The 144,179-nt window shown below is 40.5% G+C and overlaps 4 protein-coding genes across 5 annotated transcripts; 3 read left to right on the plus strand and 1 right to left on the minus strand.

The window, feature by feature from the left end:
* Nucleotides 1-24,016: 24,016 nt before the first annotated feature.
* si:ch73-138n13.1 (calponin homology domain-containing protein DDB_G0272472) lies at nt 24,017-72,988 on the plus strand. Of its 2 annotated transcripts, none has more exons than XM_056246543.1 (13): nt 24,017-24,334; nt 38,939-39,032; nt 40,764-42,078; nt 43,243-43,321; nt 44,686-47,874; nt 48,139-48,261; nt 66,678-66,793; nt 67,612-67,765; nt 68,392-68,563; nt 68,743-68,882; nt 70,083-70,219; nt 70,315-70,404; nt 71,430-72,988. In XM_056246543.1, the coding sequence occupies exons 3-12, from the start codon at nt 40,772-40,774 to the stop codon at nt 70,394-70,396; spliced, it is 5,499 nt and encodes a 1,832-aa protein (XP_056102518.1). In that variant the 5' UTR covers nt 24,017-24,334; nt 38,939-39,032; nt 40,764-40,771; the 3' UTR covers nt 70,397-70,404; nt 71,430-72,988. The 2 variants fall into 2 exon arrangements, with proteins under 2 accessions (XP_056102518.1, XP_056102517.1); XM_056246542.1 differs by having other exon boundaries at nt 24,017-24,296.
* A 3,143-nt stretch (nt 72,989-76,131) lies between these two features.
* crybb2 (crystallin, beta B2) lies at nt 76,132-78,835 on the minus strand. The gene is made up of 6 exons (XM_056246506.1): nt 78,751-78,835; nt 78,457-78,544; nt 78,243-78,361; nt 77,145-77,277; nt 76,555-76,697; nt 76,132-76,425 (listed from the first exon to the last, which is right to left on the minus strand). Exons 2-6 carry the CDS (start codon nt 78,517-78,519, stop codon nt 76,257-76,259), a joined length of 627 nt encoding a protein of 208 aa, XP_056102481.1. The 5' UTR covers nt 78,520-78,544; nt 78,751-78,835; the 3' UTR covers nt 76,132-76,256.
* A 5,777-nt stretch (nt 78,836-84,612) lies between these two features.
* On the plus strand, nt 84,613-87,533 carry kazald3 (Kazal-type serine peptidase inhibitor domain 3). Its single transcript, XM_056246544.1, has 4 exons — nt 84,613-85,324; nt 86,447-86,607; nt 87,108-87,255; nt 87,339-87,533. The coding sequence occupies exons 1-4, from the start codon at nt 84,820-84,822 to the stop codon at nt 87,422-87,424; spliced, it is 900 nt and encodes a 299-aa protein (XP_056102519.1). The 5' UTR covers nt 84,613-84,819; the 3' UTR covers nt 87,425-87,533.
* A 25,327-nt stretch (nt 87,534-112,860) lies between these two features.
* Nucleotides 112,861-135,924, plus strand: dok2 (docking protein 2). The gene is given in 8 exon segments (XM_056246545.1): nt 112,861-112,893; nt 112,895-112,954; nt 112,956-113,015; nt 115,010-115,141; nt 115,687-115,854; nt 124,172-124,274; nt 133,790-133,965; nt 134,696-135,924. Coding segments are annotated over 8 exon segments (1,722 nt in total). The 3' UTR covers nt 135,686-135,924.
* Nucleotides 135,925-144,179: the final 8,255 nt, after the last annotated feature.

Consider the following 144,179-nt stretch of genomic DNA (forward strand, 5'->3'; position numbering starts at 1 on the left):
ATTCCGCACACACACTTGGATATGCGTCAAAATCTTGTTTAGCCTATTTGTGATAATCTTAGCCCTGTATTATGAATGATATGTGACGAATTGCTTTGTTCCTTTTTTTTGATAAGCGTCTTCTACATATGTAGCCTAATAAATGTTATAATAATGATGATAATTATTATTATTATCCCCGCGTCTTCTCTAAGTCAGCTGACTGTAAATGCGCAAAACAGTTTCCATTGCATTTTTTTTTTTACTAAAGCAGTATATAAAATCAGATGTGTATTACCTACCACCATTTAGTTGTTTTGTGTTATTTAAAATATTTATAATATATATATTTTTTAACAATGCAAAAAAAAATGTAAACGGGTTTCAGCCACCAGGGGGGGCAATGCTCCCCCTGCCCCCCCCGCAAACTCCGCGCCTGACCCAGGTTCCTAACCGACGACGAAGACTTAACAGAGCAGCCATCAAGTGTTAGACAGTATTCTAGGTTATTACGTGTGGAAGTTTTTTGTCCAATAATTAGAATCTCTGTTTTTTTCAGAATTTAGTAGTAGGCAATTACTAGTCATCCAATTTTTTATATCGGCTATGCATTCCGTTAATTTTGTGAATTGGTAAGTTTCGTCGGGGCGTGAAGAAATATATAGCTGAGTATCATCGGCATAACAGTGAAAACTAATTCCATGTTCCCTAATGATATCTCCTAATGGTAGCATGTACAGAGTGAACAGCAGCGGTCCTAGTACTGAGCCTTGTGGTACGCCATACTGAACTTGTGATCGATAAGACATCTCTTCATTTATTGCTACAAACTGATAACGGTCAGTTAAGTATGATTTAAACCATGCTAGTGCAACTCCACTAATGCCAACATAATTTTCGAGTCTATTTATAAGAATGTTGTGGTCAATAGTATCAAATGCAGCACTAAGATCAAGTAACACTAATAGAGAGATACAACCACGATCGGATGATAAGAGCAAATCATTTGTGACTCTGATGAGAGCTGTCTCGGTACTACGGTACGGTCTAAATCCTGACTGAAAATCCTCGCAGATATCATTTCTTTCTAGAAAGGAACACAGTTGTGAGGATACTGCTTTTTCTAATATCTAGATAGAAAAGGCAGATTCGAGATCGGCCTGTAATTGACTAATTTTGTATGATCAAGTTGTGGTTTTTTAACAAGCGGTTTTATCATAGCCAGCTTAAAGGTTTTTGGTACGTATCCAAGAGACAAAGACGAATTAATGATAGTAAGAAGAGGATCTATGACCTCTGGATGCATCTCTTTCAGTAGTTTAGTCGGTATAGGGTCTAACATACATGTTGTCGATTTAGATGATTTAACGAGTTTAGAAAATTCATCCTCTCCTATGGCAATAAATGAATCAAATTTTTCCTCATGGAGACTACAATGCACTGTCTGATGCGATACTGTGGTAGACGGTTGCATAGTTATAATTTTGTCCCTAATATTATCGATCTTATAAGTGAAGAAGTTCATAAAGTCATTACTGCTGTGTTGCTTGGACACTTCTGAGCTTGAAGCTTTCTTTTTCGTTAGTTTAGCTACTGTTTCAAATAAATACCTAGGATTATGTTTATTTTTTTCTAATAGGGTTGAAAAATAAGCAGATCTAGCAGCTTTTAAAGCCTCTCTGTAAGCAATCGAGCTCTCTTTCCATGAAATCAGAAATACCTCTAGTTTAGTTTTCTTCCAGTTGCGCTCCATTTTTCTGGCTGCTCTCTTAATAGTAGGGAGGTTAAGCCCAAAAAATAGGCCTTTGACTTCAAGTCATGATGCAAAGGTCTCCTTTGGTATGGAAGTACCTTAGGGTCATACAAATAAATTTATCTTAAGACACAAGTGAGATCACACTTTGTATCAGAAATAAACATGTTTTTTCAAAAATGGCCGCCAATGCGCCGAAAATACTCTAGAGCCCATATCTTTGCTTCTGTTATCGCTATAATGACAAATTTGGTGTCAAAGTGTACATTCTTGAGGTCAAGGAATCCAATAAAATTGGTTTCAAGTTTAAAAAAATTATAATTTTCCCCATACCATGACAATTGGGGGTAAATATGCACATTTCACATAAAAATTGTCATCAGAGTGACTTTACTTATCTTTTCGTTCAAAAACTTTAATTTTGTATTTAAGCAGTGCAGCTACTTCTGTACATTACATTTGTCCTAAGTAGCATGAGATTTCGACCAGTCAGGAGTAGCCTATAGCATATCAGTTCCTGCAACAACACATCCCATCTGCACCAGGAGCTGTGACAGCTGTTGAAGGTCAGAGGTGACAGGTTAACACTTTGAGGTTCGTATGACTTTCTCATTAAATAATTTTTTTTTTTTTAATGTTAGATAACTAATAAATAGCTAGCTAGTTGACTATGGAAAAAAAAACCTTAGAGGGAAAACCTCTTTTCTCGAGAATACTGAAGCCAAAAATTATCCTTATAATTTGTATTAATTTAAAACACACTTGCTGCAGCTAGCAGACCTAGGCGAGGCAGCTCGCGCGCCTATTGGATGCTATGCGGCAACTGCTGCAACCTATCGAGGCACTGCTCGTGACGTAAGCACCAATGAGTGGGCGAATGGGCGTGGCTTATGCCTATATAAGCCAGAGCTCGATAAGATGCTCCTTGGTTTTCATCGACTGAAGCGAAACCAGATGGTAGCACAAGCACGGCAGGGTTACGCAACACTCATTCCCTCTTCTAGAGAGAACCGAGGTTACGTTAGTAACCGTGACGTTCTCTTACGAGAGTACTCTCGTGTTGCGTAAGCTAGCTTACGCTACGGGAATCCAATTTAAAACGCCGTGCGTGCTAAATCTACCACAACACTGACCCAAGGGCGAGCGCCCTGAGTTCATATGATATGGGGATATAAAAAGCCGACATTGGGAATGGGCTTAATAAGAATGATATAAGGTAAACGTGGTTACCTTAAATGCATAGAGGGTGCTTAACACGGTATAACAGTCAGGGGAGGCAATAGCCTGCCTGAACTGAAAACTTTGCAGTCCGCGGAACCGAGTCCGGCAGAACTGAGCGGATAAACTAAACTGACAACAGTCTAGCTTGGAGCGCGGGAACTTCCAGGTTATAGAACCCTATAAATGTAGACAGAGAGGCCCAGCCTGCCGCCATACAGATATCGTGAAGGGAAATCCCACTGGACCAGGCCCATGAAGAGGCATGCCTCTAGTGGAATGAGCTCTGACGCCCAGAGGGCAACGAAGGCTCTTAGATGTATAAGCCAGTGAGATAGCGTCCACTTTCCACCTGGAAAGGCTATGTTTCGAGGCAGCTAGACCTTTAGATCGGCCACCAAACGAAACAAATAGCTGTCCTGACCGTCTGAAAGCAGCCGAACGTTCCAAGGGCCCTAACCAGGCAAAGGAGATTCACGTCAGACTCGCTGTCAGATCCGAAGAGAGAATGTCAGATTGAAGAGGCGGTGGTACCAGTACCAGTCGGTCGCCTTCCAAGGTTTCAGAGCTGCGACGCATTTCTGATTGACCCTGAGGCGAAACAGATCGGAGGCCCAAGCTTGAGACGGCACTCGTGCTTTCAGCCACCACTGCAGTGGGCGCATGCGAAGCAGACCCAGCTGGAGTACTGATGATGATGAGGCCATGAGGCCCAGCATCTTCTGAAATCTCTTGAGCGGGACTATAGTGCCGCAATGTTCAGTATGCGCTCTGGCGATAGTCGCGCTGTCATTGACAGCGAGTTCAGCTCTGTGCCCAGAAAGGATATTTCCTGGCTCTTCGCCCAATTGACTGTGAGACCAAGATTCTCGAGGTGTTCGAGTAATATGGTCCTGTGTTCTATGACCTCTGAATGAGATCGAGCTAGAATCAGCCAATCGTCCAAATAGTTCAAAGCTGGCATTCCCTGAAGTTTCAGGGGCGCGAGAGCCGCGTCCATGTACATCATAATATACAGGATGCCAGGGACAGGCCGAACGGTAGGACTGTGTATTGATATGCCTGGCCCTCGAAGGTGAATCTCAAAAATCGCCTGTGACGAGAGAATGTCAGACTCGCTGTCAGATCCACAGAGACTTGTGCTCTGAAAGGAGTGGCAAGTACTTTGGGGACATAATCATGTCTTGGTTTGAGGATGACCTTGGAGTCATTAGGCCCAAACTCAAGGCACGACGCACTAACAGAAAGTGCGTGTAAGTCACCCACCAGCTTGACTGAGGCGATAGCCACCAGAAAGGCGGTTTTCAATGAGAGATACTTAAGGTCCACAGACTGTAGAGGTTCGAAAGGGGCACCCTTCATGGCCTCCAGGACCAAGGAAAGGTCCGAGGGGGGGCGAGGAGGGTTCATCCTTCTAGCTCCCCTGAGGAAGCGGACTACAAGGTCGTTCCTACCCAGTGACTGGCCATGCGAATGTTTGACAAACGCAGCAATAGCCGCCACATATACCTTGAGCATGGATGGGGATCTACCCTTATCCAAGAGCTCCTGTAGGAAGGAGAGAACCTCCGACACCCCACAATCTTGTGGATCCAGGTTGCGAGCTGAGCACCAACCTGAGAACACTGACCATTTGGAACCATAAAGCCATCTAGTAGAGGGCGCTCTAGCTTGCGTAATCGTGTTTAACACTCCGTCGGGGAGACTGATGGGTACCCGTTGATGGCCCACACATGCAGAGCCCAAAGCTCGGGTCGTGGGTGCCAAATCGTACCCCCGGCCTGTGAGAGGAGATCTCTCCTCAATGGGACAGGCCACGGAGGCAAGCTCTGAAGCTGCATCAGCTCCAGAAACCAAACTTGGTTCGGCCAGAACGGAGCTACTAGAAGTACACAGGAACCGTTCTCCCTTATAGGCTTGATTACCTGTGGTAACAGCATGATCAGAGGGAAAGCATAGAGAGGGCGGCTGGGCCAGTGATGGGCAGCCCAGCCGCCAGTGATGGGCTGGGCCAGTGATGGGCTGGGCCAGTGATGGGTGCTGAACCCATACAAGGATGCGTTCTGCCAGTGCATGAAGGTTCCGTGATCTCAGACTGCCCTGGCGATTTATGTAGGAAACCACCGACATGTTGTCCGTGCGGATAAGGACATGGTGGCCCTTTAGAAGGGGATGGAAGAACCGCAAGGCGTTCTCGACCGCCTTCATCTCTAGACAGTTTATGTGCAAGCTCTTTTCTTGGCTTGACCACAGGCCAAAAGTCGGTCTGCCCTCATAGAGGGCGCCCCAGCCCGAATTGGAGGCGTCTGTCGAAACCACTATCAGTTTAGAGATTACTCCCAGGTTTACACCTGTCTGATACCAGTCGACCGCCTTCCAGGGCTCCAGAGCTGTGACACAGTTCTGAGTTACCTTGAGACGTAAACGACCGGATGCCCATGCTCGACGCAGGACCCACGTCTTCAGCCAGTGCTGTAAAGGGCGCATGCGAAGCAGACCTAAACGAAGAAATTATTAAGTTGTGAATGGACTGTGTGTTTGGCATGCGTTTTTTAATAAAAAATTGCATACTTCACCTCCAATTGTCATGTTAAGGACAACATTATTGTTTTTTAGTCTTGGAACCTATTTTATTGGACTCCTTGACCACAAAAATGTACCCGTTGATACCAAATTTATCATTATAGCTATGACAGAAGCAAAGATATGGGCCTCTCAAGTATGGTCGGCGGCCATTTTTAAAAAATGTGTGTATATAAGATACAAAATGTGATCTCACTTGTGTCTTAGGATAAATTTATTTCTATGGCCCTAAGGTACTTCCATACCAAAGGGGACCTTTGCATCATGACTTGAAGTCAAAAGTCACTTAACCTCCCTACTATAAGGGCCTGGGTGTGCTCGTTGTACCACGGTGTTGGACTATTTTCTTTAATCTTCTTTAAGCGCAATGGAGCAACTGCGTCTAAAGTGCTGGAAAAGAGAGAGTTAAAAGTTTCTGTTGCAATATCGAGTTCTTCTAAGCTATCTGGGATGCTGAGATGATGAAACTGATTAGGAAGATTATTGATAAAGCAATCTTTAGTGGCAGAAGTTATAGGTCAAACGTATTTATAACACGGAGTCGGCTTTGCAGCCTTGGCTAAATGTAATTTACATGAGACTAGATAATGATCTGAGATGTCATCGCTCTGCTGCAGAATTTCAACGGCATCAATATCTATTCCATGTGATAGTATTATATCTAGAGTATGATTACGACAATGAGTAGGTCCTGACACGTGTTGTCTAACTCCAATTGAGTTTACAATATCTTTAAATGCCAATCCCAATGCATCTTTTTCATTATCTACATGTATATTAAAATCACCAACAATTAGTACTTTATCTGCAGCCAATACTAATTCTGATAGAAAGTAAGCAAATTCTTTGATAAAATCTTTATGGTGCCCTGGTGGCCTGTGTACAGTAGCCAGCAGAATTCTCAAATGTGATTTATCGTTTACACTATACATTTTTACATTAAGAACCAACACTTCAAAAGAAGTATATTTAAAACTAGATTTCTTAGTGGTTTTGAAAATATTACTATAAATTACAGCAACACCTCCCCCTTTGCCTTTCAGACGAGGTTCATTTTTATAACTGTAATCTTGTGGGGTTGACTCATTTAAAGTAATATAATCATTTGGTTTTAACCAGGTTTCTGTCAAACACAGCACATCTAGATTATAATCTGAAATCATATCATTAACTATGAGTGATTTTGGAGTAAGGGATCGAATATTCAGCAACCCAAGCTTTATCATTTGCTCATCTGTATTATATCTGTTTTTTATTTGTTAAACATCAATTACATTTTTAACCTGACGTTTTTTGGATTTCCAAATTCGGGGAACAGACACAGTCTCTATATGATGATATCTAGGTGAAAGAGGCTCTATGTGATGGGATTTATCTGACCTTGGTGACGTGAGGCCGCTAGCAGACGGTCGGTTTAGCCAGTCTGTCTGCTTCCTGACCTGAGCCCCAGATTGTCATATTTTAGCTCTAAGACTATGAGCCAAATTACTAGAGAGAAGAGCAGCACCATCCCAGGAGGGATGAATACCATCTCTTTTCAACAGGTCAGGCTTGCCCCAAAAACTTTTCCAATTGTCTATGAATTCTACATTATTTTGCGGACACCACTCAGACAGCCAGCGATTCAGTGAGGCCAATCTACTAACTATCTCATCACTCCTGCGAACAGGAAGGGGGCCAGAGCAAATTACAGTGCCTGACATCATACTTGCGAGTTCACACACCTCTTTAATATTCATTTTGGTGATCTCCGACTGGCGGAGTCGAACATCATTAGTGCCGACATGAATAATGATCTTAGAGAATTTACGATTAGCATTAGCCAGCACTTTTAAATTTGCTTTGATGTCAGGCGCTCTGGCTCCCGGCAAACATGTGACTATGGTGGCTGGTGTCTCTATTTTCACGTTCCGTGTGATCGAATCACCAATTACCAGGGCACAATCAACAGAATTCTCAGTGGGTGTTTCACTGAGTGGGGCAAATCGATTTGTTATGGGAATCGGAACGGAAGAGTGGTTCTTTGATCCGCGACTAGAGCGGTGATCTCTCACAGTAACCCATCTGCCCTGCTGCACGGGCTCTACTTCAGCCGGAACTGAATCATGTAAAGAGTTCACTATGCTAGGCGCATCCAAAACCCTATCTAAAGATCTAGCATTCTTACCATCCTCAATTAAAGTTTGGATGCGTGTCTCTAGTTCTGAAATCTTCTCCGTCAGCCTGACTGTCTCCTTGCATTTATCACATATAAATCCTATATTGCCATCGGAGAAGGCTATACTAAACAAATGATACGTGACACAGGTGACAATAACAGGACAAGACATTACTCACCGTGTTTGTTGACTGATTCTTACTTACCTGGACTTATGAACTCAAAGGCGCGGGCGCACGAGAGAAAATAAATACATAAATAAGCGGACGGGTGGCGCGTTTAGCTAACAGAGCTATCACAGATCAGTGGGTGGGACTTCACTTGCAGATACTGGAAATCAATATCAGCCATCTTGTTTATAAGCTAAGCTAACAAGCGCTGTGGAGATAGGAAGTTACGACAATGACGGAAGAAACTAAACATGATATGGAAGAAGAGGATTTTGAAATTCCTCTGCTCGAATCCGATGTTCGTGGCTATCTTTACGAGCCGCAATATAGTGAAGAGCAGCTGAGGCTGATGGAGGAACAGGAGGCGGGTGCCTGTCGCGGACGAGAAGCCCGGACTGGCTCGAGCTGGGCGGACTGCTGGTGCCTGTGCTCTCGCTGTGCGCTACGGACACAGATAGAGTCCGTCTGCTGCAGAGAAATTCAACGATGGCAATTTCTCCTGGACGAAATCTCTGAATCAGACGAGCACACGGACGTTTGTGTTGTGATGTGAACCATCCTAGTGTCGCACCGCATATGTTCTGACTGAACATCCAGGTATCATACAATAATTCGCCATATTGAAAGAAATACAAACGAGGAGTAATTCGCTAATGAGTTTGCCAATGTAACGGGGTTCGTTGTTGTGGGAAGAAGGAGGCGGGAACCGGCGAACATTTAAACATTTAATAGTAACATTTAATAGTAAAATAAACAAATACAAAACAAAATACTTTTGTATAAGCCAGCTGGCCACACACAACAGAAACAAAACACAACATAAAATCAGGCCTGTTCTTTTTGTGCTTCCGCTCCTCCGTGAGAGATATGAGACCGCTGCGTCTCACAGGTGTCATTCATTATCATTTGCGCCGTCCTCTCACGTCCCTCGCCCTCGTCCTGCTCGCCACAGCCAACTAACTAGATATTTTGTGTGAAATGAATTTCAAACTCTTTTGGCAGCTAGCCTTGTAGACGGAAGAGTGATTTCTCTGATGTTTGCGCTGTTCTGGATTAGTGGGAGTGGCTTGCGGAGCTGTGCAATGTGGTGCATTGTGGGAGTTGTTGTCTTACATACAAATGCGCCAAATGAAATGTGAACTTGTACATGTTTTGACTTACACTCCAGTAGTTATTTTGTGTTCAGTTCACTTGTTTGATTTGTTTTTTGGTCAGTTTAGTCCTTACACGTATCACTAGATGTTCCCTCGTCCCATCCAACTCTGTATTTCTGTTTTCTGTCAGAAATGAGATGGTGAGGTGTGATACTGGCTTTTGATAGTATCATTGGCACAATCTCATCACCTACTGGAAAGGAGAGACACACAGACACATGAGTGGTTATCAATTAAAATTAATCACCATGCTTTGAGCATACTGTTATGAATATTAATTGCCGTTACTTAGCTTTTGACTCACAAAATGGAGAAAATTCCATGCTGTTTGTATGATCATGTTAGTTGATTCATATTTTTATTTTGTCATCATCTCCATTTTCTCCAGCTCTGTGGCCTGAATGGCTTCCTCAGTGTCAGAGGGGTCGCAACTTTTTTTTCATCCTCCTTTTGTGATTTCATTTTCAAATCCATGGTGGTCCTCCTTTTTTGGTAAAAAAAGTCTTATGATTCAAATAATTTCTGAATACAATACTTTTATTAAAATAATTAAATGCTAAATCAAAGCGTTCTATTAAGTTTACTTCCTTCTGAATTCAAAACTTGGCTGTGTCCGAAATCACATAACCTATCTCTTCTTGAGTATAACTCATTCTGAATAAGTAATTACTCCACAACCGCTAAAAAAGTATATTCTATATAGTATGAGTGTGTGTAGTATGAATGTAATCCGGATGTTCTACATTCGCCATGTTGTCATTAACACGTGACCTACCAGCGTCAGTTACGTCGCTTCACCTCCATTGAGTAGGGGGAGGCTGCAGACCTGGGGCCTCATTTATAACCGTTGCGTACGCACAAAACATGCCCTGTAAGAGGCGTACGCCACTTCCGACGCATGAGTTGTGATTAATAAAAACAAACTTGACGGGAAAATTTGCTCACCTGCACGCAAACTCCCATGCGTACGAACGTTTTGGAGACGGAGCAGTTTGGCGACACTGATGGTGAGCTGAGGGATTGACGGCAGATGAATGAAATTAAACATATTGACTTGAAAAGTTGCGCATATATCCATATTATCATAAACATACAAATCACTTTCAATCCTCATTATGCGTCTTAATCATAAATACATGCATGTTCACAATACCAATTTGAAATAAATAAATGGCAATAAATGATCAAATAAAAGTGCATCATTTGAATTTCCTTAACTTTCATTTTCTAGTGATCTAAGGGTGCGTATGGGTTTACCACTCATTGTCTGATTGGCATGACAAGGTGTAAATTATTGAATGTGATCGCTGTAAATATAAATACTGCATGTAGTAGCCTATTGCGTGATGGATGCACTGGCATTGCTGGAGGACTATGCCAATGGCAGATTTAGGAGGGAAAGAGTGTTTAGAGACCATGAAGATTTCCTGGTCCACGATGATGACGATGATTTAGGTTCCCCAGAGCTGGGGCCAACATTACAAAGGCCAACTACATGCAACCGCGCCATCCCAGTACTAACCCAAGTCCTTTCAGTTTTAGGATCTTTGGCAACCGGGAGTTACCAGTGGGAGTTAGCCGATAGGCAAATTTACAAATATGATGATGCAATTTTTTCTGCGCAAAGCTTCTAGTGGAAGCTAATAATTCTGTTCATTTGACATAGGTCTGGGATTTCACAGCCATCCCTGAGCTCCTTAATGCCTGCTGTTTTGAAAGGGATTATTACAATGACAAATCGATACATACAGTTTCCTTAAACTATTTGGGAACAGGCCAATATCAAAAGGCAATTTGCAGCAATGTCCGGAATCCCAAATGTAATCAGCGCAATTGACTGCACTCATATTGCTATAAGGGCTCCACATGAGAACGAGTTCATTTTTGTGAATCGAAAATATGTGCATTCTATAAATGTGCAAGTTATTTGTGAGGCCAACATGATTCTTACAAACGTCGTGGCGTGATGGCCTGGTTCAACACATGACTCTTTTATTGTAGTGCACAGCAGTGTAGGGAATAGACTTGAGGCAGGTGCCGTGCGCGATGGGTGGCTTCTAGTGAAAATTACATATAATGGTCTGTTTAACAGTTCAAGCCTGTAAAATGAATCTGTTATACTGGCAGGTGACCCCCTGAGACGTTGGCTCCTCACCCCATTTCCAAACCCTCAGAGTGCAGAGCAAATGCATTACAATGATGCCCACGCTCGTGCGCGCTCGGTAGTTGAGAGAGGCATTGGCCTCTTGTTGCCTTGATGTTTTGGGGGGTAGACTTTTATATCAACCAAAAAAAGTCTGCCAGATCATCATGGTATGCGCCACTCTACACAACATGGCACAGAGGAATGGTGCCCCTCTCCCCCCTGAACTCCCTTGCCACCAGCATGAGGATCCTGACCCACACCCCCCTCCCCAACATGAACGGCATCATCAGGGAGCAAGGCTCCGTGAGGAAGTAATGCGGCATTTTTGAAGAGAGAACAACACAAAGGTTAATTTTTTAACAAGATCTTTTAATGTAGAAGCAATGTCACCCAACACAACCTTTATTTGTTTAAGCTCATCTGCTATAACTGTAATTGCCTCAATTGTGTCCCTCTGGGTCTGAAGGACAGCCTTAGTCAACACCCGGCCACTTCCAACCGTGCCATGGGGTCTGGACGCGCTCCTGCTGGGGACCTCCGGACACTCCACAGCTGCTGCAGACTCAGCGCTGGGAGTCTCCTCACTACCCTGTGCTCTCATAGCCACTGGAAAAACAAGGCCACAATAACCTATTATGCTATTTCTATTTTATTTAATTGTGCTTATGCAATAAAATGATTTACCTGGGTTTCTCCTATGATAGAAGCCATCCGGGTCTCCAGGGGGGAGAGATCGGGTGTCCCAGGACCCCCACCAGTCCCAGACACACTCTGTCGGTGACTGTCGAGCCTTTTTTTTGCCCCCACCTTTATGTCGGACCACTTCTTTTTTATTTCAGGAACCGTCTGTTAGCCGAACAAACTGCATTGACATTCTTTCCTCCACCTCCAACACAAGAACCTCTATTTCAGTGTCTGAGAAATTTAGTTTTTTCGCCTTGTTCTCCATTGCTGCCATTTTTGAGCATAAATAACCTTTTGCTGGCTCATATTAATATGCAAGGCCATTCATGAGGTGATTTGCATGGGCTATATATGGTTGAATGTGGGCGGCTAAAGGGCGGTATGTCGATTTTTCAGGTAGACTGTGATTTATAAATGGAAAATTGTGTGCGTGTGCGTGTGCGTACGCACGGTTTTATAAGTCTCAATTTTTGTTTGCATACGCCATTTTTGGCTTTCGGGCGCACGTACACTTTTAGTATGGATCCTACGCACAGTTTTATAAATGAGACCCCTGGAGCCGTTAGATATACGCCCCAGGGAGTTTTACGGCCCTGTTGTTCTGATGCGTCCAGTAGGGGGAGACTGTACAGCGACACAAAATTGAGGTATGTTAAATAATCTGCTAAAGTTATTGTTGTTTAGCAATGATGCAACTTTGTTTCTTATAAATGAGATGATCTAATTTATATCTTAATATAATTTTTCTTAAAATAGCTTACTGATCTGGACTAAAATGTAGGGTATGTGCACTTAATGTGGGTTTTATCTTACTCTGTCTTTTCTCTTTAACTTGCATCTCATAAAGGTGTGTGTTTGCTTTAAGGAAATGAAAATCTCTCTCTCGCTCTCTAAACTTGTATAAACTATAAACACCCATCTGCATTCCAAACCAATAGCTTGTCTAGTTAAAGCTGCAGTCCGTAGCTTTTTTGGGTTAAAAATTATCCAAAATAATTTTTTGAGCAAGTACATAACCAGCCAATGTTCAAAACTATCTGCTTGCCTTAGCTCGATTCAAAACGGTAAGCTTGTAATAATGTTTTTAACTCCAGTGGTACTGGTGGATTTCCGCGGGAGATTCGAGCATGTCTTTGCGTCATTACGTCACATCTGTACACATAAAGAAGAGTCTCGGCTAGTAGGCTATATTGCGAGTGAGGATGTTGGAGGTGGAGATTTATAGCCTTTTCTCACAGCACTTGATATAATTCAACTTATCAATTTGATGGCGGATCCAGAAATATTCAAACGACAATCACCAGTGACAACAGATTCACCCGCTGTAAAATGCAAAAGACTTCGTTCGGACTTCGGAGTGGATACAGAAAAAAGAGACTGCAACCGAACCCATGCGAAAACAAGGATAATATCGGAAGGGCATTAAATGTAGTCACGCAATGCTGATGTTGAACATTAACAATTTGAGAACAAAGTATAATTTGCACGGTTTTACGTGATATGATAAGCGATTTTTAGATTTAATCAGCACGATTTACTGCAATGATTTTTTTCCCTTAGTTGGTCAGAACCAGAACAAAAGTGGATGTTACTTACTTGTTCAGATGACATTTTCCGGTGAAAATTATTATGTTGGTCCTACTTCCAAAAATTAGAATCTGTGATTCTGAATGACAGTATCCACACACCGGCGCGGTGACTGACAGCCTCATACTCTCCTCAAACATTGGATTCATCCGTGCAGTGTTGTGTCGAGGCACAACTCACGTAAAGTTGATAATTCCGCGAATAACTGGAATTGCAGATTTCGAACAGAGATGGCGACAGGAAAGAGGAAAATAAACGACTTACAGAGACATACATGGACATGTTTTTAATGTGATTTTCAATTTTCTCTGCACAGTCCATCATCAGTGGCCAAAATAAATCAAAGTGGCATGATACTTTTTCCAAAAGTGTTCCACCAACAAGGGCCTGTGCCGTTGTACTTTGAAGATCAGGAGCAAATTGATGCAATCCACACTCACCTGACATCAATTCGGGGCAGCACACCCACACAAACCCACAGTGACAAGATACAATTCACCATGAATGTCCTTTTTAATATTTTTAATGTTTAATTTTTGTATCAGTGAGCAGGAGCACTTTGACAGGAGGATAACAGTTGAAGAGTGGCAAGCCATAGGGGAATCATCGACGGGAGTAATCATAATTCATAAAAGGTGTCAATAAATAATATTTTTGTGAACAACATTGTCTCTTTCTTCTAAATGGGGATTAGATATGAATTTCAAAACTCTGGGCAAAATTATTTATTGAGGAATTCTGAATGAAATGACTGTCTGTCATGCAAACACGGAAATACAAATAAAAAAAACCCATTGAACTCAAGTGTCATCATGAAACAAATAAAACATACACTGCGCTTTAACATCAGCAACATCCAATCAAATCACTCCTTGTGACTGTCTGCAGAGGCAAGGCAAGTTTATTTATATAGCACATTTCATACACAATGGTAATTCAAAGTGCTTTACATAGGAGAAAATAAAATAATCAAAACAAATAAGAATAATTAAAACAGTTTAGAATAAAGAATAAAATAAAATACAGTAAAAACAGTCGGACGAACAGTGGCACAGTGCTCATTCAGTAAATGCATAGCTAAACAGATGTGTTTTGAGTCTGGATTTGAATGTGACTACTGTAGGAGCACATCTGATCTCCTCTGGAAGCTGGTTCCAGCTGCGGCTGGCATAATAGCTAAAAGCGGACTCACCTTGCTTAGAGTGAACCCTTGGTATTTCTAGCTGATGTGATCCTAATGATCTGAGTGATCTGTTTGGTTTATATTCAGTGAGCATATCTGCAATATATTGAGGTCCTAGGCCATTGAATGATTTATATGCCAGTAATAATACTTTAAAATCAATCTTAAATGTAACTGGGAGCCAGTGTAAAGACCTGAGGACTGGTGTGATATGTTCATATTTTCTGGTTCTGCTCAGAATCCTGGCAGCAGCGTTCTGTAGCGTTCAGAGCATGAATTTCAAAACTCCGCACCAAAATTATTTACTATTTTAATTCCAAAACTCAACTGTCATGTAGGCTAAACCCGAAATTACAAATAGGCCTAAAAATCATTAAAATAATGAACTCAAGTCTCATTATGAAATAAACACAATGACTGCGCTTTAACAGCAACATCCAATCAAATCACTCCTCCTCGTAGCTGCCTGCACGTGCACTTTCCCTGGCCTAACGGCTGCAACTTGCGCTCTCTTCATCTACTCTATAACATAAAAAGGGAACAGAAAGGTTGTATTTCTTTGTGCGTATAGAACAACAGAAACAACAAAGGTGAAAATGCACTACGCTATACCTCCTCAGATTGGGTTGCGCTGGAGGCCCGGCGCTGACATATTTCGCGAAGGATTTCACTGCTGCCAACACTCTCGGCTTTCCCATTATGAATTTGTGGAATTCTCCACAGCTCATTTGTAAATTCATTTTTTCTTTAATTTCGCTGCGGACCAGGTTAATTGAACATCTGTTTCTAACATCAGTCCAGGCACCTTTCATGATGGAAAACACCCGCAATGAGTAAGCATTGCTCACGGGAATGCTCAGGACGAAGGACAGCAGCTTAGAATACTGTGGGAATGCAGACCTGCTCTTTAGCGCTTGTGCCCAAAGCTCACCTACAGGGTGGCTGTGTGTCGCCAGTTTTGGCAAGACACCCTGCAGAGCACAATTCTCATTGTAGAGCTCATCCATGTCAAGATCCTCATCCATTTGAAGGGCGGATACAACTGTGGTCAATTGCTGGTAGCTTATGTCTTGCCTTTCCTTAAGGTTGAAACACTGGAGGTTGAACAGGTGCCCAGTTTCGGAGAAGTTGAACCATTTCTCCAGGTATTGCTCCGCGGTATCATAGAAGCTGATAAATTCTTCACGGAGCCTGTCAACCCTAAAAGTAACAGAGGACGCGAAGACACGTTCAACTTTTGCTCCGAAGAAAGCATCTTTTTTACGCTGCTGGAGTTTGGTTCGAAGGCCGTTCATCAGCGCGTAGACTTCAACTGAGATTGTCACTCTCAAGACTCATCACAGCACCAGAGAAAATCTTTAGAACATTTTGCAAGAAGAAGAGAGTGACCTGCAGCTCGCTGGATTCATCTTCCTCTCCATGCTCGTTACCCCGGAGAGCATCCCAGATGACACGGGGGCACTCTTCGCCTCCCAGCGACAAGAAGTAGCTCTGCACAGCTGGCCAGGTGTTGATTAGTTTGTCAATTGCAGGGAGCAGGCTCAACCAGCGTGTCGGGACGTGGCGCAACAAGGTAAGGTAGTCCATGTCAGCAAATTCAAACATTTCTTTGAGGGTTGCGACTCTCTTGGCAGAACAGCTAAAATGATTAAATGATTTGATGAGTTTTTGTTCTTCTAACTTCTGCAGTAAGGTGTCTGTGACAGCATCTGCGCTCTCGGCTGCCTGTTCAAAGAAATCCAGAACCCTGTTTTGGATACCTTGCTCGGGGTTCCAGAATCTTACTGAGATGGGGAATGTTTTCACATTGCCTTTATTAGAGGCATCAGTTGCAATAGAAAAATACATGTCCTTTGACTCAAGGCTCTGGGAGAAGTCAGACGTGAGCGGTGCCAGTATGTTTGTGACAAGTGCTTCTGCTTTTGTGCGACCGCAGCAGATGTGTTTAACTATAGCCGAGTCAGAGTACAGTTTTGGCGTTAACTTTATAGCACAGTCAAGTGATCTGTATGACTGTTGGTGGGTCACACAGTGGAACACAGAGGTCAGCTCAGCAGCAGCTATTTTATTATACATAGAATCATCCTCCCGTCTAAAGAAGGATGAGACCAAAGTGTTGGTCTGTACAGTTGTGCTGTTAGTTATATGTAGTTTGCTGCTAGCATGCAGCCTGACGTCACACTCCCCCCCGTGCGAAATACCAAACTCCTTCCTACATACATTGCAAAATGCTTTGTTAGCATCACGTAAAACTGCAGTAATCCAGGGGTATTTCCCTACCCAGTCCTCCCGATACCTGCAGAGACGTTTTTGCTTTTTAGCTACGTGTTCATCGGGTCCCGGGACACCAGCCTGAGCCTCCATTTCAAGAATGAATGAATGAATGAAATTCACACCTTGCCGCCTGTAGTAAAGTTCAAAGTTCGATATAAAAAGGATGGAAGAAGACAGGGGTCGGTGTGACTGGGTCTCGTACACTTTTATTTTCTAAGCTCATACAGGTGCGCCCGAGCGCCTTCACCATAGATCAACTACAGCACAGTCTCTAGTTACTCAAAATCACATTGGTTCTCCGTTGTGTGTGTACAAGATCCCAGTCCCTCTCTCTCACTCGAACACACGCAGCAACCGGCCTTTATCCGGTCTCCCCACGCCAATCACTGCAATCAGAAACAGGTGTTCGTCATCTTGCACTTGACCTACTTACTTACCGCTCGGCTCCACCCCCGCTCTCCCGCTACAGACCTCGCTGAACCACGCCCCCCTACTACATACCCCCACCGCCCGACTCATGCCGGGGAGCCATCCGGACTGCAGCCTCCCCCCCCCTCCTTCTGGAAAGGAAGTCGGCCACAGCCATCTGTGCACCCGGCCTGTGGACCACCTGAAATTTAAAAGGTTGTAACGCTAGATACCAACGGGTGATCCGCGCGTTGGTATCCTTCATGCGGTGGAGCCACTGCAGAGGAGCGTGGTCCGAACAGAGGGTGAACTCCCGTCCCAAGAGATAGTAGCGGAGGGTGAGAACGGCCCACCTGATGGCAAGACATTCTTTCTCAATGGTGCTGTACTTAGTCTCTCTCTTAGAGAGCTTGCGACTAATGTACAGCACCGGCCGCTCTCCACCCTCCATCTCCTGGGACAGGACTGCGCCCAGCCCCCTGTCCGACGCGTCAGTCTGTAGAATAAAAGGGAGAGAAAAGTTAGGAGCCTGTAAGAGCGGTCCGCCACATAAAGCAGCCTTTATCTGGGTAAAGGCCTGCTGACACTGCTCCGTCCACTGGACGGTATCTGGTACCTCCTTTTTAGTTAGATCAGTTAGCGGACTAGCGAGGTCCGAATAATTAGGCACAAACCTTCTATAATATCCCGCTAGCCCCAGGAACTGTCTAACCTCCTTTTTGGTCTTAGGTCTTGGACAGGTCGCAACTGCTGCAGTTTTGTCAATTTGGGGACGCACCTGCCCATGACCCAAGTGGAAACCCAGATACCTAACTTCCACACGCCCAATCGCACACTTCTTCGGGTTGGCCGTGAGCCCGGCACCCCTCAGCGCTCCCAGGACAGCACGCAGATGCTGCAAATGCCGCTGCCAATCATTACTATAGATGATAATATCATCCAAGTAAGCAGCGGCATATGCAGCATGCGGCCGGAGAATCCTGTCAATCAAACGCTGAAAGGTCGCCGGCGCCCCGAACAGCCCGAAAGGAAGCGTGACAAATTGGTGTAATCCAAACGGCGTCGTGAAAGCTGTTTTTTCTTTGGAAATTGGAGTTAAGGGGATCTGCCAATATCCTTTCGTCAAATCCAGTGTCGAATAAAATCGAGCAGTAGCTAGCCGATCAAGTAGCTCATCAACCCGAGGCATTGGATACGCGTCGAATTTCGACACGGCATTCACTTTGCGATAATCCACACAGAACCGGACCGAGCCGTCGGTTTTAGGCACTAAAACTATCGGGCTAGCCCAGTCACTGTTGGATTCTTCTATTACTCCCATGTCCAGCATAGCCTCTAATTCCTCCTGAACCACTTTTTTCTTGTGTTCAGGCAAACGATATGGCCGGCTACGCACTACTACGCCCGGATCCGTCTCAATGTGGTGCTGAATGAGATTCGTTCGACCAGGCAGGGGGCGAAAACACGTCAGCAAATTCTGCTTGTAAATTGCGTATATCAGTGATCTGAACCGGCGAGAGGTGGTCTCCTCCAAGTGCCAGAGCGAGAGATTGTGATTTTGGACTCGTCTCTGGACCGAGATCCTCCTCCCCACTCACCACCGATGCCAACATCACTGATTCCACCTCATTCCACTTTTTAACAGATTCAGGTGATAAATTTGACGTGCCCCGTCCCTATCTGCTCGAATGACCTCATAATTGAGATCCCCAACTCGCCGTGTAACCTCAAACGGCCCTTGCCACTTCGCGAGTAATTTAGAACTGGATGTGGGAAGTAATACAAGTACTTTATCTCCCTGTGCAAATTCTCGCAGTCTAGTCCCCCTGTTGTACAGCCGACTTTGCTTGTCCTGGGCCTGTAACAAATTTTCCATAGAGAGCCGCCCCAACGTGTGGAGTTTTGTTCTCAGGTCCATGACATATTGAATTTAATTTCTGCTATTCGAAGGTCCGTCCTCCCAAGTTTCTCTAAGCACGTCTAGCACCCCGCGGGGCTGACGCCCATAAAGAAGCTCGAAGGGGGAAAACCCCGTGGAGGCTTGGGGGACCTCGCGTACAGCGAACAAGAGGGGTTCTAGCCATTTATCCCAATTTCTGGCGTCTTCTTGTACGAACTTTCGAATCATTGTCTTTAATGTGCGATTAAAACGTTCCACCAGCCCGTCCGTCTGTGGGTGATAGAGGCTGGTGCGAATCGATTTAATGCCCAATAATTCATAAAGCTCGCGAATCGTACGTGACATAAACGCCGTGCCTTGATCGGTGAGAATCTCTTTCGGGATTCCCACCCGGGAGATTAATTGAAACAGTGCACTCGCCACGCTCTTCGCGGAGATCGTACGAAGTGGCACTGCTTCTGGGTATCGCGTTGCATAATCCACTAGGACTAAAGCAAAGCGATGCCCCCGTGCAGATCGCTCTAATGGCCCGATGAGGTCCATACCAATTCTTTCAAAGGGGACCTCTATCAAAGGAAGAGGGCACAATGGTGCTTTTGGGTTGGCCGGCGGATTCACCAGCTGACGTTCACGACAAGCGGCGCACCACTTGCGCACGTTCTCGTGGATGCCCGGCCAAAAAAATCGGGTCATTAAGCGATTGAGTGTAGCTGCCTGCCCTAAATGCCCAGCCATCGGATTACAATGAGCCGCCTGAAAAAGCATTTCCCGGCGGCTTTTTGGAACTAACAACTGTGTTGTATCTTGCTTTGACTGGGTGTCTTGGGTCACCCGATACAACTTATCTTTTATAATCGCGAAATAAGGATATGAGATGGGCCGGTCTGGGTGGAGAGGCTGCCCGTCGATTGTACGGACTTGATCAAAGGCATTTTTCAGCGTTTCATCTCGGGACTGCTCCAGAGGAAAATCATCGCGTTCTGAAAGCTCTCTCCTTTCAATCGCGCTCCGTTCCTCCGAGACAGGCTCCGATGGTCCCAGAACAGCCTCTCCCACCTGAGCAGCCCCCTCCTTCCCCCGCTTTTTCCTTTTCCCAGATGCACCCGCACATAAATGCCCTAATAAAATCTTAAATCCTGGCCAATTGGTCCCCAAAATCAGCGGATGCCGAAGGTGCTGACTAACAGCCACCTCCATCTTATGCTTTTGTCCCCTGAATTGAATCATGACTGGCATTAAGGGATATTCCATCACCTCCCCGTGCACACACCTCACCTTAACCGCGCGGCTCTTATCCAATGCCTCGGATTGCATCAGACTTTGATGAATCGAGGTTTGGTTACAGCCTGAATCCACCAAAGCCTGATACGTACCCCCCTTTATACTCACAGGTATTTGGTATAATCCGCCATGACCGGGGGCAGCCTGCGGTGTGTCGGGTACCCTGACCAGTGTCCCTACCTCCATCACTGTACACTGGTCGACAAAATGCCCAGGATCCCCGCAACGCCAACAGGCCGGCCCAGACCTTCCCGCCGCTCCAGTGGCGGGAAGCGGGTCAAGAGATTGGCGTGGTGAGAGCGTTAGGGCCGGTGCTGGACCGCCGCTGGTCGCGGCGACGAATTTCCGAGGCGCTGTCCTCGGTCCTGAACTGGGCTCCGTCGGGGCTCCAGCCCTCCACCTCGGCGCTGGTCTGGGCGGAGCCGACCCCCGATACCTGGGAGCAGGGACAGGTGGAGAAAAAGAAGAAAAAGAAGAAGAAAGAGAGGACGTTGGTAGGTTTTCACCGACCCCTGGACACGCCACCAGCTGATCCTCCGCCAGTTGGATGGCCTGGTTCAGCGACGTCGGGCGGTGGCACTGGACCCACTGTGCAGTCTTCTTGGGCAGTCTCGCCACAAACTGCTCCAGCACCACCTTATCGATGACTCCCTCGACGTCGCGATCCTCGGCCATCAGCCACTTGCGACACGCGTCCCGGAGCTGCTGCGCGAAGACGAAGGGCCGGCCGGACTCCCCGAGTTCCAACGACCGGAACCGCTGTCTGCTCTCCTCAGGGGTCCGACCGACCCGCTGGAGGATAGCGCGCCTTAGGTCTTGATAGACCAGGAGGTTCTGGACTGGCAGTTGTTGGGCGGCGATCTGTGCTTCTCCAGACAGCAGAGGGATCAGCCGCATTGGCCAGTCCGCCGGGAACCACCCCCCTGCCTCGGCCGCCTTCTCGAACAGATCGAGAAACGCCTCTGGGTCATCATGAGGACCCATCTTCTGTAACGGAATGACGGTGGCCGAGGCAGTCGCTGGTATTGCTGGGTCGGCCCGAACCTCCCGGTCCAGGCAGCTCCGGAACAGCTCGCGGTCCTCTTGTTGGGCCCTGAGGAGCATCTCGAACCGACGCTCCTGCTCCTCCTTTATCTCCACCAGGGCCCGATGTTGTTCCTGATGGAGTCCCGCGAGCGCGTGGATGATATCCTCAAGTGGCGACGGAGTTTGTCTGGCGGCGGTTCCTTCTTCCATCCCGGGTTTCGGCACCAGTGTAGTAAAGTTCAAAGTTCGATATAAAAAGGATGGAAGAAGACAGGGGTCGGTGTGACTGGGTCTCGTACACTTTTATTTTCTAAGCTCATACAGGTGCGCCCGAGCGCCTTCACCATAGATCAACTACAGCACAGTCTCTAGTTACTCAAAATCACGTTGGTTCTCCGTTGTGTGTGTACAAGATCCCAGTCCCTCTCTCTCACTCGAACACACGCAGCAACCGGCCTTTATCCGGTCTCCCCACGCCAATCACTGCAATCAGAAACAGGTGTTCGTCATCTTGCACTTGACCTACTTACTTACCGCTCGGCTCCACCCCCGCTCTCCCGCTACAGACCTCGCTGAACCACGCCCCCCTACTACACCGCCTACATAGTCTACGTAGCCTACTGCAGCTTTCTACGTTCTTTTACTGTCTATAGTTGCAATGAGCAGCCGACAGGAGCTGGCTGCAGGACGACCATGAGCAGTTTTTAATATTCTATCAGACTATAACTACTCGAGAGTCTGCTCTTGAGACTTTGTTCTAATTTTCGGGACAATTAGGGCAGGATTCGGGATTCGGGACAACTGCTTGGATTTCGGGACGTCTGGTCACCCTATAGCCTACTGTTTTTCGCCTATAGAAGGGAAGTATGTGATTTCGGATGCAGCCCTTTGGTGCGTTTTAATTCGCCTACTAGGCCTATGCCCTAAAAGTATGTAGGCTACTCTTTTTGTGAAGAAAAATATACTTTTGAGTGCGTAGCAAAAGAGTAGCCTACACAAGCTTTGCTTTGGCACATGCTATCACGCCATACAATTGTGTCTTTAACGGTTGCTCTCTGTCGCATCCAAAGTAAAATGGCCTGTCAATCATATTGTCACATTTAAAATCCTCCACATTTCATTTCATTTAATTTCCTACCGAATCGGAGAGAAATGCAGAAGCATGTTGATCTGCAGTCGCGGGTCTTTCATGTCTGTGAACTCTCCTCATATTAATGCATGATGCATTTAAAAGTTAATGGCCAAACGGATCTTTATGAAAGTCCACATTGTTATTGCAGATTAAATATAACACGGATAACAATAAATACATTTTTTCCCCATCAGGTTAAACTTTGATTAGTCATTCAAACCTCTCACCGTCGGTCGCGCACATCCGCCTTGTTTTGCAGTTTTTTAACACTTTTTATTCGTGTTTGTAGTTCCTCCCCCAAAGCGCAATGGGTTGTGGGCAATATTAGCCTTTAGAATGTGCATGGATCCACACTTTGAAAATCTACTGGAAATAGTAGACGATCCGGGGATCTTTGACATACTCTTATCAACATACTATGCTTTGGGACACGCGTTCTAATCTCACATTTAGGATGGATAGATATTGGGACGCAGGGAAAGTCTTTATTTAAAAGTATAATGGCCCCCTCTGCTGGCTACAGGAAACCATTTACAACTAGATAAACACCTATTGAGGCCACTATCTGTAGTCTACTTCCACAGCATCCATTTATAAAACAAAACAACAAATTACAAATAAATACATAGATATAAGACATTGGAAAAAGAGACATTCACTGGAACACATTTTAGTTTTTTACAAGTTATTGGCTAGTTTGTGTGTGAAGCATTTTGTTTATTTAGATATGTCTTAGACATACACAGAATGTAGATATTATATAACCAAATAGCTGATTACGCGGGTGATTATGAGGGTTGAACTGGTTATAGGCCTATAGCCTACAATAGCTGGAATTGAGAGGCTGCATTCCAACCTGAGGAGGCCAGTTGTTGTATCATACTTATCAGGCGATGGTATGCTTGTGGAAAACACTTAGTGTCTTGTATCTACTTTTATTAAACCAGTACACACAGCCTTCAAAAGGACATTTTATGTTTTATGACAAAATATGTTTGTCAATGTAGGCTATGTCTTTGTGAAAAAGAAGTGCAGTTTTATAAATTAAAGAAGTAGGCCATCATAATAAAGGTAAATAGACGTTATAGGCAGGTATTGGTCAATATGATACAACTAATTGTTATCATTAGGCCTACTACATCAAGCGTACATTTATAATGTTTTGCCGTTGTGAAGTAAATGACTGCAGTCTGTCTAACTTACTAAATATGGGAGTTGTCACGTTCGTACTTCACCCACGCAACAGGCTTGAAGGAAAAATCCGTTTTTTTGCGTGATCCAGCCAAGCGTCAATCGAAGACATCTTGGTCTATTTTATCATCACCCACAGGGGGGCGCACGGACTCACTCTCCCCCTCCACACTGTCCCAGTCTGGCGTACCAAAACAAATCCTCCATCCTTCCGTGCAATGCGATCCCGTACCGCCTTCCGGCTCCCTCAGCAAGTTTGTGTGAGCCAGCCTGTGATAGTGTTCATAGAAAGACGGCCGTTTATACACAGGTGTGAGGAATGGTTTCCTGGTGCGATTCATGCGGGATAAAGCAACTAAATAACGAGGAACATTAAGCAGCGATCAACAGGACGACGCTCGCTCGGGTCTATCCCGACAGACAGCAGCGAAGTTTGGTTGAGCTCAGATCCCAAACTGCTCACACACAGGTAGGACAGACAGACGGCTATTTGAAGTTGACGAAAAGGTGTGTAAAGTGAAACGTTGTGCTTTTATCACTTTGTGTGTGTTTTACCTGCTTTATGTCACGCTGCTTCTGTTGATCTTGAGACTAATGGGAATAATAAAGCAGGCTAGTCAAATCAGCTAACAAAGAAACTCACACGCGAGCTATTTACATTTCTGACCATTAACGTTACAAAAATACCATTGTAACCATTGTTTACGCCAAAATACTATGTTTACTAAATGTATTGTTAATGCAATAAAACTTTAACCTTTTCATAGGGAACTTAGATATTGTCGTATTAGCTAACAATGTCAACACAATATTAAACAAAATTACAAATATTATGAAAGCTGTTTGATCCCATAACCGATTTTTAGTCGTTACTATGGTATTCTGTTTTGGTATTGTGGTATTTTTAAGTGTCTTTGTGGCTTAATGTCACCAATATATGGATGGACATTTCCAATAAGCTTGAACTGTGGTGGACTTTACATGTCTGCCTTTTGTATGCTTTATTGTACAGTGTACAATGTAAAAGTCATGCTTGCTCTGTTTTTTTTTTTTTTCAATAATGTTTATTTTTAATCATCGTTATTGTTGCCAGGATGAACATTAGTTGTGGTGTATTTCTGGTAGTTGTTAATCAAGTTTTCTCCATTCAGTCAAGCTGTGGATCTGCAGTTATTATGACCTGTGATTCTGTGCTTGGTATTGTAGCACTTTGCATGCCTTTCAAGCTTCTCAGTTTGTCTTGAAACATTTGCATACAGTACACGAGTTTGTCTTTAAAGGGGAGGGTATCAGGCTACACTGCTTTTTAAATGTTTGAGGTCAGTTAAATTTATTATTTTGTTCAACAAGGATTCCTATCATATATTTTACTAATCAATATAATTATAATATTACAAAAGATTTCTAAATGCTGTTGTTTAAAACTTTGTATTCATCAAAGAATCTTGAGAAAAGTGTCATGTTTTCCATACAAATATTAAGCAGCACAACATGTTTTTAATGTTAATGATCAATTTAATTGATCCATTTGATTTTTAGTGTAATAGTAGGCTAATTCCTTGAGCACCAAATCAGAATATTAGATGTGACACTGAAGACTGGAGTAATGATGCTGAAAATTCAGCTTTGCCACTACAGAAATAAATTAATAAATTTAAATATTTTAAAATATTTTCAAATAGAAAAGTTATTTTAAATTTCAATTACATTTCACAATATGACTGTTTTTACTGTATTTTTGATCAAATAAAAGCAGCCTTTGAGACTTCTTTTAAAAACATTACAACTTTTGAACTGTAGTGTATGCATCTAAAATCTCTTGATCAACGTAGTTCAGTTGAATCTTAATATGTCAACCAAATACAGGCATATTTATATATCCTTTCTCTTTTTAGAATTCACATTTTTCTTTGTGATTCCACTTTCCAAGTAGTCTTTTCTGACAGGTTAGCTTGTCAGGTGATTTCCGCACAGATATGCTGAATGGCGTCAGCTGTAGTTTGTGTGCAGGTGATGGGCTTCAACATGTGTGTGTACTGAAGCCCTGCCAGTCATGCTCATTCATTGGTGTTGTTGCACAGGTAGAGCATGGAAAGTATTTTACCTCTGCCAAACTGGCTGAACTAGAGTGTCAGTTGTGCACACACACACGCACCATGAAAACAAGACAGGAAACAAAGTGGCGTAAAAAGGCTTCAAGGCAATCAGTTGGTCCTTGCTGAACTGGGTTTTTGCCAGATAGGCTATAGTTGAAAGATAGCAAAACTATAGGCTACTGAAGAAAACAGTTACATTCCTTCTTAGAGCGTCAATCACCTGGGCTGACTACCTTTTTTTTTTTAAGAGTATGGACAAAAGTATTTTTATAAGTAGTTTGGCTTTTTTTTTTTTTTTTAAATCATTATTTTGGCTTAGAGATTCTCTTTGCAAAGTTAGCTTGAAAAGGGTTGTGGTTATAATGGGTTATTGTTGTCCTTGAACCTCAAGTTAAAGTATGGGTACTCTGTCAGAATTGTACTCAATAAAAAGTCAAAGTATCTAACCCAAAACATGTGTGAAAGTAAACTAAGAGTGTGTTCACACTTGGCATGTTCAGTTTTATTAAAACGAACCCTGGTGCGATTGCTCCGTTAGTGCGGTGCATTTAAATACGTGTGAACGCTGCCATCCGAACTAGGGATGTGCACGAATATTCGAATTTTCGAATATTCGATCTGTAATTATTATTCGAAAAATAAAATACTATTCGAATTTTACTACATTGCTTTGCTGCCCGTAAATGCAGTGAATCCATGATAAATCCCAAGCACTAACTCGCAGTTATAATTAAATGCACTGGGTGGCGCTGTGGAGTGTGTTAACAAGTTGTGTGTATTTGATCACATAATGTTGTCGTCTGCCTCGCGAAGTTTGGAATTACTTGAAAATGATCTTACTAAATGGAATTACTTTTAATCGAATTAATTAATTAATCTGAGTTATAATATCATCAACACAATGAGAAATCACATGAAATCCAAACAGTCGAATGAGGAAAGACAGCTGTCCATCACTGCATTCACGACTGCAGGTAAGCGCAGCTGGACCCCGCGCAGTGGCGTAACTTTGTTTTAAAAAGTGGGTGGGACATGTGTGTATAAATTAATGAATCACGTGACACGTGAAAAAAAATATAGATCCGACTTTAAAACATGTGTCCTTTAATGGTCCAGTGGTAGAACTTTTGCCGAGCATGTCAGATGTCCAGGGTTCTAATCCGCACTCATATAGTTTTTTGTTGTTTTTTTTTGTCATCAAAACCGAATATATTCATCAGTGGTTGTATTATATCAGGCAGGGAAACGTTTGAACAACATTTTCCAAATAGAAATGTTTTATTTCAAATTAGAAATTAGGCCTAGCCTATGTTAGAAGGAATAGCAAAAAGTCCTGTAAAATTAAACGAATAAATTGACCTAATAATATGAATAAAAATTATATAAACAAAAATATACATAAAAGTTTTAAAAGTAAATGAACTATTAGGCCAGAATTTTGATAACTGAATTTTTCCGCAACGCGTACGATTAAAATTTAAATTGGCTTATAGCCTATCCATTGTACACACAAACTGCTGTAAAATTAAACGAATAAATGGGCCGAATAATATAAATAAAAATGATATAAACAAAAATGTAAAAAAAATACAGGCCTACATAAACATTTTAAAAGTAAATTAACTATTAGGCCAACATTTTGATAACTAAACTTTTGCACAGCGCGCACGATTAAAATTAAAATATGCTTATATTATTTGTACAAAAAATTGCTGTAAAATTAAACGAATCAATGCGCCTAATTATATAAATAAAAATATAAAGGCTATAGGCCTATACTGTAGGCTACATCAACGTTTTAAAAGTATGCTAAATGAACTATTAGGCCAAAATTCGTATAACTGAACTTTTGCGCAGAGTGCACGTGGATTAGGCCTACAATTTAAATGGCTTATGTTGTTAAACTTTTTTTTTAAAAAGAAAGAAAATGAATTGGCTACAGTTTCCTCATCTACAGTTCTTTTGAGTTCACCTTCAAGAACACACGTTTGGACAATGTCTGAGGCTTCAGACTCATGCGGTGGTTGCGGAGAAAACCCTCTCTGCGCTCGCAGACCCGCTTGGGATGCTGAACACAACACGAGCTTCTTTAGCCAGGCGGGGAAAAGACGTGGAGTCAGACTCGTGGTGTGAGCGGAGGAGCGAAATTGGAGCGGGAAATAGGGCGACGCTCCGTCCTTTTAAAAATGCCGCTCTGCGCTCTGTCCAAGATCCGCCCGCTCGCGCTCCCCGCTCCACTCCGCTCACATTCTCTGCACCGGAACGAACAAAGACCCCATTTACACCTGGTATTAAAATGCGATCTGTATTCAGATAAGTTATCCTGATAATAAAAAACGCATGTTAATGCAAGGTGTAAATACGTTGTGATCGGATCTGCCTGACCACATCTGGAGGTAGTCTGGCTCGCATTGTGTTCGGATCTTTACTTGGTGTAAACGCAATCTGGTTGTTGAAACCACATATGTATATTTTACTCCTCCCAAAAATGCTAAAAAAATAAACGTGTGAGAGTGCTGTTATATAGGCTATATTTCATGTCAGATATGACGACGCTACTGCAACACGCATTACCGCAGATGAGCAGCTGAGCGTCTATTCATCAAGCCAACGTGCAAACATCGCAAATAAAAGTGAAAGTAAGTCACAGACGCTTAACACACAATCATCTTCAAGTAAAGAAACGAAATTATCTTACCAGGGCTGTTGCCACTTTTTCTTATTGCTGTCTTTGATTTTGAAAGAGTCTCCGAAACGGATTGAAGCGCGGGTGCATGTGAAGACTGTGCGTGAGGCACGAGATACACTGTAACCGCGCCACCGATCGTAGGCGGCAAGGAGCACTTTGATCACTTGATTTAAAAAACAACATATTTCAGGGCTATATCGCTTCTTTTATTTAACAAACGAACGAAATGAATGGTCTGCCAGTTGGAGATGTTTTATTTATTTCTACTGGTAGCTATCCGTGCAGCGAGAGGTTTTAAAAAGTGGTGGGGACAATATCGACCCTGGCAAAAAGTGGTGGGGACATGTCCCACACGTCCCACCCGCAAATTACGCCCCTGACCCCGTGTGATCCGAAATGATAACTTATCTTATAGCAAAATGATTTTGAGACATATACTTCCTTTAGGTTTCGTTGAGGGAGACAGGTTTAAGAACAGAAAACGCAAAGTGCTGTTAGAAACTTAGAACACCGTTATCTTTGTGTCTCTGAAGCGTCTGTCAGCGAAGCGCCTTTTCTCACTCGAGCATAAATTGCTGGCGGCGCCCCTGCATGTGGACATTGTTTTTCTCAATAAAAACGTGAAACAATATAAACACGATAATCATATGCTGACTCGTGTGTGTGTGTACGTTCTGTACGATATCTGGCGCAATCTGCTTTATTAGGCGTTTTTTCCCCGTTCGCGCTGCTTAAGCATGCTTTTATTAATGCTTTTGTTTTTTATATTTTTTGTTTACACAAACGCCTAGGCCTACTGTTTAATGTTTTCAACTAAGAGAAAACTTTAACATATATTGTAAGCTTGTTGTGTATATTGCCTAATTGTAAGCTTGTTCAGAAATGGTGACAAAAACGTGAAAAAAAATGTAACTTAAAAAATAATGTCTTTTTCGTTAAACGTCATTTAAATAAACGAATATTCGAATATTCGATTTTTATGAGCCCGAATATTCGAATGCAATATTTTTGAAAAATGCCCATCCCTAATCCGAACCCTTGTGCACACCAAACAAGCGGACCAAGACCGCTGAAAAGATGGGTCTCGGTCCGCTTCCAAACGAACTCTGGTGCGGTTCGAATGAAATATGAATGCTATACGGACCAAAGACATGTAAACAAACCAAAAACAGGACATGATGTCACAAGATGTGACCCTAAAAAGGACAGAATGTTTTTTACCTGTTTTTACCTGTTTTTTTAAAAAAAAAAAAAACAGGTATTTTTTCAAAAAAACAGGTTTTTTTTTCAAAAAAACAGGTATTTTTTCTAAAAAAAATACCTGTTTTTTTTTGTCACAGTCGCGATGTTGCCCATCACAGTTCGGCACAGGCTTCAGAACCGCGTTTCCTCGCTGCAGATCTTCGTTTCTGTGTTTGACAGTGGGATTCCTGCTGCTGTTTTGACTCCTTTATAGATTTTATAAGCTCTTGACGAGTTGTCAGCTCCATCATATGCCATCATATGTACGTACACATACAGCGAGTGCATTTAGCCCAGCACACAACATTGTTTTGGATGTTCGACAATTTCCATCGCAATATGTCATAAAAGCTTTTTTTTTTTTTGTATCTTTAGGTTCTGTGTTAAAAATGACAGTATGAATGCTAAGCGAACCAGGACTAGATGTTTTGTTGGTCCGGACCAAAATAACCAAGACACCCGAACTACAAGTGTGAACTTAATTCTAAGTTTCCACTTTTTATTACACTCAAGTGTTTAAAAGTATATATTTTTTTTAGCTTTTAAAATTGACTGAAATTAAGAGATGGAGATTTTCCTATTAAAATACTTTGATACAGCAACTGTACAAAGCAGCTTGTTTAATCACAATGGATGTTAAACTGAAACCGATTTCCAGAAATCCAAAAATATTTTTTGTCACTTGAATATAAGATATGAAATAGTGTGTTCACACACTCAAGTCAAATTTGTCTTCAGTGATGTTTAATTCACTAGCTAGGACCACACCACAACCATGAATGTCGGAAATGATTTACTGAAAAGAACTGGGGATGAATAGGAAAAATATGCAGTGGAAGAGGGAATGGGGTGAGAGTCAGGTTGATCTGTTATTGAAGAGAGTTGGGTATGAATAGGGAAAGGATGACGTGGAAGAGGGAATGGGGTGAGAGTCAGGTTGATCTGTTATTGAAGAGAGTTGGGTATGAAGAGAGTTGGGGATGAATAGGGAAAGGATGAAGTGGAAGGGGAAAAGGGATGGTAGTCAGGTTGATCTGTTATTGAAGAGAGTTGGGGATGAAGAGAGTTGGGGATGAATAGGGAAAGGATGAAGTAGAAGGGGGGAAAGGGATGGTAGTCAGGTTGATCTGTTATTGAAGAGAGTTGGGGATGAATAGGGAAAGGATGAAGTGGAAGAAGAAAAGGGATGGTAGTCAGGTTGATCTGTTATTGAAGAGAGTTGGGGATGAATAGGGAAAGGATGACGTGGAAGGGGAGAAGGGATGGTAGTCAGGTTGATCTGTTATTGAAGAGAGTTGGGGATGAAGAGAGTTGGGGATGAATAGGGAAATGATGAAGTGGAAGGGGAAAAGGGATGGTAGTCAGGTTGATCTGTTATTGAAGAGAGTTGGGGATGAAGTGAGTTGGGGATGAATAGGGAAAGGATCAAGTGGAAGGAGAAAAGGGATGGTAGTCAGGTTGATCTGTTATTGAAGAGAGTTGGGTATGAATAGGGAAAGGATGACGTGGAAGAGGGAATGGGGTGAGAGTCAGGTTGATCTGTTATTGAAGAGAGTTGGGTATGAAGAGAGTTGGGGATGAATAGGGAAAGGATGAAGTGGAAGGGGAAAAGGGATGGTAGTCAGGTTGATCTGTTATTGAAGAGAGTTGGGGATGAAGAGAGTTGGGGATGAATAGGGAAAGGATGAAGTAGAAGGGGGGAAAGGGATGGTAGTCAGGTTGATCTGTTATTGAAGAGAGTTGGGGATGAATAGGGAAATGATGAAGTGGAAGAAGAAAAGGGATGGTAGTCAGGTTGATCTGTTATTGAAGAGAGTTGGGGATGAATAGGGAAAGGATGACGTGGAAGGGGAGAAGGGATGGTAGTCAGGTTGATCTGTTATTGAAGAGAGTTGGGGATGAAGAGAGTTGGGGATGAATAGAGAAATGATGAAGTGGAAGGGGAAAAGGGATGGTAGTCAGGTTGATCTGTTATTGAAGAGAGTTGGGGATGAAGTGAGTTGGGGATGAATAGGGAAAGGATCAAGTGGAAGGAGAAAAGGGATGGTAGTCAGGTTGATCTGTTATTGAAGAGAGTTGGGGATGAAGTGAGTTGGGGATGAAAAGGGAAAGGATCAAGTGGAAGGAGAAAAGGGATGGTAGTCAGGTTGATCTGTTATTGAAGAGAGTTGGGATGAATAGGGAAATTATGAAGTGGAAGGAGAAAAGGGATGGTAGTCAGGTTGATCTGTTATTGAAGAGATTTGGGGATGAAGTGAGTTTGGGATGAATAGGGAAAGGATCAAGTGGAAGGAGAAAAGGGATGGTAGTCAGGTTGATCTGTTATTGATGAGAGTTGGGGATGAATAGGGAAAGGATCAAGTGGAAGGGGAAACGGGATGGTAGTCAGGTTGATCTGGGCGTCTGGTGTTGGCAGCCAGGAGACTCAGAGTGGGGGCATCATCTCAGTTAAATGTAGGCCAAGTGATTAGGACCCCCCGATACAACCTGGAAGGGAAGAGAAGAGGGGAGGATATGGATGGTTGAATGGATGAGAGAGGGTGGGGTAAGGAGTGTTCGAGAGAACGAGCCAAACAGCACTGTAAGGGGCGGCCCGATATAAGAAGGTTTTGAGAAGTCAGGTGACTGGTTGAGGCGTGGCCCTGCTCCCGAACCTTAGTTAACTAGTTAACACCATTTAACACTATTTAACACAGTTACAATGCATTGCTTCTGGTTAAAGACTCTGTTGTGGGACTGATGACAAGTATGAATGATCATAGTTTTGGCCAATTACATTTCACATAAATGGTAACATTCACTGTAGTGTGAGCTCATTAAGAGTATTTTTTATGAGAAAAAATGACGCCATGATGTCAAGTGGCATATGTACCTTGGCTTGTACTTTGAGTATTTAAATAAGACTGAAAGTGGAAAAAAGTCATACAGCTTTGAGTCTGACCTAGGTCAGATGAGTCTACCCCTATCTCTTTCCTATTCTTTCCTACACTTTTATGTTCTTGTAAATAAAAATGCATTAAGCTCAATTAAATAAATGTAATTGAGTAGTTATAATGGATGCAAATTCCTCCTTGATTCCCCAAAATAATGCCAACATATTGTAATGAAGTACTTTATGCCCATTGTTTGTCACTGCATTTAAGAAACGGGCTTGTTTAAGGCTTGGTAATTTTAAATAACCTGCAAGTATGATTCCTGATCATTTTTACTCATCACTCTGTATAGAGTTCCTAAAGCCATTAAATCTTTATGGTTTTGAATTGATAACTACAGTACTACACAATGATTATATGTGTGAACTATGAACCCAGCTACTCTTTTATTCTGCCACTCCTAGTTAGAGAGCACATTTAACATCTAGAAGAAGAAACACCATTCTGATGATCTTATCTTCACACAGAAACTCTGGCAGCTTTTTGTTAATCGAAAAATGTTCCTTTATGCTCTTTGATGGACAACTATAATGCATTGCCTGAGGATGGTTTTCCTGTTTAACTTGCTTTTGAGTGCTTTTTACAGCATTGGTTTATGTTACTACTGAGCTAGTAAAGGTGCTGACATTTTTATTATTATTTTTAAAAATAATTGATTTGATGGTGAATTTTGAGAACAGGTACATGCTGGTAAAGTTTGGCACTAAGAAAATTATATGCTAGTATACGATGCACCGATCGCCCTGTCAGGGACCGGAATCGGCCAATTTTCAGCATGATTGGCCTGGGCCGGTGACCGGCTGGTCAGTCTCATGTTTTGTTTGGTTGTCAGCGACACATGCAATAACATCAGCTGCGAGTTCTCACTCTCTTCTCTCCGACGGTGAAGTGACACACACCCTTCTCTCACTCACTCGTCTCATTCACACCGGTTAAATAGTGCTTGTATTGCGCATAATTGTAGTCATTCCCGCAGGTTTCGCGCTCGCATCAAAAATGTGTGCATCACTGATGTATATAAGTGGAGTGCACTGCACAAGCCGCCTCTCAGTCTCAAACAGATTGTGAGTCGCAAGTACAAAAATGATTGGCTTACTGCGCTTAAACTGTCAAATACAAAATTATGTCAAAACGCATGTCTTTGGCGAGTATTCAGTTAAACACAGTCAGTTTTGGAACGTAAATATAGTTGATAAAGATAACGCATGTTGTGTAACAGTATATTGGATCTGTACATAAACTATTAAAGTGAGAGCAGCCTAATATTCCTGCTGCTGTCTGTAATGTTAAATTGTTAATAAAATAACAAAAGACAAAGAAAATCACTCTCTGCTCTTGACTGAATAAGTTTTAGAACTTTAATCTGTATTTAATGTTTGCAATGAAGACTATTCAGTGTTATTTTACATTTGATTACTTTAATTTCTGTAGTATTTCTTACCTGAATAATAACCTACTGTTAGACCCACCTGAAAAAAAGTATGTTTATTTCATAGCTCTCTTTATTCTATTGCATTTATTTGTGCTGTTGTTTGCAATTTGTTTATTTGTTCTTATTTAATTACTGACTTTTTACTTGTGTTTTTTTTAATGAAAATAAAACTTTGCATTGAAGTAGATTTTTGTTTGTATATGCTGTCAATTATAGTTCTTGGAAAGAAAATCGGAATTGGCAAAAATCGGTATCGGCAGGTCAGACTTACAAAAAAATCGGAAATCGGAATCGGCTAAGAAAATTGCAATCGGTGCTGCATCTTATTTTGATTGAGTAATAATTGGATAATATTTTTTTGTGGTAATAAAAATATAACTTGGTGAACAATAGCCTTTAAAATGCAAAAAATAAAATAATAATAATCAAAAGCAAGTAATATGGTTTTATTGAACAACACAGTTTAAAATACATAATGTAATGAACTATAAACAATAAACAACTTCTGTACGTATTTTATGTATGTGTTTTATAACAAATGCCTGTAGAGGGTGCCAACGGCCAGCTGATTGTTGTTGTTACTAGGGATGCAGCGATTACCGGATTTCACAATTAACCGCGCTTTAAAACGTCACGGTTAATTAATCGTAAAGACTATGCTACACCGAGTGTTCTGCAAAGTACGGAACTTTTGCACCTAACACAAAACGAAAACAAAGTTACACCAGCGGTGCACCAGCTTAAAGTGCCGTGCTCGTCAACCACTATGGCTGAGGGACTAAGCAGCGACGCTCGATTTCCACCGAAAAAACACCTTAAGTGCGTGTTCACATATCGCGTCTTTTGCGCGCTCAAGTTCGTTATTTCAAATGTATGCGCGCTCATAATGGAAGCGACGCGGTCGTTTTTCCAAGCGCGTCCGCGCCGCATCGAGATAAAAACATCTCTACTTTTCAGAATGCCGCAAGCGCACCGTTGGTCAAGTGACAAGAACTAACACAGCAATGACAGACGCCTCCGGAGCGCAACCGCCCTAGCGCTTTGGAAAAAGGAGAACGCGGCGTGCAACTTTCAGCTTTCAGTGCAACGTAAAAAAAAAACAATAACAAAAAAACAGCGGAATATTTTGGTTACGCAAGTCTGTGGAAAACCAACATAAGAAAACTAACATAAGATCATGTAGACTTCTAGGACTACCAATTAACTGCATTTCAGTTATTAATAACACTGCATGAGAGATGTTCTCAGTTTCTTTCTATAATTTTTACTTAAACTTCAAACAAACAAACCAAAATAATGAGATTATAATAGATGATTTTCTAAAGGCACATGTAAAATTTGGATTAATAATTTAAAAAAAGAGTATTAAAATAAGTACAATAATATTGGTGGATAACATTTGGACTATATTTTTTTTCTTTTAAAAGAAATACATAGGCCTAATATTTAGCTTGCATTTAATTCAATAGAGCCAGCCAAATACTTTGTTTATTCTTATTTTCATTGGCATTTATTATCCCTTTATTTATGTTTTTAAGTCAAATACCAACAAGATATTGTTTTCATGTTATCAAGTTTTCTACCTCAGGTTGAAAATAAATTTAGAACAAACTAAAAACTTAATAATTTTGTGATCTATTTCAATCAAAGAGTCTTGCAGCCTTTGACTTAATTTGTTATTTTTAAAAGAAAAATGCTGGATGTTTACAAAGCACTTCTCTTTAATTCCAAAGGAAGAGATTGATTATTGTTTGCCATTTTATAATTTTGTACTGTGTTGTGGCAGCAATAAATAACACATTAAAATCTAGTGCTGAGTGTTCATGTGATATTATACATTAGTAGTGTTGTGAAATTAATTGATGCATAATAATCGTGATAATCGTTAAACCGTGATTATTTCTCAGACAATAATCGTACTTAGAAAATCTGTAATCGTTGCATCCCTAGTTGTTACACTTTACAGCATGATCAAATCCTTGTTTAAAGGTGCTATATGTATTTTTTTGCGGCCTCTATCGGTGATGTTTCAGATTGCAACCAAATTTTTGCAAGAGCGCTCGTGCTCGTGCTCTTGCGCATGCTCGGACACAAGAGCGAGCACTCATGGTACCGGCCAGACTTTCAACACACCGGAGAAAGCATCACACAACATGCTGGAAGCTCATGTAAACTCCCACTGCAACATTACAATAATAGGCTACTTTTATCATGCTTGACGTTGAACTAATGCTCCATGCTCGTACCATGATAACGTTACATTTGTGGAGACTTCACATAGAAATAGGAATACTGGCCTTCAGAGGTAATAGCAAAACCCGACAAGTGGATCATTGTAATGTGTGATTACAACCCCTTCACACACAGGCAATAAAAAAAGGATTCATTTTAGAAGAAAAGTTACATATAGCACCTTTAACTTTTTCCAAGGCAGCTTTTTTTTTTTAAAGTTGCCAGACACCACCAGCATTTTTGATCTTTTTCACAAAAATGTCATGCCCCCCCGGAATATTGCGTTGTATGAATATATGAACATGCAATAGGCCTATATCAACAGAAAGAATAGAGCCTCTGCTTTTAAACAAAAACCCGTTTTATTCTAGCTTAATGCATTCTTTCTTTTATTAACACTTGAATGTGTGCAAGTTTTTAGGCTTGCTGCGATAGTCGGTGTTGCCAGTGTTCAGCCACAACACCGGTTACATCACTTGCCCACCGCAGCACCATCGTTTAGATTTTTTTATTGTAATAAAATGCATTCAGTTCAGTTAGAGAACAGACACAACAGTTAAAAACTGGACGCGCCTGCTCTATTCAGTGAGCCGAACGAGAGTTTCAGCACAGATCAGCAGCAGGAGTCAGATTTAACCTCACTTAGCCCATTTCGCCTCACTCCGTCTTGACTGACAAGACCACGGCGGAAGATTTGGTCAAATGTCAAATCTTGTTCTCCTTACGTGTCCACTGACGCGGGGAGAACGAGCGTTTTCAGTTAATTCCAATCGAAGATGAGCTTCCACTATTGCTCTGCTCTCTGCTCATGTATTACAGGTGTTGTCAATTAAATATTTCCCCTAGTAAGTTTCATAGAAAAAGCCACATTTTGAGCAAACGTTTTTTTGTCAAATACTATATCCAGATCGGATTCACAAAGATGATCAAAACATAGATAGAGTAGATCGAGTCCATCAACACCCCCAAAGCTTGCATAGTCCTATACCTCGTCCTGGGTTGACATTTCATTTGGTAATATTAGGCAGTTTTGATTTATATGCCGTTTAATGTTGATGATCGCATTGTTTTACATATGCAGCTGCTTATATGCTATTGCTCGTTTCTGCTTCTTTTGATCAGGAGATTCAGTACTCTTTCAGAAGATGTGTAATATCACCCCCTAACGTATAACAGTGAAAACACGGAAAGTATGCTTTCTACGATAGTCGGTGTTCAGAAGCCGAATTCGAGCTGATTTGAAAGCGAACAATAACCCTATGAAATGGTTTTAATACCTATATCGTGCAGCGGCTGCAGCCTTAAAAATGGTCTGGTAATGCGGTCCATTGATTCTCATCCGTGGAATGTGCCAACTTCGGTCTTTTGCTTGTTTAACGACATGGGTAAATTGCAATCGAGGATTATTTTCAACCAAGCATTTGAATTTAATAGAGGAATCATGACAGTCCTATCTTGTAACGAAGTTTGAGACAGAACAACATAATGCAAGCACTGTAAAAGGTTTTGCCACAAACTTAGACAGCTTTTACCTCGATGAGAAATAACGTCACGTTTTAATATCTTTTAGCACTTAGATCTCATCACCACCCTACAATTCAACCATTTAAGATTATTAGTTATATTTACTGTAATTGTCTGTATAATTTCTTTTTTAAATGTGTGACATTAGCATTTTAACTGTGTGACATTTAGACCTCCAGCATTTGAGGCGTGAGATTTGCTGTTACCAAGAAAGTCTTCCAAGTCAGCCAAGATTAAGATTTGCAGTGTAACTTATGTGAGATAAGTGCTGCTAACTTTAATACAGAGGTGTAAAGATCAGCTTTAATGTTTCTAGCTCAGTGGCTAGATCATGTTTGTGTGTAAATGTCTCTACGGGATGCCAGAAATGACTTCCCTAAACACTCTGGTTTTGAAGCTATAGATATTAAACATTCCAGCTGTAGAGGCGTTTCCTGTCAACAAGCGAATGCCAGTTCAGTTCCATGCACTCTGACCAGGATCCTCCTCCTTTCCTTCCTCCGTAGTCATTCTCCCTCTCCCTTCCATGTCACTACCCCCCCAACATGCGTAACCACACAGCTAAGATTTCACTACCAGAGACATATCAAATGTTTTGGTTTGTTTGGTAATCTGTAGATATAAGTCAATCGTGCTGGTAAATATCTTGCTTTGATCTATGTGTGTGATTTATGTGTATTTATTTGTTTGTAAAATAGACTGATAAAGTCTGATTTGCATGTTTCAAAAATGTGTAGATTTTGTATGTTTATTTGTTTGAGTCTGTGCTGTGTCTCAAAAGTCTTTGCCAACATTCTCGTTTGACTTTTCAATTATGATATTCAACGATTTCAACAAGCTGTGCCATTGACAACAAGTGTACATGTGCGTGCATGTGTAGAGAATTACAACAGACACACACACACTGATACCTTAATTGAGCCGAAGTAACGGTGTCTGACCATGCTGTATTCCCTGCAACAGAGTCTGGCTCCGCCTCTTCTCCATATGATATGACATCACTCTGCGGTTACCACAGAAACCAGGGCTCCACTGCAGACGGTTGACAGCCAGGCAGGTGAGTTATTATTGTGATGTTGGAAAACTGCAGACAAAGCACAATGCATGTGCATTTGCATGTGCATGGCAATTGCATGTGCATTTACACAGGTATGTGAATGTGTTATGAATCACGGTTTCGTTCTGTGTAAAATGTGAGTGTCTGTGTGTTGTAAAAGTCTGCATGGCAATTTAAGTGTGAACACGTGTTTGTATTAGCGCACAGCTTCCAAGAGCGACATGTGTATTGCATTAGCAAAAATGGCTCTCTGGGTTATTTTGTGAATTCCTTTTTTTAATGTGTATTTGCCTGTAGTAGCAGGATTTTCATGCACAGACCTGTCTCAGTCTGGACTCTTAATTCAGCAAATTGATCCCTCCCTCCTGGGCAATGTCCAATCATGCTGATTTAATACACCCGCACACACACACACACCCTCTCTCACAGCGTGATTAATGATGTGTCAGTAAAACGTGCATTGTGCTCTTGTGAGCTCTTTATCTCCCAAGTCCACAGTGGTGGGGAGGAAGAGGGTTAGATAGCATTTTTTCTTAAGGTTCATACCGTAGACACCCCACTACAACAGCATTTCATAGAACACTGTATTTGTTTTGTGCTATAAAATTATAGTGCAGGGATTCTGCTCGGCATGTTGGATGTTAAAGGGTTAGTTCACCCCAAAATGAAAATTCTGTCAGTAATTACTCACCCCCATGTTCTTCCAACCCCGTAAGACATTCGTTCATCTTCGGAACACAAATTAAGATATTTTTGATTAAATCTGAGAGCTGGGTCACTCCTCCATAGGCTTCTAAGGGATCGAAACTTGCCGGCCCAGAAAAGTTAAAGACATAGTTAAAATAGTCCAAGTGACTACAGTGGCGACATCTTAAGTTTATCAAGCGACGAGAATACTTTTTGTGCACAAAAGACAAATAAAAACAATGTGCGCTGCGCAGTTACACTACGTGAACTATCTCGAGGCCCACAGAGAAGGAACTGAATAGTTGAATAAAGTCGTTATTTTTGTTTGTTTTTTGCGCACAAAAAGTATTCTCGTCGCTTGATAAACTTAAGATGTCGCCACTGTAGTCACTTGGACTATTTTAACGATGTCTTTAACTTTTCTGGGCCGGCAAGTTTCGATCCCTTAGAAGCCTATGGAGGAGTGACCCAGCTCTCAGATTTAATCAAAAATATCTTAATTTGTGTTCCGAAGATGAACGAAAGTCTTACGGGGTTGGAAAACCATGAGGGTGAGTAATTACTGACAGAATTTTCGTTTTGGGGTGAACTAACCCTTTAAGTAGTGCTGAAACTGGCCAGTGGTTTCAACTGACTCCAGACTTTTTCCAACCAACCTAAAGGAAGGTCTACAGTCTGACAGCGATTACCTGCGATAACGCGACCGGATATCATTCTCATTTTCAATGAGAGCCTGTGATTTCTGGTGACATGAGTGACAGTTGGCAGTGAGACAGTGTTGAGCAGAGCTTAACTTTCTGCAAATGAGCAGTGAAAAGATTTGGAAAGAAAATGACCAAAGGGAGTGGAGAAAGTGATCTGTGGCCAGATACAGTTCAATACCGCGACAGTTTAGGACCGCCCTCTACAAACTGACAGCCTAGGGACTGTGCTATATCCAGTGATTTAATCACTGTTAGTGTGAATGCAGCTTGAAATGTAATATGATTAATTTAAATGATTGTTAGCTAACTCAATATCTGATTTTTTTATTTCTTGTTTCAGGTGGTGTGATGGCTGCCCAGGTTGAGGTTGATGCTGGGCGGCCATGTGTGGTTGGGAGTCGTCTGCACCTTAATCCTCTCATAGACTCTAGCAACAAGAGCTTGATGGAGAGTTCAAGTGGCCCCCAGGGGACACTTACTATTTCATCAGAGCCTAGAAAACCTGTCCCAGGCCCCAAGCCCAGACTCACTCCAAAACCCTTCACTGTGAACAAAAATCCTACTATACGCCCCATTCTTGCTCCCAAACCACAGCCAAAACCTAGACCTGAATCCAGTCAACCAGTTTCCTACAATACAGACCTGCCCAGTACACCTAAACCACAGCCAGCCAATAAACTCAGTCTACCATCTGCCTTTAATACAGGGCCGAAGCCCAGCGGACAGACAAACAAACCTGTGGCACAACCCTTTAAACCAGCACCTACTATTGCCTGTTCTGATTCCAACAAATTAAGAACGTACCAAACTGGGGATGTGCTGAGAAGAACAAGCTTTGGAGCCACACCGGCGCGACTCAAAATCGATGGTCATGCCTCCACTCCTGGTGTTGAATGGCCTTTTGCTTCTCGGAAAAAACAGGCCAGCCCTTCGATCACTCGTGCTAAATCAATGGGCTTCCTATCAGAGATAGGACTGAATTATGAGGACAGTAAAAAAGATTCTGGTACCAAGGAAGAGTTTTCTCCTACTGTTCTTCGGCCCCAATCTAAAGGTTCAAGGCCCAGGCCGGTGTCAGCTGTGTTCCTCCAAAACCCCAATCAGTCTGAGACTCAGGTTGTATCCCCTACACCTGCCCCTCGTTGGGGAAAAGGACGACCCCTTTCATCTGACCTTACCTCAAAGTTTGAGTCAATTGGGCTTTCCTTAAACTGGCGACCTCCCAAGGAGGACAGCAAAGAAAACACTCCTGAAACACTAGAGGGTGTTGGTCCTGTAGCTCAAGAGAAAGAACATGGTGCTGAAAGGGCAGAAGGGCCGAATAAGGCCCCTGTGCTTGAGAAAAGTACTCAAAAGGAGGAATTGAAAGATGAGGACTCCAAAAAAAACTCAAAACCTGAGGATACTGGAGGTAGCAGTATAAAGAGACGGATCAGCCTGCTTTTGGACTCTTCTTCCACATCCTTCTCAGTGGCTCGTGTTGATACTCCAGAGACGGACCCTCGCTCACCGGGGCTGTCCATCTCTGATACTGATGGAGCGGTGGGGGTAAAACAGCGCATCAAGGAACTGACCGAAGAACTGCCTACTACGCTATCACCACTCCAGAAGCCACAATATAAGCCACGGAACATAGTATCTGACCGTACTAAAAGGTAAGATCCAGTGGTTTCCAGCATTCATTATTGAAGTCTACAATGTTAGTGCTGTAATTCAGAAAATTACAGTTGTACATGTTAATCTGTTTCATGTTCAATTTCATGTCCATCAGTTAATCAGCTATCAGCGTTGCTGTAGTTTTACTGCCTTCGGGTCCTCCTGAAAAGTTTTTATGAATAAGTTTAATCAGTCGAAATCACGCAACTGCAGCAAAATTATTATTAAAGGATCTACATTATGTGCATAAGTATTTTTTTGTGTGTTTGTGCTGGCACAGAGAATTCTAAAAAGTGTAATGATGTCTCAAAACATATTGCCTCATAAAACAGCACAATTAATACCAGTTTGCTTTCATCATGATTTACATTCTCTACTCTGAAAATCAAGGCTCAAAGAAAATACAGTTTCACACTGGTAATAATGTGGTGGCATTCATTCATCAGGTTCTTAAAGGGATAGTTCACTTTGAAATAATTTTTTGATATGTTTTAGCTTACCTCAAGGGCATCCAAGATGTAGGTGTCTTTGTTTCTGCAGTAATTTCAATTTTGATATTTTTAGGTCAAACCGTTCTTGTCTGTCAGTCATATAATGCAGGTCTATGGTCACCACCTCAAAGAGCATGCATAGAGAAGTCCAAATTAAACATGATTTAATGACTCGTAAATGTAAGTACACATTGATGGCCTAAGACACGAAACGAGCGGTTTGTGTGAGAAAACAAACATTATTTATATCGTATTTACCTCTTGTAATCACAGCCTTGTCCAAGTTATCTGAGGGCGCGGGTGCTTCGGTCTATGCGTTACAAGAGGTAAAAACGATATAAATACTGTTCGTTTTCTCACACAAACCGCTCGTTTCGTGTCTTAGGCCATCAATGTGTACTTACATTTACGAGTCATTAAATCATGTTTAATTTGGACTTCTCTATGCATGCTCTTTGAGGAAGTTACCATAGACCTGCATAATATGACTGACAGACAAGAACGGTTTGACCTAAAAATATCAAAATTGAAACTACTTCGGAAACAAAGACACCTACATCTTGGATGCCCTTGAGGTAAGCTAAAACATGTAAAAAATTAATTTCAAAGTGAACTATCCCTTTAAGATCATTCCGATGAGAACAGAAAGCAGTATTTGTGATTTGCTTACAGATTTGAATCAGAGCTTGACAGCCTCAGTTCCAATGAGTCCAAAGGCTCCCAGCTGGTTGAGGAAGATCTCAACACAAAGGTATGGGAATGTGAACCACTGCCATTAGTCATACTCCACTAATCAATTATCTTTACAAGGTGCAGTAAGGCACACCTTGTTTTTTTAAAGTAGGCTACATAAGACAATTTTACATTTTATTGAACCTTTTCTTTTTTTACCAATGACACCACAGCATACTCTGTTGACTATTACATAAAAGTCAATAACAATTTGGCTGAACTAATTAATTGATAGTTACTGATGATTTATAATATATATGTGTATTAATATTGAACATTTTCTGCATTTTTCTCGAGTACAGAAAACATGTAGCTCTTTATACAACAAGAGCATTCTATGTATTCTATGACAGTCACATGTGCTTGATAAATACAAATGATATATTTTTTAAATGAATAGAAAAATCCTTTATGACATTTGGGACAGTAACTGCCTAATTGCGGTCACAGTCTCAAAATGAACATTGCTCACTCTTTGGAAATGACCAAAATAAATTTCCAATACAATGAAAAAGAAATTTCACATTGAGAGAGAGAGGAATAACAAATGAGGTTGAAAAAGGCACTTCTGATGTCACAGAAGGTGCGGCACTCCAAAGACGTGTAACCTGAGTTGTAGCGTTAGTCATATTGTGATTATGAAACATCCACGCTTCGAAGGGAGGGGGGTGGGAAAGGTCAGTTTGTGAGAGAAGAGGATTCTTTGATTATGGCCCCTTCATGCCCCACCCTGCTTTATGAGCTTTGACAAAGAGCATACGGATCCCATTTCACTGTTCTCAGTCACACGCGTCAAGCTCCTCTCCCTTTTCATGTGCTCTCATGTTTGCTTCTTTCTCAATACTACCCTCTTTTCAGGACTTTCTATGTTTATTAAAACCTTCCCAATACAATCCACATTAGTTGTTTCCAGCTGTTTCGTTATCTTGTACTTCCTCGTTATCTTTTTTTATACACTTCTCTGTGAAAGAATAACTTAGATAAGCAATTTGCAAGATTTGATAATCTGTTGTGTATTCAAATGAGACTTCATTGCATTCTTTCTGTTGCTGATTTGATCTTTGGAGTAGAAACATATTCATTCCCCTTCAAAAGTTTGACTCTAAATCAGTCATGTAATACACATACTGTACACAGCCATCAGGTAGGGTAGGGGGGAGGTGGGAGGGGGGTCGTCACAGGCTGCTTCTTTAGGGATCACAGTTGTAGAAAATCTCATCTTGTCTGACTGAAAGTCAACCCAAGTTTCAGGTTCTTGCTTACTTTTCAGAAAAAGAGGCAAAACATCTGCAGATAAATCCAAAAAAAAGTTTTGCTTAACAAAACCAATGGCAAATGAAATGTACATATATACTTAATTTCATCTTTATTTAATTTTTTTAGTTTGATTACTCCACGATTGAAGGACAGTTCAACAAACAGGAGGACAGAAAAGTATCATCACTAGGAGTTCATGACTTGCCTACCCACTCTGCTTTTAATAGTGATGGACTGCAAACAGTACGAGCATCTATGTTTGAACATGTGGTAGAGAGGCATAATGTTCAAGTGATGGAAGATAGCATTTCACAAGGCCCAAGAGCACAGCGGGAAAGCACAATCAAACCCATGCCCAGACGGAGCCACTCTTTGCGAATTCAGGACAACATCTTTAAAGCTCTTGAAGATGATGATCCTGGAAGTTTGGTCAAAGCAACCTATAGAGAGCAAGTTTCTCCTTCCAGCCCTGTACGCGTGGAGCATGTCTTTGATACTGTGGCTTTGTTTGGCGAGAGCCGTGCTGTTAGTGAGGCTTTGCCAACCGCTCAGCTTGAGGACAGAGCTCTCACGCTACGTTCACGGCGATCAGCTCCTCAAGGTGAAGACGACAGACCTACCCATGGGATAAGTGACCTGCAAAAGGATGAAGCAGCCATTCCACGTTATCTCAGAGTTGGGGCACTACAGAAATGGACTGCCACAGAGGCAGACCGAGAGATTGAAATCGAGAGGGAACGACAGAAAGAGATAGTGAGAAAGATGGAAGAAGAGATACAGAGGCAAATAGAATTGCACATGGCTGCAGCAGCAGCATTGGAGGAAGATGAGGAAGAGAGTGAAGCAGATAGGAAGAAACTGTTAGAAGCACAAAGGGACAGGGAAAGGGAACGAGAGGATGTTGCTGCTCCCAAACGGCCTAAGATGCTAGATGCTGAAGAGCAAATTAACAAACCCAGAGCCACTTACTTTGCTCTGACAGGTCAGATTCAAGAGCCTGTGCATCAGGGTCAGAGAGAGGGTGATGAAGTAATTTTTGGAAGAGGTAAACAAAGTATGGTGGGTGGAGAGGACAGAGGGATGAAGGATGTTCCATTTGAGGATTTCACTCTTAGATCAGGGAAGTGGAGTTCTCAGAATCCAACAGCTCAATTTAGAAGAAATCCTTCATTGGAAGCTGCACTCCAGAGAGCTTTGCATGACAATGACACTGGAGTGAGAACAGATCCTAGATTACAAGAAAGGGAACTGCAAAAAGCATCCAGGGAGGAAATAGAGAAACAAAGACTTGCAGAGTTTGAAAAGATGAAGGAATTGGAAAGGCAGCGAGAAATGAAGAAACAGAGAGACTTGGAGGTTGAAAAACAAAACAAAATTGAAAGGGAGAAAAGGAGAGAAGCTGAGATACAGAAAGAGAAAGAGAGACAAAAAGAGCTAGAAAGACAGAGAGAGCTAGAGAGGGAGAGACAAAGGGAATTGGAGAAACAAAGGGAAATTGAATGGCAGAAACGAGAGAAGGAGCGACAGAAACAAATTGAATATGAGCGAATGAAGGCTGCAGAAAAAGAACTCGAGCAGCAGAGAGAGTTTGAGAGGCAACGACAAAAAGAGTTTGAGCGAGAGAAAGAGAGAATGCTCGACCAAGAGAGGCTTAGATTGAGAGAATTTGAAAAACAGAAGGAAATAGAGAGAGAAAGAGAGACACAGCTGGAGTTGGAGAGACAGAGGGAAAATGAAAGACAGAAGCAGAGAGAACTTGAAAAACAAAGAGAGATGGAGAGGCTAAAGGAGTTAGAAAGGCAGCGAGAATTAGAGAGGCAACGAGAGCTGGAGAAACAGAAAGAGCAGGACAGGGAAAGACAGAGACAGTTGGTAAGGCAGAGAGAACTGGACAGGCAAAGGGAACTTGAGAGACAACGGGAGTTAGAGAGACAACAGGAGATTGAAAGACAGAAGGAGATTGAAAGGCAGAAAGAACTTGAACGACAAAAGCAAGGAGAGATAATGATTGAGAGATGGAAGCGGCAGAAAGCAGAGGAGAGAGAGACCAAGAGAGAGCTGGAGGAACTTGAGAGGATCAAGGAGCTTGAGAGACAACAGCTTCTTGATTTTGAGTTGCAGAGACAGCGGGAAAGGCCACTCCAGCAAGAGAAAGCGAAACGGAGATCAAAAAAAGAACGAGAAGAGAGAAAACAGCAGCCTGAATGGCAGAGAGGAACAGAACGACATTGGACAGAGACAGAGCAAGAGAAGGCAACACCTACATCTCCACTTCGGCCTAAAGTTCTAGATCTGGATGCAGTGTCTCTGGGTGTTAGGACTGGTAGAGATAGCCACGAGAATAGCCCCACAGCTCGATGGAAGCAGCCCTCACTTCGACCTGATGAGGTTTACAAACCAGCTATCTTAGACATTGACTCGTTCAGGAGCCAAACCCAACCTGATACCTTCCCTTTACCTGGATTTGGAGGTTTAGAATCAGGAGGTGTTAGTTCAATGACTCAAGCTCGTCCACAGGCCATACAAACCAATATTCTCCAGCCCCAAACAGCATCTCAAGGTCAGTCTCCTTCTCATCCCCAGTTCCACCCTCAGTCCCAGGCTTTCTTCCAGCCCTCCCCAGCAGAACGTATGAGAACTCAACTTCCGCCACCTTTGCAACCTCAAATTATGCACCAAGCCCAACCTCATTCACAGCCATTTGATACAGAAAGACCTAGGCCACAACCTCAATCATTGATTGAGACCTCAGATTGGGCCTTTGGCACTCAACAGCCCATCTCAACTTTGCCATCTGCACACACTAATGTTTGGGGACATAATCAAGCAGAGCTGACTGTAGATGAGCCTCTTTGGGTATCAGCCATGGAGGGATCCAGAAGACCAATTAGCACTAGACCTGGTGGTCTTGAGCAGAAAATCTTGCACCAAGAGGATAGAGGTTTAAGTATCATTGCAACACCCAGTTTGACCTCTTCCATGATTCCTGCCTTTACTCCGGTACAGCATCCCTCTCTTGCACCACCCATGGTTCAAATTCAAACTCCTATGTGGACTACACAAACAAGTGTTGGTCCCTCTGTAGCCCCTATACTGACCCCAGAAAGATTCTGGACCTCAGGACCTTTGAATGTGGGGTCAAGTGGAGCTTTGGTTTCTTCTCCCGCAACACCATTAGCTAGGAAAGAGACATTGGTACCCACTAGTCAGGTTGCAACCTTCTCTGTCACTGATCCTTTATCAAGTCCAGACTGGGAGCTGGCATCCCAGGGGCTGAGAGAGAACCGTGCCTCGCACAGGGACACAGTACAACAGGTGAGGAAGAACTCACTCTCACATACACCCATTCCCACCATATAGTTTTTTGTGTGTGTTTAGCAATGCACAAATGTAAACAGTAATTATGTGCACCATCTTAAATTGGTCACTTTAATTGCAGAACCACCCAACTATCGGTATTGGCAAATGTACTTCAGAGTGATCAAATATCAGTGTCAGCGTATCCCTAGTTGTGTTACATTGAATTTTCCTTGAATGGACTAAAGAAGCTTGACTGTAGGCCCTTCTATGTTTGTGTAGAAACGTTCAAGGAGTATGTGTCGAAGATCTGCCCCAACGGAAAGCTCTGCTGATGGTCCGCTTGCCCACGTGAGAACTCGCAGAAGTCGCAGTGCGCACAAAGAAAAAGTTGGAGAAAGATCGGTAAGTAAAAGTATGCTGAGAATTTTGTTTTGTGTATTATTCCTTGTCACTCATTTTCCCATACACATGCACACATACATACACCTGTTAAGAATTAATTTTCTCTAGGGATAGGTAATCTATTTAATATTTACTCAGGAATGCGTCAATATCAAGTTTTGTCACTGCTGATTTTAACGTTTGCGATTGGATTGCAGTTTTGTACTTGGATTGTATTTTCTGTTTAATTCAGTTACACAAGTTTTTTTAATGATGTTCTAGGTACATTCAGACATTTTGGTTAAACAATACTGAATTACATCTGTTAATGGGATGAAGCTGAAAGTAGTCTACATTACATTATAAGATCTGAAAAAAAGTAGATATGCTAATATGTAGTGCTGCCGCGATTAGTTGACTTAGTCGACGTAATCGACCATGCAAATTAGTCAACAGCAATTGTTTTAGTCGACGTGTCGTTTTACTATTGACCGCTTATTTATTTTTGGTCTCCCGTCTCAAACGGCTCACTGTAATTCACCTCCACACACCAGTCTGTGCGCACTCTGCTGGTCAATCTGCTTTCCTCTTCCTTCCCTATCCCCCGCCTTCACTGCTTTGATATGAAAAATTGCGGAGGCAGTTGACGGTGACGGTGACGGAGGCAAACGCTTTCACACTGGGCTCGTTTGCTGCGGTCCGAGCCCGAGCACGATTGTTCCCGGCGACCCCGCAGCGTTGGTCTGGTTTCGCACTCAACTTATTTCTACCGAACCCTGGTGCGTTTGCGTGCATCTTGCGCCATCGCAAACGTGTACGACGCATGATAGAAAACAGAACGCAGAACGCAATATATATATATATTTTTTATTCATTCTGTGATATATTATGCGCCGCTGAGTGAACAACACAGGTGCGTGTGTCGCGTAAGGTGGCCTTCTGCTGCTTGCAAATGGACTCTTTTGAGGAGACTGGATTTCCAAATTTGCCGCCCTGATTCCACGCGCTATGAGCGAATACACTGCAGACTCACTCTTGCTCGTATCCAAGGTAAATCATCAACACTATCATCCCTTAAATGTGTTTTATTTAACTAAATACATCATAATCAGCTAAAACGCATGCGCAGGTCACTTTACTTCCTGAACAAGTGCGCACCCGAGTCCGTGTTGCTTTCACATTCACGCGAACCGCGGCACGGGCCGTCATGCACGCAAGTGTAAACCATAGGTGTAAACGTGAGCTGCATAGCTGCGTGCCTGCCTGCTTTCAGCACGATTCATTATTAGGCAGAGCTAAGCGTAGTAGGCTAGTCCAGACTCTTTCAATTCAATTCCAATTCATTTGTATAGTGCTTTTCACAATACATATTGTTTTAAAGCAGCTTTACAGAAAATGCATGCATTGCATCTACTTTAGCCTACAATTCAGAGTGATGTTATCAGTTATGCATTTCAAAAATGTATATATATAAATGTACAGTAAGCTAGTAATGTAATAATTTAAGGCAGAACAAAGAGCTAATTTAAGTAATGAATACATACATGTTAGTTAATAGAGGATTAGATTGGGACTCTGGCTAATAAGGTATAGTAATGGAAATGCAGATACTTATGCTTAGATTGTAAATACATACTGTTTTTCAACAGGTGACATTTTATATTTTGGCCCTTCAGTTGAGTTCAAAATAAAATGGACACAATTTTTTTTTTAAATTAGTCGTTTAGATTAGTCGTTAGAAAATTAGTCGTTAGTGGCAGCACTAATATGACTAATATGACAACTTTTCATAGCAGATTGTCATGCTATTGTTTTTATATTTGCATTTCTAAACAATAATGTACCATTATTTTTTTGTTACCAATTGTGATTTTAAAGTACTTAACGTTTTATAATGTAAACTTGTTACCTTGCCAATTAAGGTGCAAGCTTCTGCAAGATATTTTTCTTCTGTTAATTTTTCATCAAAGTCATCAATTCTCTCACTCCATCATCTAGTTTGTTACGTAAAGGAACAAGGACTTTTTGGTCAGTTCCTAACCTAAAACATTGTAAGGCTTCAGAAGACTTGTAATGTAGCACACAAATTGTTTGAAGCAAGTAAATGATGACCGAATGTCAATTTTTGGATGCACATAAGCCATTGCAAAATGATTACATCGATATTGAGATATATTTCAGATATTGTCAAAAGGCTGAAAAATATTGAGATGTAATTGCCCAGCCCTACATTGCACATGGATAAGCATGCATCTTACATAAGAGTCGAGTTCCTCACCATGTTCTAATGGAAAGTGTACAACAACCAAAGATGGAGAAATTGCTTGTTGGCTTCTGATGATGTCACCAAACTTTAGAGACCAGATGTTGGAGGAGTTCCCCAACAATGTGAATAACAGCTGTCATATGACCCTTTCTGGCATGCAGTGCTTGGCTAATGATGTTTTCCCATATCTGATGGACTTATAGGCTTGTTAAAGTGCAGATTGAAATAGTTATTTTGGCTGAGGGTCATTAAAGCTGAATGTTTATTTTTATATGCATGTTTGTCATTATGGAGGCTAACTCAAGCTTGTGTTTTTGTGTGTGTGTGTGTGTGTGTGTGTGTGTGTGTGTGTGTGTGTGTGTGTGTGTTAGTGTGGGTGGTGCAGGAATGCAGTCTGATAACAGAAAGGGGTAGTGCTTTAAAGTTTAGTGTGTAATGGTAGAGCATTTTCTAACAAAGATACACTGCTAGTAGCGAGTAAGATTGTGTAAATCAAGGTAAAACTGATTTAATAATGATCATGCAACAAATGTGTGGAAAAGTGTGAACACATTTATGGACAACATTAATTAAGTTTAAACGCGTTAAAGAGCTTAAGATTGCCTTCTTGGTTTTGATTGACAGGTTCATTGAAATTTCTTAAGAGTAAAGATTTTTGTTTTTACTGAGAGACTTTTGTCTTTTTCTGAGTGTATAAATATTGCCATCTGCTGTATGAATCGAGTTATTACAGTGTTGATTTTTATGGTTCACACTCACAGTGGCTATAAATTGTGGCTTATCTGACAGCCAAGAATATCCTCTTAACCTTTAATTTCATTAGAAATGGAAACCTTTCCAGGACCGATAGTGTGTTTATTATTTTAATATTTTTTTGTTGTTGTTGTGAACCTGTTATGTGGGTGTCTGCTGCACGTGGCCTTAAAGAGGAAGCTCTCTCTCTCTCTGTTGCTCTCTCTCATCTCAGTATTGGTCATCATAGGAAGAGTCATTTTTACATCACCGTGTACTCACGGGCACAGGCGAGTTACAAAGACAGAGAGAGAGTACAGAAGTAATGAACATTCAAATAAACTTCGCAAAAGTAAAGACTGTAGAACATTATTGTGGGCTAAATAGAAGATTTTGCTTCATAGAAAGATGGCTTATCACTTCTGTCCTTCCTGCTGTTGGTGGCTATGGGTAAGCTTACTTTTTTTTTACTGTCAAGATGGTAATATAACTACACATATCAAAACAATTCATGCTACCTGAGACAAGTAGACAAATCTAGATAGAGGTCTGATAGTATTAGACAACACACAAGTTGACTGATGTTTGATTGTTGATTATATTTGGAATTAGTCCTGATGCTCTTGCTGATTTTTGCTCAGTTGTTTTTTCTAGAGTTGATACTGTACATTCACAATCTTTATTGCACATTGTTTGGTGAAGTTGTTTCTTCCCCTGTGATTTGTACCATTCTGGTCAATAATATTATCTTCATGTGACTAAGGTGAGGCCTCTGTAGATGCTTCTTGTTGTCTGACTAATTAAATAGACATTGTTTTCCCTCTTTTCTTTTCATTTTCTTGGAAATTATTCAACTGTTTAGTTAATTTTGAATTAACTCACCCTCCATAAAAAAGGACTGTTCTTTGGTTTCTCTCTCCCCAGAATTTTTTTAATGAAACATATATGGTTTGGGGCTCAGGTAGTACAGTTTCTGCTGTATTGTGTAAATACGAGCCTTGAACCCATGCTCAGTATCATAAACATAGATATCATAAATTAGGGATTATAAAGCTATAGATTTTAAATTTTAAAAGTGACTGGCTATGTGCATCCTCCAGCATTAGTCATGTCACTTATGAATCTTTTGTGTATGCATAGCACATGTACGAACCAGTTATTTCAATGTAAATGCCCAAGCCTATCTTAAACACTGCACAATAAACTTATTCAAGCAACCAGGTCCAGTTCCCTTCTGCATTTTCATTGCATCAACTGTGTCTCTTTTAAAGTCACATGTCTGACTATAGGAGCAGATTAATATAAAGAAGCTGCCTCATTATAAAAGTCAATGCACCTGCACCATGGACCTCTAAATATGCATTTTTAGTTACTTTGCAGTTGTGTTTATGAAAGAAGTGATTGCTTTGGGCCAAGATCTTTCAGACTGTCGTAATTGGTATCAACATAGTATTTAAATAGTTAGCTGCTTTTAGTGATTGTTTTTTTTTTTAGATTGTCTACTTCCCAAAACTAACTGAGCTTCTTATTTAGAAATACATTTATTATAAAATTGTATTTTATACATTATAAAAATACATTTTGAGCAAGCAAATCTCTTGCTTCAACTCTTAAAAGCTGTTCTTTGCTATGTCAGAGGACCTGAGTCATAATACTGGGCTCAAATAAAATGACTGTCACAGTCACTATGTCATTTTTGGTCATCGTATTTCTCACAGATTTTGGTTTAAAATATGAAAAGCCAGCTACCTGTGTATGCTGTAGTTTTGAGCATTTATGTGTTAAGTGTTGACAGGAAGCAGCATCAGTCAGAATTAGCCTTCCTGTATGTGGCCATATGTGGTTTAAAGAGGAACATTAAACAATTTAGACCACTTGTTCCGTTTGGACTTTAGAATTACTCTGTTATCCTGATCTGGTTTGGGCAATAGGATGTAACATGCTTAGTAATACCTATAACTGCTGATCACATCAACCTTGATGGTATATTGTTGTCTGACCCTTTAAAATGTAATTGGGATATTGGAACAGGCGACTCCGACTGATGGAACCGAAAATGGGGTCATTTCATATGAAATATACCTACACAAAGTGTACACGCAAACACACTATTGGGGATTTATTTGATGACTTTTAAGTTACAGTACATCAGTTAGAAACATTTAAAACTTACTTGTATGTGAAGCTTGACACAGGATTTTGAAGGTTTGCCTTTCATTCAGTTGTCCTAAACTAAATTGAAAATCTTAATTAATATACTGTATCAATTTCAAAATAGTATTTTCAGAAAACAAGATATTCTTGTTCTCTAGGTGGTTTTACCATCAGGCAGATGACTGAATCATGAGCAGTGACTCTGTGACTCATTCGAATACCAGGATGACTTTTGTTGTGATGATACATTCATAAAAGTATGGTCAGCAATTTACCAGTCCGCACTGTGGCCAATGTATGCACTTAATCGATATTTGGATATTAGCCAGATCCTCCTAATGTCCTTTAATATTGTAGCTGTGTTTTAAATCTTTACCTCTGTGCTGTTTATCTTGTAATAAGATATGTGGTTGTGTACAGATTGTTATAAAGGAAGGAAAGCAGATTTTGTCTACATACATAACCATTGTTGTCTCTATAAAAGGAACAAAAACTCATTGTCATTGATTAGCTTTTGCCATGTATAAGACTCTCTTGTCTGGCTGGTTCTTAATCTAATCTTAGTGATATGTGTCTTTTGTGCCAGCTGTACCTTTGGAACTGGAGTCTGTAGTTTTGCCATTTAAACAGCAATAATGTTTTAATATCTTTGTGATTTGAAGGAGTTCACATGCAAGTTTGCTTATCAGATTATTGATCTAAATAGTGCATAATTTAACACATTTCATATTAATTTTACCTCACCGTATTTAAAACTTTTGGAGCCCACTGTATGTGCAAAAACACGCAACTGTCTTAAACTAAAAATAATTTGACAAAGTGCTTTAGAAACCTGTAATAGTTCAGTGGTGCTGTTTATTATTATTAGTAGTAGTATTTAGATGTAGATCTAATGTCAGATTAGTTTAATCAAAATGTATGATGTTTTTTCTCCATTAATATCATAGTGTAACTCACTCTCTGCCCACTAGTGGGCGCTAATGTGCACCACAACATTTCACTGGCTCTGAACCCCCCCCATTTGAACTTATTATTTTAATGCATAAATAATATATGAATCCAATCATCTATTATGATGTACAGGAAGGTGTACATTTTAATGTTAATTTCATTTTTGCTTGTAATTTGTGATGATTTCAAAGGTGGACAGCAAGGTTTGGTTGGTTTTCAATGATGTTTGCATGACGGCTGTGTCAATTTGCAAAGCAAACTAACTCAATGTACCATGTGCTTTAAACTCCTCATAAGCCAGAGTGATTTACTCTGCATGCACAGGTATTTGCTGTCAATACTATTTGTTTTTTCCATTGACCATTTCTTATTTTTTTTGTTACTTTACATCAAGCATTCTTCTCTCAGCAAAATGAGCCGCTGACAATATTACATAACCAATGCTCCTTTCTCCATCTGTCTCTCTCTCTTTCTCTCGTTCTCTCTCTAAGCTGGAACAGGAGCAGGGAATACTGCAGTGCATATATCTTCCTTCATCTCTCTCTCTCTCTCTCTCACATGCTCATATTGCTGGCTTCCCTTACCCCTCCCTCTCTGTCTCTGCTCTCGTTTTCCTCCTCCCTCTGTTTTCTCCTTGAGCACAAGTCCTGTAACACAGGGGGACAGAGGCAGGAAAGCTGACGCATTTCTGTTCTACCTGCCAGTACCTGCAGGGACACATTTAAGGACGCCAAAGGAAGAGACCACCTCGAAACAGTATATGCATTTTCCTGTCAATACCCATGAAACCACCTGGATACTTCTGGCTTGTAACTTCCATGTTTTATGGACAGACTTTCATCCTGGACCTTTTTTGTGTACTGAGCTTTCTAGCAACAAAGAAACAAGGAAACACTCATCTTGGTCTCCAGCTTTCCATTTGACCCTACATTGAGAGTTGTGGACGTTCTCTGAATGGACAGGTGGACAGTTTTGATGCCTTTTAGGAGATGAAGTTGTGATGAAGCAGCGCACACTGCCTGATAGGTTTGAGACTTGACTTGGAAAGTGTATGTGTGTGTGTTTGACAGCTCTGATTCATGAGTTTACTTGCATTTGTTTGAGTATGTGACTCTGCTGACAGATTTACTCAAAAGACTTTCAAACATTCATGTAGGAGTGGTGCACTGCTCATTTCAGACCTTCTCTTGTGACGCAGCTCAAAGCAACGTGACATTTTTCTATGAAATTTGAATGTCATTGTTGTTCGTTCATTGATGCATTGATTGATTGAAATGTAACTAGGCCTGTTTAAGAAGTGTCGTTCAGGTCAGTAGGTAAGAATTGCGTATTGAATCAGCTTCCATGACATCACTTTAACCTATTTTATGTTTACGAACGTAATTGCAGGTGCCTTTGTGGTTACATAATAACTGTAACTTTGTTTTGTCGCTGAGCATGAGGCATTGCAGAACTGTTGTGATCTGGGACAATCCGGTGTCCTGTATTCCAGCTCTTTCTATAATGTCTCAGGTCACAGAAAACTGCATTGTAGGACAAGGACTCGTATGAGCCTAATCGGTCCATCTAATTTTGAATAATATCATTGAACATCTTAATTTGGGAGTACCTGAGTGACTTAATGTTACTATATGTCTTTGTCTCGCTGTTGAAGACGTAGGCATTAAATTGAGGTATGCTACTGAAAATGGTCCGCAAACTTCGGTCAAGCATGGTGGGAAGTTAAGATCGCAGTCGACTGCCTAGTGGCAGTTTGTTTCGTACTGCAGTGCAGAGTGGAGCATAATCTGTCCTGGCCTCGCTCTGGAGGCACTCTGTACCAGAACAACGCTTGAGTTGATGGACTGGGCTGTAGAGGAAGGTCCTCTGTGTCTTAAAATGTAATCCACCATGGAGTTTAAACACAATGCACTTTCAACTGGACCTGACTGGACTGGATTCCCATGTAAATTAAGGCTACTTACCTGAAGGTGGGATTGGACTACCATCAAAATACCTTAGAAGCTCACTGAAAAAGCTTATCTTGACATTTAGCTCCATAAGGGCACAAACCTCTTGGGACTCACTCTGAAACAGTGGATCGAGATGGAGTACCTGGGCGACAAGTTGTCGGTGGCCCATTCGCAAGTGTCGGGCTGGATGGGAAATGTACGCCGTTCCCTTCAAGGCGCTCTCAATTTGGTCTCCAGCAACATGGAGAGAAGATCTGGAGGAGATGGAGAGGACGGAGGTGGCTTTAAGAGGGCCGCGTCTCTACGAAGCCTAGCCAGTCGCAGCCGTGATTCCTTCCGCAGATTCAGCCTGCGCAGCCAACAGCGCCTGTCCCTGCGCAGACGAACCACCTCACTGGCTTCACCGAGCACTCACTCTTCTGTAAGAAAAACTATTTGCAATTTCTATCTCTGCATTACTCAACATCATTATCTCTCAAACCATCCATCACCCAGCACAAATACAGAGTAGTGCACATGCCGATTTCCCCCTGGCACCATGTAGCCCTCAATCTTTGTGTAGGTGGTCACTTTCCATTTAAACAAAATTGGTTAATTGCTTTTGTCATTGTCTGAAACTGAACTTTTGTCTCAAGTTGTATGGCAGAGACGGGCAACTCCAGTCCTGATGGGCCACTGTCCTGCAGAGTTTAGCTACATTCCTAATCAAACACACACACCTGAAAAATCTAACTTAAGTCTTCAGGATTGCTTGAAAATGGCTGGCAGGTGCAAGTGATAGATTAGGGATGGAACTCAACTTTGCAGGACAGTGGCCCTCTAGAACCGAAGTTCCTCATCCCTGCTGTACAAAGCTCCTAAAGCAGGGTTGCTCAATCCTGTCCCTGGATATCTACCTTCATGCAAAGTTTTGTTGTCATTGTCGTGACTTAGCCGTCAGTTGTGTCACTTCCCCTCCATTAACAAATCCTTATCCGTGTCTTCATAGAATAATAAAGTGGACGTTGGATGCACACATCAGATTCTTGGCAGAAATATCAGATCATCCAGTGTTTCCCCTACAATGTATTGTATTTCATTTCAGCGCTGCTGCAAAATCTTCACATGATCAGTAATATCACGACATTCACTTAATTCACTTACACACCTAAAAACACTGAGACATGGCGTCCGGCGGCGCTGCTAATGCGGTGGCTCTGAATCCACTTGTTGACAAGAAAGGAGGGAAGAGCCACATATGGAAATATTTTCGATTAAGCTAATGTCACGTTGCCATAAGGGGCCGTTTTCATATTCGTTATTTCAAATGTAGGCGCGCGGCAAGCGCGCTTATAATAGAAGCGACGTGCCACGTTCGTTTTTCCAGGCGCGCCTCTGTTCATAGTTGGATGGCAACAACAGATGCCACGGGGGAGCAAGCGCTTATGGAAAGGAGAAAGCGCTACAAACTGCACTCTCTCCATGAGGACGAGGAAGAATCAGCAAAGAATTAATTGATTTCTAGCCCTTGCATTAGCTTTACTACTAGACATATTTATGGAGATGAGAAATAAAAAGCCACCCTGTACAGCTATGATCAGCTGTTCGGCCGAGCTTTCGATGTTGTTGCGAAAAGGCCGAAGCTGATCGGTTGGTTTTTGTCACATGACCTGTTGAGATGAAATGTTGAGATGTTTTCATCTTGCCACGGCATAGCCGCATCGCTTTCTATTATGAGCCCGCTTGCCGCGCGCCTACAATTGAAATAACGAATTTGCGCGCAAAAAACGCGATATGTGAACGGCCCATAAAGTGCGGTTGTATCGGGGTAGTTTTACGAGTAGCCTACATGAGCACGGTATCGGACCGACACCCGAGTACTGGTATCAGTATTTATGTCATTAATATTAGTCCGTCAGAAAAGCAGTTCTAGGCTTATTCTTGGCTGGATAACTCTTAGCAGGTTTAAAAAGCCCTTTTGGTAAATTAAATATGAACACAGTTTTGGATTAAATAAAAGTACATTCAAGTCAAATAAAACATGTTATATCTCCTGTATAACAATGTGTAACATACAATAAGATACCATTCATTAACATCACTTAATATGTTATCTAACATCAACACATTGAGTGAACAATATATTATAAATTAACACAAAACAAAAACATGAATAATCCTGTCTAAAATTGTAAAATTAAGGTTTGTGACCAGTTCAAGGTACGTGCTGCAATAATCATGCCTTGAATCTGTTGATGGTATGTCATATTTGTATGTCTTAAAATGTCCATTTCTATCCACATGACTTGCCAGAAGTCATGGTTTAAGGGGTGATTAAAATTTTTTTTTATTATTCCGGAGGTGATTGGAGGAGTGCATTATTATTCCCCCCCACCCCCGCTACTGGAAAAATTTCTAGGTGAAACACTGTCATCTGGGGACTTGATAATATTATATGAATATTATGAATTCAGGCATACTTCTCTTTTCACATACTGTTTAGTGAAGAAGTAGGCATGTTTGGACGCAGGGTAAAACCTGAAATGGATGGGTTAAATAAGGGAGACATCCAAAATAGGTATTATTGATGTGCATACTGGAACAGGGTTAGGAAACATTGGGCTATAGCAATGGAGTTTTATTGGAGATTAATTTAGAGACCTCCTGTATGTCATTCTGTCTGGATAACCTTTAGAGCTCCAACAACTGCTGATTTTTATATGATCTGTTTCTATATGTTGTATAGATTTTTCTTTCTTTTGTGCCTGGTACCTCCATCTCCCTACCTCTCCTCGTCTATTTGTTTACATGTGTTGGTGGATTGACCTTTTCAGTGGTTTGAGAGAAGCTTTGAGATGCACAGGGAGCCCTGAAGGGCGTTCTGGGAACGCTAGGTCACCATGATAGACACAAAATGTAAGCAACGTCTGCATAGATACGGTTTCATGCATACCGCAGCCTTGTACATTAGAGGTAAACTCACAGTACATTGCAATGGCAGTTTGCATACTTCCTGGATATTTACATGCATGTTCTCAGCAGATATTTTCTTTTAACAAAAGATCACATACAATTTTTTATTTTTTTTTAAGTATTTGTGCTGTTGTTTGAGTTGTGCCTCATAATCAATGCCTGTTGATATTTAGGTATGTATAAGTTGGGTTCAAGGGTTGTTGTCCATGCGTGCCAAACAAAACAGTGAGTGATCTCAAAAGCAATAAACTGCTTTTTGTCTTAGACAGTGAGGTGAAGTGAATTAGGCAATGGTGATTACTATAATACCCCCTGATAGCTGTGTTTCAGTCATGTCTCATCTCATAATGCTCATTCATTCTACTTTGTCAGGCAATGGCTTTTCCTCCATCACTCTGAATGAGTGAACAAAAGGAAGAAATGCACCGTACATTGATCCTTGCATTCAGTGTCACAGGAAACAGGCAAAACAGGTACATAATCATGGTAACACAATTAACTAACCATAATGAGGTGTTTCCTGTGTCCTTCAGTCATCAGCACTCTCTCTGTGACACACAGGCAGGGTGCTCCATTTCCCCTTCAGGCTTACTATTTATTATCACACATGAACAAGCTGAGATATGAACACTTTGCCTGAAATAGTTTGAACTTCATAACAATGGCTCAGGGTTACAGGCTCAGAATTGTGTGTTTTGAAAGTAAATGTGTAGGAACACTTTAAGCATATTATTTGAGGTAAAAATCTCCAATGAACTGACAAAACTACACAATAGAGTCTGACCAGTAATCGCTTTGACTAACCACTTTCTTTATTATTGGGGATACCAATAATAATAATATTTTTATTATTATTAATATACGCTACTGTTCACACATTTGGGATCAGTTTGTAGAAATCAATGCTTTTATTTGGCAAGAACATTAAATTGATCAAAAGTGACATAAAAGACATTTATATATTTAGAAAGACTTCTATTTCAAATAAAAAGAACAGAATTGAACTTTGAACCCTGAAAAAAAAAATTTTCATGGTTTACATTTCCAACCAGTAATAGAAGTGTATTATTATTATTATCTCTTGTGAGAGATATAGATACAACCATTCATGATGTGCATTTTTAATGGATTAATAAATTAACCTAATTTATTTTTAAAAACCAAAAAATTTGTAGAAAGATGTACTTTGAACGTTTCATCTGCTGAGCGATTGGTCTCTGGGTGCATAACAGTACATATACAACAGTACTATATGAGCATATTGACTGATCTTGTAAATTAAATTAGGTATTTATTTTTACTAAGGTCCATTCTGGAAGGGGATTCAGAGGGATAGCTGTTTTTAGGCTACATATTCCCGAGAAAGTCCTGGTCTTGCTGGGTTGACATATTTTAAATTCAGTCCAGTCTTAAAATCATCTTACACTGCTCCTTCGTAACACAGGAAACTCAGCTGTTAATGTTTGATGTTCCCTGAGGTAAATGTCGCCACACCTTTGGTGGGAATGTTTTGTGAGAATGCCAGGAGATGTAAATGAGAGGCTGTGTGAGAAAATACACACACCTATAAACGCGTCCATGCACTACTGGAAATAAAGAGAGGTTTAAAAATGGCTTACGTTGAGTATGAAAAGACACAAAGAGGAGATTCAGATTTGGAGATGAGACTCGCAAGTGTGAATAGAAACACAAACACTCCCCATAACAGGCCAAACATCAGCGTGTTGGATGGTAAAGTGCCGACTACCCTTTCTCTCATCTTTTCTTTCCATCCGTTCATTGTTTCTTTGCTTCCCCTGACTCACACTTCCTGTTCATGTAGTGAGATGGTGAGAGGTTTTCGAGTTCTCTCTCCCTCTCGGCTGTGTATTTATTTGCACACTGAAAGGTTCAGATAAGAGTGTTCTTATCCAGGGCTTTGCCCTTTAAAATAAGATATTGTTCTATTTAGAGCCTACACCCTTATATTTTCAATGTGGTCCTTTAGGCCGTTACAACTAATGTTAGTCCTAAGTACCACTCCCTCTCAGCGCGTGTGTGTGTGTGTATGTGTGTTTATTCATGAGTGATCGGCTGGCACAGAATATCAGTCCCTTTCCAAGGTGATCAAGCAGGTGCCATGAATAAACTCAAATAGTTTGGATAGACAAAAATTAAAGCATTTATAACTGAACACACCCATTTCATAGTTTTTGAGGGTTGATTTATGCAAAGATGTGCAAAAGTTCACACAGACATTTTGCTGATACATTGTTTTCATAGCTGATGCTAATGATTAGCGATGCAATGCATGCTAAAAGCTTTAGGTTAATCAGCCACCAGCTGTTTAAGACATTCCTCTTGGCTTTTCTGGTCAAGTGATTAGCATAAAAAAAGTGTAATTCCAGCCTGTTTTTTGGATTTGGATTAGTTTTTCATGAAAGACTTTTTTTTTTTTTTTTACTTAACACAAAGATTAAGAGAAGCTTAAATATACTCTTTTTCTAGCATTTTCTTTAGTAGAAGCGTCCATTGTATTACCTTAGTATGGTACTCTTACAAAAATATACCATAGTTTCTGCCAATATTTTATTGATCTAAGGTTAAGCAACAATGGTTACCCTGGTTTGACTTGAGGTTAATATTTTAGTGACTCTAGTGGTTACTATCACAGAGCTGTCTGAATCATTTGTTTCTTTGTTTGCTCCAGCATGTGTTTATGACTAGTGGTCAAACGAAATGGATTTTTTAAGTAGCCAGTGCTGGTACTGACATCTACAGACCAGAGCGGTCCATTTCCAATATAACAAATGAGATGTACACAAAATTCCCAAAATAGAGTGAACATTCATATAGGGTGTGACGGTTCTTCTCGGTAAAAAATCGAACCGTACCATTCTACACCCACGGTTCGACACGCACTTGCACTGCGGTTCATCTCAAATCGGACAACGCATATGCATCTATAATATGGTTTATTGAGAATAAATAAGACATATAGAGTTAGGCTTATGTATATTTCTCGATGGATATGCCTTTTTTGGCTTCCCCTAAACTTTGTTCAATGCGAGTGCCGAATGCTCTATACTTTTACAAATTCAAATGTAAACATTTGAGTGCAAGACGTGAAAGAGAACTCGTGTAGGCTGTGAGAAGCTTTATATATTGAGTTATCTTTCTAGTCTTGCGCTTGAACGGACAAATTCACACAAATTGTCAACATACATAGTAGGCTATGTCTTAAGTGAATGTAAACAGTCGATAAAGAACGCATGTGTACAGTATCAGTGTACTGGATCCATTCATTATATCTTAAAGGGACAGCAGCCTAAATATTCCTGTAATGTTAAAGGTTCTCTAAGCGATCCTGGGTGACGTCACTTCTTGTTGACGTTCGAACTATTGTCAAACAAAACGGAGGCTAGCTAGACCCTCCCTCCTCCTCATCCGCACACTAACCCCCCAAACCACACCCCCAAACCCTTCTTGTCGGTCATTGGCTGGAACAGTTTGTTATGTTTTGGGGAGCGGGTCGCTGCAGTTTGTTTTTGGTGCTGTTTGTGAAGCATGGGCTGTCTACAGAGATCGCGTTTCTTTACAGTGTGTTCAGGGGACAGGCAGCCAGCGGATAGTGAGGAGATGTTTGCTGTATGTGACAAAAAATGTTTTGGCCTAAAAAACACATGACATCGCTTAGAGCACCTTTAATATAATGTTAATCAAACTACAAAAGACATGTAAATCACTCACTGCTGATTTACATGCAATGTTGTTTATATGCAATGTTGTTTTACTGTTGATTACTTTATTAAATTACTGTACCTGAAAGCTACTGTTAGATACCTAAATAACCTGAAAAGCACTGTTTATTTTATTTGTATCTTTGCTCCATTTTTTGAGAGAGAGAGAGATGTTGTCCGGTCTGATTCTCACTGCTCTGTTGCCTGTTACTCTTCCCGACAGGAAAGGCAAAGCTGATAAATGACATCCTGTGCTGTGTTCTCTAATGCAAACAGCCTCAACACACACTCTCCCTCTCATTCAGACACTTACACATATACTCTCTCTCTCACTATTACTAATGACTTGATCCTCAGGTCGATACCTGTCGTCTTAAATTGGGGATTTTGCTCTGGTGATGACTGTGTCAGTTAGTTCCATTTTTCATGAGTGAATGTGAATTTGAAGTGATTTGCTCTTGCCCCACAAAATGTTGAATTCGAATGGCAGGAACAGGAATTTATTGAATGGACCCTTGGCAATTTGGTTTTCAGGTGACACTGCGCTTGTGGGTTTAATTAATCAAAATAATGACTTGGCCTATAGAAAATGGGTTGAATTATTTGTAAAAAAAAAAAAAAAAGTCACTCCCTCAGCCATTGTATTAGAAACACCCTTACAGAAGGTGTTAATTTTGTTTTTTTGTCATTTCCTGCCAAGGTAATATAACACAAAGTATAGGTCTGGTTTCACAGACAGGGCTTAGATTAAGCCTGGATTAGGCCTTAGTTTAATTAGAACTTAGCTTTTAAGACTTAGAAATTAGAAAGTAGCTTTTATAAATGTGCCTTAGAAATCACTGGTCCTGTTAAAGGTGTCTGTCATGTGAACCTGCTTCATGGTGTTTGGCTACATTTTAAAGAGGAAATTAGAGCATTATGAGAAATTCTGTTCTTTCACCATGGTTGATATGCATATATATGAAATTTGTCTATATGCAAATATTTAATGCAAATTCTATAGATAGCATTTCGAACATTAATTATTAATATCATCTATTAAGTAACATTACATACTGCAGTTTCGTTATTGTTAATGAAAACTATTCAAAATTGTTTTTGTTCATTTGAAATAAAATATAAATATTAAATAAAAAAACTTATTTTATATCAGTTAGTTGCTAAGGCAACATTTCTAATTTTCATTCTTTTTTTTTAAGTTTGTTGAAGTACTAAAATTACTAAAACTAATACAAATACAGTAAAATAGAAATATAAAAAAAATGGCAAAAGCACATAAAATTACTGAAACTTAAGCTAAATTAAAATGAAAATTCTCCAGGCATTTTCAATTCAATTCTGATTGGCACAAACCCCTTACTGTCACAAACACAGTGTTCACACTCAGTTCTGCTTGTGATCAAGGAGCTGATGGCTGTTTGTGTGTGTGTGTTCGATACACTGTACCCTCTGTAGTCTCCTCATTAAAAGAGGCACGGTTGAATAGACACACTCACCAGTTCAACCAGTATATTTCTATGAGGTCATTGAACTACTTTCATGGGAGTCTCACCAGTGTCTTCATGTCCTGTTTTTCCTTGTTTGACTCTGCTTCAGGTTAATTTCCTGGTGTCACATTACAGCAGCTGCCCAGCTATGACACTATGGTGGTTCTGAATACTTTGTTACAGGATGGCGAACTGGTGATGGTTGGGTTTATAGTTGAAATGTGGTCGGGGTTAATAGTCCTGCTGCTCTGTTTTGTGATACAAGATGGTTTTATGCCCTGCTGGACCGATTTCATCTCTTCACTCAGTAATTGGCTAATGTCCAGCTCTTGTGCTGTGATGTCACACCCAAAGGGAGTGGCTGCTTTTTTATGACTGGGTTGTGTTGAGCATGAGATTTAGCTTCACCTTGTGGTTGTTTGCAGTGCTGCAGCAGGATTAAATTCACTCTCCATCTTCATTCATGCTTTTCCACTATCAGAAGCATCATCCCTATTAATAAAACAAAAACAAAAAAACATGGTTCTTTCAAGTTCAATTGCAGTATTTTTGAAAGAAATTAATACTTTTATTCAAAAGTTGACAGTAAAGAATTACCTAATAAAAATTGCATGTATAATCAAAGAATTTCGAAAAAGAATCCGGTTTCCACAAGAATGTTTAGTTGTACAATGATTTTCAATATTGGTAAAAATGTGAAATGTTTCCTGAGCTGCAAATCAGCATATTAGAATGATTTCTGAAGGACTATGTTAGAGCCCTGAAAAGGACTGTTTTCCTAATCATGCTCCCGCACCCGCAACGTGTGTGTTCCAGTCCATCCGGCACCTGCGATTCTGTTACAGCTTGTAGAAATTGCGTGAAAAAGGACACAAACATTAGGGCTATGCTAAACGTTCACAATAGCAGACATAAAACATTGCGTTTAACTAAACTGACTGTAAGATAAAGTACTGCAAGCACCAAACATGACAAACACATTCGGCCAGCTTTTTTTTATTAGACCTGTAAAAATATATTAACTTTTAAAACAAAACATCACAACTAGTGGAGCTAGTTAAAATATATATTTTAAAATATGAGTAACAGCACACACCCCTAAAACAACAGTTAATAGGATAGCTAAACCCGAAATGAAAATTTATTCATAATTTACTCACCCTGGTGTTGTTCTAATGCTATATGCCCTTTTTTGTTTTATGACCACAAAAGGAGAATTCAAAAAATGTACTGCTCGAGCTTGTCTATATAATGGCAGTGAATAGCGACCAACCAGTATCAAGATTTTTCAAAAAGACGCAAAAAAGTATCACAGAATTATTATCCCATGTGACGCGTGCAATATATACTAAGTGTTCTGGGCTTATACAATATGAAATTTAATGGGTTTGTTTTTACGAAAATTCTGACCTTGGCCGATGATCTATGCCAACCCGATCTCACGGCAATTCGTACGAATTAGCCACCGCGTACTCACTCGTACGAATTGGTCGTGAAATAGCGTTGTCTGTGCACGACTGTACATTGATGATACAGCGCCACAGTTCATACCGACTCGCCCAGAAAAACACACAATTGGCGAGAAATCAAGATGTACAGAAACGCAACACAAAATGCAATCCATGTACCTTCTTCTCTGAGGTGAATATATCGTTGTGTTTGTCGTTACAAGAAGTTGCACTCACATCCGTCACCTGTCTGACTGTCATCTGACAAAGGGAGTTCCGGTCCGGAGATATTTAACTCAGTGAAGAAAGTTCACTGACAGTTTTTGGGGGATTTCGAGACATTGTATTTCCTGTTGCTTATTTACTTAATGAATGAATACAATAATAAATCACTTGGCCTAGCCTACTACAGATTGCTATGGAGGAAGAGAATCTTACTGATTGACTGCGTGAACTTCATTTGTTGTCTCATCAGAAAGCATTAAAAATCTTACCACCCTCAACTTTTGAATGTGAGTATTATGTCAGGATTTGAACACTGGTCTCCATAGATACTAAACAGAAGAACAACCAAAAACATTTTTTTACTTTTTTACTAGTAAAAGCACATTTTAACAAATTAGTGGTAATTAACTGCATTTGTCCTGTCCAGACAGCCACAGGTCTGAAAAAAGAAAAAGAAAAAAACAGGTTCATGACTTCCCCGGGTAGAATTTAGATTTTAATTTGGTATCTTTTAAGTTAAAAACATCCTCTTTTCTTCCTTCTCTTTACAGGAGCTGGTAAAGCAGAGTGTTAGTGGACAGGAGGAGATTGAAGACACAGATAATCTGGTGCAGGAGACCGACAGTCAGTACGGCACATGGGAGACAGGACTTCGCACAGATGACAGGTGAACACACACGCCTTCGCCAAAACCAAATTAATTCCTAAAAGAGCCATTTTCCCCCCAACTTACATAGATACTGTACCTGAATGACCCCAAAAACTGACCTCAGCCAATGTTTGTAAGTCAACACCAGGATCAATTGCATCTATTGAGTGGGTCATCTGTAACAGAGCTATAATGATCTCATGGACAGACACACAGGCAGATACATCTTCGTTACAGAGCAGACTGGGGTTGTCAGAGAGGTTTGGATACAGTAGTGGCTAATGCAAGAGGGATTCAGATGAAATGAGAGCTGATGTATGTCGATCATTGGGTTGGGCGTGTGTTTTGAAATAGTCTTTGGATGGGTGGACATTGTGTTTGTCTATTGACAGGGATGTCGCAAAGGCAATGTATCCACATTTAACTTAAGTGAGTTACTCATCATAGTTAGCTGGTAACTTTATTAGGAACTGCAAAATGAAATCAAATTATACGAACGGGAGTCTGATCGTCATTCAGGCTTAAGTGATGTGTGCAAATCAAATTAAATACATGGGCTACAAACCATCTGTTACTAAAATTGTAATGTAACGGAAGTAGCAATCTTTGAAGTAGTCTTCCATATTGTGATGCACATCCATATGTAACAGTTTATTGAAAAAAAAAAAAAAGAAGAGTTGGAACTTGATACTGTCCATCGGTTGTTGATTGGATAGAGGCAGAGGAGGGGAGTTAATATTAACTAGTCATGTTTTTTGCTTTCTCTATGCATTTTCTGCACAAATTAAACATGACAACATGTAATTGTGTTCAAATATCCCTTTTCTCCTCCTCAGCCTCACTCCAGCTACACCTTCATCTGAAGGAAACCTCACCCCGTCTCCACGGAAGGCAACCCCACCCCACACGGCCGAACAATCCCTTCTCTTCGACACACCCGATGGCTTGACCACATCTCCTCACAAGCAGACAGAGCTCCCGTTCCCAGAGGTCAGTCTTCATCCTTAGACCATAAAGGGATAGTTTATCCAAAAATGATGAACTCACCCTTGTGTTGTTCCAAACCCATCTGAAATACAAATGAAGATATGTTTAATGAAATAAGAGATTTCTGTCAATCCAATAAAAATCCAAGCAACCAAAACTTCAAAAAGTCATTGTAAAAGTAATGCATATCAATAGAGCTGTTTAATCCAAGTTTTCTGAAGAGACACAATCACTTTATGTGATGAACAGATTTTATTTAGGTGGTACATAGGTACAATTTTATTTAGATGGTCATTGAGGTGGAAGAAACATAGGTGGTAAATGAAGCATTAGGGTCAGAAGACTTCTCAAAAAGCTCAAGTTATATGCATTTCTATTACGATGCCTTTATGAACTTTTTGAAGTGTCAAAGTTTTGGTAGAATGGACTTCTGATTGACAGAAATCTCTCAGGTCTCATTAAAAATATTGCATAGATTAAACAAAATCGTATATGTCTGGAATGACATGAAGGTGAATAAATGAAAATGTTTTTATTTTTTGGGGGATGAACTATCCCTAGAAAACACTTCTAGACCTTAATTTGAAGGCAAACACACAAAACTATCCGTGGCATTTGTTTTTCTGTAGGCACCCACGACACTGTTAGACTCTAGTGCGCTACGGGCCAGGGTCCACTTAAACAAGAAGAGCAATCGCAGAGCCCCTCCCTCACGAGCCGCCCGTCATAGCGCCCTCTTATCACAAGTACCCGAGGGAACCGAAGCAGGAGATGATGAATGGCGCTACAAGGACTCAACAGGTACTTACACATATCTTAGCAGCTGGACACGTGCGTACCTGACTGTACATCTCATCCCATGGGTTTTGATTTTAAGTAGGTTGCGGGTCCTCTTTGGGTCATAATTGTCTCTAGTGTAGCGGAGCCTATAAAAGCTTATAGTCCTCGACACTCACTTCAATCTTTCTCTCTGTCTGTAGAGGAGAAAAGTGACTCTCCTAAGCAGGGGGAGGAGTCCGACTCTGAGGAGCAGGCCAAGGGAATCGACTCCCGCACTTCCTCCGTGTCTCAGCCTCAGAGAGTGGCTCTCTTCCCTGGCATGGACCCATCTGCTTTGAAGGTAAGACTTTTGGGATTTGGGATTAGAGGCCTTAGACATGTATGTATCAATTATGATACAGTAGGCTTTATAGAGTAAAGCCTTGTTTAGCCAGCAACACACAAAGCAACATGATTACATTCTTTTGTAATGGGGAACAGGCAACTTCCTGAGATATATTATATGTAATATTATAATTGATAGTTCTTGCTTATTTTATGGTGCAATGAGCAGTTTAGCACTTCTGCAGTTTATATCAAAATTATTTTCCCTGCACTAAGTTCATCATTAGGGACAAGAACACTGATTATTTGTCAAATTGGAGTGAATATTTTTTTGGCATTATGAGTGAGTTTATTATGTAGATTAAGTCATTAGCCAGATGAATGATAAAACGCACTGAGCACTAATGTACTTCATATAGCAATGTTACTTTTGATTCTTTTAAAAAACAACTACTATTGGAATTAGAATATCTTATTTTTACCAGCAATATGTGTCATCTGTGATAACATTTTCTAAAGAAATATCCAGACAAGCAGACTACCAATAACAGTAGAGCGACAGAATTAGGAAAGCCCATGTGTGACTCAACAGTGCAGAAACTAGCAACATGGTATGATTCCACACCAGCCAATGGGAGTTATAAATATAAATAAATCAAATGAACAACCATTTTTACTGATCATGATCACTTTTTTATTTTATTATATTTTTCTTTGCACGGTATCGGGCCGGATACTGCACACGTGTACTTGAAAATGATGGCACGTCTACATGTGTACTGCGTACGTGTTCTTGTACTCCTAAAAATGCTCTGATACCAACAACCGAAACCACACAGTGTGTGTACAGTGCAGGTTGAAATGTGTTTTAACAGGAAATTACATCGCGATTTCCTACAGCCAATGAGAGTGCAAGATACAGGGCAAGGGAAAGTTCAGGGGGAGGAGTCATAGACCTATCAGCAAGCATGGCATCTGCAAGCAACCATTCTCTCCTTCATAATCTTTTTTTTTTTTTTTTTTTTTTTTTGCTGTAAATGGTACCCCAGACAGTCGTGTAATGTGAGAAGAACAGCGATCTGATGACTTTGAAAAAATGTCCCAGCATAACAATGCTTGTTTTATGTCTTACATGACAAAAATTGCATGAATTTTGTAAGATGGCTTACAAAAGAAGCTTGCAGCTTGTGACTTGAGGTTCATTTGTTTATTTCAGGCTCAGCTAAAGAAGAGAGGAGAGTCAGACAATCAGACAGACGGCCCCTCGCCCTCTCAGCTCTCACGCTCACCGAAATCTCCATTCTTGCCTCGAGCTGCCCGTGTGCTGCCTCCTGCTGGTGGCAAAGAGAACGGGTAAGGGCTTTTTAGGTTCATGGACAACAGAAAGTTTCAGAATCATCTCTTGTCTGGCAGTCTTGACCAGTTTTTCTGTCTCTGTCCCCTCTCAGAGAAGAGTCCTCACCTCAGTGGCTGAAAGAATTAAAGACTAAAAAACGTTTGAGTCAGTATGAAGGCGACAGTACAGCCTGAACAAGCAGGTAAACAGTCTTATGTGTCTGTATGAGTAATTGCATTATAATTAGACATATCCTAAATCACAATACTAAAACTTCTGTAGTAAATGGCAATAGCAATGGTTGATTTTTTTTTTTGATACCACAGAAAAAACTTTTATAAAAATGAAAAATTATAAAAATTGTAATCATAGAAACTAAAATCAAAATATTTTTACTTTTTTTTAATGTTAAATATTAGTATAAATATGAACAAATTAAATAAAAAAAAATGCCATGGTGCCTCAAAGTATTTCTCAGTAAATTAAAACTTACTTAGTTTTTATTTTATTTATTCAAGCAATAGATCAAATAAAGACAGCAGAACAATGTTTGCTGTAAGTGCTTTAGGTTTTTGACAGCAACATTGAGTGTTCAAGTAAGAAAATACCCCAAAAAATCGAAATAACTTAAATTAGTGACCGTTTTCGCTGCATGATTATTACATACAATACATTCATACTGATTCAGTTCTGTCTTTTTTTGTTTTTATATTTATTCATTTATTTATTACGTTCACTTAAAGGGATAGGTCAGCCAAAAAAAAAAAATTCTGTCATTATTTACTCACCCTCATGTATGACCATTTTCTTCTGTGGAAATAAAAGAAGATATTTTGACGTGAGTGTGAGCACGTGCACCAACATTTTTCAAAATATGTTCATGATTCATTTTAGGGTGAACTGTCTCTTTAAGAACTCAGGGCCCAGAACTTCACTGATAACTATAAAAAAATTATCAAGTTTTGCATAAACAGTTTATGACCTTTGACCCCATAAAAGTACATAGTATAAGGCATTTGCATGACACATCGCTGGGTTACTAAAGCATTATTGATGTGTTTCTATTAAAAAGCAGTCAGACCATAATACAGTTGTGGTACTACTTACACTGGAGGAAAAGTGATACTTTTTTTTTAAATACATTTTGATTTGCACTTTTGACATCCCTCATTATAATGTATTTTACTATATGTATGTGCCCCCCCCCCCCCCCCCCCATTATCTCAGGATGCCTTATAACTGCAGTATCTGTAGCTGTAAACTCGTGACAGAAGCCTTAACCTTTGACCTGGAGTTGATGGGAATTCTGCTGCTGCTGCTGCTGACTACGACATCATTCTGTTTCGTTGGTTTTTCTGGCCTTCCTCTCCAGCCTGAGTCGTGTACATGTGCATGGTGCCTTTCTAAAAGATTTCTGGCTGACATAAAGGTCGAAGCAGAGATCTGTGTGTGAAGCGTGTGTCCATGTATGTGTTGTCGAGTTTCTCTGCAGCTCTTCGTCATATGAGAGAGAATTATTTTTGCATAGAGCCACTTTAACCTCTAGTGAGCGAGAGATCACCGTTTATAGTGGAACTGTGGGACCACACGCTCCTACAAGTAACCTGAAGTGCTTCATATAACTGGAGTATGATGCTGGTTTATTTTGACCCTTTATGTTCATATTAGCACAGTTAATATCATGCTTTTTTTTCATTCACTTGATGATTATAGGCATCAGTTGCACATGCATTTCCATAGACGTCATGATTTTATTTCTAAACTTTATTAGTCAACAAATCATTGCTGAGCTGTATAGAAAGTATTTAGTTATGACACATGTTCATGTAATCACAGAAAGTTATATTTGTATTAATGTCGGTTTGAAAGAGGAAAATGGTAAATGATCAAAAAAGGAGTCGAAATTCTTCATTTAAGAAGAACTGCGGCCCTCTGAACTGTATGCGTGTTGATGTGTGTGTGGGAACCTGATTGGATGGGCCACCAAATGAAATTAGTTCATTTGTTTGCACACGTTTTCACATGCAACGGTCCGTGTGTTGCCGTATATGGATAATTTGTTTAGTTTCACCATTCCATCATCTTTTCAGTTGAATACATAATTTCATGATTGGAAAAAATTGCGCATGTACAATCAGTCATTCCCTTTCTTTCACTTTATTTTTGGTATTTGTATCCCAATACTTTACTTGCTTTAATGATGGGCCAAAAATGATGGTAGGAAATTGCACAATCAGCATATAAATCTCGTTTTCTTCCCTTACAATGTAATAATGAATAAATACAAAGGGAAAATGTTTTATTTGTGTCCCTCACTCACATCTTAAGGTTTTTTTTTTGTTTTTTTGTTAGTTTACTAGTTCGCTTAAGGGAAGTTTGAAATGTCAAAGTACTGTAAACATTGTTCAGATTACATTGCACACTAGTTGTTACCGTATTTTTAAAATAAAAAAAATAAATGCTGGGTCATTTTGCCACTTAACAAGCACTTTCCACCTGTTAATGAACAGCGTTTCTGACCAATAGTCATTTTTGTAACGCATGAGTCTTCGTTGATGTCTATGTTGTGATGTTGGTATGCTGGTGGTGTGTGAGTAATGTGTCCTACGGTTCTTTTTTTTTTTCTAATATCAGCTTCTTTTTCTTTGTCTGCCTACAGTTGTTATAGTCTGTTTAAGGGTAATTTGTCCTTTTTATTTTACATTTGACTGTAAAGATGTTCATTGCACTGTTGTAATGCCAGTGTCCAATACTGTAAATTCTTAATAAAATTTACTATAAATTGATTTATCCCCCCTTCTTTTTCTTAAAATTGTTCTTTTCAGAACTTGCAAAAATAACATGCACTCTGCCGCTGGGAAGAGCTCATCTATTAACACCATTTTTGGCAGACAACTTTAATCACAAAAGTTCATGTGTTCATGTGATTTTTAAAGTTCAATTTCCATGTTTCCATGCACTTAATTTTCAGTCACACTTTAGATTAGGGTCTAATTTTAACTATTAACTACCGGTACAACTTTTGTCTCAATAAACTCACACTGTAAACAATTATTTTCATGATTTATCACTTTTTTTTTCTTTTGTCAAATAAATTTTGATAACTCATTTGGTTCAGATTACATATTTTTAGTTTCTGTTTATTAAACCAATTTCCTTCATTGTATTAAAGGAACACTCCGACTTTTTGAAACTTTAGCCTATTCACCTTATCCCCCAGAGTTAGATAAGTCCATACATACCTTTTTCATCTCCGTGCGTGCTGTAACTCTATCTGACGCACCCACCGCTAGCCTAGCTTAGCACAAAGACTGGATGTAAATGGTTGCAGCTAGCATACTAATCCAAATAAGTGACAAAATAGCGCAAACATTTTCCTATTTACATGTTGTGATTTGTATAGTCACAGAGTGTACAAAAAACGAAGTCACATGAGACACAGACATATTTTAACCGTATAAATACTGGGAACTATATTCTCTGAAGGCGAAGCACTGCTACTTGGGCGGAGTGATAACCGCAGCACCTGAGACGCGCTCTCTGCTCCTCACCACGGCGCGTCTCAGGTGCTGCGGTTATCACTCCGCCCAAGTAGCAGTGCTTCGCCTTCAGAGAATATAGTCGCCTTCAGAGAATATAGTTCCCAGTATTTATACGGTTAAAATATGTCTGTGTCTCATGTGACTTTGTTTTTTGTACACTCTGTGACTATACAAATCACAACATGTAAATAGAAACATGTTTGCGTTATTTTGTCACTTATTTGGATTAGTATGCTAGCTGCAACCATTTACATCCAGTCTTTGTGCTAAGCTAGGCTAGCGGTGGGTGCGTCAAACAGACTTATAGCACGCACGGAGATGAAAAAGGTATGTATGGACTTTTCTAACTCTGGGGGATAAGGTGAATAGGCTAAAGTCCCAAAAAGTCGGAGTGTTCCTTTAAATCAATTTTTTTGTTTTAACGAACTAGGCAAGCCAACCAGGTAACTTACTTTTTTAAGTTAAACCAACACCAACAATATATTTTTACAATGTAAATACTTATTAATAGTTAGTAAGGTAGTTGTTAAGTTTATGTATTGGGTAGGATTAAGGATTAGAATATGTAGGATGTAGGATGTAGAATATGGTCGTGCAGAATAAGACATTAATATTTGTTTTATAAGTACTAATAAACAGCCAATATCCCATGGATAAGCAACTAGTTAACAGTGAGAATTGGACTCTAAAGGGTTACCTAATTTTCTGATGAAGGTCCATATTCTGATTAAAGCTTATTCTGAAAAGACTTGCTTTACAGCTATTGAAATATTCCTGTAATCATATTTTTATTTAATTTTTTTAACTGAGGCCATTGTGGTTCAAATCCTATCTAAAAAAAATAGAAAACAATGTGTAAGAGTTATAAATGCAACATCAGAATATCGAGATTATAATATTGGAGTTCCACAAGGTTCTATTTTGGGTCCATTGTTGTTTATGTACATGATTTACCAAATGTTTGTCCTCCAGATGTTATTTGTCAAATGTATGCTGATGATGTTGTCCTGTTGACTGATACCATGGATTTGGTTTCACAATGGCTCCTTAAAGCTGCAGTCCGTAGCTTTTTTGGGTTAAAAATGATCCAAGATAAATTTTTGAGCAAATACATAACCAGCCAGTGTTCAAAACTATCTGCTTGCCTTAGCTCGATTCAAAGCGGTAAGCTTGTAATAATGTTTTTAATTCTGTTTTAAGTGGTACTGGTGGATAGTGGTACCGCGAGAAATTCAAGCATGTCTTTGCGTCATTACGTCACATTTGTACATATAAAGAAGGAGTCTCGGCTAGTCGGCTATATTGAGTGTGAGGATGCTGGAGGTGGAGATTTATAGCCTTTTCTCACAGCACTTGATATAATTAAACTTATCAATTTGATGGCGGATCCAGAAAGATTCAAACGACAATCACCAGGGACAACTAGAGACTCACCCGCTGTAAAATGTAAAAAGACTTCGGAGTGGCTACAGAAAAAAAGAGACTGCAACCGGACCCATGCGAAAACAAGGATAAATATCGGAAGGGCATTAAATGTTGTCACGCAATGCCTAAGTTGAACATTAACAATTTGAGAACAAAGTATAATTTGCACGGTTTTATGTGATACGATAAGCGATTGTTAGATTTAATCAGCGCGATTTACTGCAATGATTTTTTCCCCTTAGTTGGTCAGAACCAGAACAACAGGAATAATAATAGATTCAATTTAGTTTAGGAATAATAATAGATTCTCAACTTTCTTTTAAAAAACATGTGAAGAAAGTGATAAACAGTGACATTTCATTTAGCAAATTTTAGATTTATTAGAAATAGCTTGACTACAGAAGCAGCAGTCTCATTTATGAACTCGATGATTGTTCCACATATTACATACTGTATGACTACCTGGACAAAAACATGTAAGTCATTTCTTAAACCGGCTGAAATCATGTATAAACAAACTCTCAAGGTTCTAGATAAAAAGCCAAATAGTTTTCATCATTGTAGTATTTTAGCCAAGTATTCCCTTTTTAAGTTGGGAACAGTTGATTCAATATGCTGAGTGCTGTGTATGACTTTTTTTAAATCATAATTTTGTTCTACAATTTTCTCATAATGTGATATTCCATTTAAACATTTTCTCTGAGGCAGAAGCTAAAGTGTTTTCAAGATGTTCGTTTTTGTTGCTGTTGTGAATGAGGTCAGGTACATATTTGTGTAGGGATGCCAAAACGAGTCCCCTTTTGACAATATTTAGTGTTTTGTATATAGATAAAGAAATTAATATGAATTAGTATGTTTTGAAAGAGACTGAATTCAATAAATTAATTATAAATCCAATCAATCAAAAGGTCCAATCCACTTTCAAAACAGTGAATGACCAAATAAAAGCTCAGAAACATTCATAACGCAAAATCACTTATTTATTTCTCAGCAGTAGCAAATGGAATCACTGACACAATTGAAAAGGTCAAAGATAAGCATTCAAAAGTGAAGAGGGGGTGTTTCAGAAGCACCTATTGCTGGGAACTTAGTTAGAGGGTTGAAATGCCCCTCTTGGGTGATATTGCATGTCACGGATGCGCCTCACGGATTGGATCTGAGGAAGCAGGGCCCCAAACTCAGAACACTCCTTAAACTCTCCTTTCTCAAACAAATACTGGTAGCCTCTGTATCCTGGGTACTGATAGCCCACCCAGCTGTAATGGAGAGTAAAACAAGAAGTGAAGCAAAACTGTTATTATACAGGAGCACATGGAAACTATCAGAAACTGTGCTTGATGTGAGATTAATGTATCATGTCAGCGATATTTTTAGGCTTTACTCACGTGCCACTCTGCACACGAACCGAAGAGACTTTCTCATGGTATCCATGAGCGTGGAAGCTGGGAACGTCATCATCTACGATCTCAATCTTCTTCCCGGCAAAGTTTGGGTTCTCGTAGAGAACGATCGTGTGTTCCTGGCTGTCCTGTGGGGACATAAGAAGTGTAGAAAAGTATATTGAAAGAACCCCTTTGGGACAAATCAATGTACACATTTGGACATGCTTGACTGAAATGATGAAACTGATCATAAAAATCGTTTGATCTAAAGGTGTATGCATAAACGCTTTGAAATAAGTCTTGTAAATCCTTTCCAAAACTACTTTATATATATATATAGGCAGTGACTCTTTTTACAGGATGTACCTCAAGGACATGTAGAACCTAAAATTTTACTTAGCTTTGACTTGTTAATGTTTACCGTAGTCACATAATTTATCAACAATTTGTATTTTATAGGTTTTACAATGACCTTATTGTTATTCTAAAATGTGTAATCTACTTATAATGAAGAATAAGTGTGCAAAATGTTGACTGGTACTGTATATACAGGAAAATGACATTTGATAACCCTGCAGCTATTTATTAGTTACCACTTTAATGGGGCGGAAGGCGACGATGCAGTCACTGCGTCTGCTGTTGGTCCAGGCGTCCCAGCGAGGATACTCACCCTTCTCAAACACATACTGTTCCCCCTTACAGCCGGGCTGCTCATATCCCACCCACCTTGAACAAAAAGTGAACTTCTTTGTCATGATTTTTCGCTCAGTTATTTTAAAATATCCCAGTGCTAATTTAACAGCACTGGGACATTTCACCCTTTGTAACACTCCGCTTGTCTGTGTTTGTAGCGTTCCAGAAAAGACTCTGTGAGCGATAATGAATTGTTTCATGATGTCTGGGACAGGGTTACCAGATATGTGTAACAAAACCAGCCCATTGGCCAATCAAAATGGTTCCAATGATGGTTTAAACAAAACCAAATACCACAACTCAAAATATGCAACTCTCATACCTAAACTATATTTTACAATTACGCATTATACAACTATAAAATCATTGTACAGTAGTAATAATAATCTGTTTTCATAAATAAATTATCTTACCTTAAGACTGACACCCTTTGGTGGGGTTGGTAATCCTTTATTTTTTTTACTTTTTCAAAAATAAACTATTTACAGTGTGTAATCTAAACGTAACATTTCAAGATAATACATGATAGGTTTTTTTTTTTTTACTATCAACAATCCAGATTTGCCAATCTGTTACCAGTGCTACTCCCTCACAAAATCCACCCGGCATATCATCTAAAGAATTTTATCATTGTTAGAATATAAATTGTTTTCAATACAAGTATTTCTGTCAAGCCCAATTTCGCGGTAAAACTGCAATGTTTTCTCTTAACTCCAGGAAATTGAAAAACCGAAGTGGAATAGCCTATTTGAGCTGTTGCTTCGGTCCACATATTTAGTTCTAGTCCATGTGTTGCATGGTACCAAGTGAAGCTTGAAGCTGTCGCTTCGTTTGAATTCATTTACCTTGGTAGCGGAACAAAATAACCGTTCAAACTGAACTTATATGTTGTTTCTGTGTTTAAAACGTCAGTTACTCAATATTAACTTCTTGTTAATTGAATATAATGCAATATTGCATTTGGATTCAGCTGTTTTTCTTCTCACACACAAACTCACGGTCCACACAGCACCAGTATTGAGCCCACTTTCTCCACGTTCGCCTCCTGGAGGTTGTTACAGGGCCCAGTCAGCTCATGACAGCGTCCTTGAAAGTTTTCCTGTTCGTAGATCACCAACTTTAAAGGAAGAGAGAGTATAAAGGAAGATAAGTAGGAATAGCGGATAAGTAACATACACCACAGGTACTCTGAGTCTGATGACGTGTTTGTACCTTGAAGGCACTGGCAACTGGTTGTTTTGGCTTGGTTGTAGGGTGCTGGTGATCAGTTGCCATAGTGAACCAGGATGGGTGTGATGAGCTTTGTTCAGAAATCAAATTAGGAATAGAGTAGGAAGCAAGCAATTATTATTAGCGTTGAGAGTGTAGATGACTGAATATTGCAAAAGCATAACAGTCTGCATGAATGACATGGCTGAGTTATATTCCATACTTAAGTAGATAAAACGGTGGAGATGAAAATAACACAATAACAATTAAAAGCAATGAATAATATGTATGTCTTACCAGCTTCGGGGTGTGTCAGTCGCTGTGTGGTGGCATCAGAGGCTCAATATATATCGGAAGCTCAGGGGCGGAAACACTGCCAAAACATATCTCTCTCCAGAACACGCTCATAGTCAGGTCCTAATAGGCTGACCGACTGGCACTGGGAGGGCTGAAGAAGTGCCAGCCAAACATCCTAACCCTCGCCATCCTACCCTCCCTTTTCTTTTGATACCCCACAAAGTTATTTCATTAGTTGTCAGTTTTCACCCAGCCACGCTTTGTTCCATTTCCATGATTCAGCACAACCTGTGCCAAGAGTCCAGAACCTACAACAAGAGAGACAGACTCTGGATGTGGAACTGAAAGAGAGAGGCAGATGCATCTTTGCTATTTAGAATTACTGTGAATCCTGTGAAATTTCTGTGAAAACATTTTAGTTTGTCACTAAATGTGGTTCAGGTAACATTATATATATATATATATATATATATATATATCCAAGTGGATGCTGCACATTGGTGGTGGTTGAGGAGATTCCCCCTTCCATGTGAAGCGCTTTGAGTGCCTAGAAAAGCGCTATATAAATGTAATGAATTATTATTATTATTTTATTATATATATATTTTTATCTATGGCGTATTGTTTGAATCCACCTTGCTGTAAACATAGGTGCTGCATTACATATAAACTGTTCTGTTGCTACCAATGATAAACACAAAAGAAAAAAAAGACATACAATTAAAATATAGCCCAAGTTAAGACATTAAGGGGTCATAAACATTAAAGAGGCAATACAATATCAGTTGGTAAATAAAATACAATAAAAAGACAGATTCTATGTTGATAACTGCAAGTCTATTTAATGGGGCTTAAAAAGAGAGATCGACTGAGCAGATCTGATATCCCATTGGAGGCTTATACAGGCCTTTACTGCAAAGGCTCTATAGCAGTGGTTCTCAACCAGGGGGCTGGGGCCCACTAGGGCTCCTCAGAAAACTGCTAAATGGACCTCAGTTTAATGGTACTGGAGGAGAGCAGGTATGAATTAAGGTGTGGGAGTTTATTCAGGAACACAAATCAACAAGGCTTTTGCAACAGTCTCGTTAGCCAGCCTATTACAGTCCTTAAATATGAGGCAAAAATTTAATTCAGGAATGTATTCACTGACACAGTTCAGAATCAAACATCAACTTAACTAGAAGTCCATTCGGAGAATAATCCATTCATGATCACAAGGAAGATTAGTCCATACACAATGAGCAAGGTATGTATCCCTTACTATGTCAATGGCCAGACAAAAACTAAGGGTGAGTCCAAAATTGCCACCTATTCCTTCAAATAGGGCACTATTTGAGGGGACAGCCATTTGTAGTGTGGGAACACTCATTTAATACCAAAATGGTCCTCGCACCGGTCGTTAATAATTATGTGGGCCCACGATCACAAAGTAGAGTTTTTGGTCACTAAACAGAGGTAACTGGCTAATATCTTAGGCGGTCGCATTCACGCTTACTCAATCTAAGATTCAGTATACACTTGAATTAAAGTAACGTTTACTTTAGACAGAGGTCATGGCCACTACTACAGATATAAGCCGACCAATATTACTTCTCTGATAGTAGCTTTGGTTTGGTCAAGCCATGGTTTCCCACATACACTTAACTAGAGTAACATTCAATTAAACAGAGGTAAGACTCACCCTATTTAGGTTGGTCGAGCAACATTTTGCTGTCCTAAACGGAAAATCCCATTTTTGCCTTTACAAAACCAGGTACACTTGAATTAGTGCCAAATATTAGCTGGAACTCTAAAATTGCAGTTGGTGTGCCCTATGCTCCACTCAAAACTGGATGTTAATCTGTTACTAATCTGACGCAGATTTGCAATAACAATTGATACAACATAATCTACTAAAGTTAATAATTTCAGAGTAAATCAGAATAAATCCAAATGTAACAATGTATTATTAGTCAGGTAAATGTATCATGCCAATTACATAATCAATTCAAAGCTAATCAATAATAACACCAAATGCTCTGAAAGACACTCAGCATTACGGGTCAATCTCATTACAAATCGCGCCGAGCCTCTTGTTGCATTTCTTTATATACCCAGAACAAGAAAGAAACCTACACATATGCTAACAATGGGAATTTGCATTAATCACTGTCTCCAGAGTTAGCACCTTTTGAGGGCAGGATGCTATTTGCATGAAAGACACCCTCCTCTGTAAGCAATATATCTCTAAACTCTTAAAAAATGTATTACCTTTTGGTTTACTTCTTTGGGGATGAGACCTTTATACCAGTCACACTGAGACATTTCAAATGATACCAAACATATATAGTAGTGTATGATAATTGGTCACATTAAACCATATAGATTTTTGGGTGAATTTCAGGTGATCTCAGCATGAGAGAGCGGCGAGATGGGAAAGGGAGAGAATTGTAAATTGGGAGGTGATCAACTTAAGTGTGATCGCTCATTATAAATCACGCCACCGGCCTTGTGGCGCTCTCTCACGGCCCACGGCCTGCTCGCCACAACGGGCAACAACGTTCGAAAGGGGGGATATGTAGTGTCTTGTCCAATCAGACACACACAAATTATTAATTATATTTAAAGAATAATCCCACAAAAGGTATGTGAACCATCCCCAAAAACTGCAACTAACATCCGAAATGCAGCTAACACCGGGCCTCTGGTTACAGGACACATGAAGATTGATAAGGTTTATGACCCAAAGGAATTTTAGAGAGAGGTTGGACTCTCACTCAATTCTTGTTGAAAAAGGAAAGATAAACTCGTTTAAACCCATATATTCTATATATAACCACTTAGGAAATGTATAAATGTATACAATTTTCCCATCTCATGATTGTCCTTTTATAGGGATATAGATATAACTTTTCTATGTATTAATTCAAACTCTTTTGGATTAATATGTAGTAGAAGGAAATCCAAGGCACTCTTCTTAGGAATTGATAAAAAAGCCTTTATTTGACTGGCTATTTCATAATAGAAAATTTAAAAGACATAGGGGAAAAAAAACAACCCACGCGTAGCGGCACAAACAGCCTTCTTCAGGGTATGTTTTTCAATCAAACATTTTCCTCTTTTATAGATGCTAATTAGAAACACCTGAATGACAAATTACAAGCACATACAGAGAAAGCCCACTAGGGGGTTGCATAGTCCAAAAAAAAAAAAAAAAAAAAAAACAGACAGAAGGCATATCACAAAAAGGGACTGAAATCTATACAATAACTACATGTTATTGAATTCCCGATCCCAAAGAGCAACTTCATACACTTTTTTTGAACTCCTTGAGCACCCTGGACATTTTTTTCTTTTGGATTAATGTTTCAGAATTGTCTATGGTTAACTAAGATCACATGTGTAGTGTGTTTGGTATGAACTCCAGTTTTCATTCCCTATTTGTTAATTTACATTACATTTGGCTAACTCTGTGACACATTAATATGATAAGAATCTTGAAGGTTCTTCTCTGAAACACCCAATCAAATTACATATGCAAATGCCCTGCTGGACAAGGGGTCATAACATTTCCGTCCAAAGGAACAACTTCTTACTGGCTCACACACCTTCAGAGGGTGTGACATCTTCACACTTTAAAAGATCACTGATCATAAGATCAACACCGTTTTTTCCCCGATTCTGGGAAATTCTGACATTAAGATGATGCTGAGCTAGAAATATACTAAGGACCCCTAAGTTTGTGCCAGGTTGCGGTCTTGTTTTTTACCAAAGATCCTCTGACTCCAACTGGTTCTCTCACATCAAGACAACATCAGCAAAGATCAACTGCAGCCTCAACAAACTTGTATGTGTCTGTATGTTTGTCACGTCTTGTTTTGGTTCATGTTTTATGTCTTGTCATGTGATTCCCTTGCCCTCATGTGATCCTGTCATATGCTTCCCTATCTCTTGTCTCATGTTGTCATTGGTTAATTGTCTAATCATGTTTACAGGTGTGTCTTGTTTAGTGATTAGTCGTCCATGTGTGTATTTAAGCCGGCATTTAAGTCTTGGTCAAGTATTGCTCGTGTAACCACTGTGTGGTTTATGTCAAGTCTTTGTTTTGTATTTTGATCATGTTTGGATATAAATAAACTGCACTTGGGTTCTGCCCAAGTGGTCTTCAGTGGACCTCGTTACAATGTTAGATTAGTCTAAGTCTTTAGTCTAGTTAATAAAGTCTTGTTTTTGTCACATGTAAAGTTGTTTGTGGTTCGTGCTCATATACTGGAGTCCCTAATCATGCAGATTTTGGCTACATGCTCTGAGTAGTATTGCAGAAAGAAAGTTATTTCCCATACTCAGAAATTAGCATTTCTTAGAATTAATAAACAATTAACACTCAGTGTTTGCTGGACGAACAACAGGTTAATTGATTGTAATATTAATTCAATTAACTGATCCAAATATTTATAATTATAACTAGTTAATTAATTAACATTAATCATTACATGAATTATTCATATTTCCCTTGAGCTAATTTGCGACACAGTTTTATGCTGGCAACAGTTAGCAGACATCATCATCCAATCCACGTTGGAAGCAGTGAATAAGAACATGATCATCCCTCGCCGTTAGGTAACAATACCCAAAGAACTCCTCCACATATTCTTCAATCCTCCTCCCATCCTAAAATATGGTGCAAAGGAAAGCCTCAGGTTCAAGGAAAAATCCAGTTGAATTCATCACGTACAGTCTGGCCATTCTGTAATGATACAAGAGGATAACAGGTATGAATCACAGGTATGATAACAGGAACACAAATCAACAGTCTCATTAGCCAGACGTTCCACATAACTCAGGTAAGTATTCACAGGAAAGGTCTTTCAAAGTTGTTAGGAACCGGGTACAACAAATAACAAAATTATCATAGGTTGGGATTTTCACAGTCTTAAATAAATCTGCATTCACAGAAGACTTAGGCCTAGGAGTCAAAAAGGATGAGAACAACTGCTCTACATGATTTAGGTTTACAGTACATCTATTGTTTGATTAGGGTAAACTCTGCATGACAGTGAACCTCAAGGGTCAGAGATGCCCACGTGAAGCAACAATAAACAATAAATCTATAAAGTCTTTTGTAGGCAACTCAGGATCTTCTGGTGACATCAACTGTATAATGACGCTAATATGTCCTTTTCAATGCCTCTCCTGTGTAACCTCCCTTTCTCACATCCTTAAACCTCTTATTGAATATTCTTGAAAACAGACTCACACACACACACATACTCGGTTTCACTATCTTTGTGGGACTCTCCATATAGGCATAATGATTTTTATACTGTACAAACTTTTGTAGCCTACTATATATTATAGGCCTATCTATCACCTTACACTAAACCCACCCCTAAACCTACACATCACAGACAACTTTCTGCATTTTTACATTTTCATTTAGTATGTTTACAAATCCATTTCCCTCGTGGAGATCGCTGACTGGTCCCCACAATGTAGGGGATCTGAGGGTTTACTGCTATAATACCAATGATACTTAGTAATATGTTTTGGAACCATGTCATGCATTATTTATGCATGCAAAATAATGTAAATTCATTTTAATAAAAAAACTCAATTAAAATTATCTAATTTGAATTGGTTCAAGTTTACTTGTTTCAAAATTAATTCAGCTATGGTTTAAAATGTGGAATTGTTTGTTTTTTTGGTGCTATTTTAAAGTCGTGAAAAAAATAACGCATGGCTCAAAATTGGCAATTCACTTCCGGATTTCATGACTACAGTACAAACATTAGAATTCACTTTGAAGTTAAAGTTTAGCGATATACCGCCACCTAGTGGTCGTTAGCTTTCGCCCGCTGTAAATACACTCCTTTAAACTCAATGTATCGTTTCGTAAACTTCTAACACACCACAAAAATCTCGCGGGAGTGGGGGAGGATATCTGTGTTTATTTTCTTTAACAGCCACAGATGGTTTCAGTGGCTGTGAGACTGACTGGCACGCAGAACGGCTGTCGGGGATGAAGCTGCTGCTTTGGGGGAAAAGTTGCATTTATTGCACGCATAGCTGGGGCACGAGACATAAGCTCTCATGATGTTAATGCAAATAGTTATGTTTGCTATTTTGGTTTTGAGCGTCAGTCCCGGAGAAGGTTTCCCCAATTACAAAGATGACTACATGGACGAGGACTTGGCCACCTTCGACTATTACAAAGGGACGGATGAGTTTGATGAGGGGAACAGGACGCAAGAGTGTGAGGAGTGTGTCCCGGAGCTGTGCCCGCTGGCGCAGGGCTGTAGAGCGGGGCTGGTGCAGGACAGTTGCGACTGCTGCTCTCAATGCGCCAACCTGGAGGGACAGACCTGTGATCTCGGCCAGAGAAATCTCTATTATGGATTGTGTGGAAAGGACATGGAGTGCAAACTGGACAGGTCAGATGGAGCGGACGGCGAGGAGCCAGAAGCGCAGTGTGTGTGTTCGTCTCAGAAACCTCTGTGTGGCTCAGACGGACAGACCTATATGAATCTCTGCAAATACAAAGAAGCTTCTTATTCAAAGCCTGGACTCAATGCGAGCGACGGGCCGTGCAGGACAGGTACGAATATTACAAACAACCATCACAGCATTTTACAACCATATATTTACTTGTGTTTTGTGTTTGTTTGTTTGTTTGTTTGTTTGTTTACTTTCTTTTTAATGCATGATTTTTTTCTTTAACAAACGTTTCTTTCTTTCTTTCTTTCTTTCTTTCTTTCTTTCTTTCTTTCTTTCTTTCTTTCTTTCTTTCTTTCTTTCTTTCTTTCTTTCTTTCTTTCTTTCTTTCTTTCTTTCTTTCTTTCTTTCTTTCTTTCTTTCATGGAGTACAGATGTTTCAAGAGTGTTTTTTTCCCAACCTTTATTTATTTATTGTTTGTATCTCAAGAGTGTTTTCCATCAACCATTATTTAATTTGATTAAATTTTCCCACGCTTTTTTCTTTAATAAATGGAAAAATAAATGTGTTTCAAGAGTTTTTCTTTACCAGCATTTATTAATTAATTTAAATGAAGAAGATATGTCAAAAGTTTTTCCCCAACAATATTTCTTTCTTTCTTTCTTTCTTTCTTTCTTTCTTTCTTTCTTTCTTTCTTTCTTTCTTTCTTTCTTTCTTTCATAGATGTGTATCAATAGTGTTTTTTCAATATTTATTTATTTTTTTTCTTTCTTTTCTTTTTTCCAAACTTTATTTATTTATTTATTTACAACATGGAGTAGTATCTCGAGTGTTTTTCAAACCAACATTTAGTATAATTTAATTCACGTTTTTGTTTTTCTTTCTTTAATGCATAGAATAGACATTTTTTAAAATTCTATCTAACATTTATGTATGCATGTATGTATATGTATGTACAGTGTGTATGTATTTCTTTAATAAATAGAGTAGAAATATCTCAAGTTTTTTTTTTAAGAAGTATTTATGTATATTTTTTATCTCTCTCACTCTTTCTTTTAATTTTCTTTCACACGTGGAACTGAAGTGTTATATCAAGAGTGTTTTTCTCTCTAAGCTGCCGGAATTTTGGACCTCGCCCCTATAATTTTCCCAGTGACTTTAAAGAGTGGGTTTATGACCTTTAAACTGCTCTTCACATCAAGCTGACATAGGAAGTGGTTTCTGAATGTGATCCCTGATATGTCATCTTTACTTCTTTCTGTTTCTCTGTCTTTTTCTGGTAAGCCCCCGTCATCAAAGTGCCGCCGCATAATCTGGTAAATGTAACGGGCAGCAGTATAGCATTTCTCTGCGAGGTGTTTGCATTTCCAATGGCGCTAGTGGAATGGAAGAAAGATGGAAAAGAGGTCATTTTACCGGGCGATGATCCCCACATATCTGTTCAGGTAAAGTATTTCCAAATGTAAGAGCGCCGTTGTTTTAAACAGAAACTCTGTGAAGTAATATAGCTATAGCCTTGACTTATGTGTAGGGCCACATAGAATCTGCAGCCACAGAACTCTATAAGCTCTACAGATTTCCATATGTCATTCATAAAAGTCTACTCTTCTCCTACCATGTGTCCGTTTATTAAATATTTTGGCTAATACGCGATACCACGTTAAAAGAAATTATTCTCAATTACACTGTTTTTTTTCCCCCCACAAAATGAGTGCAGAAAATGTGATTTAAAGCCAGCAGATTTGATTGGATTATTAATGTCTAACTGCACTGTTTATGGTTTCAAGGTTTAGGACATTCCTAGGTGTGTGCCTTAATGAACTTGTCAAGAATTGCAAAAGATATGGATCCCCTTCCTCAGCAGATATAGGAAAAATGTAGCCTAATATATTTCAGGATCCACCTCAGCCTGTCCATTTCTTTTTCCATATCTGTTTTCCTGTAGTCACGAGGTGGCCCTCAAAAGTATGAACTTTCCAGTTGGCTGCAGATTGAAGAGTCCAGTCAGATGGATTCTGGCACATACAGGTGCATTGCTCGAAATGAGCTTGGCCACATCTCAGCCACAGCAATTTTAGGAGTCCTGCCACCAGGTAAAAAGATATACCCTCACATTAATACTTCCTGTCCCATTACCTTTATGTATAATCTATTATTATTATTATTTTTTACTCAGATGAGATGTCTGCCTATTTGGAACAAAACATGAATGAAATGATGGGCTATGACCAATTACAGGACTATGACAGGGATTATTACTAAACTTCCAAGACCCTCAAGGAAAACAATGTTTTTCACTTATAGACATTAAATTTGAGACATGGCAAGAAGACACTCAGGCATTGACTGCAAAAAAGTAATAAACCAGTAACCCCCAAAGAGCTTTTTCTACATCTGGATAATCAAACATGTAGGCGGCGGGGAAGAAGCTTGAATAAATTCCCAATGGCACAGGCCACTAAAATGGATGAAAAACACACCATGAGATGAGCGGAGGAGCAATTGGAGCAGTTCAGGAACTGCTAGAAGCTCTAAAATTCGGCACAGAGAGTAGCTACTGGAGCTCAATGTCTCTTTTGTTTCACCAACACTCTCCTTCAAAGTGACAAGTTAAATAACAAAACATGAATAAATGTGAAATGTGTGAGAGCTGCACGATTATGACAAAATATATATTTGTTGATCCTTTCTTTTCATATTATAAGTGCAGTTATGAATTTTGATCTGTAGAATTGACTTTAAAATCATTTTTGTGCGTTTCAACACTTTTTTTCGCTTTGGTTCTAAAATTTATTTTTGAACGTATTGTAAACATAACATTACGACTCAACTGGAGTAGACAGAAATGGAATGCTGTAATCGTCCCTTTCACAATTAGTTAATCGTAGAAGCTTTAATTGTAATTCCAAAAACTATACATTTATACAACAGTTTAATATTGAGTAACTCTCATATTAGACACAATAGTGCCAGTTAATCGGTTAATAGTTTTTGCTCTATAAATGGAAATAGTTCCAAACTAAGCCATAGAAGACTTTTTAAACCAACATACTTTTTAACAGTCACAAAGTAATTACTTATTCAAAAAAAGTATCTACTCAGAGAATATGCAATTTCAGATGCAGCCACAGGATTTGTTGCCAAATGAATTAGTGCTTTAAGACAAATCTGTTGATTCTGTGATTAACTCATGCAAAAAATGTCACTGAAAAATCCCCACTGAAATGCACAGACGGACAGTCTTATCTTTGAAAGGCCACTGTTGTTGGAGTACTTGCTGCTGTCTCTTTGGTGCCAACTCAGTTCTTCACAAACCATCCTTTTCTACTCAAAGAAGAATGTGTATCAGTTTATGTATGTTTCCACATGTGGCATCCCTCTTTTACTAGCCTTTCCTTTGAGTGTGTGTGTGTGTGTGTGTGTGTGTGTCAGATCTGGGTGAGCCATTTGAGCACACAGCTGGCTTTAATAGCTATATCTTTATGATCTCCTGTCTTAAGACATAAACACAGATATTATATTCTTCAGTACATGTGCATACAGGTCGCACTCATGGGACTTCTTTTGATGAAAATACAACAAACACCATCAGGCTACTTATTGATATAAACACTTCTAACCTCTTTAATTTCACCTCTTAGTGGTGAAGAGACCTGTATTTAACGGAATGGCTTTGGATAACAGAGCTTTTTAACCCCCCATCTCTCTTCTGCCCTCTCATGATGTTCTCTGGTGCCTTTAACTTAGAGTAATTATGGTAATAGCTATGCATGCAATGTTAGGTTATGGTTTTGATGCTACATTATTTAAACTGTGCAAAAGATTCCTATTTTGACACCATGTTGTTTCAGAGCTCTGTTCAGAAGAAACTTTGGATGATGTTTTACATAAATGTACTGTAATTTGACTGTAAAAATACTAATGCAGAGTTATACACCATTCTTTCTTTTCAAAAACAGTAAGTGTAATAAACCAAATGTAACAACATGTGGTTAAAGGGTCCATTTGCAGTGACTTCCATCCAACAGTCAACTGTTAAAGCAATTAGTCTGCAGTAAGGTCTAAATCATTTCAAACGGAGAGCACCCTGGGACATGCCGGTTTCCTCTGGCCTTAAACAACCAAACATTCTGCAAAATCAGAACACCATGGAAGCTTATGTCTGCCACAGAAGAATATATATATATACACTCACCGGCCACTTTATTAGGTACCCCATGCTAGTAACGGGTTGGACCCCCTTTTGCCTTCAGAACTGCCTCAATTCTTCGTGGCATAGATTCAACAAGGTGCTGGAAGCATTCCTCAGGGAGTTTGGTCCATATTGACATGATGGCATCACACAGTTGCCGCAGATTTGTCGGCTGCACATCCATGATGCGAATCTCCCGTTCCACCACATCCCAAAGATGCTCTATTGGATTGAGATCTGGTGACTGTGGAGGCCATTTTAGTACAGTGAACTCATTGTCATGTTCAAGAAAACCAATTTGAAATGATTCGAGCTTTGTGCCATGGTGCATTATCCTGCTGGAAGTAGCCATCAGAGGATGGGTACATGGTGGCCATAAAGGGATGGACATGGTCAGAAACAATGCTCAGGTAGGCCGTGGCATTTAAACGATGCCCAATTGGCACTAAGGGGCCTAAAGTGTGCCAAGAAAACATCCCCCACACCATTACACCACCACCACCAGCCTGCTCAGTGGTAATAAGGCATGATGGATCCATGTTCTCATTCTGTTTACGCCAAATTCTGACTCTACCATCTGAATGTCTCAACAGAAATCGAGACTCATCAGACCAGGCAACATTTTTCCAGTCTTCAACTGTCCAATTTTGGTGAGCTCTTGCAAATTGTAGCCTCTTTTTCCTATTTGTAGTGGAGATGAGTGGTACCCGGTGGGGTCTTCTGCTGTTGTAGCCCATCTGCCTCAAAGTTCGACGTACTGTGCGTTCAGAGATGCTCTTCTGCCCACCTTGGTTGTAACGGGTGGTTACTTGAGTCACTGTTGCCTTCTATCAGCTCGAACCAGTCTGGCCATTCTCCTCTGACCTCTGGCATCAACAAGGCATTTCCGCCCACAGAACTGCCGCTCACTGGATGTTTTTTCTTTTTCGGACCATTCTCTGTAAACCCTAGAGATGGTTGTGCGTGAAAATCCCAGTAGATTAGCAGTTTCTGAAATACTCAGACCAGCCCTTCTGGCACCAACAATCATGCCACGTTCAAAGTCACTCAAATCACCTTTCTTCCCCATACTGATGCTCTGTTTGAACTGCAGGAGATTGTCTTGACCATGTCTACATGCCTAAATGCACTGAGTTGCCGCCATGTGATTGGCTGCTTAGAAATTAAGTGTTAACGAGCAGTTGGACAGGTTTTCCCTGATAAAGTGGCCGGTGAGTGTATATATATATATATATAAAAAAAGTTAATTGTGACTTTTTATCTCACAATTCAGACTTTTTTCCTTGCAATTCTGAATTGACATCTCACAATAATTCTGACGTTTTTCTTCAGAATTCTGAGTTTCTCAAAAGAAAAATAGAAGAATAGGCAATTGCGACTTTTTATCTCACAATTCTGACTTTTTTTTTCCCACAATTGAGTTTATATCAGTTCAGAATATGTTCCTCACAATTGTGTTTATATCTCGCAATTGCAAGTTATAAACCTGAAATTCTGAATTTACATCTTACAATTCTGACTTTTTTTCTCAGAAGTCTGAGTTTACATCTTGCGATTCTGATTTTTCCCCCTTGCAGTTCTCAGTTTACATCTTACAATTCTGACTTACAATTCTGACCTTTTTCTTCAGAATTCTGAGTTTACATCTCACAATTCCTTTTTCCCCCTTGCAATTCTGCAGTTTACATCTCACAATTCTGACTTTTTTCTCTGAATTCTTAGTTTAATCAAATCAAATCACTTGATTGTCACAACCATACACAAGTGCAACAGTGGGTGAAATTCTTAGGTGCAGTTCCCGAGCAACATAGCAGTCATGTATGTACTTCAGTCATACATCTTGCAATTCAGATTTTAATCAAAATTTTATTTACATTACATTTACAATACCAAGAACACACACTCACCTAAAGGATTATTAGGAACACCATACTAATACTGTGTTTGACCCCCTTTCGCCTTCAGAACTGCCTTAATTCTACGTGGCATTGATTCAACAAGGTGCTGAAAGCATTCTTTAGAAATGTTGGCCCACATTGATAGGATAGCATCTTGCAGTTGATGGAGATTTGTGGGATGCACATCCAGGGCATGAAGCTCCCGTTCCACCACATCCCAAAGATGCTCTATTGGGTTGAGATCTGGTGACTGTGGGGGCCATTTTAGTACAGTGAACTCATTGTCATGTTCAAGAAACCAATTTGAAATGATTCGAGCTTTGTGACATGGTGCATTATTCTGCTGGAAGTAGCCATCAGAGGATGGGTACATGGTGGCCATAAAGGGATGGACATGGTCAGAAACAATGCTCAGGTAGGCCATGGGATTTAAACGATGCCCAATTGGCACTAAGGGGCCTAAAGTGTGCCAAGAAAACATCCCCCACACCATTACACCACCACCACCAGCCTGCACAGTGGTAACAAGGCATGATGGATCCATGTTCTCATTCTGTTTACACCAAATTCTGACTCTACCATCTGAATGTCTCAACAGAAATCGAGACTCATCAGACCAGGCAACATTTTTTCCAGTCTTCAACTGTCCAATTTTGGTGAGCTCTTGCAAATTGTAGCGTCTTTTTCCTATTTGTAGTGGAGATGAGTGGTACCCGGTGGGGTCTTCTGCTGTTGTAGCCCATCCGCCTCAAGGTTGTGCGTGTTGTGGCTTCACAAATGCTTTGCTGCATACCTCGGTTGTAACGAGTGGTTATTTCAGTCAAAGTTGCTCTTCTATCAGCTTGAATCAGTCGGCCCATTCTCCTCTGACCTCTAGCATCAACAAGGTATTTTCGCCCACAGGACTGCCGCATACTGGATGTTTTTCCCTTTTCACACCATTCTTTGTAAACCCTAGAAATGGTTGTGCGTGAAGATCCCAGTAACTGAGCAGATTGTGAAATACTCAGACCGGCCCGTCTGGCACCAACAACTATGCCACGCTCAAAATTGCTTAAATCCCCTTTCTTTCCCATTCTGACATTCAGTTTGGAGTTCAAGAGATTGTCTTGACCAGGACCACACCCCTAAATGCATTGAAGCAACTGCCATGTAATTGGTTGATTAGATAATTGCATTAATGAGAAATTGAACAGGTGTACCTAATAATCCTTTAGGTGAGTGTATATCAAAGCTCCCATGAACTATATACAGACATACAGACAGATGGCATGAGAACGTTCCACATATAAAAAGAAAAACAAAATAACAAAGAAGAAGGATATGTAGGATGTTATATAAAAAAGAGAGGGAATGTAGAATGTTAACATTTCAGCTTACCTAATAACAATCTCCATGATTTTTGCCCAGCTCTGAATAGTCTTGTCCTTTGCGCCGTTGAGCTTGGCAGTGGTAGGTTCCAGCAAGACAATATCTCTAAAATAAGATAGCCGGTATGCCCTTATCACAGAAAATGTCATTCAGGGTATGAAGGGTTTGTTACCAGTACGCAAACAATTATTATGCCATAATGGTGTTGTCTGGGTTTACAAGAAGGGGCCTCCCAAAATTTTCTCAACCTCTTTCCATATATCAAGGAAGTATTCAACAAATGGTCCATAATTGCTTATTGGTCCATATATCTTCTACATCTCCTAAATGAGTTTTGTTCCTGTGTTTTGTTATTGTGGACAGTGTTGTTTCTCCGTCATCTTCATCTTCATCTGTTCTCCTGTATATTTTCTCCGACTGAAATAAAGGTGAATTCACCACAACTTACCCCTTTGTCTTGTTCAACATCGCGTGACAACATCTTGCAATTCTGACTGTTTTTCTCTGAATTCTGAGTTTACATCTCGCAACTTTTTTTTCAGAATTCTTTAGACAGAATTTTCTCACAAATTTCTAGACACCTGACCTTTTTTTAACATTGTTTACATTGGGCAAATTTTGACTTGCAATAAGGACTTTTTTTTTCTCTGAAGAAAAGTTACTTACAATGCGAGTGTTTGACCTCCTGAAGCTTTGCGATTTTTTTTGTCACAATGGCATTTCTCCTCAAGAAAAAAGTGCACATCTAGCTGTTTGAAGCTGTTTAGGAGAGTCGATGGTTCCTGTTTCATTGGCATCAGTTATTTTTCTTCCCCCAAATTCTATGGAAAAACTGAAGAAATATTCAGGGGATCGTGTGAACCTCCAGAGCCAGAAGCGAGGGGCTTCCCATCTCTGCCCCAAGAATCCGCTAATATCCTGTGTCCTGAAAAGAAATTACTGGCACAGAGATGGAGACCAAAAACAGACTGAGTTAAAAGCATAAAATTCAAACAAACAGCTTTGAGAAATGCAGTAGACAACTAAAAAGATGGTTTGAAAAGAATTGTTTCTGATAGAAAAAACAAAAATAAATGGATTGTCGTTCATTTTTGTCTTTTTGGTTTCCATCAACTACAATCACCACATGCACTCAAATCCCCTTGCAGAATTCACTGCACGCCTAATGCTAAACCATGATAGCCACTTAGAAATGCCTCTCTGCTTTCCAAAAGAGCTGCCTCTGTCTGATTTAAATAAAGCAAAGTAGTTCCAGACTCTTAAACAAGTCATTTCCATGCTATTGTTTTCCTTCCAGTTTGGAGGAAAATGAGATCCATGTGCTGTGTAAAAATATAATTAATCTTCATAAAGTGGATTTATTGTAATCAATAAAGTGAGAATCAAAGACAACAGGAAGAGTTCATGTTCACTACTGCGGAAGAATTACAGACAAATGAGGAACAGCATATAGGCAGTAAAACTAAAAATAACCATGCAGTCAGATGAACTTATGAAGCAAAAACATAAAGCTGGCAGTTGCAAAGTCATTAGGGTTTGTATCTTAGGGCTTTGTTTGTCAGTGGTTTATAATCTTTTACCATTTAAGCATGTCAGTGTTGTCAAATTATATCTGTAAGAAATTTGTGATGATTTATACTGTCAATCATGTGTTTTTGTGTGACAGCAGAAGCGTGTGCGGGCCTGTGTGGTTCGTGACAGATCATGTGCAATACTGATTTAAGGCCCTAGAGGGCAGTGAGAAGATACTGCTTACAGTCAATGCTAGCAGCCAGAAGTCTTTCATACTTATGAAGTCTGATCGTATTTATGATTAGAGTTTTAAACAAAACCTTAAACATTCAAAATCGGCATATATTTAACCCTGTACTGTTTATAAATCATAATACAGACAAGAATTACTACACCTCAAATTGTGTGGGTTGTTAAGCAGAGGTGAGCTATTTCTTTTCAAAGCGATCTGCCCTAATGATAAACTAAGCAACTTAATCTTGCATTGACGGATGAATTTGAATATCATAGAGACTCATTTCTGCTCGTTTCATTTGTAGGCCTATTAGAAAGCAACCAGCCAGATGAATATAACAGGGCTCGAGGGCTGTCAACTCTCACCCATTCAATGTGAGACTCACGCAATTGACACTTTTCACACACTCTCATGCCACACATCCATTTCCTCAGGCAGAGAAAAATTGCCAAGCAAAGAGGACACAGAGATACAGACATGACAGAGCAGGTTACTTTTGATATGAAACAAATTCTCAGCTCTCAGATTCTGTCAATTTTACTACGAAATTCAAACAACAAATAGCCTACCGTTTTGGCGCTTGTAATGTGACGTGAAGATCGCTGTAGCGCCTCAGTTCAAGCGGCACGTGAAGCGATCATCTCTTAGGCTACTCTTTACTAGGCTACTACCCGGCAAACACAGAACGTTGGCACCACGTACCCAACCTTCTAACGACGTTTTAACAACATGGCCAAAAGGTTGCTATAACTACGTTGTAGGGATGCACGATATAGGATTTTGGCCGATATTCGATATGCCGATATTTTCAAACTAATTTTGCCCGATGCCGATACCGATACCGATATATATGTATTTTTGATATGTATTTTTGATCATTGTAAAGTGTGCAAAAAAAAGCTTATTAAAGCTTCTATTAATGTTCTCAGTCAAGAGCAGTGAGTGATTTCCTCTGTGTTTTGTTGTTTTATTAACATTAACGGGATAGTTCTCCCAAAAATTTAAATTGTCATCATTTACTCTCTCAAGTTTCTTTCTTCTGTTGAAATTATAAAAGTTATTTGGAAGAATGTGGCTAACCAAACAGTTGCTGTACTTCAGTGACTTCCATAGTATATTTAAGCACAAGAAAGAAATGAATCCAGGTTTGAAACAACATTAGATAGACAGAATTTTTATTTCTGGGTGCAGTATCTCTTTAAAGACAAGCGGCAGAATATTATTACTGTCTCTTTAAGAACTGCACGCGAGTAACGCGACGCGTCTAATATACACGCATTTGACAAGCAGATTTTCTCTGTTTGCTTTCACTTTAGACATAACCAACTTTGTTTATGTAAACCTTGTGTGTATTTGACAGTATCAGCGCAATAAGACTCGAAAGATTAGTCCAGTATGCAGACTCTGTGACAGGCTTTTAGTTCCTGTGAGCGTCGGGTGTAACGCGCTCAGAAAAGCGGATGTTAGAACAGCGCATCAGCACGTGAATGACATGTTTACCTAGCAAGACTTTGACGCACATGCAAACAATGAACTTTTGTGAATTGCCGTGTCCCGTGAGTGTAACTCTACCTCTGCGTTTACATGTGATGTGAATGTACGTCGCGTTGTACAGTATGTTGAGATGAAGGCGCCAGAATTGAGCTGATAGAATGCACGATACTATGATTTTTCTTCAAAAGCAGATCGTGGAGACATTTTAATCGTCCACCATCAAAAACCGTGAGACGCACGGCACACCCCTAGTTGGAAGTTTAAGTTGCTGGCGCTCATGCTTCTTTCACGGTCGTCACGTGCGCATAGGAACACGCCACCCTATCGGCAAGACTCATCGGCAGAAATATTCATATCGGCCGATGCCGATGATGGTCATTTTAAGCTTTTATCGGCCGATACCGATGTTGTCCCGATATCATCGTGCATCCCTACTACGTTGTGTTGTGAAGGTTGTTACAGCGTTGTTACAATGTTGACATTGAGTTCAGGGCCATTGTGTTATGAGGTTGCAGGATAGACGAACCCAAAAGCAGACTGATTGCTCTACACACAATTTATTGAGGACAAAACAGAAAACAAAAACCCACGAGGGGGCAAAACAGGACAGATGGGGCAGTACAACTAGACTAAGACAGGAAATAAACTAGGACTAGATACTGACAGATAAAGACAAGATGAAGAAAACAAACAACTACATAAACTCACAATTCTTAATACAATATTCAGACAAAGTACTCACAGGACTCTCACAAAGAATATCACGCACAGGTTGACAATGTACCGACACAGGACAGCAAACACAAGGGGATTAAAAAGGGAGACACTAAAGACCTGGGGCCTCATTTATAAACGTTGCATACGCACAAAAGAAGGCGTACGCCGCTCTCTACGCAATAATTGGTATTTATAAAAAGCAAACTTGACGGTAAAATGTGCGGTCCTTCACGCAAGCTCTGACCCAGGCGTACGCACAAAAACGGGTGAAATGAGAAATGGCGACACCGTCGGCAGATGGAAGAAACACGTGAAAGTGTGTGAAACTGTAGACCGTTGTGTAAAATAAATGGCAATACTTCCTCTCCTAAATAACACGAAGACGTCACAAAGCAAGTATTACAATTAACAGCCTACACGAACACCCGTTTGATCGATCTGCAACAGAAATGCAAATTAACACATATTTGCAAAAAGAAAAGTGAAATATGTTCTGCAATAATATTGGCATGTTATACAATTCATCCTCATAAATAAGATGGTAAACAGAACGAAATAATGTACAAAACTGATATTCTCGCCAATGTGTCCGTCTTGCGGAGCAGATATAGCTAGATAGTCAGTCAGATAGATAGATAATTAGGGAGAGATAGATAGATAAATAGATAGATGTATTATTTGTCCACTGGGGAAAGTTGTTTTCATAGTAAAAATGTCTTTATCAGCTACGGAATCATGGTATTCATGCAGGTATTTCATGCATATGCCTTTAGTTTGTTTTATTTTTGATAAAATAACGTATGACGTATGTCTCAACCATTCAGAAAGCTGCAAGAAATTACATTTGCGCTGAACTATTTCCCATTTCCAAGTAGATTATAACCGACATCTGTAGCTTGTCATTTCTTTTTTATTTCGGCCACAGTCCGAGGTTGTGAGGCTACAGCATTTACGGCGTCTGCAACCTTTTGCCACTCAAGTGCCTTTTTGGCATTAGTAGGCTAATGCCCACACTGTGCCCTCCAAACAAAATTTTTTCTCCTCTTTTCCACCTCGCCAACGATAACTTCTACTTCACATTGAATGAAGTTACGTTTTTTTGATTTCCTCTCTATGTTTGCCACGATTTCGCAATCGTTGAATATTAACTTGTGGGCGTTTCACGGACTATTTATGGGCAACTATGGGCGTGACATGAAGCCGCAAAAGCTGCGTTACATTTAGAATTGATTGTGATTTATTAAGGGAAAAATGCGTAGGATGTGCGTTCGCACGGTTTTATAAATCCAAATATTTCTATGCGTACGCACGTCCTATGTTTCATCCGTACGCCACTTCTGATGCAAATCCTACGCAAAGTTTTATAAATGAGGCCCCAAGACAGGTGAAGCTCACTAGACAAGGACAGGTGAAACTGACTAGACAATAATGACGAGACGAGGATAACAAGGGGGCGGGGTAACATAACGAGACAACACAAGCACATGGCTCAAAACACAAGACCATGTGCTTGCACACAAAACATGGGTCTGTCATGATCCTGCCTCAAGACTAGAGAAATGAAATGACAAGAGGGCAGAATCATGACAGAACCCCCACCTTAAGGAGCGGCTACCAGACGCTCCAAAAGAGGACATCAAACACGAGACATGACAGACTGGGAAACAGACACAAACCAACAAAACATGACAAATAAAAGCAACGGCATACAAGAATATACAATAATGGGGTTGGGATGCATCAATAAAAATAACAAACAAGGGAGGGGGGGCGGGGGAACAAGAAAGTTAATAGGTGGTAGACCAGGGAGGGTGGGAGGGCTGGGGGTCTTGGGTTTACGGTTCGAGGGTTTAGGGCGAGGAATCCGGGCAGGTTTGGATCGGGACACATGAGGAGTCTTGGAGGAAACAGTCCGGGGTTGATTAGGGACAGGAGGAACAGTGGACGACGGAGAGGGAATCACGACAGGGGAATCTGAGGGTGGCGAGACAAGACTTCTGACTGGGGAAACAGCGGGAAAAGGAACAGGACACATAACAGGGGGCGTAGCAGACGGCTGTGGAGCGGGAACTGAACTCACCGAATCAGACTCGGCACACATGAAAACAGACTCGGATGAAGCGCTCAAATCTGACTCGGAAGAAGCGCTGTCTGCAGCGGGCTCTGTGACTGCAGCGGGCTCTGTGACTGCAGCGGGCTCTGTGACTGCAGCGGGCTCTGTGACTGCAGCGGGCTCTGTGACTGCAGCGGGCTCTGTGACTGCAGCGGGCGAAGAATGGGAGGCTCCCCTCTTCCTCCTCTTTCTCCTAGGTCGAGAAGCTGAGACCATCGCCGGAGCTGAGACGGGTTGGGGAAGCTCAGCGGAAACCACCGCAGGTACAGCAGGCTCTGCGGAGGAGGACTCTGACGCCGACTCCCACGACAGCCGTCTTCCTCGTTTTCCACGAAGACTAACGGGTGTGGATGAGACCTCGGGAGAAGTGGAGTGGGCCTGCTCCCCTTGAGAAACGACAGCCAGGACCCGATCCTCCGGAATCAGGGGCAGCTTGGCTGGTGGCGACAACACGGAGGGACCCTGCGGCTCCTTTCGACTCAGACAGTCCACCATGTCCCGGAACGGGCGGTGAACCAGCCTCTCTCGTTCAGCCAGAGGTGGGGGAACCTTGAGGCCAGCGATGAAGTAGCGATTTAGGAGGATGTCAGGTAAGAAAAACCTCATTTTTTCTGCGACTTGAGCGTACTCCTTCAACAGCAGATCACCCTGAGGGGGAATTGGGAGCTTGCCCCCCCTCGAGTCGGACATGGTCTTGAGCCACCAATCTTCAAGAGGATCCAACTGCTGATCTCCAGGGGAAGAGAAACAGTCTGCTGAGTTCTGCGTTGGTCGGTACATTCTGTTATGAGGTTGCAGGATAGACGAACCCAAAAGCAGACTGATTGCTCTACACACAATTTATTGAGGACAAAACAGAAAACAAAAACCCACGAGGGGGCAAAACAGGACAGATGGGGCAGTACAACTAGACTAAGACAGGAAATAAACTAGGACTAGATACTGACAGATAAAGACAAGATGAAGAAAACAAACAACTACATAAACTCACAATTCTTAATACAATATTCAGACAAAGTACTCACAGGACTCTCACAAAGAATATCACGCACAGGTTGACAATGTACCGACACAGGACAGCAAACACAAGGGGATTAAAAAGGGAGACACTAAAGACCAAGACAGGTGAAGCTCACTAGACAAGGACAGGTGAAACTGACTAGACAATAATGACGAGACGAGGATAACAAGGGGGCGGGGTAACATAACGAGACAACACAAGCACATGGCTCAAAACACAAGACCATGTGCTTGCACACAAAACATGGGTCTGTCATGATCCTGCCTCAAGACTAGAGAAATGAAATGACAAGAGGGCAGAATCATGACACATTGCTTAAGGTTGTGCCTAGGGTGTCTGGACAACCACTGGACAGGATATGTACTTGTCACTGCCCTGAAGTGTGAAAATCAGCCTTTTAAATTTCAACCGACCGTTGGGCTCATTGTGTCGTCTCATTCTTCATCGAGGCTACGTAATTATTCAAACACAACCTACAACTTCCTTGTCTAATGTGTGACATTTATTTGTTCAGTCTAACTGAAGGGACAGAATAACGTTAGCTGATAACTCATGGAGTTTGCGATCTTGTGTAAACAAGTAGGCTTACAGTAGGCTACTAGTGTATGCTAACGTTAGCTATATTTCTTTTAGTATTCAGATATCATTTTATCCTTACCGTTAGGAAAAGTGTTGAATATCTTCTGGTCAGGTATGACAAATATTTTAACTTTAGCCTATGCCAAAAGTTCTCTTACGAGAGGTTCTCTCGTATTGCGTAAGCTAGCTTACGCTGCGGGAAAGATTCATCTTTGCTGAGAGTTTGAAGCCAAAAAATTATTTCATAATTTGTATCCATTGACAACGCAGTTCCTCTGCGGCAGACCTAGAGCAGGCTAGCTAGCAGCTCATTGGTTCGCTCAGAGAGAACTGCTTAAGCCTATGGGAGAGCGGGGCTGAACCCGCTGCCAATGAGAAGCGCCCGTGCGCTCATTGCATCATGGCCCGCCAGAATGGGCGTGGCTATGGTGTATATAACAGTCTCTCCCAGGCTTATATGTTGATTCATTTCATCTTCAGCAAGCTACACGCTTCTGCTGTCCTGAGAAAAGCCGTCGCCGTCGAGAAGGCATCACTCTAGCGAGCTCCCGGACCCTGAAGAAGCCGGCCGTCTTCGCCACCTTCAGCCGCCCTGCAAGCTAGCGCCATCCGACGACTGTATCCTTCTTTTCTCTATATCTAAAAGAGCCGAGCGTCTTTTTAAAGATGTCTCGTTTTTCCTGCGGCTCTTGCCGCGCTCCTCTCGAGGACGGAGACCGCCATGTCATCTGCGCTCTCGGCCTGGGACTCGAGCACGCAGAACTCGCCCTCGCGAATGGAGGATGCGACTTCTGTGAGAGCCTGCCGTTGTCGTCCCTGCGGGCACGACTTCTGGCGGCAAAATCCGCTCCCGCGCCGCCTCTCTCTTCGCCGCGTAAAAAGAAACGCCGCTCCCAGAGGCCGCCGCAGCCCCCTGCGGAACCATGCGGGCCGCCGCCGCCGCTTCCCGCTCTCCCTCCCCGCCCCAGCCGGACATACAGTTGCCGCCGAGTGGCCGCTCTGTCGCTTCCAATGACGCCGCGGAGGAGAAGGATTCCTGTTCACTGCTCGCGTCAGACAGTGAGGAATGGTCATCTCTCGGATCCACGAGAGAGTCGGCGGGGATCCGCGCCGGGATAGAGGAGGAACTAATGCGCCTCCTCTCACAGGCCGTCGAACGCCTCGGTCTCGAGTGGTCTCCTCCACCCGAGCAGGCCCCGAACCGGATGGACGGCAGCTTTTTTCATCGGCGCTCGACCCCCGCGTGCAACCGGGCCGCCCCATTCCTGCCTGAACTTCACACAGAGCTGACGAAGTCCTGGAATGCCCCGCTCTCGGCTAGAAACCGCTCCGATATATCCGCCTCGCTGCGCTCGGTGGACGGAGCCGCCGAAAAAGGTTATTCAGCCATGCCGCCCGTTGAGGACTTGGTCGCCACACACCTCTGCCCGCCCTCTGCTAGATGGCGCTCTTCCCCCACGCTTCCTTCGAAAGCTTGCAGAGCGACCTCGAGCTTTCATGCTCGCGCCTACGCCGCCGCCGGTCAGGCCGCCGCAGCGCTGCATTCTATGTCTGTCCTCCAAGTGTTACAGAGCGATATTCTCCGTGAGTGGGCCGAGAGCGGTAGAAACCCCTCCCCCGCTGTCAAGGATCTGAGAAGTGCTACGGACCTCGCCCTTCGCGCCACTAAAGCCGCCGCACAAGCTCTGGGGAGATGCATGGCCAGCCTTTGTGTATCCGAGAGACACTTATGGCTCACGCTCGCCGACATGGGAGATTCTGAGCGCGCCGCGTTTCTTAACGCGCCCCTCTCCCCGACGGGCCTTTTTGGATCTGCTGTCACGGGAATCGTCGATCGCTTTTCCGAGGTCCAGAAAGCCACTCAGGCCATGAATTTGTTTCTGCCCCGCCGCGCTAGCTCTTCCGCAGGCCGCTCTCGCGAGCCTCCTGCCAGAGCTCCACCACAGCGCCCTCCTCCGCAGACTCAAACAGCCCAGCGCAGACAGGGCGGCCGCCCTCGCTCTCGCTCTGACAGCCGCCGCAGACCGCCGCCCCCACGGGGCCCGCGACCCAAGATCACGCTGAAGCCTGATCATCAGAAGTCTGCCTAGCAAAGTTAAGAAAACGACGGCGCTCTCCCGCTGCGGCCGGACCGCCGTCAAAGCTTCGCCCTCTGCCAGTCCCCGTTGTTTCGCCGACTGCTGTAGTGTTGACCGCCACAAACAAGCCGGTGTCCCAGCCCGCTTGCGAGCGACAAAAAGCCGTTTTCACGGCTACCCAGAGAAATCTCAAAAAGAGAAAATATGCCAGTTGTGTAGAAAATGTGCCCACAATCATGTGTTCACCCATACACACAAGCATAACATATCCCGTGTCTCTCTCAGAGCCCCATCACATGAAACGGGCACAGCCCGCTCTAATATCAGAGAACATAAACACGCCCACGAGCTCATGCGCGTGTCCCCTCTCTGCTCGCTCTGTTTCACGGCCAATAGACTCCTCTCTGAGTGCAAATCCCGTTGCCACACACATTCCCGTTGCCCACTAGCCGCATGCTCCAAAGCGTGGGAAGCCATTCCAGGCATTTCACTGTGGGTGCTAAGCATTATAAAGAATGGCTATCTGCTACAGTTTCGCCGCCGCCCGCCTCGTGCGCGCGCTCGGCTCGAATCTACTGTCAGCCCGCTGGCCGCCGGCACGCTCCGCTCAGAAATTGCGACGCTGTTGCAAAAGGGCGCCATAGAGAGAGTCCCACCATCTATGACCGAGTCGGGGTTTTACGGCCGTTATTTTCTGGTTCCCAAGAAAGACGGCGGCCTCAGACCGATTTTAGATCTCAGGTTTTTGAACAAAGTGCTCATGAAGAGACCGTTCAAGATGCTCACTACCAGGAAACTCCTCGCGCAGGTGCACCAGGGGGACTGGTTCGTCTCTCTAGACCTGAAAGACGCCTATTTTCAGATCCAGATAAATCCCCGTCACAGGCCATTCTTACGTTTCGCCTTCGAGGGTCATGTTTATCAATACGCCGTTCTCCCGTTCGGCTTATCCCTGGCGCCCCGTACATTCACGAAGTGCATGGATACGGCGCTCGCCCCCCTGCGGAGCCAGGGGCTGCGCATATTGAATTATCTGGACGACTGGCTGATTTTGGCCCAATCACAGACGGAGCTTCTGTCGCACCGCGCAGTTCTCCTCGACCATCTGAAAACGCTGGGCCTCTCTGTCAACTGGACAAAGAGCTCCCTTCAACCCAGTCAATCGATTTCCTTTCTAGGAATAGATTTGAACTCGGTCACGATGACGGCTCGCCTGTCCACACAGCGCGCGCAGTGTTCAGCGACTGGCCGCCTCGTTTCAGATGGGCACCCGCACACCTCTGAAAACTTTTCAGAGGATGCTGGGTTACATGGCCTCAGCCTCCGCTGTGCTTCAGCTGGGCCTTCTGCACATGCGCCCGCTTCAGCTTTGGTTAAACAGCCGTGTACCCCACCGCGCGTGGAACACGGGCCGCCAGCTGATCAGAGTTACGCAGACATGTCTCACGGCGCTGCAGCCATGGACAGTAGCAGAATGGTTTCGGCAGGGCGTCACGATGGGGACCTTTTCCCGCCGAAAAGTCATCTCGACAGATGCATCCAACACGGGTTGGGGTGCAGTCTGCGAGGGCTCACCGGCCTTCGGCCATTGGTCGACACAGGAAAGCCCCTTACACATAAACTGTCTGGAAATGCTTGCGGTCGAGAACGCGCTCTCGCGCTTCCTCCCGCTCATTCGGGGACACCACGTCCTGATCAGTTCGGACAGCATGGCTGTGGTCTCCTATCTCAACCGTCAGGGCGGTGTCAGATCCAGGAATCTCTTCCTACTGACACACCGCATTTTAGTTTGGTCTCAGAGCCGCCTGCTCTCGCTCAGAGCGACGCATGTGCCGGGCCATCTGAACGACGGTCCAGACATACTGTCCAGGAACCTCATCTCCTCAGGAGAATGGTCCCTGAACACACAAACGGTCCAAATACTGTGGCGGCTATTCGGCAGAGCAGAAGTGGACCTCTTCGCGTCAGAAGAGAACGCTCACTGCCCAATATTTTTTTCAAGGAGCGAGGACGCGCTAGCCCAGGAATGGCCTCGCCGCCCGCTCTATGCATTCCCTCCGATCGCTCTGCTACCACAGGTAATTCAGAGGATCAGGGACACACGCCACTCGGTGCTCCTCATAGCCCCGCGTTGGGAGAGTCAGAATTGGGTTCCGGAGCTCACTCAGCTGTCACAGACAGCCCCGTGGCCCATCCCAGTCAGAGCAGATCTCCTCTCTCAAGCTCGCGGCACGATCTGGCACCCCCATCCACGGCGCTGGGCGCTACATGCATGGGTGATCAACGACTATTCGTCGATTTGCCAGAGGGAGTAAGAAACACTATCATACAGGCTAGAGCACCTTCCACGAGAAGGCTCTATGCGTCTAAATGGTCTGTGTTCTCAAAATGGTGCACCGACAAACATCTGGACCCACGGTCATGCGAGGTGCCGTCTTTGCTTGTTTTCCTTCAAGAGATGCTGGACAAGGGCAGGTCCCCCTCCACTCTCAAGGTTTACGTGGCAGCCGTCGCAGCGTTCTCTGAACCCCGACGCGCTCAGTCCCTGGGCAAAGACGAGTTAGTCATCCGCTTCCTCAGGGGAGCTAAGAGGATGAACCCTCCGCGCCCCCCTTCGGTTCCTATCTGGGATCTTTCTATAGTTCTCGAAGCTATGAAAGCACCCCCGTTCGAACCGCTCGAGTCTGTGGACCTAAAATACCTCTCGCTCAAAACCGTTTTTCTGACGGCTCTGTCCTCAGTAAAACGCGCGGGGGATCTTCACGCGCTCTCATCCAGCGCCGCGTGTCTCGAGTTTGGTCCGAATGATTCTGTTGTCATTCTCAAACCTAGGCATGGCTATGTCCCGAAGGCGATTGGTACCCCGTTCAGGGCTCAGATTATTTCCCTATCGGCTCTGCCTTCATCCGATAGTGAGCGCGACGCCAATCTCCTCTGCCCGGTGCGGGCTCTGAGATTGTACACTACGCGCGCTGCCGCGTTCAGACGCGCTGAGCAGCTTTTCGTGTCGTTTGGGGGGGCGCACCAAAGGTCTGGCCGCCTCTAAACAGACACTGTCTAGATGGATAGTAGACGCTATCGCCTCTGCTTACGCATCTAAATGCCTGCCCTGCCCTCTGGGCATCAGGGCGCACTCCACTAGAGGCATGGCCTCATCGTGGGCATGGTCCTGTGGAATTTCCATTCATGACATTTGTGTGGCCGCGGGATGGGCCTCCCCGTCCACTTTTGTCAGATTTTACAACTTGGAAGTTCCCGCCTTGCAGGCAAAATTACTAGCTGTCTAACGACCAGCTCCCTAAGAAGCTGCATTACTGGGAGTCCCTCACACAACCGGTTCGCCCCTTGTGCTCTCCTTAGATGCTTATGTATATACTTCATGTGCCCGCTCTGCCGGCCTCATATTACATTCACTCCACGTTAAAAATCCCCCGGTATCACCCTGGGATTCATGAGTGGATTCATAGCGCGCACGGCGTTGACCAGGTGTTCCCGCAGCGTAAGCTAGCTTACGCAATACGAGAGAACCTCTCGTAAGAGAACGAATCGGTTACCTAACGTAACCTCGGTTCTCTCTAGAAGAGGGAACGAGTATTGCGTTCCCGGCCGTGCTTGCGCTACTAGCGTTTCGCTTCACGCTGAAATAAATCAACATATAAGCCTGGGAGAGACTGTTATATACACCATAGCCACGCCCATTCTGGCGGGCCATGATGCAATGAGCGCGCGGGCGCTTCTCATTGGCAGCGGGTTCAGCCCCGCTCTCCCATAGGCTTAAGCAGTTCTCTCTGAGCGAACCAATGAGCTGCTAGCTAGCCTGCTCTAGGTCTGCCGCAGAGGAACTGCGTTGTCAATGGATACAAATTATGAAATAATTTTTTGGCTTCAAACTCTCAGCAAAGATGAATCTTTCCCGCAGCGTAAGCTAGCTTACGCAATACTCGTTCCCTCTTCTAGAGAGAACTGAGGTTACGTTAGGTAACCGATTCGTTATAAGCCATGAAGCCAAAATGACTTTAATGGTGAGTAATTGACATTTCAGCACTCATTGAACAGACAACGTACTTGTTGCACGTTAATATTTTTTTCCTTTTTTGGAAATGCACAGAGGAAAATAAATAAATTGTAACCGCTCGCACACCTGTTTAGTTTTTCCTTTGATTTGTCTGCTATTTAGTCTCATTCGTTTCTTTGCTCCTCTGGATTTGTTGATGTTTCCTGGACCGATTCCGTTTACCGACCTTTATCGCCCGGCTTTCTACGCTCCCCTGTCTGCCATGTAGCCTACAGAACCCGGTTTTGTTCATGAAATGGTTTGATCTGCTTTTGCTTTTTATGTTTTATTTATTGTACTTGAAAGAAATTTGTATATTCGTTTTTTTTTTTTTTTTTCACAAATGTATGACTTTTGGAAGTGCAAATTGATTACCATATGCACGTTTTAATAAAGTTGAATTAACGTAATCTTCTGTCATTTTTACTCTTCAAAGTGTACACTTGCAAGTGTTGATTATAATAAATTTACTGTTAGGCCCATTAAATAATTATAAGGATAAATAATATTTTAAAAAGTATATAATTATCTAACATCTGACTAATTAAAAAATTACCTCAAAACATAACATGTTAAATGGGGGATATCTCATAGCATAAAAAAACAATTGTCAGAACGTAGTCTTTCATTTGCTGAATGTCACGCAACAACAGCCCTGTTGCGTCTTACGGTACAGATCCACTTTTGCGACACGACTGAAGTGTGCGCCTACCTATACACTACGCCCTAAAAGCAGTGGCGCCTCCAGAAATTTTTCATAGGGGTGGCCAGATGGGGCCACTTAAAATCTTGGGGTGGCACACCAAAACTATAAACCATAATTTCAGAATTTTATTCTACTGTTGTAGTAAACCGGCCTATAGAAAACTATCAGAAAGACTTAAGGAAACTCCTACTGATATACTTTGGTTTATTGTGTTATATTTAATGTTAGCTTACTAATGATATTAGTAGGGCCCTACTAATATATATTATATATAATGATATATATATATATATATATATATATATATATATATATATACATATAAGGGCCCTCGCCCCACGGCAAATTTCCAGATACTTACATAATTGTGATGAATTTAATCCTTTTTAAGTTATTATTTTGCAGTGTAAGATTACAGTTAACACCTTTAAATATTACATAAATGTACTATGCATTTTTAATAAACTTAATGAGTGTATAAATCAGCAGCAAAAAGTAATTCTTGAAAAAATCTGCACAGTAATTTTATAAAATCTAAATATGTTAATAAAAACAAATTACTATTAGTTCTCTTATAAAATTCAATCAGGCAATCATACATTTCACAATTTTATAATTATATATTAATGTCAAGAATTCAGAAGTGGGTAGGTATAACAAAATAAAAATATATTGGCTTTTAATAATATTTCAGTGCTCAAACCCATGATAACATGAAAAACAGAGCGCACACAGCGTGTATGCGCATCGCGGGTGCAGAATGATGTGCTCAAAGCAACATGGTGACTCTGTGTGCAGCGCTGCGCTGCATAAGTGCGCATTTATAAGTTCACGTCACAAAGTGAAGAAATGTCGAGCGCACAAATCCTAGTGCGATTTGTTCCTTTGTTTCAGTTTTATATTCCAGTTATTGTGCGTTTGATGTCGATTCATAGTCCCTGTGATGTGTGTGTGATGATCTAGCAAGCACACGGTAGTGAGTCGTTTAAAAACAACAACAAACTCCAACAAAATAAAGTAATTTTATGCAAATCTACAGCCTTTTATCTACAGATATCATGCATTATAATGTGAATATATCATATTGGAGAGAGTTTTACCGTGCATCCAAGAGGCGCGCGCGCTGTTTGAATATGAATGGAGAATGATTGACAGCCGCAGAGGAGGGAAAACGAGTTTCCGTATATACTTTAATGATGTAAATAGACTTCTGTCCCTCACATTAAGCTATGGAATGACTTCAGATGACTTTGTCACCCAAACTGACGTAAAAAAAAAAAAAAGCGGGAGGCGCGCTGTTTGTATCCCTGCTTGTCAAAACGTGGCAAAGACACATCAAAAAACTGCTGTCACAGAATACTGTAACCGGCACTTAAAAAGCACGTCACGACACATAATGCCCCGTCTTCTTTTACTAAAGAATATTTTTGACTTATTTATGAAATGCATAACTGATGCTACTAAATTTTATTCTGGCCATTGAGGTGGCCAGTGGGGTGGCCAGGAGTCGGCCAGGGGTGGCCGTGGCCACCCCTGGCCACCCCCTGGTGGCGCCATTGCCTAAAAGTATGTACTCTTTTTGTGGAGAAAAAGTACATACTTTTGAGTGTGTTCCAAAAGAGTAGGCAAGCTTTGGGACTTACTACTTCATCATCTTTAACGGACAGCTCTGTCGCGTGCATCCTGTCACCATAAACTGCCCTCCAATCATCTCGTCACAGTTAAAATCCTCCATTCAATCTAAGTTAATTTCTTACGGTTTCAGAGAGAAATGTTGTCGCACGTTCACCTGCCAGTCCAGCCCGATCTCACGGCAATTCGTACGAATTTTACGAGGTGGCTAATTCGTACTAATTCATACGACCTCACTCGTACAAATTCATACGATTTTTGCTAATTCGTACATATTTTACGAGTTACCAAATTCGTATGAATTCGTACGAATGACCTACCCCTGACCCCGCCCCTAAACCTACCCATCACGTGGGTTTAGACAAATCGTACAAATTCGTATGAGTGAGGTCGTATGAATTAGTACGAATTAGCCACCTTTTAATCACTCGTACGAATTCGTACGAATTGGTCGTGAGATAGCGTTGGCCAGTCGTGGGTCTTTCATGCGGAGACTCTCCTCATGTGTTTGCAATTTGAATATGATAATGCATTTAAAAGTTAATGGCTAAACGTATCTTTGCAAAAGTTCACAATGCTGCTGCAGATGCAATATAATGTAGACAACATTGAATAAATACATTTTCGTCAGGTTAGATACTGATAATGAATCACTCAAACCCCTTTATCTAAACCTCTCTACACAACCGCCGGACTCGCCTCCATGTCTGTAGTTTTTTAACACTTTTCACTCGTGTTTGTAGTTGTAACCGAATCCTTGTGTAACGCGCTATGGGTTGTGGGCAATATCAGCCGTTAGAGTGTGCATCGATCTTCACTTCGGATTCTGACCGGATATAGTAGACCATCCGGGTCTCTTTGGAACACTCATTTCAAGATACTGCGATTTGGGACGTACTAATTTTATTTTCGAATACTATTTAGGACGGATAGTATGCGAATTGGGACGCAGCAGTGGTGTTGCGACGCCTCCCCTCCTTTGTACGTTGATGGGCGTTCCTCAAGTTTACCACTATGGGTGTGGTTTTTGTAGTAGGACGTCTAGAACAAATGGGACCCACGAGAGACTTCCCCCAGTCTCTATGTGCTCTACTTCTATTGGATAGTCGCGTCGCGTTCAACGGATTCATTTGCATAAAGATGGGCATCGGCCAGCTTTTTGACGCGCAGTATTTTTTTAAATGCAGCGCCGCCTTCCCTGGATGCTTTGCGGGCGTGTTAAATTCGCAACGTGACTATCCAATAGAAGTAGAGCACATGGAGACCAAGGGGGTAATCCACCAGTCGGAAACTGAAGTCTCCCTTGGGGCCGCCATTGGCTAGCAAGCCTTCACCTGCTGTTAGCATTACATTGACTCCCATTCATTTTGGCGTCACTTTGACAGCGAATAACTTTACATCTGAGGCGTTTAAAGACTCCATTTGTCCATTGTTTATTTCTAAAGAAACACAACAATGTATAAAATGCTCCATTACCTTGTATCTTACATTATGGCCCCGTAGAAGCAGTTTTTGTAAAAATAGGCTAACGATTGCGTCATAACACGCGACTCTCTGTCGCACAGTACAGAAATTACCGTATAGACAGAAGTAGAAGCTCACGGGCAATCGGGGGGACGTGGAGGCATAAAGTCAAGGGAGAAGCCCATAGAGAGTCATAAAGTTGATCCTGCTGCTAGCTCATGGACAGCTAATATACTCACGCTCTCCGGCTCTGCAAGATTCAGAAGGGAATGATTCAGATTCCTCTTGGCACAGCTACTAGAAGACGTACAGGTTGCTCACGTCACATCTACGTCGTCAAGCTCAGTTTGAGCCTGCGCAGTACGCTCGGACATCAGGAAGTGAGTGCGTGCTTATAATTGACTTCACTTTTCTTCGTTGAAGTCTATGGGGTCGCTGTGTCCATTTCTTTTACTGTCTGATGGAGACTGGGGGATGTCTCTTGCTGGTCCCATTTGTTCTAGACGTCCTACTACAAAAACCACGCCCATAGCGGTAAACTTGAGGAACGCCCATCAACGTACAAATGAGGGGAGGCGTCCCAACACCACGTTTCAGTCGTGTCGCAAAAGTGGATCCATACCGTTACAATTCTACTTTGTTATAATTTTGCGAGCGCGTTGACAGCGACGTTGCCATAGTAGAAATGCAAGTGCCACAGGCGTTGCCACAACGTAAATGTGTTTGCTGGGTAGTTAATAGTAAATAAACACGAATGAACAATAGGTATGTTGAAAGATACAGTACAACTTACGAAATGTATGCCTCACATAATATCGATCAATATGACCATAGCATGTTAGTTGACTTGGAAAATGAGTTATAGAGAGGAGTATTTTGCTAAATATGTGCACTATATTACATATGTATTATATTTTTACTTATATCATTAAAATATTATAACGTTGTTATTATAATAAAAAACATAAATCACAATCAAATCACAATAATTGAATTGAACTGAAATCGTGAAATTTGTGTCAAGCAATAATAAAAACAGTAGCCTACAGTCATTGTACCATGTAAACATTATAACATGTTGTCACTAAACTTAATAAATTCTGTTTAGTCACCAAATGTTTTGACAATCACAATATACACTTATTGCGATGCAAGTTTTTATTTTATTTTTATATCCCCCCAATCCACCCCCCTCCTTTCCATAATTCTCACTCCAACCTAAACTCAAAATTTGGGAGCCCTGGTAGTAACTAGCAACATGCTAAAATCTTCTTTAAAAACATTTTAATAATCATAGACCTTATTCAGATCAGCGCCATGACAGGTATGAAAGCGAGGCTGTGAGGGATAGACTTACCGTGTTTTCAATTGCATCCGCGGTAAAAAGCTAGGTGTGAAGCCAGTAGATCTTATACTGTAATTTCCACAGCTCATGTTGTCTGGAGTTTTATGTCTACTGACGTTTCTTTGAAAGGTATTTTGCATTGTTTCGTCAGCAGAACAATCTAAAAACACATTGAATATTGGTAAAACCCACTGAAGAGATGAGGGCCCATGTCTTTCCCTCACAGTCTCGCATTTATTCCCTTGAAAATCAAAGATGGCGCTGCTGTGAATAAGGTCTACAGTTCGCCGGAAAACACACACAGCATTCTATCGTCATCATTGTGGCAACTTTTGCACAGGCAAGCATCTAATTTTCTTTACACTTTTTCTGAATATATTTTTCTTTATAAAAATGCGGTTTGATTTTTGCATCCCTTTAGAAAGGAGGTTTGTTAATAGGTCTGACAGCTGTGGTTCATTAATGTTGCAGGCCAAAAGGCAGAGGCCTGATGAGTACTGGCATGATTAAAAGCATTTAATTAAATACGTTTTATATCAAAGGCCTTTATTGTGTAACCTACAAATGTACATAAAAGTGTTTTTCACTATTTATTTTCTTTTAAAGCAGCTTTACAGAAACTCACAACTCACACTACAATAAATACTCACAAGCTAAAAATGATCTAGTTACACAGTAAGCCTATGGTATTGTGTTAATTAAAGAAAACTAATTATTTATGATGATTAAAACTGGAGCAGCACACAGTGGTCAGTAGCACCGCTCTGGCTGGTAAGGTAAGTGTGTTTGTGTGTGTGTGTGTGTGTGTGTGATGGAAACTTGACACATTATAGAACAGGAAGTTTAGCAGTTGACCTCAGACCCTGAAAAAATAAGACCTCAGATCTTAAAATAGCTCTTATGTGACAAATATAGCATTTACAGTACTTATATCTGCTTGATGAATACTTTATAAATGCATAACAATTTAGTGATTAAATTCTCTCTCTCTCTCTCTAAAAAAAGAGAGACAATAATAAGGGAATCCTCGGGCCTCATGTAATCAACCTAAACATCTTAAATGATTGAATTTGCCATAAACATTAAAAATCAATAAACATTTAAAATGTTTTCAAATTTTAAATACGTTATTGTTTTCTTTCATTTGGGTACAACTGCAACATGAGGAAACTGGTGATCTTGAGTAATCATTGTGGCTTCGACACACACTGAGGCACTTACACAGCTCTGCAAAGAAGTGTAAACTCTTTTGGGCTATACAGGAAGTAGATATGGCGGAACTTGGAGATGCTGTTTGCGTCACAAGCAAGTTCAGCAGAAGAAGTATGATACAATAGATGAGACAGTCTCTAGGAGCTGGGTCGGAGACGAAACCGAGAGAAATGGAGGAGGACATTAAAAAGAAGGGGATGCTGTATCTACAACAGCAGCGGTTTGGGAAGGTAAGACAGAACATGCTTTACTTACCAGGGGCTTCGAGTTGGGGCAATGTTTAGAGGCAAAATCAAAGAACGTGTTCTTTCAGTATGGATGTTTTTGAGAACAGTAATGGTCTGTCTGTAACTATTGACATAGCACAACACGAAGGCTGCACTAAAAAGGCTTAAATCAACAGGCCTGAGTGCAGAATGTAGCCGCTCCATTACATACAGTAAATTACCAGAAAATAATGAAACCAATTAATATTGTATAAACCCTTTAGTTGGATGCTTGTCTACTTTTAAATTATATTCAAATCGAAGAACTTTCTTGCAAAATACTACTGGACACTAAGTTACCCGTTCTTTATTTCCTGTATAACACCCACAATTTTGTAAGTGATTGTTTGTAAAATTGCAGAGCCGCTGTTCATATAGCAAACCAGTAGATGAAAGAATAAAATATAAAATAATAATAGTAACAAAACGTTGTTGATATGTGTGCAAATGTGGTTACCTAACCAAACATCAAGGCCTCATGGAAAGGAACCAGTAATGTACTCTTGATGTTGAGTAGTAGTGCAATGAAAGCATGTAGATCAGTTCATAAGGCTATTTCCAATTCCTTTTCTTTTTTTGTTGTTATTTTCATTAATATCCAATACTGAAGACTTGTCAAGGACTGATGGAGATTTGGAGATTAGACATTCACGTCTTCATAAGGGTACAAACTTACAATATGCGTAGTAGTGTTTAGTGTGGCAGAAATTCTATTCCAATTCCAAAGTCAATCAAATGAAAAAGATAAATATGTGATCAAAACAGGACTTCTGTATTATACGTTTGTGTTGAGCTTGATGGGCTTGGTCTATAAATTTCAATTAGCTGCTTTCACTTTGCCTAATTTGAACCACACGTTTGTCGGCAAATACGCCATATCTTTAGAGCAATTACAATAAGAGAGACATTCATGAATCATATTAAGCTCACTGGCAGTGTCATGAACAACTTCCTGAACTGTGAACATGATCCACTTTAAAAAGTTCATATTCTCATCTAAAACCATTTTCACTTCATTTTGATTGATGCCACTGATAATATTGTTAGTTCCGCCATATGGGACTACAATAGATAATTATGGCCTGCTGGAGTCCATTAAAGTGAGTTAATGTTAGCAATAGTATCAGGGCTGTCTCTTTAGGAAACCATAAGGAGAATGTTGCATCTGTAATAGATTAAGTGTTGTTTGAGGCCATGAATTTCTCTGAAATGGTTGGTAATGTCCGTACCACAGAGATTCTCTGAACAATTCCTCTTATTATGGGCATTTCCTGAATGAGGAATCTCACACTTTAAATGCTTTCAATTGATGCACTTGTGATACAACCGTGCTTAGGCACTTGAACCAATGTTAAAGCAGTAACAAATTCTAATCTTAATCAGTATTCTACATTGACATGTTTTCATATTTTACCTTTGGACTTAGTTTGACTGTTTGCTTTTAAGTTAAACAAATCTTTATTGGTCTATTCCAATAAAGACTATGCTGTCATTATTGTAGGAAGCACTTTGGGAATTTTTATGTGCTTTTAACCACTTCCAATTTCACTTCCAAAGGTCAAAAACAAGCTAAATTGCAAAAATATTGGTTATACTTTGGAACGTCGACATTATAAAAAATTCGGTTTACTATGGGGAAGCATGGGATAAAGTGTGTCAGTGGGTAAGATGTGTCACCCTAGCTGTGCATTATTTTTGTCAAGAGCTTACTCATTTAAATTACTCAGCTTACTCATTTAAATGTGAGACAAGTTGTCATAAGACCATTTTTCTACAAGTCATATTTTTATGGCTCTAATACGTTAGAGGCTTTCTTCTAATGCTGGTTGATAGTATAGACATCCTGAAATATAATAAGGTCCATTCGTTTTATATCTTATTTCTCCATGCCTACAGGACAACATAAGTAAAAGTGTCACAGTTTACATCACTTTCCATTCATCTTCTTTCTCTTTCAGAAATGGCGAAAGGTTTGGTCCGTGTTGTACCGCGAGAGCTCCTGCTCTATCTCTCGCCTTGAGTTCTTTGAGTGCAAAGATGGAACTGGCAGCACGCTGGAGAAAGCCAACCGCAAACAGGAAAACAAAAAGGTGAACAACAAACCGTGTAGCTTAGATTTTCCCTGTACTGCGTACATAAATAAGATGTGGTGAATCTGAGAGTGATGCAATTCCTTGATGTTTCACGGAACACAAACAATGAAACTCTGTGAGGGGTCATGCACATGCCTTGTGTGTGGGTGGATATGTACAAACAATTTGTAGGAAGTACCATTAGATCTGTTCCCATTTCTGCGATGAAATATGACAAATAAAAAATACATAAAAATCCCATCTCCCCCCAAAAAAAATTCTATCTTCTGAAATTAAAGCATTTGGATGATGTTTATTTCTGAGAAAATGTAAAAGAAAATGCTCACACATCAAACCGCCCACCCAAATGGCAAATCTGGAGCTTATTTAAATTGTTCTGATGTGTATGAAACAGATTCGCCTTGTCAAGGTTTTTTAAGCAGTTAGAAGGCATATTGAGTATAGGCTGTCCAAAAGCATCCCCCCCCCCCCCCCCCCCCACTTGATGGAAAACATTTAAAAAATGTTTTAACCTCAGTTCCTGAGTTTCTTGTTTTTTACAGGTGATAAAAATGACCGACTGCATTCGTGTTTCGGAGGCTGATGTCGAAGGCTGTCCACGGGATTGTGGACCCTTTTTGGTGGAGACAACTGAAAAGACATTTGTTTTCGCCGTTGAGACAGCTGAACTGGAGGATTGGATCCAGAAACTGTGTGAAATCGCCTTTCCGGTATTTATCACTGAATTTAAATTATGGGATTGTCTCTTTCCAGTATTTTTTCCTGTCATAGAATATTGGTGTAACGGCTCACTTAACACCTGATTGCAACAGTGTTGAGCGGTTATATCAAAGTTTACAGGTTTTGTCCTCGCTTTTGTTCCTGGCTTTGTAACCACAGTTGTACTCAAACTCTTGTTGCATGGCAGTGTAATCATAGACATTGTATGTCTAACTTCTGCCTTCAGCCAAGGCTAAAGAGATTGTTATTGCTAAAAGCTTGTCAGCTCCTTACGCTAAAATTTCTGCAGACGCAAGGATTCAAATTACTGTGGCTTGCCACTTGCCAGGTTTTTTTTTTTGTTGCCACATCAGCAAATGTAAAAGCCCTTCAAAGCTGATCAGAAACTTGCTTGTGACTCACAGTGCTCCTCATGCTGCTAGTTAATACTTGTGCAAAGTAGAACAACTGTTTCCCATGAATTTTGTCAGATGTGTTTTTTCTATATTTAAAGAAGGGAAGTTGTTTTCATATCTCATTGTACCACATATTTGTGCTGCGGGTGACAGTTTTAGTTCAAATGAAGGAAGTGCATGCCAAGTAACATTGACTTAATGGATGCTAGCGGTACATAAGCTCTCATTGGATAGTTGCAACATGCAAAACCTTGCTCTAGCCATGAGTCAGAGTAAATGCTTCATGTCATTACATGAACTAAGAAGTAAGTTTGGACCAAAGGGGCCTGTACTCAAAGAGTCAACCGTTGCGAAAGGTTCTCTACTTATAACTTCTCATTTTATCACTCACAGCAGTATTGCAGTGTGACCCACCCGATTGTCTGACCTCACACTCTTTCGATTGAGCTAAAATGTTTTTATTAAATTCCTCTCTTTAGTTCCATATCCACTTAAACTACATTTAGTAAGGGATAATGTACATCCAGCCGGTTGTTCTCTCAAAATAAACCCCCGACAGGGTGATGAGGAGTCTTGATCAGCCTGAAGGGGGTTTATTTTGAGAGAACATGGAAGACACAAAATATTGATCTGAGTTTAAAGGAGAACTCCGGCGCAAAATGAACCTTTGGTCTAATTACACATTGTTACCTAGTCAACCGTTATCTGAGATTTGTTTTCATGATTATCGAATGTAAATAGTTCTCATAAAAAATCTCTAAAAACAGTTTAGCCTATAAAGCTAGTATAACGCTAGTATATTGGGCATAGTGTAATGACAAATAAAAATCGCTTGTTAATACCACTAACAAGGCTGAAAATAGACCCACACTAACACGGTAGCATAATGAGGGTCCCTACCTTCAAACTGAAGCATTGAGAACTTTGTAAGTGTACAGACAGTTTAATAAGAAGATATTTTAAACATACAGTCAACTTCGCGTATACAGGCAGAAGCCATCTTTGAAATACAGCCTTTACCAGTCAATCTACGAACGCCGATCCAAGTGCGCTGGTGAGAATGATAAGGTGAGCGCGAACAGCAGGCTTGGATCGGCGTTCGTAGATCGACTAGTAAAGGCTGTATTTCAAAGATGGCTTCTGCCTGTATACGCGAAGTTGACTGTATGTTTAAAATATCTTCTTATTAAACTGTTTGGACACTGACAAAGTTCTCAATGCTTCGGTTTGAAGGTAGGGACCCTCATTATGCTACCGTGCTAGTGTGGGGCTATTTTGAGTCTTGTTAGTGGTATTAACAAGCGATTTTTATTTGTCATTACACTATGCCCAATATACTGGCGTTATACTAGCTTTATAGGCTAAACGGTTTGTAGAGATAAAACTATTTACATTCGATAATCATGAAAACAAATCTCAGATAACGGTTGACTAGGTAACAATGTGGAATTAGACCAAAGGTTCATTTTGCGCCGGAGTTCTTCTTTTAAATGTTTTATTAGCTCTTTAAATGCAAAGCTTTGCGGAGAGAGCAGTTGCAGCGTGGCAAGTTCAAACTAGACGGACATTCAAGAGATACGGTTTACAGTCATACCCCTTATTACACAGCATTTCGCCACATATAATTAATTATGGAGATTAGAGATATTGATTTCAGATAAAATCGTATTTGTTTGTATTTTATAATCCAACAGTGTACAAAACAATAGTCACAAAATGGGAGCAGCTGCGTTTGTATGAAACAAGAGAGAGAGTGAGTCCACAATACTGGATGGCATAACTAAATAACTGTATACAAAATATTGATTTGACTGAGTTTTAATATTCTATTAGCTCACCAAATGCAAAACTTCCACGAAGCAAAACCGTTCCTAGCAGGCGTATAGCGCGTAACCCTGACGTCAGTAACCTGGAAGAGCCTGCGTTATCCGCTTTGACCGGTTGCTATCAGGGAATAACTTTCCGCTGGATGGCGCTATTGACCAATCAGAATCAAGTATTCCACAGAACCGTGTAATATACAACTTTAATGGACACCTGAAGTAAATGTGATAGATGCGAGTGGTTTCTAAAGAGGTTCTGAGTGGTTGCAATGATGTTTTGGTCCCTAGATATGGCTGGGTTTCCTCCTGTAGACTATGGAAGAATTTTTCAGATATTGTTGTTCAGCAAGAATTGTGCACCATTCAGAATTGAACTGAAAATGCCTTTAAAACTCCAATTCAATTCCTGCATTTGAATTGAGGTAGAAAACAGGATGCAGAATTGCTTACTTTATGTGGCAAGCAGGCTGAGAGCCATGGGAATGGAGCGAGGCTGGCGGCGCAAGTGCTAATAAGCCCCACACGGGACTCGAGTCCCACGGAGGAGCTCTGGAAGGATAAAAGAAGGAGTCATGACAGTGAAGGATGAGAGAGAACCAGGCCTGGGACATTCATGTTAGTGTTTTTGTTTTTGTTTATGCAGCAGTTGTCCATGAGGGGCTGCCGCTTTATTTTCGTTTTGTTGTTTGTTTATTTTATGATTAAACTTTACGTTGATCGTTCGCCAGTTCCCGTCTCCTTCTTCCCAGAGGCTTGAACATGGTTACACTTTACTTCCTGAACAAGGATGCACCCGAGTCCGAGTACTTTCACATTCATGCAAACGCAACGCAGTTCCAGTGGAACCGAACACGACTACCTGCCTTACAGGTAGTCTTGGGTTGCGCTCCCGAGTCCACATGACAGCTTTCACATTACCTGTTTTTTACGCGAACCATGCCCTGTTTCGAACTAAATCGCAAGTGTGAAAGCACCCTTAGAGGTTCGTTCAAATCCCTAGCCTGGGAAACAATAAGAGTGATGCTTGCCAGACAGATCAGTCAGATATGAATTTCAATATATGGGTCAAATGACAATACTGGTCTTTTAAAGGGGTCATATAATGGTACATGCACTTTTACAAGTTGATTGTACTGAAATGTGTGTTGGCAGCGCCTGTACACAACCATCATATAATGATAAAAATCCATCCAGTGTTTTTGTTTTAATCTCCTTATATGTTTTCCCCTGCCTCAAATTGAGCCGTTCGTTTTTGTGACGTCAATAAAACGGACGCCCCTCCCGCGATTGTTGATTGACAGCTTGTGATTCAACACAGACCCGCCCTCGCTCGTCCTGTCAATCATAGTCTGCGCGGATCGGCGCGGTCATTGTTGATATGCTGGAGCACTGTCTATGAGCAGAATGGCGTCTAAGCGATTGTGGTGTTCTGTTCTTGGGTGCAATAACGAACACAGCAGTCATTTTAATGTTCCTAAATCCGAACCGCTGAAGACGCAGTGGCTGAGTTTGTTTTCGAAGGGAATATTCCCCACGAGCAACGTCAATGCTCTCATGTTTGCCGAATCATTTCTCAGTGGACTGCTTTATAAACGAGGATCAGTGTAAAGCTGGTTTTGCTGAGAAGCTGCACCTGAATAAAGGATCGGAACCTATTCGTCTTCCTGCTGAACCTTCAGAAGAACTAAAGTGAGTGTAACGTTTTATTAATCTTTATATTAATATTTATATAATCTTTGCAAATCGCCAGCTGCACGCTTCACGATGAATGCGTCGGTTTACACTCAGGGTACATTACAGCATGTTTTCTATGTACAACGTTCTCAATATAATTCATAATCCCACGTTTATAATGAACAACGCGTGGTTATTGTGTTATTGTGTTACAAACGGTGTATGCGCAGAACAGAGAGGCGGAGTGAGCAAAGCTCATTATCATTTAAAGTCATATGCACTGAAACGGCGTGCTGAAAACAGAGCTGTTTTTGACCAGGTAAAATAAGTGTTTTCTTACAATACTAATGAGAATTTTTAATTAAAGTATATTACAAACTTTTAATTTAGACCCTAAAGAATCATATTAGCTTGTACAAAAATGGCATTATATGACCCCTTTAAGAATTGTCATATTAATTCTATATATTAATTAGGGCTGGTGTTCTGTCTGTGATACTGATTAAATGTCTATGTTACCAACAAGCCGAGACAATGGCTGAATTCGAAATCGCACCACTAAACCCTCAATCCCCATATTGCCCCCTAAACCCTCAATCCCTACATTAGTCCTCTAATACAGTTCTGTACAGTCGTTTTTGCGGTGTAATGTGAGATTGAATGAGTGCACTCAATAATGTCCACTATGGTTTCTGACACCACTACAAATGGATTTCCCCTCGAATAATGCCCTATATGAGGGTACAGGGGGCGATTTCGGATTCAGCCCTGTATTATGTTTTGACCCATATTGAAATAAACTAATGGGACTCTTGAGATTATGTATGACGTCTCAGTTTCCTCCAGCTTTTTAGCTTTTCCTAAAAAAGGCTGCTGTCTTTCAGAATTAGAATCTGAAGAGGGGCTACAGAAAGCCAACAATAGAATCTGTGTTGTGCTTAAAATGAGGAACGCTGTGTGAAATAGAATCGCTTGATGTAATACATTTGGGGAAATGCATACGGCTTTATGCTGTGAAGGTTTCTGTTGTGCAACATAATATGATCACTTTGGCACAGTTTTGGAGAGTGTTTCTTGGCTCACAATGTGGTTCCTCAACAAAGGCCATTTGTCCAAACCTCATGTGGTGAAGTTAAAGTGCATTTCAGCAAATGCAAACATAAAGTGTAAAGAGAATTTCCATAGCACACACCACTGATATGACACTTGCAGAAAGAGGCCTAACAGTGTGAAAAAAGGATCAAGATTGTATACTACTACTACTATGTCCGTTCATTTCGAGTACGACAAACTGCTTCCCGTTTTGAGCGTCTCTCTTTCAGAAATGACTTGTAGGCCTCCTGAGAGTCCCTGCGGCCGTTGTTAATTGCTGTGCGCCATTTGGTTCTGTCATTTGCAATTGCCTCCCAGTTGTCCAGGTTGATGGAGAAAGCCTGAAGATCCCTCTTAATGACGTCTTTAAAACGTAGATGGGGGACAAATAAAGTTGTAAACTGCAATTTAGTTTTTTACGTAAGTTGTGCTTCAGCACTGCTGTCTGATGGTTTGAGGTATTTCAACGCATTCTCATCCTTTGGCGTCATATAGGTGACGCCATATGACATTTCGTCGAAATCTTATGCACATGGCATCCTTTAGCGTCAATATAACACGCACTGTTATGGGTAGGTTTAGGTCTGGGGTAGGGTTATGGTTATGATGCCTTGGGATCTGCGTCTCATATTGACGCTAAACGATGCCATGTGCGTCGGATTTAGACGAGCGTCACCTGTATGACGCCTTGGGTTCTGCGTCTCATATTGATGCTAAAGGATGCCATGTGCGTAAGATTTCGACGAAATGTCCAAAGCGTCACATGTATGACGCCAAAGGATGAGAACGGGCTGGGTATATCTGTGATCACAATATCAGAGCTGATCAGTATTATTTTAATATAGCTAATATGCTATTACATTTTTTTATTGATACTGTGAAGTAGTTTTTATAAGCATATTTTCACTTTTGTTTGTATATTCATTTTAGTTTAATATTTTTTATAGCCACATAGCAGGCTGTCACTATGAGTGTTTTAATGAGAAGAATGGCATTTGCAGGTAACCTTGTAGTTAGCAAGGTTTGTGGCATTGTGTTTCAATATTTATATTTAGGACATGATTTAATATATATATATATATATATATATATATATATATATATATATATATATAATATACAAAAGAAATGGGATAACACTTTATTTAGATGGTCCCCTTTAGACATTGACTGTTGACTTTTTTTTTGCAAAAATGTTGCCACAGGTACGTTTTTCTAATGAGCCTAGGCTGATATTATTTTTGCCCGCCAGATTGCTTTCCATTGCTTTTCACGGCATCATAAAGCTACATCTTCATCATCAACCTCTAGCGGTGAAACTTGTATACTGTGCCTTTAACAAAAATGCTTTCAATAGAATGAGTGAATGATAACACTGGACTAGATCTGTCATTCTACACCAAAATCCCATAGACAAAAATACATACTGTATATGCAAAATATATTTGTCTGAACAATCAAGTAAAATCACCATAGTAGCCGATTCTTCTTTTCTGTGTTTATGGACATAACACAAAAATCCAGGTACAAATGATGCAAACATTAAGGGCTGGTTTCACAGACAGGGCTTAGACTAAACCAGGATTAGGCCTCAGTTCAATTAGGACATTTAAAGCAACACCAAGGAACTTTTCCTCAGCGGTCGGCCTACAGGTTGGAAGCGGAATTGTCCATTACCGCTGTCGTAAATAATTTAGCCTACCGTAGCCTACTGTCGCACGCGCACGCTCGCTGTTTAACCAGCACCGGCTTTGGAATCAACAATGGCAGACATCCCAACCTGCAAGAAGTCATTTCAGGGAGGTATATCTTGGTGACTGGATTGTTGACCGGGGGGGGGGGGGGGGGGGGTGGCGGGTTGACTAGCTTTCGTGAGGCACACTCACAAGGTCTCTCGCTCTCTCCCTCTCTGCCGTGCTCGCACTATGTATGTTATGCGCGCAGAATGTTCTGTCTCGCATGCGCGCTCTAGATTGAACTAATTTGCGGGCATCAGGGAGACGCTATAGACTTGAGATGTCTGCAATGGCCATACGCACAACCGGCGCTACGTCATAGAATGTCTCTGAACAGATTCACGCCCACTTTTGGGGGAAATAAACTAGACTTCCCATAGACTTCAATACAAAATAGCGTCACAAAACAACGTCCGTACACAGCCGAAAGGCGTGAATAACTTAAGAAATCATTAAGATTAAACATATCAAATAATTATATGTCCACCCTGTCTGCCATAGAGTGTGAAACCTGCCACACACAAACTTAATTTGGTCAATTTAAAAACATGTCCCTTCATTCTCCCAGCGTCAAATTGGTGTAACAACCCCACCCAGTGGCCAGAGGTGTCTTTCTTTTACTGTCTATGGTCTTACCCTGACATTTACTCGTATCGTACTTCATCGAGTCACCATATGGTAAGCCAGTGAATGATTTTACTTCGTTTTTAGTAAACGTCTTTAAATGTATATATTTTGTCTTATAATATACATTATAATATATATAACCTCACTGGGTGGGGTTGTTACACCAATTTGACGCTGGGGGAATAAACGGACATGTTTTTAAATTGACCAAATTAAGTTTGTGTATGTGTCTTTTACGCTCTATGGCAGGCAGGGTGGACATATAATTACTTGACATGTTTTATATAAGTGATTTCTTAAGTTATTTACTCCTGTCGGCTGTGTACGGACGTTGGTTTTTGCCGTTATTTTGTATTGAAGTCTAGTTTGTTTTCCCCCAAAAAGGGGCGGGGACGAAATTGACAGTTAAGTTCCCGGATGTGCCGGTTGAGCGTATAGACAATTTGAGGAAGTGGTGGGGGAAGTGACGTATGCCGTAAAGCAGTCGAGTTTTGTAGTTCTTTTTGTGCTCGGGTTACTACCCGAAACCCGAAGTTATATAGTGCGAGTAAAAGCGATACAGACCACGTCAGGCTATGGCAGACGTGTCATTTAACCTATTGTAAGTCGATGTACCATCACAAGGGTCTTGGAAATATATTATGAAGGTTGAAAAGTTCCATAGTGTTGCTTTAAGTATAGCTTTTATAAACATGCCTTAGAAAAAAAAAAAACATTACTGGTGTGCATCTTGAGACAAAACAATGGCTGACATATTTTAAGATATGTCATTGCAAGTAGCTTTCAGTTAAAACAGACATGCATTTTAGTCTGGGACTAGACTTAAGCCTTGTCTGTGAAACAGGGGGAAAATTTCCTACCAAATCCGATGAGACAAATCAAACTATAAATCATTGCTATAGACTTATAATTTTTTTGTGATGCCTGTTATAAACTGCCGTATATTTGGGTTCATTGTAGATGAGCTGGACAGAGAGAGGAGCAGTGAGAGGAAACAGTTTACATGGTGAATTTGATGATGTAACAATGGCGGACAACACCCTCTACTGCAGCAGAGAAACTGGTAAGAGAGTGTACAGTATGTACAAAAACACAATAGTTGTTAACTGGAATTATTTTGTTTACTAATTGTATGAACGCACACACTACTAAAGTCACCAAAGGAGTTGCATGTGGCACTGCTCTGATGGATGAGCTGGTAAAGTACCTTAAAAAGGTCACACAGCCAGCTCATCTGCTAGTTTCTGTGAAAAAGACATGCAGCAAGTCAATCTCATGGCAGGAACAGAGGTCATTTCTAACCGATTAGGAGCACCTTTTCTACACATCTGACATGCTTATGAGATTGGCTTGTTCTCTAGTCTGACACTCCTAGTTTATTTTGTGCTGTGAACATCGTGAAACCAAGAGCTAACTTCTTCATTCCTCTATTACGTAGTGGAAAGTTGTGGCTAATCTTTGTTCACTTGTGGTGGAAAGAAACACAAGTGTCCGCCTTGTTTTGCAGATTGACCACCTATCTTTGTAAATGTGCAATATCCTGCTGTTCTCAAAGATGGTTCAGTACCCTATTTGACTACCTTTACATCCGTTTTTTATTTTTATTCCTTCATTAATGATGGGTAAGTGCTGTTTTTTATAGTTATTTTAGTCTTCTGTGTCATTTAGTCATTGGCTCTTTTGCAGTTACACAAAACCACAGCACTTTTTCTGATTGTGTGTGTCTCAGTGTGACTTTGCATATTTTCTCATTAATATGTCAAAGCTGTGTCTGATTCAGAAACATTTCTTATTATTACCAATGTTGAAAACGGTAGCTGCCTAATTTTGTGGTATCGCTTTAGATTACAGCCCGGAAAGTACTGCATAATTAAGACGAATTTACAGCGTAATTTTGGTAATTGTAGTGTACCCATAAAGTACTTACAAGTATAAGGGATCAATATGTAGCATTTTGGGATTAAAGGGGTAACAACCAGGAGAATAAACAAATTATTTATACTGTAAGAATTTTAGAACCAAGGGGTACTTCTACTATTATGATAGGGCCTACAACAATCTTACATTTGGGAGCAATTAAGTGAGAACATACACTGCATCTGCGTACCATGTTTTTAAATAATAGTGTACCAATACATACTGTATAGGCTTTTTAAAAATGACAGGGTACATATCTGTGCATTTATACAGTAATTTATTTCTTTTTATTTCAATAAAGTGCAGATGTTTTAGTTTGGGCTTACATGTTTCAAGGCAAGTAAATAAAACTATTGGAAACAATTTTTTTAAATACTGGGGAAATATACTCTTGTTCCATCATGTAGTTACAGGGTAAGTGTGACAAGCACCACTTTAACTTACCCTGTAACTACATGGAACAAGAAGGTAACAAGCACCACACACCATGTCACACTTACATTGTAACTATAACAAACACCACTTTAATTTACAGCCCACATATGTTACACTTACCCTGTAACTACATGGAACAAGAGTATACCTCCCCAGTATTTAAGCAAAAGTTACAATAGTTTTAGTTTTCAGTGCACTTTTGTTAAAAACAATTACTGTATAAATGCACAGATATGTACCCTGTCATTTTTTTAAAGCCTATATGTATTGGTACACAATTATTACAAAAAGGCACACAATGTATGTTCTCGCTAAATTGCTCTCAAATACTTACAGTATAAATAATTTGTTAATTCTCCTGGTTGTTACCCCTTTATTCCCAAAACTTTACATATTGTTCCCTTACTAACATGTAAGTACTTTATAGGTACACTATAATTACAGAAAGTTACACTGTAAAAACGTTTTAATTATATAGTACTTTGTAATCTAAAGCATTACCATTTAAAAAAAAAAAAATTATTATAAAATGCCCCAGCTTAAGTAGCATGAGGCTGAACTTAATGGAGGCTGAACTCTCCATTAAACTCTCTGCATTTTCTTCTGTCGTGCTACTTGTTTCTTCTTCCATCTGTTCAATTAAATTGAGTAAATTGAAAAAGAGGCCAACAGACAAATGCATAAAAACAAAATAACCAAAACACATCCCCAAAGACAGAAAAGACAGATAAAAGTCCTCAGTGGACATGTTTCATATTGTGGCTCTCAGCAAGATGACAGTCAAGAGGGGAAGTGGAAGTGCAAAAACACGCATCACTGATGCAGTGCAGGTGCCAGGCAATCTGACCCAGCCAGTCGAATTTCATCGGCATTTAAATACAACCCTGACTGTTTAAGCATGGGTGATTATGTTACTATATGTGGCCACATTCAGAAATAGCACTTAAATTATCTCATTACACTAATTGACTTATTTTTTTGTCCGCCAAAATCATCCCATAGCCAATGTCTGTCTGAGCTTCAGTGTTCTGTTGCTTTTTCCTCTTTAGGAACATATCGGGCTTGGGGGAGTTTCAGATTCAAATTGGTTATTAAATCCATCTGTTCCATTTTAAATATTAGAAGGCCTTGTTTTGTCAAGCGACAGCAGGGTAAATGGGTGCACAAGGAATTAGATGATCAGAAGGGAACTGTAAAACTACAGCTTTATGTACAGTACACACAAATGTTATGTCAGGAGGACACAATTGGTCTATTAATGAATCAATTAAAATAAATAATAAGTGAGACTAAAATAACTGTTAACCACATCAAATAGTAGCAGATCTCATAGTGTCTGAAACCACATGCTAGGTTCGAAAACAGCAATTGGAGCTCAGAAAAGAACTTGCTTTACACCTTGACTACGCCAATTTATTTCTGATCTCAGATTCAACACATTGACGCATTCATTTACACTATTAGATGTTTATAGGGAATTCATCCACAGTGACGTATTTAATAACAGCAATTCATATATGACTAAAACTCTTAATCAGATTTATTAGTTGCTGATGCAACAATCATTAATGAAGGGTTTAGTTCTTCATGAGTCATACAATAAATCAAAATTATCTGTGCATTAGTTAAGCGTGAATTAATGCATATTAGTGCACCATTGAAAAGTGTTACTGGGATGGGGTACCGCCCCCCCCTTCCAGGGGGCGATGTTTGAAAGGGAGGCGTTCAGGACTTCAGGTGTTCATGGGGGGCGTTCACGAGTTTACACCAAAGATCCAGGCAAGACAAGATTAAACATGTAATTACTTTCAAAATAATTGCCTACAACATTCTCTGTCAGTTTAATGCGACATGTAAGCTATGTATCGTTTCTTTTGCAACGACTCTATTATTTTTCCAGTCATAGACCATAGTCATTTCCAACTCAAGCACTGACTAGAATCCAGCGCTGACAAGAATCACAGCGTGCTCAAAAATGTGTTTTGTTTACCAAGTAATTTACTGGTCAGTCATTATTGTTGTTAACTCGCAAGACTGAAAGGAGAAAATGACAATTTGATGGATAATTTAATATTCTGTAATCACATTTTGATAATGTATTAATTCCGCCGTCACATCTGAGCGCGAAACGCTGATTGGATAGTTTCAAGATAGTTAAAAATAATTAATAATACAATAATAATGTAATTGTTCATATGTGTTTATTCTTGTTAGAAGATTTTTTTTTTTTTTTTACTGAGTATGAACACAAATTAATCATGACAAACCAAATTAATTACACCATTGATGAAAACAAGCTGATACCAAGGTATTTTAGGCCTACAATTCATGAAAAATTTTCATGAAAAATCATGATTGTATTTTTTTTCCCCGAAAGTAAGATTAATGTAAGCAGCTTCTTGCAATACTCTCCTAAATGCGTAATAAACCCTTAGTGCAAACATTACCGCTTTAATGACCGTATAGCCTACGGTCGTTTTTACTGTCCAATGACAGCCCGTCTTATTTCTACTTTGAGTGGCATGATGGGAGAGAGTCGGAAGTTCATTTGTTGCCCCTACGAGTTTATAATAGCATATTTTATTAAGATTTTCAAATGGATAAAGAAAAAAAAAAAACTGCCAAAATGTTTTTAAATGTTGGCTTTATTAAACTGTTTTAAACAGTCTCATATGTCTATTAATTTTTTAAATAGGCCTACTATTTATTCATTTATTGTTCTATTTTATTTAACATTTTTACATTTAACATGAATAATCAAACATTTAACATAAAACAACAATTGCACAACAATTTTAAATGTCTACTCATTTGTCCATTTTAAAGTTATTTATTAATTTACATTTTTACAAAAAAGATTTGTCCACTTTTGCGCAGGCATATACACTATCATAAAAACAATTGAGCAAAACGGCAGGACCTGGATAATGGATAGGGGGTGCTGGCCCAAAAAAGGTTGAGAACCACTGCTATAGGGGCTCCATAAAAAATAGTGCTCGAGTCGCACAACATTCTATTTAGAATAGGAAGAGGTTCCTGTGGCTGGTTGAAACCTTATGCTTGACTAGTAGTCACTGGCTAGTGACCTTCTACTAAGGATGCCACAGGAAATCCTACATCTCAGCTGATAAAGTTCTCTGTTTATGCCGCTTTACATTGAAAGTGCTCTCAAACATTTAGACCCCACTTTAAATACTTACATGAAATGTGTGTTGTTGAATAGAATGTACATTTATGATTTTACAACTTCCTGACCATAACTCACACCTGGAGTGAGAATGAGATAAAGTGTATGAGAATGTTATGCAAATGAGGTCATGTGGAAAGCGAGGTGGAAATGGAGGGGTTCAACCACGAAACAGTTGCCTTAAATTTGGTGCAATGCCAAGTGTAGAGCAGTAGAAAGAGAGAATCTTGCATATGAATCTTACCACTTGTTGCTCATGACAACAGGATGTAAATGTGGAAATGCGTCTCTTGTTACATTTTTACACCAGTCTGTGTATACTGTGGTTTTTTTTTTGTTCTTTTGCAGGAAGTGTAATTTTTTCATTTGTTGAGAGGTGTGGAATGTTCGCTTCTGTTCTGACAGCTGCAAACAGAAGCTAGCATTGTCTTTGCAAAGGCACACTTCCTCTCAATTAAGTTTGACTGTGGCTGGAGTAGCCACAATTTTCAAACGGAAAAAGATACCTCCAAACCACATCACACTCTTTGTCTTTCTCTCCTTCTTCCCCTCTCTAATATATTTATCGACAGAGTTGTGCAGTTTTAGTCCTTTGTAACTATGGCATAAAGTAATACTTGTAGCTGTATCTCAGGCGACTGGAGGTCAAATCCCAGCTGGAGTTCCCTCCTGTTGTTACCTCTCTCGTCTATATTGTCCTATCCAATAAAAGCCAAAAAATGTAGTACTTTAAAGTTACTTAAAAGCAGGGCACAACAAATATTGCCATGTTATGGTGAATTGTGACAATCCTGGGACATACAGTCCTGGGACATACAGTTACACAAATACATTTATTGACAAAACACTGTATTGGGCGGTTGTTAAAGTGTTTTTTTTTTTTTCTTATATTAAGGTCACTGTCTTATTCATTAATAATTGCGTGAATTGTTTGTATTTATACGCACAGGAGAACTTCTCATGAACATCTCAACTCACAACACGTGTGTATACGCACATGGATTTATTCTTAACCTCATTCTAAAGGGCCGTTTACACGATTCCATTTTCAACTAACAATGAAAAAACATTAAAAAAAATAAAAAAATGCAGTCAAAATTGCAAGTTTTTGAAAACAATCCCATTATCGTCTCCGTGTAAACTACAAAAACGCAAATTTGTGAAATCGATGACAGCATGTGCATGCGTATTAACTGTGTAGTCTAAAGGTGCATAATGTTTCTTTACAAAGTGATATCGCCAACTACTTGTCTGGCATGCATAATACAGCATTTTTAGTCATTTTCGCAGATCTTTGTGAACAGGAAAAACTTTTCTGTTTTTTAGTACATCGTTGTCGTGTAAACGTACACCAATGATAATGAACTTAGAGTATTTCAAAAGAGCGACAGCATGCCCAAGGTAAGTCATTTGCTTACACATGCCCATACCATGTCCATATAAATGCTTTTTTCACACCCTTTCCTTTCGTCACTCTCAGCAAACATGACGTGATCTACCCTTAAAGACGCACTCTCTCCTGATAGCACTCACAGCATGATCCTTGAGCAATGCCAAATGCGCCATCCTCAAAACAAGTCAAAACAGTCATTTAATGTTAGTGAGGCATATATATATCCTAAATTTTTTCATAAAATGAGAATAAATGTTAGAATAAATAAATGTAAAAAAATGGTAGTATTGGAAAAATACTAATAACTACAAAGCTATAAAAATGCTTTGAAACAATGTTCTGAATAACAAGTGTCACAAACTGCTCTGAGACACAATGTTGAGGATCCAAACGCAGCTTTATTTGGACAATCCAGAATCATAATCCATAAAACAGGTCAAAGGGTCGAACACACAGGCAAAACATCCAAACGTAAAACAAGGTCCAGGACACAGGCAAACAGGGAAATCCAGGGAGACAAGCAGATGATTAAAACCAAGACACAGGGTAACCAGGATAACACTAATCAAGACTTTGCAATGACAGACTGAATAAACTGGGCTTGTATAGGCAGAGTTAACAAGGGTAATGGGAAACAGGTGGCAATAATCAGAACATAATGAGTCCGGGCAAAGGTTTATGGGAAATGTGGAATGGCAAAGGGCTAGGGAGGAGTGCTCTCTGGTGGAAATCAAGGGCACTCCAGCTGGTGGATGTAACAGACAAGAATGAAACTCAAATATTGTTAATTTTATTTCGATATTTTTATTTTATATTAATTTAAGCGATAATTAAATAACAATAATTCACTTCAGAATTAAAATGTCCCAATAATTTACTCACCCCCACGTCATCCAAGATATTCATGTCTTTCTTTCTTCAGTCGAAAATAAATTAAGGTTTTTGAGGAAATTAAGGTTTTTATCAACGGGTTGAAGGTCCAAATTGCAGTTTCAATGCTCAAATGCGCACTAGCTGTGATGCGCCACACATTACATAATCATGTTGAAAGGTCACGCGTGACGTTACCTTATTCCTTGGCCTGGATCATGTAGAGCCCTTTGAAGCTGCTTTGAATCAGCAATTTGGACCTTCAACCCGTTGATACCGTTGAAGTTCACTATATGGAGAAAAATCCTGGAATGTTTTCCTCAAAAACCTCAAAGGTGACCTATAGTTCAAAATTTAATTTACCTTGGTATAGTCAAATAACAAGAGTTCAGTGCATGGACATGACATAGAGTGAATCTCAAACTGGACTGTTTTCACATTCTCATTTAATTCACGTTTATGAAAAACACCCCTGAAAAACGGTCGGTTCTCCACACAATACCGACTGTGACGCAATAGTCGGGATCATTAATATGTACGCCTCCAAATATTTGCATAATGCCAGCCCTCAATGCCAGGTGGAACTGCGCAGCCGAAGCATGGCAGTTGCTCAGTGTGGATGTACACATGAACACAAAAGTATTTTTTAGTTCCTTCATCTGGGCCTCTGAAGAAACAATGGGTTAATTTTATTTTCTCTGGAAATTTCCAAACATTTCACCAAGTGTTTCCTCAACTTGGGCCAATACAGAGCTGGCCTCGGCTCGAGCTACCAAGCAACACTTTCTGATGAGTAATTGTTCAAGTTCAGACAGGTAATCTTTCTCTCAAAATCGTTCAATACTGTTTATGCATCAGTAAGTCAAGCCAGTGACTAAAATATCAGCTTCACATCGTTTCTTTTAGTAGGATGAAAATAATCGTATTTAATTTGTGAACAAATTATATACAGAAAGCGATCAAAGAACAATCTTTCCACACAGCGCGAGTTTATCTGGACACTTGCCAAACTCGCTATGAAATCAATGACGCACGTTACTGCACAACGAAGCTCTTACTGTATTTACATCATCTTGTTTGCATTGGTGAAAGCAGAGAGAGTGCAGAAACTGCTTTGCAATGATTAGATCTTCATTCTCGCGATCAACACACAGTCATCTGCTCAATGCTCATCACGGCAACATTTTATGTGATGGGAATAGATCTAAATACTTTAAAAACATCTCACGATTCGTTAATCTCGATAGCTGTTATAGTAAAAACGTATAATAGCAGTAGTAAAAGTATTCGGGAGAGAGTTTCACATGTAATGCGTTGCTATTTCATATGCAAGCATGTCAGCCAATCACAGCAGTGGCCGGTTACACTGAATCCCACAGCAGACACGCCCCTACAAACAGAGCGTTCAAATCAGAGGCTAAAAGCAGGCTAGGAAAAATGCCATTTATTTCTAAATTATGATTATTTTTTATCTAAAAAACATACTAACATTATAAGGGTAACCCAGGAAACATTATAAAAAATAAAATAAAAAAACATTCTAGGGCACCTTTAATTTCTTTTCGACTGCAGAAAGAAAGACATGAATATCTCGGATGACATGGGGGTGAGTAAATTATCAGGAAATTTTAATTCTGAAGTGAATGAATCCTTTAGCTACTAATATGAAACACTATAGTAACATATACCATTAGTCAATATTAGTTAATGCATGAACTAACATCAACTAACAATGAATGAGCAATGCATTTGTTACAGTATTTATAAGCTTTGTTAACATTAGTTAGTAAAAATACAATTGTCCATTGTTAGTTCATGTTAGCTCAGGTCCAATAAATAATATGAACAGACATATTAAATGTTTATATTAAAACATTAACTAAAATTAATAAATGCTTTATAAGTCATTTTATTTGTAAACTATGTTAGTAAACCTTATTGTAAAGTGTTACCAATACTATTAAAGCAGACTTACATCAGACTTTACAAGTGTTACAAGAAACATCCACATTTGCAATAAATGTATGCAGAGCCTATTAATTAATAGTCCACACTTTTGGTCTGACTATTTTTGGACTGAATAGCATAAGCAGAAAATCTCCTTTTGACACTTCACCTCAGGAAATTAATGAAGTTTCATCACCCATTTCGGCTCCCGTGTAGAAAAACATCTGCCTGGCGAGCCCTCTAATAGACAATCCCTCTGGAGAAGCAGCAGAATCCTGCGCGCCACAGAGTTCACCCTAGTTCAGCAGTAACGAATGGGGTGTTGACCTTTCTCAGCAGAGAACTAATAAGGTGCTTGTTTCTCAGCAGCCATGTGCTATCAAATCTGTATACTTGTGCGAAAAAAAACAAACAATTATATTGGGTATATTGTTTCATCAAAAGAAATCTGCTTTGGATTATTGTACATATGTGAGAATGTAACCTCTGATACATACGATCTGCTTGCAAAAAGAGTTGAAAACAGGTAAAAACCCCATTTCCCTACCGGTCGACTAATACTCTAACATGCTATCTAGAGTTAGTAGGTGCAACGTTACTTATAGTCAACATAATGTGTTAAAGGGACCATAAAAATAAAATGAAATCCAATTTTTTGTTTGGAAGATATATGGCAACGAGACTCATCAGCCTTCAGGAGGCCACATGTGTGCTGAATCCACTGTTTTTCATCTGGGAGTATCTTTGAGTGTAAAGCGGCTGATACTGTTTATATTGTGTTCTTTAGGCACATTGTTAATATAAAGCTTCTCCTCCCTGTTGTCTTCAGCAATGAAAGATTTTAAGGTGAATGTGAGGCGCACGGAGGCTTCTGAGAGATGCAGCCTGAAAGGAGTAGTGCTGCTACGGACTGATTCTGATAGCCTTCTTCTGAAAGAACCTAAGACAGGAGAGGTTCTCTACGCCTGGCCCTACCGTTTCCTCCGCAGGTTCGGACGAGACAAGGTATGGCTTTCACAGTGACCTGCCGTCAGTCATTTAATGATAGTGAGGCAAGCAGGGTGTGTGATCTCTGTGTGAGTCCAGTATAGTGATGATACTCTAAAAAGACACTGTCCTTTAGACAAGATGTTAAAGTGATGTCCACACACATGTGAAAAAGGGTGCTTCTTGAAAATAAGTTTCTCCCAAAAACAAATACATTTGGAAAATGGAAAGCCATGCTAAAATTAAACCAAAAAAAAAAAACAAAAAAAAAAAAAACAGGCTAAGTGTAATGATATAGAACCAGGGACTATGACCTGGAATGTTGTCTTCAACGGGATTAGAACCCCAGCCTTTTGGACACAGAGCTGGTGTTCTTCCTGAGTGAGCTAACTTTAAAATATTTTGAAAATCCTCACAGTTTTTATGGTATTTTTTCTCAAATAAATGCAGCCTTAGTGATCATAAGAGAACTTTAAAAAATGTATATAAAAAAATCATGCATTGCTTTTAGGAATTACATAAAAAAACATTAAGTAATTTCAACTTAAATTACATTAAACTGACTTAAAAAAGTAGGTGAATCTCGAATAAATAAATAAAAAAAACGTTTAAAATGGCTTAACTTATTTTGATGAGTTGAAGTAATGAAAAACACATGTTGTCATGATGTATTGACCATGTCATTTTTTTGCAGTGTATTTACTACTAATTTGATTTCTAATTACACCTATAATTTCTCAATAAACAGGCAACATTCTCCTTTGAGGCTGGGCGAAGATGCGACTCTGGGGAAGGCAACTTTGAGTTCGACACAAAACAAGGCAACACCATCTTCCAATCCGTAGAGGCCGCCATCAATCTACACAGAGTCCATTTACCTGTGAAGCAGATAGCAAGTGTGGAGCGAGATCCCATGCCCTCTTCACCCCGAATGAGAGCTGAAGAGTCTTCTGTCTACAGTATGGTGACTGAGGGAGCAATCAGAGACACTCTCAAACAACCCCAGAACCCTCAGCTTTCCAGACTTGAAGCCCCTACAGAGAAGCTTCTGACAGGAGTCAAGAGTCTGAACCTGGACACCAGGCCTCCGCCACGTAAGAACCAAGTCAAGAACTTCCGCAGCTGTCCCTTGGTCAACACAGAGGATGAGATGTATTCCCGGGCCATGGCGCCGGATCCAGATCGGGGAAGTCCAGGGGAGAAGAGAGAACCAAAAGACAGACGTTCCACATGCTCCAACCCCGAGGACTCAGACTACTCGCTGCCCTTTGACACCATTGCCAAGAATGTTATGGTAGACATTTTGTCCGCATCAAACCCTCCACCCACTTTAGTAGAACCCAGTTGTGAAAATGACAAGAAAGGCAACGTAGAGAACACAGAACCGCTTTATGACATTATAGATGAAACTGCTATCAGAACCCGTTTCACGAACAAAAAAACAAAAGCGTACAAAATCGAGCACATCTATGATGAACCGGAAGGTTGCGGTGTGGCCCCAAGTGGGCCTCCATCTCTCTATGATGAACCGGAGGAGGTCAAAGGTCATGCTTGGAAGATGTTGGGCACAGTAATGGATCCGACAGGTCACGAGTACCCATACAACGCTTCTGTCGATGACTACGCGGTTCCTGTAGCTCCCAGAAGAGCCTTGCTGTCAAAGCAAAAGGACAGTGGGGAAGAAGAGAGTTCACCATATGATAACATCATGGTGAAAGTAACGCAAAAAAATAACTAAGAACTGCTTCAGAATCTTATATACGAGAACAATAATGATTGGTGATGCTCAGTTTTGTGGCATCACCACTACAGAGGACAATGAAGAATGAATGAATGAATGAATTAAATATTTAATCAATTAATATGCAGAATGGATAATAGTTATCAGAGTGCTTTACTGTTCTTCAAAAAGCTTTGATCCATGGAGGCTTGTTTTCACGGGAGGGGAAATAAAATACGTAATTGTAACAATTCAAACTTTTTTGGGGGATTTGCAATTTTGACTATTTATCAAACTTCTCTGACTTTTTTTCTAAGAATTGTGAGATATAAACTCACAATTTTGACTTAATTACTTTATCGAATTCCAAGTTTATAACACACAATTATGACTTTTTTCCTGAATTGTGTGATATAAACTCGGAATTGCGAAAAAAAAAGTCAACTGTGAGATGACTTTTTCATCAATTGCAAGTTTATATATTTCTGAAAAAATGTCAAAATTGCAAGATATAAACTCGCAATCTTTACTTACTTTATCACATTCTGAGTTTATAACACAATTCTGACTTTTTTCTTAGAATTGTGAGAAATGAACGAGAAATGAATGAGAAAAAGTCAATTCAGAGAAACAATTCAGAGAAAAAGTCAGAATCGTGTGATATAAACGCGAGATGTAAATTTGCAATTGTTAGAATTGTGAATTGATATCTCACAATCCATACTTTATAGCTCGCAAGTTTATATATTTTTCAACTCTGAGAAAAAAAGTCAGAATTGTGAGACAAAAAGTCGCAATTACCTCCAGAGCAAATTACCTGAATCTTGTGCGCTAATCACCCACAAACCAGTTTAACAAATAACTTCGCTAAAGTGGAGCAGTCTCAGGAATGTTTAAACTGTCATTCTTTTGATCACAGACACACTCCTTTTTATGTAAATTAAGCTCATTATATCATATTACATCTATTCGGATGAGCCCACTTTTGGATTTATAAAGAACACCCATAATACAGATTAACCAGAAGCAAAATTAGTTAAAAGGGTTGCGCAATGAATATTCCTTTTTTTTTTTGAGTGCAAATATATATATATATAGACTGTACATGTAGGCCTATTCAGATGAGCACCCGCAATCCAGTTTAAGTGAATATTACTTTTTTATGCAAACACGTCTCCTCCTTACTATGCAAATTAGGCTCATAGATAACGTTTTATTCACACAACTTTCGCATTTTAAAGAGCCAACTCAGGTGTCTGAATGCGTACAAAAAAGTATATCAGACTGTGATAGTCTGATGTACTGTATCCTCCACAACCCAGCACCTAGAACCAACCAGCAAGATGGGGATTTGTGCATTCAGCACAAATTCTGTGGCGTGTTTGCACTACTGCACAAGGGCGCAGTGCATTCCTTGTGAATTCCTCACTAAGTGTCCAAGTAGCAACCATATCTACTGTGACCTTCACTATCTACAAAGGAGTAGTTGATTTTATCCGGTTGTAAATCAAAGAGTAATTTAGCTTCGATTGAACAGGCGGCTCTAATAGCTTCTCTTTCCTTGTTTTGTTCTCATTTCAACTGGACTGTGATGGGAGCTCACACAGGTAATTAAAGTTCTGCAGATCTCTTCCAAAATGACGCCCATTACTTAATCCTCTGCTCGCTAATGATGGACAAGGGAGTTACGCCGAGTGTCATGGTTTTATTCAGGCCAGGCTCTGACTTTCCCTCTCACAAGCTTTTTATTTTGAGGAGCACATGAATAATAATAACTTGACTTGCAGAGGGAAACTGGGGCACTGTTAGGATGCTGCTGGGCTCCCTGCTTGTCACGGTTCATGAGTCCCACTGTGTCTGGAGACTTTTAAAAGTCGGAAAACACTTTACAGCTTTTTTCAATTCAGTTTCTGTTCCTTGTTTCAGAGCACTCCAGAAATATGAACTGTCACATGTGAATTGTTTTTATGTATTTTAGTGTACATTTGAAATGCACACAGCATATCGTTGTAATTAGTCCAGATGTCAATTTAAAGCTATTTTCCGCTACCAGACTGCAGAGGACAGTAGACTAGGCAGAATGTGGCGGGAGTCTGCTACTGGAGCAGTGCAACTGAATAAAGCAGTGCATACAGTACACACTGATGCACTTATTCCAGATTTTGGAGTCTGGTGTGAGATGAGCTCTTTGCTGAAATACTGAAAAAGATGAAAGCTTTGCTGAGCACTGACTCTTGGCCTAATTCCTTGTTGTGTAAGATAGTTTGTTGAACACCAGGGGGCACTGTTTCTCCTCAATAGGGGACCTCTACAAAACCACTGCGTTGTTGGAGTCATGGTGTGCATCATTTGTGAGAGAGTCAAAAGCTTCAGGAGTTTTGATTTAAAAAAAAGAAAAATATATATATATATAATAAAAAACTCTTATTGTTGCACAGAAAACGACTTGATGTATTCAATGGTATGTCTCAAATTATTAATGGGGAAAAAATCAACTCAAATGTAACCGAAATGTGCTCAGTGCTCCCTTACTCACTAAATAAGAGCACAGCATGCTTATTTTAGGTGGAGATCATGAGCCTCATGCCAAGTTATTTTTCACACCCACAATTCCTTTGAAACAGACTTGACACTGAGTCAGCGTGAGTCTAATGGTGAAGCTCTGAAAACAGATATTTCAAATATTGGTTGTTTCAGATGTAAGCTGCAAAAGACCGTCCCCATGTGACTACAATGAAAGTGTCTGATGACCACAATGAGATCTACCTGTTATGATTCCAGGTTATATATATATATACAGTATATATATATATATATATATATATATATACAGATTATAATGACATGCTGTTAGACATATATAGAACATTACAAATCGTCCAGATGCTTGTAAATAGCATTTTTCTTTCATTTTTATAACCCAAGGCATTGAGAAAATCAAACAGAATAATCAAGTTTCAAAAATATATATTTTAAGATGACATTGTGACCGGCCCCATCTGGCCCCATCACACTAGTTCTATAGTGGAGGTAGCCATAGGCTTGAAGCTAATATAAAGGTTGCCTGTTAAATCCCATGCGGCAGAGAACAGTTGAGGTACTGAGTTTACAGTCCTGCTCAATCATTTTTGTGCCCTTGAGCAAAACACTTGACCCCAGGTTATCCCACGGGTAATGTGCTCTCACAATTAGTGCACTGTAAGCCACTTTAGATGAAAGCATCTGCTAAAATGGCAAATATCTATCTGGAATAATAAAATGCTTCCCATATGCAAATATGAACTTGTTTTTTAAATGGAAGTACAAACTCTTGGTCTAATTAGCCATATAACATATTTAGTACATGTATTGTTGAAGAGCGAGAAGCGTGCCTTACAATGCTGATAACCCCACTTTAAAGCAATTGTGTCTGATCAATAAATACATGAGGATGTGCAGCGCTGAATGTCTTGGAGTGGTTAATTGGCTCCAGTGGATCCAATTTACCAGTAGCACTTTCTAATGATAAGCAACTACCTAATAGAATGGACCAAACTTAACAGCCGTTTCATATCCAGGAACGACGCCTTTTAAATTCTAATTAATCACCATACACTAATGACAATATAAAGATTATTTTGCAGGCTGTGGGGTTTTCGGTTGTCATGACCCTCTGCGCTTTTTATTTGCACTTGAACGATTTTTATTCTCTTTCATGAACGAAATGAGTGAAGAATCCTTTGTTATTTATTTCACTCACTGCACGTTCATATCAATGTGTCTGTTGCTCTGATATTTCAAACTGACTCTCGCATCGGCTGGTTCAGTGACATCGGAAAATGGAAAGAATTTCTTTTCCAACACCCTGGCGCAGCGCAATGCTGTTCTGACAGCTTAATGTATGGCATTTAAAGCCATTTCACCAAATGACTTCTACTCTCTGCTCTGCGTGTCAAGCAGGATGACAGCAAAGTAGGGGTCACTGTCACTTAAAAGATGTATTGGACGTATTTGCATAAAGTGTACTGAGTGTTAGAAACGTCCTGTGATATGATGCTGGGATTACATTTTTTTATTTCTCCAAATGACTAGTTGTAGTATTGCAATACTTGACTCACAGTGAAGACATCAAAATCTAAGTGAATAACAGTTTGAAACTGGACGCCAGCCAATGGTAGACAATCTTGCTCTGTGCAGTCTTTGAATCTGGCCTATATGGTGATTAAAGTTATAACAGCCTACATTTGCAAGTAACTTTTGACCTCTTGAGCTCAGTTGGAAAGGCGTTCTACGGTTAAAATCCTGTGTTCTCATGTAACATGCAGTGTTTATAGAGTCTAATGGTGAGGTCACAGAAAGGGAACGCTCTGTCCTCATGGAACTGATGCTGCCAATCCAATCAGCTTTATTTAAATTACATCTAAGTCCAAATAAACATACTGAACAAGACTACACTTGCTAGACCTGCCCACCTGATTAACTGCTGTGCAGAGGTGAATAGCAGCAAAAAAACAAAGAGTGCAGACCTACATGAATTCATGAGTTCACACTTACATAAGTATAAAATATGCGTATTAGGCGTGCTGTCTGAGGAGATGCCTCCAAACTCAGAATTTGGCACGAACCCAGAGCACTGGCTGGGATAGGAATAATCGAGAGTGAGGAGTTGGGCTGGAGGAGAGATGCTGAAAAAACTGTTGTGGAACAGAGGTAAATAGGCTCTATATAAGCCTATATATATATTATTATTAGTGAATGACGTCCTGGTTCAATAAAGACCCGAGAGTGTTAATATTAAGGGTTAATAATATAGTTCCAGCATTCGTCTTGTTGTTGGGCTTTGTAATTGACTATTTTCCTCAAGTTTATTTTTCTGAAGCATTAAGACAATCAACAAGTATATGATCAAATCAAAACCAATGACATTCATGTCCATTTATTTATTTATTTATTTGGTAAGTAGCTATCTAATAAGCAGAATTATTTTCAGCCAGTCGGTCACTATCACAAAATAAACCAAAAGCTGCTTCACATTGGGGTCCTGATCACCCTGTTTGAGTTCATTTTGCAGCATAAGCTGGCTGTACATCATACTTTTCATAACTAATGGAAAATGCATTACAACAATAAGCTATAAAAGATTGGTAATGGATTTCCTGATGCTTTTGAAAGACCTTCCTATGAGATTCTACAGAGAGCAAGGTTTTAATGACCACAAGTTGGTCTTCTCAATATAAACACAATTGTGTAAAAAGGCTGATGTTAAAATCTTAACCTGATGTCAGTTTTTATTTGATTGAATGAGATTTACAGCCCATATCATTTCTAGTATCTACTATTTATAAACTGTATTAATACAAAATCTGCCATTTGTGAATACAACTTTACAGTAGATAAAAAATATGCATAGTTGTATGCATAAAGCCCCATGCCTTATAGAGGGGCAAAGAGGGGTCCTGTGCGAATGTCGACCGTAAGAGGGCCACTGACCCACGCTGCCAACTCCCCCCAATCCTTACACAACACGCCAACACGACTCAAAACACATTACTGCTCACTCACATATGAACATACACTAGCATTAACTTCTGTGGCCAGCGGCATTGTGAGAGTTCTGCAGACTGACAGGTCAACACCGATTGCCACTGGCTGTGTGGCACAAAAAGAGAGGGAAAAAAGCGTAGAAAAAAAGAAGAAGAAGAAAATCATTGTGCGGAGAGCGATGGCCGCAATTTAGAACCTACGCAGCATGAGGACAATTATCCCCATTTTTCAGCCTCCCCCTCCTCCCCCCTCAGCTAAGTCTCCTCCAGCTAGAACGAGCACAGGAGGAAAGTGCCAGAATGGTCTGCGTGACACCTGCATCTATTACCCCACTGCAGTTCTGCTCAGTGAGACGACTAGTACTGCGCTCGCAACAACACAACTGGAGCCGCCGCGCTGCTGTTTGCATAAAGCCCAGTGTGAATAGCATCGAGCCGTTTTTACCAAATGCTTGTTTAGAAATGGCTACGGGGAAATTCCAGTTTCAAGCGAGGATCCCTATGCCCTACTCACTCCGAAAGGCAGAGTCCTTGAAGTAGGGTTTTGGAGGCAGCAGGGCAATAGTATGTCATAATGTAGCCATTTGGAACGCTCTTGGCGAAGGGAGACAACAGCTGCGTCCTAATATGCATATACTTTCATACTATATAGTAGGCGAAAAACAGTATGTGAGATGAGTAGTTTGTCCGAATTCATTGTATTCATTAAACCGTAGGCAAAAAGTACCCGGATGATCAACTACTTCTGTCGAGATTCTGAAGTGTGAACTCTGAACACTTTACTATTCCAAGAGGCCATGAGAGAGGATTTGTGAATGGCAGTGAAGCAAAGCAACTGATGCAATAGGTCTCATGACAGTGACAAAGTGGCAGATATAGAACGTCCAAATTTCATTCACACATTCTCACTATAAAGAACATATGTTTTTAACATTTGCGAAGCAAGTTTCATGCCAAATGTAGTCCCGACTATACAGTATGCAATTTTGGATCCAGCGAATGTAATTTTCTCATTACCTTCATCTGTTTTCATGACAATGCAGCATGGTGTCCATCACCCATTTAGAACAGGAATTTCTTATAATTGCTGTTTATATAATTGTTGCAAATATAGACAAATATGGATAAAATAGACATTTTATAATTAACTTTTTAAAATATGCTTTGTGTGTATTCCCTCTCTGCTCTCAACATTAAAACTTTCCATCTCTTCTTAGGACCCTGCAGGTAGTAATTTCCCTAACGTATATATATAATTAAACACATTTATTACCTATGAAACTTATTTAAACTTCAAAACAAAACTTATTCTGTTTATACATTAACTCAAACAATCCCCCCATCTAGCTTAGAAATGAATCGCGAAGACTCGCCAGTCTGGATCACATGACCATAAATGATACAATTACTTCCTTGAAGTGATGATCGTATGCACCCTTAACAGAAATGTGGAAGGGCCCTTTGTGAAGAGATTCAGTTGTTCACTTTCTTTTGGAACTATTATCATTTCCCAGAAGGTGTGCGGATGAAAGGGAATGAGACGTGCCATGTGGCCGATGTATGCAAATCCATCCTGTTTTTTCATCATTCAGTCATGTGCGCATGTGAAATTTGAGCACTTTTAGGGTGAATTTCTAACAGTGATGTTGCACCCTTGAAGGGCTATTTGGGAATGAGATGCAATTTGTGGGGCATCCACTTCCCGAAGTTCCCTTTCAAAGGCGCAAAAAAAATGCTGTTTGCAACCTGGCACGTCTCTTTCTCTTTCATCCACACACCTTCTGGGAAATGATAAAAGTGAGAAAGCGAGGGAACGGAAGGCTGAGGGGAAAATACAGGTATTTCACCCGTCCCTCCTGCAGAGGCTTGTCATCATAAACACAGAACAGGTGTCAGTTCACACCTGTTGCCTGTGTGCAGTCTGCTCCCACAGCCAAACCCTACCAGCCCTGCCAGAATGCCAAATTGATTAGTATTTCACGCTCGGTGACCGACCACGGGACTTTCTGCATTCTGCTCTGTACCCCAGCGATGCCTTCTGGGCAGCACGCAGTGATGTCTATGTCAAGTCTGCGGTGATGTTTACCATGTAGGGTGAATAAGAATAACGTTCAATGCATCTAGAAAGACAAAACCTAGTAAGCTGCCTCGCTATCACTGCCTACAGAAGAAAGGATTCATTAGGATGGCAAAATACATCAAATCTATGCATCATACATGCTCCTTAGGTGCTATTCGACTATTTGATTCGACTCAACTCATGCAATATAGAAATGACACAATACTCTCTATTGAACATAAATATCCAAGGCACAGACTAATTTACAATCATCATTTCTCTCAATTTGTCGTAAGTGCTGCAACCCTGCCAATATGGCGGTAGTTTTTTTCTTTTTCTTTTTTTTGTAAAAGAGCAATAGCATACCACTTAAGTTAAACTTTTTAACGTTTTTTTTCCATGGAATGTCTATGAAAGTTAATAATGTCTATGAAAGTTAATAATGTCTATGAAAGTTAATAATATAATGTCTATGAAAGTTAATAATGTCTATGAAAGTTAATAATGTCTATGAAAGTTAATATTGACTTGATGATAGATAGATAGATAGATAGATAGATAGATAGATAGATAGATAGATAGATAGATAGATAGATAGATAGATAGATAGATAGATAGATAGATAGATAGATAGATAGATAGATAGATAGATAGATAGATAGATAGCTAGATTATAAAATAGAAAGATTATAAAAATAAAAACTAAAATAGAAAGATTATAAAAATAAAAACTAAGTTTTGAAATAAAGTTTAAAATAGGAAATAGTCACATTCTGTGAGATTGAATGAATGAATGAATGAATTAATTAATTAAATGAATGAAGCATTTATATAGAGCTTTACTACGAAGCTGCTAATACTAGAAAAATTGCAATAATGAGAAATAAAGTCACAATAACTAGTAATACAGCCAATATGTGAAACATAAAGT

The sequence above is a fragment of the Rhinichthys klamathensis genome, unplaced genomic scaffold (assembly GCF_029890125.1).
Source record: "Rhinichthys klamathensis goyatoka isolate OS25496 unplaced genomic scaffold, OSU_Roscu_1.1 h1tg000040l_1, whole genome shotgun sequence".
Classification (NCBI taxonomy): Eukaryota; Metazoa; Chordata; class Actinopteri; order Cypriniformes; family Leuciscidae; genus Rhinichthys; species Rhinichthys klamathensis.

Bases quoted from the DNA above. Each gene is read 5' to 3' on its own strand.
- crybb2 (XM_056246506.1), bottom strand. From the start codon at position 78,519: ATGGCAACTGATCACCAGCACCCTACAACCAAGCCAAAACAACCAGTT. The intron at 77,278-78,242 runs GTGAGTTTGTGT...TTTTTGTTCAAG, and splicing joins ATACTGGTGCTGTGTGGACC to GTGGGTGGGATATGAGCAGC. The intron at 76,426-76,554 runs GTGAGTAAAGCC...TCTCCATTACAG, and splicing joins GTTCGTGTGCAGAGTGGCAC to CTGGGTGGGCTATCAGTACC.
- si:ch73-138n13.1 (XM_056246543.1), top strand. From the start codon at position 40,772: ATGGCTGCCCAGGTTGAGGTTGATGCTGGGCGGCCATGTGTGGTTGGG. The intron at 67,766-68,391 runs GTCAGTCTTCAT...GTTTTTCTGTAG, and splicing joins CAGAGCTCCCGTTCCCAGAG to GCACCCACGACACTGTTAGA. The intron at 70,220-70,314 runs GTAAGGGCTTTT...GTCCCCTCTCAG, and splicing joins GCTGGTGGCAAAGAGAACGG to AGAAGAGTCCTCACCTCAGT.
- kazald3 (XM_056246544.1), top strand. From the start codon at position 84,820: ATGATGTTAATGCAAATAGTTATGTTTGCTATTTTGGTTTTGAGCGTC. The intron at 85,325-86,446 runs GTACGAATATTA...TTTTCTGGTAAG, and splicing joins CGACGGGCCGTGCAGGACAG to CCCCCGTCATCAAAGTGCCG. The intron at 86,608-87,107 runs GTAAAGTATTTC...GTTTTCCTGTAG, and splicing joins ATCCCCACATATCTGTTCAG to TCACGAGGTGGCCCTCAAAA.